This window comes from Salvelinus namaycush, chromosome 42, assembly GCF_016432855.1.
Source record: "Salvelinus namaycush isolate Seneca chromosome 42, SaNama_1.0, whole genome shotgun sequence".
Lineage (NCBI taxonomy): Eukaryota > Metazoa > Chordata > Actinopteri > Salmoniformes > Salmonidae > Salvelinus > Salvelinus namaycush.
Genome location: NC_052348.1, coordinates 13,858,423 through 14,002,601, shown reverse-complemented (window position 1 = coordinate 14,002,601; position 144,179 = coordinate 13,858,423). Strand labels below are relative to the sequence as shown.

Here is a 144,179-nt window from a genome sequence, read left to right as displayed (position 1 = left end):
CTTTGAGATTTTAGACAGTTATTACAAATCACTAAGCGATAAGGTGCCATCAGAATGTAAGTGCATCAACTGCCACTTCAACATCAAAACATCAGAAGTATATAAATGTCATCAATCATCATGCAATAGTATCCATCTTGCTTTTTTATAGAACACATTTTGGCTTACACTGAGTGTACAAAACATTAAGAAGATCTTCCTAATATTGAATTGCGCTCCCCGCCTTTTGTCCTCAGAACAGCTTCAATTGGTCGGGCATGGACTCAACAAGGTGTCGAAAGCGTTCCTCAGGGATGCTGGCCCATGTTGACTCTAATGCTTCCCACAGTTGTGTCAAGTTGGCTGGATGTCCTTTGGGTGGTGGACCATTCTTGATACAGACAGGAAACTGTTGAAACCTTCCTGTTGTTGACACAAACCGGTGTGCCTGGCACCTACTACCATGCCCCGTTCAAAGGCACTTTAATATTTTGTCTTGCCCATTCACCCTCTGAATGGCACATATACACAATCCATGTCTCAATTATCTCAAGGCTTAGACATCCTTCTTTAACCTGTCTCCTCCCCTTCATCTACACTGATTTAACAAGTGACATCAATAAGGGATCATTGCTTTCACCTGGATTCACCTGCTCAGTCTATGTCATGGAAAGAGCATAATGTTTTGTACACTCAGTGTAGTTTCATTACAGACATAAGATACAATGTGTCTTTATTTTACAGTTCAACACACACACACACCAGTATTTCCATTTCCCGTCTACCATCGATTCAGCTCCTGTAAAATACACCCATGTGGGTCAGATTTGCAGACAGATACACGACCACAGAGATCTACGTTTGTGATGATGTTATTGTTGTTGTTCCACACAACAGCTCCTTTCATCCATCTGTCAGTAGTTTCCACAGATGTCCTCATTCTTGTTGTCAGTGTACCGTATTTTTATCTTATCAATACCTGCATCCTGCCTGTCGCATGAATACACACACACACACACACACACACACACACACACACACACACACACACACACACACACACACACACACACACACACACAACTCCTTCCTGTTACAGCTCGAGCAGCCAAATGAACCAACCAAAGCCAACTCGCGTTTCGTTTCCTTTCACAGGTCTGCCATGTTTTCAAACCCAGACGGACCTGAAAGATTTACTTGGAACCCTGGGCCAGAATGTAGTGACGAAGAAGAGAAAGAATGTGGAGATACTGTGGCTCGCTGGAACGGTGAGGATAGCATAAGATGCATAAAAAGTGGATCCATTCTTACACGTCTGGCTTGACGTCATTCATGCAAACTTGTCAGCCTGTTAATGTCCCTACTTATGGAGGTTGATACATTGGTGCCCTGAGGAGAAGTTTTGAACTTGTGAATGCAATGCACCTGCTACAATGAAGACTTCATAAACATATTCGACATCTGGCAGAAGACCATGCAAGGCTCCAAATAATCCTGATCATTTAGGGGAAATCTCCCAGAGAATGGGCATCCGATTACCTAATCACATAGGTAGGCATAGAGCAGCAATGGAAGCTACACGTGACCGATTTATATCATAAACTGTATCCAGCCAAACCAATCTGGAACCCCACACACACACATGACTAATAACACTATTGATAAAGGAGTAAAGGTTGAACACACACATGATTAATAACACTTGGTAAAGGAGTAAAGGTTGAACACACACATGATTAATAACACTATTGATAAAGGAGTAAAGGTTGAACACACACATGACTAATAACACTATTGATAAAGGAGTAAAGGTTGAACACACACATGATTAATAACACTATTGATAAAGGAGTAAAGGTTGAACACACACATGATTAATAACACTATTGATAAAGGAGTAAAGGTTGAACACACACATGATTAATAACACTATTGATAAAGGAGTAAAGGTTGAACACACACATGATTAATAACACTATTGATAAAGGAGTAAAGGTTGAACACACACATGATTAATAACACTATTGATAAAGGAGTAAAGGTTGAACACACACATGATTAATAACACTATTGATAAAGGAGTAAAGGTTGAACACACACATGATTAATAACACTATTGATAAAGGAGTAAAGGTTGAACACACACATGATTAATAACACTATTGATAAAGGAGTAAAGGTTGAACACACACATGACTAATAACACTATTGATAAAGGAGTAAAGGTTGAACACACACATGATTAATAACACTAATGATAAAGGAGTAAAGGTTGAACACACACATGATTAATAACACTATTGATAAAGGAGTAAAGGTTGAACACACACATGATTAATAACACTATTGATAAAGGAGTAAAGGTTGAACACACACATGATTAATAACACTATTGATAAAGGAGTAAAGGTTGAACACACACATGATTAATAACACTTGGTAAAGGAGTAAAGGTTGAACACACACATGACTAATAACACTATTGATAAAGGAGTAAAGGTTGAACACACACATGATTAATAACACTATTGATAAAGGAGTAAAGGTTGAACACACACATGATTAATAACACTATTGATAAAGGAGTAAAGGTTGAACACACACATGATTAATAACACTATTGATAAAGGAGTAAAGGTTGAACACACACATTCCTTTCCAGCTAATGATTCCTCTGGTATTTGGCTAATTATTCCTCTGGTATTTGGCTAATGATACCTCTGGTATTTGGCTAATGATTCCTCTGGTATTTGGCTAATGATTCCTCTGGTATTTGGCTAATGATTCCTCTGGTATTTGGCTAATGATTCCTCTGGTATTTGGCTAATGATTCCTCTGGTATTTGGCTAATGATTCCTCTGGTATTTGGCTAATGATAGGGACTTCAGACAGTCTTTGGAAAATGAAAGCAGATCTGTTCTGGTTGTAACTATGAGCTTCCTTCTCTTTCCCTCCCTGGTCTCTGGAATTAGCTGTGTCTGAAAAGGAATGTAGTCTGGGAAACATCATATAAGCAGCTGCATAGAAAGTAGTGCACTTTCACTTTTGAAGTGCAAATTATTTTCAGAAGAACAAAAACATGTTTTCATTGAATACTTTTCTTCCCAATTCTACCTCACAGTCAGAGTAGTTTTCATTGAATTCCCGATGGAGTTTCCAGGGTACTTTTCTTCCCAATTCTACCTCACAGTCAGAGTAGTTTCCAGTTATGCATTATGTTTAAAATAGTTTGTTTTTGTTTACGTTATTGAGGTGTTTTTCTCTGCGTCTCCCTTGGTCCAGATCTGCCGACGGCTGAACGGGATCAGGTTCACCAGCTGTAAAAGTGCCAAAGACAGGACGTCGATGTCTGTAACCCTAGAGCAGTGTGCCCTGCTGAGAGACGAGCACCAGCTCAACAAGGATTACTTCATACGAGCCCTGGACTGCATGCGGAGGTGAGAGAGAGAAGCTCAACTTTGGGGGAGAGGTCTTAAAAGTTATTTCCTGATTTTATAGTAGGGCTCCTCGCGTTCTATCTCCTCGCGTTTTCTCTCCTTGCCTCATTCTCAAAAGGAAGGAATGGGGTGGGAAGTGAACATTGAAGGGGGAAATCTGAGGACTGGAACCTCCAATCTGCTTCACCACTGCTTGCATCACTTCCCTCTAATGTTTTGAGGTGGTCGTGGTGGTGAGTGAATGGGAGGAGGTCTACCTAAGGAATGGACTTTTGAGATTTCCCTTTATGTCTCTGGGCCCTGAAGTTAATTGGGTAACCTGGTCAGGAAAACTCCTGGTCCTAATTATAATAAATTAGGACCAGGAGTAAATTTCCTGACTAAGTAACCGACCTCACTGGGGAAAAACTCCAGGCTCTATGTATGCCAATATTCCCTCATTGTGAAAAGTAACTAATGTCTGAAAGGACAGGGAAAGTGGCAAACATCCTGCTGGTCGATCTGTGGATGCCAACTGGCTAATGGAGCTCAGTGGCATGCGCAAACACACAGCAGCACGTCTATCACACTGTTCACTGGCACCACCCATTTCACCACCCCTAGTTGGTATCAGAAGCCCCGCCCTGATAGCCTGCCTCATCCCATCTGACTTGGTCAAAGTTCACATCAGAGCCACGTCGTAGCTTGGCATGGGCCCTGCTTGAATACTTTAGAAATGTGTCATTCCCTCCCTTCCTTCTCTCAAATATCACTGATCTGATGTGACTGGGTGGGTGAAAGCTACAGTGCTGTATCTAAAGGAACCCATGTTGTCACCTATCCAATGTTGTGAGATCAGTGATAACCTAATATAGCATTTCTACAGCATTTGAACAGGGCCTATAGTGCATCATGATGGCACATTCCCATAATCACCCTCTCTGTCTGTCCTCATGATGTCAGAAGCCCTCAACCATGTGACCTGAGGTTACCCAGAGATGAGAGCGTACAATTTTGTCAACAGAGAATTTGGCAGAAGAACACATGATCACCACAACTTCCTTTTTTACATTTATTTATTTAATTATACCCCCTTTTCTCCCCAATTTTGTGGTATCCAATTGGTAGTTAGTCTTGTCCCATCGTTGCAACTCTCGTACGGACTCAGGAGAGGCGAAGGTCGAGAGCTGTGCGTCCTCCGAAACACAACCCAGCGAAGCTACACTGCTTCTTGACGCAATGCCCACTTAACCCGGAAGCCAGCCACACCAATGTGTTGGAGGAAACACCCTACACCTGGCGACTGTGTCGGCGTGCACTGCGCACGGCCCGCCACAGGAGTCGCTAGTGCGCGATGGGACAAAAACATCCCTGCCGGCCAAACCCTCCCCTCACCCGGACGACGCTGGGCCAATTGTGCGCCGCCCCATGGGTCTCCCGGTCGTGGCCGGCTGCGACAGAGCCTGGACTTGAACCAGGATCTCTAGTGGCACAGCCTTCGACCACTGCGCCACTGGGGAGGCCCACCACAACTATCTTAACAGTCAATTGTATTTGGCTAGTGAAGACATCAAAACTATGAAATAACACATATGGAATCATGTAGTAACCTTGATGATAGCTTTGCACACTCTTGGCATTCTCTCAACCAGCTTCACCTGGAATGTTTTTCCAACAGTCTTAAAGGAGAGGTGGACCGCAGAGTGAAGGAAAAGCAGCCAACAAATGCTCAGCAAAAGTGCGAACTCCTTCGACTGTTGGAAAAACATTCCAGGTGAAGCTGGTTGAGAGAATGCCAAGAGTGTGCGAAACTGTCATCAAGGCAAAGGTTGGCTACTTTGAAGAATCTCAAATATAAAATATATTTTGATTTGTTTAACACTTTTTTGGTTACTACATGATTCCATATGTGTTATTTGATAGTTTTGATGTCTTCACTAGCCAAATAGAATTGACTGTTAAGACAGTATACAATAGTAAAAATAAAAACCCTTGAATGAGCAGGTGTGTCCAAACTTTGACTGGTACTGTGTCTTAACAGTCAGTTGTATTTGACTAGTTAGCGGTTTTGTCATAAATAATGAAAGTAAACATTCGGTATGTGGTAAAGACAAAGTGGTTGCTTGTACTATACACAAAACACATCCCAAAAGAACTTGGAATAGACTTTATAGACATGTTTTATTCATACAAGCTATTCTTTCCCAGATTTGATGGGCAACTTGACGAGAGTTTGTGGGTGCTTGAGTATCTAAGGAATCTTTGTTTAATCTGTGCACCAATTGTAACATTTCAGCACTTTGCCCTCGAATGGATTGAATGAAATTCAACCTCAAACAAAGAGTGATTATCAGAGCTTGAGAATGGATATGTGTTCCAGTGTCAAGATGGTTCAGACAGAGTGACACTGGAAGATAGCTGTAGGCTTGACCCGTCTATGCAAAGTTGAACCGGTAACTATCAATCTTCAGTAAATACGTTTAAGTACTGAGCAGCTGTAAATATCAAATCAAATTTGATTTGTCACATGCACCGAATTTAACGGGTGTAGACTTTACCGTGAAATGCTGACTTACAAGCCCTTAACCAACAGTTCAGTTCAAGAAATAGAGATAATTAAGTATGATGGATCTTTCTTTCGACATAGTTTTGTCAGAATAGCCTGTATACTGTGCACCACATAAGGGTAAACGGTCAGTTGAATGTGGCTAGTTAGTGATATTCCCATGAGTAAAAAAGTGTGGATCAAATATCTGGGGAAGTCAAATGCCAGTCTTTTGCTTTCAGAAATGCTATCACACCCACTGTCTGCAACTGCATACACTGTGTGTTCACACGTCTAAGGGGGATACCTAGTCAGTTGTCCAACTGAATGTATTCAACTGAAATGTGTCTTTCACATTTAACCCAACCACTCTGAATCAGAGAGGTGCGGGGGGCTGCCATCCACGTCTTCGGCACCCGGGGAACAGTGGGTTAACTGCCTTGCTCAGGGGCAGAACGACAAAGGTAACAGGAGCAACAAAGATACAGCTCAGATGATCACTTAAGCAGAGTCTGAGAGAACTAAGTCATTTCTAAAACACTGTTGGATAAAACTGGTTTATGTTTGGAGATAAAGGAGTGCTTTGATAATATCGAGGGTCGTTATGAGGCTTGTAGAACCGGTTATGGTGAGACAGTGTTGTGGCTTTGGAGCGGTCCAAGAATAAACCGGCTCTACAACAAGCCTACGGCTATAAAATGTCATCATTAGAGACTGTGCCTACTAATAATCGAAAACTTCAGAGTTAATCCAAATAACTTCACAGATCTTCATTGTAAAGGGTTTAAACACTGTTTCCCATGCTTTTTCAATGACCCATAAACAATTAATGAACATGCACCTGTGGAACGGACGTTAAGACACTAACAGCTTATAGACGGTAGGCAATTAAGGTCACAGTTATGAAAACTTAGGACACTAAAGAGGCCGTTCTACTGACTCTGAAAAACACCAAAAGAAAGATGCCCAGGGTCCCTGCTCATCTGCGTGAACGTGCCTTAGGCATGCTGCAAGGAGGCATGAGGACTGCAGATGTGGCCAGGGCAATACATTGCAATGTCTGTACAGTGAGACGCCTAAGACAGCGCTACAGGGAGACAGGACGGACAGCTGATCGTCCTCGCAGTGGCAGACCACGTGTAACAACACCTGCACAGGATCGGTACATCCGAACATCACACCTGCGGAACAGGTACAGGATGGCAACAACAACTGCCCGAGTTACACCAGGAACGTACAATCCCTCCATCAGTGCTCAGACTGTCCGCAATAGGCTGAGAGAGGCTGGACTGAGGGCTTGTAGGCCTGTTGTAAGGCAGGTCCTCACCAGACATCACCGGCATCAACATTGCCTACGGGCACAAACCCACTATCGCTGGACCAGACAGGACTGGCAAAAAGTGCTCTTCACTGACGAGTCGCGGTTTTGTCTCACCAAAGGTGATGGTCGGATTCGCGTTTATCGTCGAAGGAATGAGCGTTACACCGAGGCCTGTACTCTGGAGCGGGGTCAATTTGGAGGTGGAGGGTCCGTCATGGTCTGGGGCAGTGTGTCACAGCATCATCGGACTGAGCTTGTTGTCATTGCAGGCGATCTCAACATCCTCCTCCCTCATGTGGTACTCTTCCTGCAGGCTCATCCTGACATGACCCTCCAGCATGACAATGCCACCAGCCATACCTCTCGTTCTGTGCGTGATTTCCTGCAAGACAGGCCATGGACAGCGAAGAGCCCGGATCTCAATCCTATTGAGCATGTCTGGGACCTATTAGATCGGAGGGTGAGGGCTAGGGCCATTCCCCCCAGAAATGTCCGGGAACTTGCAGGTGCCTTGGTGGAAGTGGGGTAACATCTCACAGCAAGAACTGGCAAATCTGGTGTAGTCCATGAGGAGGAGATGCACTGCAGAATTTAATGCAGCTGGTGGCCACACCAGATACTGACTGTTACTTTTGATTTTGACCCCCCCCCCCCCCCCCCCTTTGTTCAGGGACACATTATTCATTTCTGTTAGTCACATGTCTGTGGAACTGTGGAACTTGTTCAGTTTTTGTTCAGTTTATGTCCCAGTTGTTGAATCTTGTTATGTTCATACAAATATTTACACATGTTAAGTTTGCTGAAAATAAATGCAGTTGACAGTGAGAGGACGTTTCTTTTTTTGCTGAGTTTATAAATTCTATTATAATCCACCTTTTACATAGGATGCAAAATGCAGCAGTGACTCTTGAAACCTCGATAAGTTGCGACAACCAGTGTTTACTAGTAGCTAGTTAACCAGTAGCAATCCCGAGTTGACATGCTCCTCTGTGTTGGAGAAATTCTCTTGACGCATCCGTCCGTGCCTGCGTCTGTGCACTGGCCTTTTAACTATCCCAAAGCCTAGGACCAAGAGGCAGCCTTTAGTTCCTATGCTCCCAGCCTTTAGAATAGCCTGCCAGAAAACCCGAGGGGGGGCGAAACTGTGGACATATTCAAAAGAGATTTTAAAACACACCTCTTTAATTCTGCTTTTCCTTAGTGCTTTTTAGTCTTTCCGTTTTACTGTTATTCTCTAGTGTTTTATACTCTTATGTTTGTTGTGTAGTAAATATTTCCCTTTTTATTTTCATAGTTTTTTATTTATGTTTTAACACTGGGCATTGCATTCATGTCTGAAATGTGCTATATAAATCAAGCTTGATTTGATTTGCTGGTGGTATGTGGCCCCTAGGGGCCTCTACTTAACTAACCCACTGGTTCTTTCTGAATATTCTGCTCTTTTCTCTGACTGACAGTGTACTGCCTAACAGTCTCTGTGGCTTAGAACAAAAATTGGGGTTGAAGGGAATAGACGGCAAGCTATTTTGATATTGGTTGATGACCCCTACAGCTTTTGCCTCCATCACACATCAAGGTTAAGTGTAAGTGGTAAATTAATTAAATCCATGGACTGCTTCCGCATAGAACATTTTTGTTGACATAAGAAGGATGGCTCTGTGGAAGCTCCATTAGTTATGAATGGGCCTTGTTTCATCTTGGTATGATTATAGTAATTGAAGTACCGTCTTACTTTGGCACCGTAGCTTAACCAGCTAGTTCCATACTTCAAGTTCTGAACATTATGCACTGTTTGCTTTGTGTCAGATCAGTTGTCTCCTCCTTATAACTTTGTGATCTTTGTGCTTTGCGAGCACAATTGGCCCAGCGTCGTCCGGGTTTGGCCGGGGTCGGCCGTCATTGTAAATAAGAATTTGTTCTTAACTGACTTGCCTAGTTAAATAAAAAAATCTTGTGATGGTCTTATCGTTCGTAAGGAAAGAATACTCTCCCATCATTCTATATAACTTTTTGGAACAGGACATTTGACTTCCTTACATGAGAGCTGAATTAATTATATGTTGTGTGGCAACCAAACCTTTGTATTGACGACAGGCTTCTAGATTGACAGTTTAATCGAGACCATGTAAACCATTTACAAAGAAAGTTTAAAGAACCTGGATCTTGAAAGAAAGATATTGGGGGGTAAAAAATGTAGAATCTAGTCTCAAAACCAATCAACATGTTTAAAAAAAAAAAAAAACATTTTTAACCTTTATTTAACTAGGCAAGTCAGTTAAGAACAAATTCTTATTTACAATGACGGCCTACCCTGGCCAAACCCGGACAACACTGGGCCAATTGTGCCCCGCTTTATGGGACTCCCAATCACGGTCAGATGTGGTCTAACATGGTATACAGCAAAGAAGTTAGGAACTTTGTTAACTTGCCAAGTTTGTTCTCTACTTTGCTTTACTACTTTCTCTCACCTTGTAGTGACTCATGTATAGACGGGTTGGCTGACAAAGTCACGAAAAGGATGATGTGGCCGGAAGGTGTGTGTTGTTATGATTCTGATAGCTAGCGTCAATGACAAAAAGCTGCCATGTGGGAAACCGTATGTGGCTAGTTGTTATTGACACCATGTCTTGTTTTGAGGTGTTTTGACTAAATATAGTTTGCATGTTGTTAACAGTCTAAGGCAACCCCGTCTGTTTTTCCCCATAGTGGCGCATGCGTCGGTTTTGTTGCTAAACAACCAACCCCTCCATACAGTATAGTTGTCTGTGAGCAAGTATAGTTGGTTGCATTAACCACAGACATACTGGGAGTATTTATGTTCATGAATTCCTTCCCAGTGATACACTTGACTCATTGACATATTTTCCACTGCTGTAGGCATACAGTGCAGTGCTTAAAGTAACTACCCAGTAAAAATCTGTTTTAAAAGTGAATCACCTATTAACGCTTATCCAAATAATGTTTTTGGCTCCCCCTTCTCGTATTTGTGGCGAAAGCATAAATAGGAGGAAAAAACACTTTAAAAACCCCACCTCAAACTTCTCAAACAGACAATTTAAAAAATGCTTGCTATTTCCTCATGAGGAGGATGAGCTGGCCAATCAGTGGTCTAGAGGAGGATGAGCTGGCCAATTAGCCGTCTACGCGCATGAATATTTTTAATGACCAGTATACGCCCACACCATTCTGTTGTTGGGGTACACCCACACCATTCCAACACAGAAAAGCTGCTTTTTAACATTAACATTTTTTAGAAGTACAGTGAGTACAAAACATTAGGAACACATTCCTAATATTGAGTTGCACCCCTTTTTGTCCTCAGAACAGTCTCAATTCGTCGGTCCATGGACTCTACAGGGTGTCAGCAGCGTTCCACAGGGATGCTGGCCCATGTTGACCCCAATGCTTCCCACAGTTGTGTCAAGTTGGCTGGATGTCCTTTGGGTGGTGGACCATTCTTGATACACACGGGAAACTGTTGAGCGTGAAAAAAACAGCAGCATTGCATTCGAAGGAATCTTTGTTTCATCTGTGCACTAACTGTAGAATTTCAGCACTTTGCCCTCGAATGGATTGAATGAAATTCAACCTCAAACAAAGAGTGATTATCAGAGCTTGAGAATGGATATGCTTTCCCATGTGTTCCAGTGTCAAGATGGTTCAGACAGAGTGACACTGGAAGATAGCTGTAGGCTTGACCCGTCTATGCAAAGATGAACCGGTAACTATCAATCTTCAGTAAATACGTTTAAGTACTGAGCAGCTGTAAATATGACGGATCATTCTTTCAACGTAGTTTTGTCAGAATAGCCTGTATACTGTGCGATCAACACATAATGTAAATGGTCAGTTGAATGTGGCTAGTTAATATTCCCATGAGTAAAAAAGTGTGGATCAAATATCTGGGGAAGTCAAATGCCAGTCTTTTGCTTGCAGAAATGCTATCACACCCACTGTGTGTAACAACATACACCATGTGTTCACGTGTGAAATGTAACAAAAACGATACAGCTCAGATGATACCCCGTTCAAAGGCACTTCAATCTTTTGTCTTGCCCGTTCACCCTCTGAATGGCACACATACACAATCCATGTCTCAATTGTCTCAAGGCTTAAAAATCCTTCTTAAACCTGTCTCCTCCCCTTCATCTATACTGATTGAAGTGGATTTAACAAGTGACATCAATAAGGGATCATAGCTTTCACCTGGATTCACCTGGTCAGTCTATGTCATGGAACAAGCAGGTGTTCCTAATGTTTTGTACACTCAGTGTAGGTCATAGTTCATAGAAATCTGGACACACTGGACAGTTACTTTAACATAAAGTACAATGGTAAGTGATAAATAACACATTGTCCAAGTGTTTGATTTTGGTCCCGAGGGTTTTGGCCAACAGCCAGTCTTTTCATGTTGGGCGGCAGGTAGCCTAGTGGTTAGAGTGTTGGGCCAGCAACCGAGAGGTTACTAGATCAACTCCCCGAGCTGACAAGGTAAAAATCTGTTGTTCTGCCCCTGAACCAGGCACTTAACCCACTGTCCTAGGCTGTCATTGTAAATAAGAATTTGTTCTTAACTGACTTGTCTAGTTAAATAAATATAATAAAATGTTCATGAAGCTTGCTTGACTATCTCTCTGTCAATACATTTACTGCCACTGTTCCCTTATCTTATCTAACATGTATGTCTTGTTTAAATATTGACATAGAATGTACACTTGGGTTCAGTCTAACTGCTCAACGGTCTGGTTTCACTATGGCTTGTTCTGGATATGTGGGGGTAAGGCTTATCACATTTCCTTAAGTTTTGTGTTGAGATCTTTAAATGTCCCTTTCTGTTGGCTACATGAAATCAACAGGTGCAACAGAACGCATCCAAAGCTTTGTCAAAATAATTTAAGTAAATAATTGAAAGAGGAGAGATCCACATAAATGATCGTGCCTGTCTCTACTCGCCCCCTTCATACGTCAACTCCTCTCTTCAAGTGGGACTTACACTCTTCCATTCATCTTTCCATTTACCCATTCATCCATTAATCCGTCCGTGCATGCGTCTGTGCTTGCTGGTTGTCTTTGCCTCATGTCAGGGGTCTCTCCTTTACTAACCCACCGGTTCTTTCTGTCTATTCTCTGTCTCACCTCCTCCACCTCGCCCCTCGCCCCCTCGCCCTGCAGTCGGCTCACCCAGGGAGAAGTAGTGTGTCAGTGGGATTCGGACCCCGAGGCGGCGTGCTCTGTAGCGGAGAACAAGCCGGCCTCGCGACACTTCTACCCCATCGCCCTACTGCTTGTCAGCTCACACCTGCTGGTCGTGTGGTTAATTTTAAGTCTTGTTTTTCTGCTTGCAAAATATCAATAAAGTTGCTGACGATGCCATGTACTAACCTTGTGTGCGTCGGATGGTGATTTTTGTCTGTGCAGCTTGTTTTCTGGGAGGGAGGGAGTCTGGAATTTGTGTGATTTCATTGATTTTGCTTTGAAAGGGTAATTGGGTGGATACATAATTGAATTTGTACAATCAAACACAAGCTTTCGACTGTTAATCCGACTAGCAGGCTTGAGGATTGGATGGAATCGATTTAGAATGTAAGGGATTAAGAAAATAAATTCTCTCCGCTAAGACATATTAGCCTTCTCTATTTTCACAGATACCATACTGTTGAACCTTGGAGGCTTTTTTCTCCCGTACCTAAAGCATTGGCCATATAATACTATCAGAAGGACTGGAGATAAACAGTTATCTCTTCATGTCAATGACAGAGAGCTAACGTTCTGAGAGCTAGCATTGCGTTCTGGTTGGCTGCTCTGGCACAGATACCAAAGTGCTAACAGCGTAACTGAAGCCAATCACACTGTTACACACTCCAGTGTAAACTCCAAGCAGCTTGAGGGCACGTTCTTATCATAACCTCCAGTTGACCCCTGTCAGTTGAGGGACCCTCCTCTTCATAGAGACTGTGATTTATTTACTAAGATTCTACATTTAGTAATGTACTACATCTCTTCAATGATTCCTATGTCCTCTGGAATAGTGGACGTGGAACCCCCACTCTTCTTCCCCACTCCAACTATCTCCCCCTCTACTCTAAAGTAGAGCATAGTAGGATTCTGATGAGCAGGGGAAAAAATAGAGCCGTATAAATCAGTAGTGATATGCTCCAAGACACTTTCTCTCCCTCCGTTAGACTGCTGTTAGTGTGTTTAGATGGTTAGACTGCTGTTAGTGTGTTTAGATGGTTAGACTGCTGTTAGTGTGTTTAGGTGGTTAGACTGCTGTTAGTGTGTTTAGGTGGTTAGACTGCTGTTAGTGTGTTTAGATGGTTAGACTGCTGTTAGTGTGTTTAGATGGTTAGACTGCTGTTAGTGTGTTTAGATGGTTAGACTGCTGTTAGTGTGTTTAGGTGGTTAGACTGCTGTTAGTGTGTTTAGGTGGTTAGACTGCTGTTAGTGTGTTGAGATGGTTAGACTGCTGTTAGTGTGTTTAGGCGGTTAGACTGCTGTTAGTGTGTTTAGACGGTTAGACTGCTGTTAGTGTGTTTAGGCGGTTAGACTGCTGTTAGTGTGTTTAGATGGTTAGACTGCTGTTAGTGTGTTTAGATGGTTAGACTGCTGTTAGTGTGTTTAGGTGGTTAGACTGCTGTTAGTGTGTTTAGGTGGTTAGACTGCTGTTAGTGTGTTTAGATGGTTAGACTGCTGTTAGTGTGTTTAGACTGCTGTTAGTGTGTTTAGATGGTTAGACTGCTGTTTGTGTGTTTAGATGGTTAGACTGCTGTTAGTGTGTTTAGATGGTTAGACTGCTGTTAGTGTGTTTAGATGGTTAGACTGCTGTTAGTGTGTTTAGATGGTTAGACTGCTGTTAGTGTGTTTAGATGGTTAGACTGCTGTTAGTGTGTTTAGGTGGTTAGACTGCTGTTAGTGTGTTTAGGCGGTTAGACTGCTGTTAGTGTGTTTAGACTGCTGTTAGTGTGTTTAGATGGTTAGACTGCTGTAAGTGTGTTTAGACTGCTGTTAGTGTGTTTAGATGGTTAGACTGCTGTTAGTGTGTTTAGATGGTTAGACTGCTGTTAGTGTGTTTAGATGGTTAGACTGCTGTTAGTGTGTTTAGACGGTTAGACTGCTGTTAGTGTGTTTAGATGGTTAGACTGCTGTTAGTGTGTTTAGATGGTTAGACTGCTGTTAGTGTGTTTAGACGGTTAGACTGCTGTTAGTGTGTTTAGACGGTTAGACTGCTGTTAGTGTGTTTAGACGGTTAGACTGCTGTTAGTGTGTTTAGATGGTTAGACTGCTGTTAGTGTGTTTAGATGGTTAGACTGCTGTTAGTGTGTTTAGGTGGTTAGACTGCTGTTAGTGTGTTTAGACGGTTAGACTGCTGTTAGTGTGTTTAGGTGGTTAGACTGCTGTTAGTGTGTTTAGATGGTTAGACTGCTGTTAGTGTGTTTAGATGGTTAGACTGCTGTTAGTGTGTTTAGGTGGTTAGACTGCTGTTAGTGTGTTTAGATGGTTAGACTGCTGTTAGTGTGTTTAGATGGTTAGACTGCTGTTAGTGTGTTTAGACGGTTAGACTGCTGTTAGTGTGTTTAGGTGGTTAGACTGCTGTTAGTGTGTTTAGATGGTTAGACTGCTGTTAGTGTGTTTAGATGGTTAGACTGCTGTTAGTGTGTTTAGGTGGTTAGACTGCTGTTAGTGTGTTTAGATGGTTAGACTGCTGTTAGTGTGTTTAGATGGTTAGACTGCTGTTAGTGTGTTTAGATGGTTAGACTGCTGTTAGTGTGTTTAGATGGTTAGACTGCTGTTAGTGTGTTTAGATGGTTAGACTGCTGTTAGTGTGTTTAGATGGTTAGACTGCTGTTAGTGTGTTTAGACGGTTAGACTGCTGTTAGTGTGTTTAGATGGTTAGACTGCTGTTAGTGTGTTTAGGTGGTTAGACTGCTGTTAGTGTGTTTAGACTGTTAGACTGCTGTTAGTGTGTTTAGATGGTTAGACTGCTGTTAGTGTGTTTAGATGGTTAGACTGCTGTTAGTGTGTTTAGATGGTTAGACTGCTGTTAGTGTGTTTAGATGGTTAGACTGCTGTTAGTGTGTTTAGATGGTTAGACTGCTGTTAGTGTGTTTAGATGGTTAGACTGCTGTTAGTGTGTTTAGATGGTTAGACTGCTGTTAGTGTGTTTAGGTGGTTAGACTGCTGTTAGTGTGTTTAGATGGTTAGACTGCTGTTAGTGTGTTTAGATGGTTAGACTGCTGTTAGTGTGTTTAGGTGGTTAGACTGCTGTTAGTGTGTTTAGATGGTTAGACTGCTGTTAGTGTGTTTAGACCGTTAGACTGCTGTTAGTGTGTTTAGATGGTTAGACTGCTGTTAGTGTGTTTAGATGGTTAGACTGCTGTTAGTGTGTTTAGATGGTTAGACTGCTGTTAGTGTGTTTAGATGGTTAGACTGCTGTTAGTGTGTTTAGATGGTTAGACTGCTGTTAGTGTGTTTAGATGGTTAGACTGCTGTTAGTGTGTTTAGATGGTTAGACTGCTGTTAGTGTGTTTAGGCGGTTAGACTGCTGTTAGTGTGTTTAGATGGTTAGACTGATGTTAGTGTGTTTAGATGGTTAGACTGCTGTTAGTGTGTTTAGATGGTTAGACTGCTGTTAGTGTGTTTAGATGGTTAAACTGCTGTTAGTGTGTTTAGATGGTTAGACTGCTGTTAGTGTGTTTAGATGGTTAGACTGCTGTTAGTGTGTTTAGATGGTTAGACTGCTGTTAGTGTGTTTAGATGGTTAGACTGCTGTTAGTGTGTTTAGGTGGTTAGACTGCTGTTAGTGTGTTTAGATGGTTAGACTGCTGTTAGTGTGTTTAGATGGTTAGACTGCTGTTAGTGTGTTTAGATGGTTAGACTGCTGTTAGTGTGTTTAGATGGTTAGACTGCTGTTAGTGTGTTTAGATGGTTAGACTGCTGTTAGTGTGTTTAGATGGTTAGACTGCTGTTAGTGTGTTTAGGCGGTTAGACTGCTGTTAGTGTGTTTAGATGGTTAGACTGCTGTTAGTGTGTTTAGATGGTTAGACTGCTGTTAGTGTGTTTAGATGGTTAGACTGCTGTTAGTGTGTTGAGATGGTTAGACTGCTGTTAGTGTGTTTAGATGGTTAGACTGCTGTTAGTGTGTTTAGATGGTTAGACTGCTGTTAGTGTGTTTAGGTGGTTAGACTGTTGTTAGTGTGTATAGACTGTTAGACTGCTGTTAGTGTGTTTAGATGGTTAGACTGCTGTTTGTGTGTTTAGGTGGTTAGACTGCTGTTAGTGTGTTTAGATGGTTAGACTGCTGTTAGTGTGTATAGACTGTTAGACTGCTGTTAGTGTGTTTAGATGGTTAGACTGCTGTTAGTGTGTTTAGATGGTTAGACTGCTGTTAGTGTGTTTAGACTGTTAGACTGCTGTTAGTGTGTTTAGATGGTTAGACTGCTGTTAGTGTGTTTAGATGGTTAGACTGCTGTTAGTGTGTTTAGATGGTTAGACTGCTGTTAGTGTGTTTAGATGGTTAGACTGCTGTTAGTGTGTTTAGGTGGTTAGACTGCTGTTAGTGTGTTTAGATGGTTAGACTGCTGTTAGTGTGTTTAGATGGTTAGACTGCTGTTAGTGTGTTTAGATGGTTAGACTGCTGTTAGTGTGTTTAGATGGTTAGACTGCTGTTAGTGTGTTTAGATGGTTAGACTGCTGTTAGTGTGTTTAGATGGTTAGACTGCTGTTAGTGTGTTTAGGCGGTTAGACTGCTGTTAGTGTGTTTAGATGGTTAGACTGCTGTTAGTGTGTTTAGATGGTTAGACTGCTGTTAGTGTGTTTAGATGGTTAGACTGCTGTTAGTGTGTTGAGATGGTTAGACTGCTGTTAGTGTGTTTAGATGGTTAGACTGCTGTTAGTGTGTTTAGATGGTTAGACTGCTGTTAGTGTGTTTAGATGGTTAGACTGCTGTTAGTGTGTTTAGATGGTTAGACTGCTGTTAGTGTGTTTAGGTGGTTAGACTGCTGTTAGTGTGTTTAGGCGGTTAGACTGCTGTTAGTGTGTTTAGATGGTTAGACTGCTGTTAGTGTGTTTAGATGGTTAGACTGCTGTTAGTGTGTTTAGATGGTTAGACTGCTGTTAGTGTGTTTAGATGGTTAGACTGCTGTTAGTGTGTTTAGATGGTTAGACTGCTGTTAGTGTGTTTAGATGGTTAGACTGCTGTTAGTGTGTTTAGATGGTTAGACTGCTGTTAGTGTGTTTAGATGGTTAGACTGCTGTTAGTGTGTTTAGGTGGTTAGACTGCTGTTAGTGTGTTTAGATGGTTAGACTGCTGTTAGTGTGTTTAGATGGTTAGACTGCTGTTAGTGTGTTTAGATGGTTAGACTGCTGTTAGTGTGTTTAGATGGTTAGACTGCTGTTAGTGTGTTTAGATGGTTAGACTGCTGTTAGTGTGTTTAGGTGGTTAGACTGCTGTTAGTGTGTTTAGATGGTTAGACTGCTGTTAGTGTGTTTAGATGGTTAGACTGCTGTTAGTGTGTTTAGGTGGTTAGACTGTTGTTAGTGTGTATAGACTGTTAGACTGCTGTTAGTGTGTTTAGGCGGTTAGACTGCTGTTAGTGTGTTTAGATGGTTAGACTGCTGTTAGTGTGTTTAGATGGTTAGACTGCTGTTAGTGTGTTTAGATGGTTAGACTGCTGTTAGTGTGTTTAGATGGTTAGACTGCTGTTAGTGTGTTTAGATGGTTAGACTGCTGTTAGTGTGTTTAGATGGTTAGACTGCTGTTAGTGTGTTTAGGTGGTTAGACTGCTGTTAGTGTGTTTAGATGGTTAGACTGCTGTTAGTGTGTTTAGATGGTTAGACTGCTGTTAGTGTGTTTAGATGGTTAGACTGCTGTTAGTGTGTTTAGATGGTTAGACTGCTGTTAGTGTGTTTAGATGGTTAGACTGCTGTTAGTGTGTTTAGGTGGTTAGACTGCTGTTAGTGTGTTTAGATGGTTAGACTGCTGTTAGTGTGTTTAGATGGTTAGACTGCTGTTAGTGTGTTTAGGTGGTTAGACTGTTGTTAGTGTGTATAGACTGTTAGACTGCTGTTAGTGTGTTTAGATGGTTAGACTGCTGTTTGTGTGTTTAGGTGGTTAGACTGCTGTTAGTGTGTTTAGATGGTTAGACTGCTGTTAGTGTGTATAGACTGTTAGACTGCTGTTAGTGTGTTTAGATGGTTAGACTGCTGTTAGTGTGTTTAGGTGGTTAGACTGCTGTTAGTGTGTTTAGGTGGTTAGACTGCTGTTAGTGTGTTTAGATGGTTAGACTGCTGTTAGTGTGTTTAGATGGTTAGACTGCTGTTAGTGTGTTTAGACGGTTAGACTGCTGTTAGTGTGTTTAGACGGTTAGACTGCTGTTAGTGTGTTTAGATGGTTAGACTGCTGTTAGTGTGTTTAGATGGTTAGACTGCTGTTAGTGTGTTTAGACGGTTAGACTGCTGTAAGTGTGTTTAGACGGTTAGACTGCTGTTAGTGTGTTTAGGTGGTTAGACTGCTGTTAGTGTGTTTAGACGGTTAGACTGCTGTTAGTGTGTTTAGATGGTTAGACTGCTGTTAGTGTGTTTAGATGGTTAGACTGCTGTTAGTGTGTTTAGACTGTTAGACTGCTGTTAGTGTGTTTAGATGGTTAGACTGCTGTTAGTGTGTTTAGGTGGTTAGACTGCTGTTAGTGTGTTTAGGCGGTTAGACTGCTGTTAGTGTGTTTAGGCGGTTAGACTGCTGTTAGTGTGTTTAGATGGTTAGACTGCTGTTAGTATGTTTAGATGGTTAGACTGCTGTTAGTGTGTTTAGATGGTTAGACTGCTGTTAGTGTGTTTAGGCGGTTAGACTGCTGTTAGTGTGTTTAGATGGTTAGACTGCTGTTAGTGTGTTTAGATGGTTAGACTGCTGTTAGTGTGTTTAGATGGTTAGACTGCTGTTAGTGTGTTTAGATGGTTAGACTGCTGTTAGTGTGTTTAGATGGTTAGACTGCTGTTAGTGTGTTTAGATGGTTAGACTGCTGTTAGTGTGTTTAGATGGTTAGACTGCTGTTAGTGTGTTTAGATGGTTAGACTGCTGTTAGTGTGTTTAGATGGTTAGACTGCTGTTAGTGTGTTTAGGCGGTTAGACTGCTGTTAGTGTGTTTAGGCGGTTAGACTGCTGTTAGTGTGTTTAGACTGCTACTGTTATTCCGTCTCTAAAACAGCAACTGTAGGAGTGATCCCAGAATGTAGGAGTGATCCCAGGGAATAGGAATGATCCCAGAGTGTAGGAGTGATTTCAGCTAACAGTGTAGGCACAGCGCACAAACGTTTCTCAGTCTTAACCTGCCAGGTATGGGATGTTTACAGACTAGAGGGAGGGAGGGAGATCCAAGAATGAATACACTGATAAAATACAAACGAGTTGACAGAATTTGAAAATGATTCACTTGGACATGCTGACAGGTATGGGATGTGCGCTACCACTGACTGAGCAAACATGGCTATGGACCGTTCTGAATTTACGGATGCATGCAAGAATTTGGCTCTTTACATTGACTGGAAATAAATATAGATAGGCGTCATTTAATTAATCTTGGCCTGCGAATCGCTTTCTCCAGTTGGCTACACTGAGCTCTAACACCAAACATCATAGTTTCTAAAATGAAGTACTGCAAGACAGCGTTTCAAACTAATATATATATATATATATATATATATATATATATATATATATAGATAGTATGGGCTGATATAGGCAAATAATGTTAGATCGTCATGTAATGGACCACATGAGAATTTCTGGTAATATATCCTCTATCTGCGGCAGAAGTGGGCACATTTTGATCTTGCCTAGGCTGCAGAATTGCTGGGACTTTGGTTGTTTGTCCCTCCCTAGACGTAGTTTGACAAACCCAGTTTTAAATAATAATTTGCACGGGCATCATGTTGCACCAAGAGCTCCATGGCCATTGAGAGGCCATAGTATAAACGGATAAGGAGAGTAAGCTTGTCCATGGTGGTCTGCGAACCCACGACCTTCCAGTTCGCAATCAAAATCCCAATGTTGCCATGTAACGCTCTCGAGGTGAAAAACAGTTTGTCAGTCTGTATATCTAAGGCTCTGGTTTGTCCTAGGAGTGAGGGGAAAGGTAGGCATGTTCTCATCTATACTTTGTTTAATTATTATTTTGGATAGAGGGAGGATCACTTTTGTCAAGCGTTCAGGGAGGGTCAGGTGAAAATATATTTGGACTAAATTAGGGTCATCCATTTTAATTTCAGAGAAGTCTGATTTTCTCAATGTATCCCTTATTATTAATAACTTACAGTCCCTTACCTTAGCTGTCCTACGGGTAATATTTAACTGTTGTCTGTCTGTTATCTGTTTCCCATCTGTCCGTCTCTTACTCAGTTGTTGGTTGTTGTTTTCCTTACTTAAAACACAGACCCCCTTTTTGAGAAAATGATTCATAATTTCATTTCATTCTTCTTCCCTCCTTTTTGTCATCATGGCCACGCCTCCAAACCAGGGAGGGATGTCGGATTGAGAATGTGCAAAAGAATATTAAATGCCGGAAGTATGCCTTCAACATGCTGCAGCTGATGGCATTCCCCAAGATCTACCGGCCGCCGGAGGGGACCTATGGGAAGGTTGACTCCTGAACCCAACCTATATATAGGAACGAAGATGGCTACGTCCTGATTCTCCACCCTCCACAGGGAGTGTGCATGTGCATGTGCATGTGTGCATGTGGACACAGCCGGTGTAAAAACAAACCAAATGATTCCCGACGTAATCTAATCCAAGCAGTAAATATAGTAGCAATAGAAAAAGTCTATAGCCATGTACTGCAGGTCCAGATGTAACAAATAAATAAAAGGTTTAGGTGTTTCTGATATTGGCCATGTTATGCAATGTTGCTGGGACACTGTTTTGTACGAGTTAAGTTTGTCCGTGTTTCTTTGTCATTTTCTTAATCGTTGAGTCATAGTTTGTAAGATCTGCGAAGCGTGTTGCTTGCCAATTGAGCATACTTTCTCATGCTCTGTTTCTGAAATGCCTTAAAGGTTAGTCACATTCGCACAAGTAAACACAGTAACTCATTTGCGTCAGACAACATGGCTTGAAGGAAGCCTTGAGAAGGTTCTATAAGTTTGAGAAAAAGCTGAACAGACTTTCCCGTTTAGCTTGTTGTTCATGTTCACACGGGTCTCTTTTGTAGAAGGCTGTCTGTCCCTTAAGGAGCCTGAGAGAGCTTACTGTAAATACAATTTAATTCCATGAATATGTTCTCTCAATCTCAATCATGGTTGCTTTTACGACCACATATTTTTTGGTACAATAATAAACTCAATCGTAATGTCTCACAAAATATGTTGAATTACTGCCATATCTATCACATGCTGTATATAACTTTACTTTTGTTTAAAAATATTGTTTTCCTTTATTTTCCCTCCACAATCAGTCAATTGAAAACCAAACCATAACCCCTTTATCATATTTATTTTTTTATCCGCTTTTATGCTTTATTCGGGGTCACTGTCTTGGATTCAAAAGCATCCAAGGCTCTTCCTGTATGTTAAATATCTTTGTTTGCGCTTTGCATTCCTGTTTATTTAATTCAAATACATTTGATTAAATTGCTATGGAATGGATAATATCTGTGTTCATCTTTTCATAATGTCTGTATCTTATTAGGGAAATGGATGTTGATCTCTCTGAGGCAGGAATGTCCAAATAAGAACACGCGCACACACACACACACACACACACACACGCCACTCATTCTCGCCTCATTGTTTCCTAATAGGGAACTGATCTGAGGTAGTTCCCTTTTTCACAATATTGGCTTCCAACTCCAACCAGTTCAATGACTGGCCAGGGTTAGAAAGGGGTTTGCTACATTATCTCAGTCAGTTGCTAATATTACAAACCCTTATCTGAAATTCCAACACTGGGCTACACTGGGCATTCCAGAGCCTGAGCAGCAGCTTCAGAAAACTAAAGAGCTCACGGGCAATTGGCTGGAAAATGGACTCCTGGTGTATCACTGACGAAGACATGGCGGAGGTCAAGAAGGAAGCGTTGGAGCATCTGCGTCCGTACCTCTGTGAGAAGCTAGTGGCCGACCGCCACCTGGACTACCTTCGGTCCAGGAGGGTCCTTACGCGGGACGACGCCGAGGACATCTGCTGCAGGGTGGGGAACAGCAAGAAGACCGGTAGGATGCTGGACTACTTAGCCGAGACCCCCAGGGGCCTCGACTACCTCGTGGAGTCCATACGCCGAGTGAGGACCAAGGACTTTGTCATCGGGAAGATCACCAGCGAAGTCGAGGCGGTGAAGATGGAGAGGAGAGAGGAGGCCATCTTGTCAGCAGCAGGTAGTTCTTCGCCGGTCTGTATATGCAAAGAGAGAACTCCCTTTGTGTCGTTTCAGAGTGACAGTACTGGATACAAAGGCAGTAGTGAAGCACAGTCCATCCAAACCTCTCTGTCCAACTCCGAAGACAAGTGGGGTCAAAATGAAGCATCCTTTTCCTGGAGTACCCTTCCTGAAGGAGTTAGTGTGTCTTCTCTACCCAGTCTCCCGAAACCAGGAGAGCAGGGCGCCCCTTCAGTACCCCTTGAGGACTCCGAGCCCGGGACCTTAGAATCTGAGAGCAGTGACCAGTTTCACACCCTCCGTTCCTTTTCAACCCCCTCTCTGTGATGGAGTAATACAGAATGGTTGGATTATATGGGGACAGTAAAGGGTTAGGTTTTATTGTTTCATAACTGTACATGTCATCGTTATCAAATGTTTTATTTTCCATATCATAAAAGCCTACAGTGGATCCATGAGACGTGGTTTCTAACATGTTTGTTCTAGCAATAAAATGTTTTACTAAAAACGTTCTGTTATTGAAATGCAAAAAATCCTGTAGTTCTCAATCAGGAAACAAACAGAACTATTACAAAATGGATGTGTGCCAGAAAGTTGTACTGGAGAGCTTTAGTTTCATATCTTCATCTGCTACAGTATCAGGAAATGGAGCTTCCTGTTTCTTTGGGGCACAGTCCCACTTCATGTCCCTATTTGAACTTCTGCCAGGCACCCATATCATCTAGGAAATGATCAAATCAGCATGTTTATGTTTTCTGGGATTTTATTTTGATTCAGGATGTGCAATTTTGACATACCGACGAGAACTCTTCAAGGGAAACTAGTTAGGGACAGTTAGTGTGTATATGACTTGGATAATGAAACAAAAACACGTAAAGCTCCAAATAAGCATTTCAATGTGTTAATAAATAAATATGACAAAAGTACAGATGTAAAGGTTATTATATACAAAAATATAAACAGCTAGTTACAATTAAACTTGAACTGAGAGGTAATATACATTAGGACACGAGCACTAGCTGTCACTCTGCTAATTTCTTCACATACTATCATGACCAAAGGTAGAACACAAACACAACATTTTTTGCTACGTTATTTATGAAAAACTATTTAAACACATATTTCCATTATATTCGACGGACAGTTTGCGGCTATTCTCTCCAAAAGGCGCTCCATGTTGTAGAGGAATATTGTGGAGTTGGCAACTCTCTGTGCCTCACACGGTGAGCATCTAGAACTGTTCTGTAAATGCAGAAAAAAGAGAAGCAATATAATTGACATTTAGATGAAAGCAGAGTGACATTGGCATTCAAAATACTGTTGCTGCTAATCAAATGAATGCCAATTAAAAATGTAATGTTGAACAATTGGAAGTATGGACCGTCAGGACTTCTGACAACACTACATTGCTGTTGTACCATACATATGTGGGATAAACTTCAGAACTTATTTAAAGGTTAACTTACATATTGGCGTTCATGTTCTTCCAAATCTCTTTTCCGATGGTGGATGGATGTTTTTATTTCATCGTGGTCGTTATCTGTGACCTGCATGTCCTCGATCAGGACAACCTCCAACTCCAATAAGTAACAGTGCATGAACTTAAACAGGCAGTTGTCCTGGGGAAGAACAGAACCACAGGCTGTGTTACAGTATATACACAGACTATAAAACATTGATCTGGAAATCTATAAAAGTATGCAAAAGAGGTATGTTCTAATCATGGCATTACAAACTGGGGCAGACTGGGACCAGAAATAGGCCCTGGCATTTCTAACACACTGGATCCTTTTTTTCCATGACGCCCCACACCGCATTTTCAAAGGAACCAAAATAAAAAACTGTTTGTGACAGTGTGTTCTATGTATTGAATATTGCTACAAGAACTTACATTGTAGATGTCATCGTTGGTAGGAGCATACAAACAGGCATCTGATTTCTGACAAGAAAGAAAACCACAGTTGTATGAATCATTTCTTCTTATCCTTCAATGTAACACATGTTACTAGTCCTTTGAAAATTCCCCTCTACCCTAATTCCACACCAAACACGCCATACCAGGACTACAGGACATTCATTAGCTGTAGTCTTACTTCTATGGTACTTTTCAACCGTTTCAAGTCCGCCTGAAGCTCTCTAACGTCTTGTATTCTCAGCCCGGGAGTTTCAGCAGCACCAGCAATGGGCAAATGTGCGGTGGCACTCAGGCAGCTTTAATAGAAGAAGTACGGATGAATACAGGGATGATACACAACACAATGAACTAATATGTCCCTAGTTTATTTAGTTATGATTGTGGTAATCTCTTTAAGGATTGTATACGTCATATGGTTAAAAAAAGTGTTAATTTCCAATCAGGAGTCTGAAATAATACAGGCTGTGACTAATCCAGGCTGTATCACAACTGGCCATGATAGGGAGTGGTGGCGCACAATTGGCCCAGCGTCGTCCGGGTTAGGGTTTGGCCGGGGAAGGCCGTCATTGTAAATAAGAATTTGTTCTTAACTGACTTGCTTAGTTAAATAAAGGTTAAATAAATACAACAACAAAAAATGTCAAAAGGCATGCATGTACTCATATTTTTATTAGGGGTGCACAAATCAGCCCCTCAAGTTCCACTTGCTGGTTCTTGTTTCTCCCTGGTCCCTAATTGATTAATGTACAGTACCAGTCAAAAGTTTGGACACACCTACTCATTCAAGGATTTCTTTGTTTTTGCTATTTTCTAGAATAATAGTGAAGACATCAAACTATGATATAACACATATGGAATCATGTAGTAACCAAAGAAAGTGTTAAACAAATCAAAATATGTTATATTTGAGATTCTTCAAAGTAGCTACCCTTTGCCTTGACAGCTTTGCACACTCCTGGCATTCTCTCAACCAGCTTCATGGAATGCATTTCAGTTAACAGGTGTGCCTTGTTAAGTTAATTTGTGGAATTTCTTTCCTTCTTAATGCGTTTGAGCCAATCAGTTGTGTTGTGACAAGGTAGGGGTGGTATACAGAAGATAGCCCTATTTGGTAAAAGACCAAGTCCATATTATGGAAAAAACTGCTCAAATAAGAAAAGAGAAATGACAGTCCATCAATACTTTAAGACATGAAGGTCAGTCAATCCGGAAAATGTCAAGAACTTTGAAAATTTCTTCAAGTGAAGTCGCTAAAACCATCAAGCACTATGATGAAACTGGCTCTCACGAGGACTGCCACAGGAAAGGAAGACCCAGAGTTACCTCTGCTGTAGAAGATATGTTCATTAGAGTTAACTGCACCTCATATTGCAGCCCAAATAAATGCTTCACAGAGTTCAAGTAACAGACACATCTCAACATCAACTGTTCGGAGGAGACTGCGTGAATCAGGCCATCATGTTCAAATTGCTGCAAAGAAACCACCATTTTACTAGGCAAGTCAGTTAAGAACAAATTATTATTTACAATGACAGCCTACAGTGGGTTAACTGCCTTATTCAGGGGCAGAATGACAGATTTTTACCTTGTCAGCTCAGGGACTCTATCCAGCAACCTTTCGGTTACTGGCCCAACACTCTAACCACTAGACTACCTATCTCCCCAAATCTAAAGGACACCAATAAGAAGAAGAGACTTGCTTGGGCCAACAAACATGGACATTAGACCGGTAGAAATCTGTCCTTTGGTCTGATGAGTCCAAATTTCAGATTGTTGGTACCAACCGCCGTGTCTTTGTGAGACGCATAGTAGGTGAACGGATGATCTCCGAATGTGTGGTTCCCACCGAGAAGCATGGAGGAGGCAGTGTGATGGCGCTTTGCTGGTGACACTGTCTGTGATTTATTTAGAATTCAAGGCACACTTAACCAGCATGGCTACCACAGCATTCTGCAGCGATCATTTGTTTATCAACAGGACAATGACCCAAACCACACCTCCAGGCTGTGTCAGGGCTATTTGACCAATAAGGAGAGTGATGGAGTGCTGCATCAGATGACCTGGCCTCCTAAATCACTTGACCTCAACCCAATTGATATGGTTTGGAATGAGTTGGACCGCAGAGTGAAGGGATGCTCAGGATATGTGGGAACTCCTTCAAGACTGTTGAAAAAACATTCCAGGTGAAGCTGGTTGAGAGAATACCAATAGTCTGCAAAGCTAGGCAAATGGTGGCTACTTTGAAGAATCTCAAATATTATATATTGATTTGTTTAACACTTTTTGGGTTAGTACATTATTCCATGTGTTATTTCATAGTTTTTACGTCTTCACTATTATTCTACAATGTAGAAAACAGTAAAAACTATGAAAAACCCTTGAATGAGTAGGTGTGTCCAAACTTTTGCCTGGTATGTCATTGGATGACTGGAGAGTCCATGCACTTGCTTACCCAGGTGCCAATAAGTGTCTGACTGAAGGAATACCAAACGGTGGCCCTTGAGGACAGGAGTGGTGCACCCCGGCATGTATGTTTGAAGCATTCAAACGCCCAAATATATTGTAACGACCCTGGGTTTATAAGCGCGGAAATCGACTCTGCCGCACGAGCATGCTTTTGCGGCACAGTCGATAGCGCGCCGGACCTCGGGCTAAAAGGTCGAGGGTTCGAGACCTGCCCCCTGCTGTTTCATTACAATATATTCTAATAGCATGGAATCAAGTGTCAAACCCACTATGGCCACCATAGCAATAGATTTCCCAGTGCGCAATAGTGATGTAATGAAGACATAACAACATTATTAGATTTACCCTCAAAGCAGTAAGATGAATGATGTCATCGCCCGGCTGTTTAATAAATGAATCGTAATCTTAGCAATGCACTTGACTCTTGAAAGTGTATAGATACGAGAACCTCACGAATGCTGAGTAGTGCATGGCTTGGTGTCATACAAACAGATTACAGGGAGCATGCAGGGAGTTACTGTGAACGGAATGCATGCATAACAGCTACGCTCCTGGCCATGCAAAGTTAAAGCTACATTTCAAGCTCTCTGTAAAAACACGTACATCAGAAATGTAATCAAACTGCAGCAAGCAATGCTGCTGTGTGTGTTCCATAAGGTGCTATACCTCAATATTAAGAAGCAATTCCAGAGCTCAGTGTTCAGATACTGGTGTTGATAGTAATGGAAGCCCCAGAAGAGACAGATCCATCGCACTCTTTTCTAGAAACAATCACACAAAAAGAAGACACATTGGAATGCCTTGTTCAAAATCCACAGGAAGTTTTTTTCTAGCGCTGGTCAACGCCCAGAGCTAGATGTTGTCCCCAAGCTGGGTCACAGCCAAAACTATGTGAAAGTGAAAGTATTTTTTACTATTGACAGCTTCTGAGAGAAAGTAACTCTTTTTATACATTCATTGGAAAATAACAGAAGAACATACAGTTCTGGCATTAATCCCTAAATATTCTTAATAAACCCGTTTTTAGCTGATAGATCTGAACGTTAACACAGAGTGAGCTTTCTTGTTGAATTTCTGAAATAGGTAACAATGTTTACTGGTTAGGGATGGTTATTGTAAATTTAACAGTCAGATACTCTCCAGATCAAGGCAAAATAGCCTACTAGTTGTCTGGTCTACAGACCACATATGTGTTACATTTAAACCACTTGGTGCTGAAGTAATTCACAGTTAATTGTGCCAAGTGTCCCGTGTGAGGACAAGCTATTGAAAAAAACGTATTTTCAACCAACAAATACGCATTTTCAATCTCTTTTTAACGTCAATGTCAGTAGGCCGGATGAGTCATCACAAGTCAAAAATCTATTTCCAAACTCCTGTGATTGACAAAGTAAGTTCACTAGGTTATAAACATAGTGGCAGTGTGCCACGCATGGACTTTGTTTCATGAAGATAATTTCACTGTGTGGCTGAATAATATGACAGAAGGCAATGTAAAAAGAAGCCGTGGTTTAGGCTAAATACATTTACTCGCCACGCATATGCATTAGGTATACAATAAAACAAGTTTAGAAGTCAGACTGTCGCAGGAACTCCCTAGAACCTTTACTTTTTAGCGATAACCTTGTAGCCTGTCAAATATCCAATATTGTACCCGAACATAACCTATACAATGTAGGCTAATGACAACTTAACATTTGTAAATTGCATACCTTTGCCCTGCGCTCCAATAAACGAATGCAAAAAAGGAGCACTGTCAAAAAACCTGTCATCGGCGTTGTTCGCTGCCCCCCTAGCAGTTAGGGCAAAAGCCAAGATCACATTATCCGAGAGTTATCCATTTCATGTGTCGTAAATTCCAACCATTCGTTATTATGGCAAGTTTCCCGATAAAAGAAACGTTTGGCTCAAGAATTGCACGAGGACATAAACTCTGTGCCCGCACCCTGAACACATGGTGCGCGGAATGGCGCTCTCACCAGCGCTGGCTTTGCTGCAGCCTAAATGTTGCACACACCCTCACAAAATCGTCATACTCACATGGAAGCGGGTGTTTGATGTCAATCCTCAACTTCTATGAATGACTATTTAATTCAAATTACCTCTAATACTGTAAATATTTCACTGTAATCCAATTATACCTTGCAGTGAAAGAACGTCGAAAGAAAGGCTATATGAAATTCCCGGAGATTACGCAAAGAATGTCTCCATTAATATAGTGTTTTAGTCCACCAGAACCTATTCTTAAACCCGGCTCAAGGAGAGTAAACATTTAGTACCCACTCATATACCACACCTGTGTTTGATAATGCCTATAATGGGTGATGGACGGCTGCACAATGCGAATCACATAGTTCCCAAGTATTCCCACGCATAAGAGAGAGAAACATTTGATCGTATACAAACGTAACAAGGTTTTAAATTATGTTTTAGTCAAACATTATCTGTGTGGGCTTCATGCAGTCAATTTGCCTTCTACAAATTATTTGTATTATGTTCCGGACCCCCGACCATCCGCTCAAGAAAAAAATCGTCCCGCGGCTGAATCTAGTTGATGATCACTAGAGTACGGTTTGACCATTGACTGGAGGTAGATGGGAGTGGTTGATCGCCCGTCGTGGATTTTAGACTTACTTATCATTCAAATATATATGACTACCCATAACCAAGTAGCCTACATCTGATCTGACACTACATTGCACTGACAAATCACTACTCAAACTATCATTGTAGTGCCAGTAGAGTAGACTATTGTATACAAAAAAATGAATCTACAATTAACATAGGCCTACAGAAAGAGCATAACGTTTATTGTGGATTTAGATCCTATTGACTTAGCAGTGATAGGGCAGCTACAGCTTCCACACAGTTTACAGATTCCAGACCTGCCAGCCTTGAATAAGCCTAATGTTTTAGTATACCACTTCAGCGCAGTGGCGGCACCCTGGCCCCACACTGCTCAAATCATAGGCAAATGCACTTTTTTAAGCCTAATAATGCTGTTGGCAGAAGACTGGCTCAATATGAATGGTAGGCTATAAACTGTTATGGGTACTTGGTAATTGTCTGCTCTTCAGCAGCGAAAATACTGTATGTTTAAATGTAAAATCTGGGGTGTAATCATTAGTCCAGTTGCGAAATGTTGTTTTGCAACTAAATCGTGAGTTTCTATTGGAAAACTCCAGGTAAGTCCGTTTAATAAACATTTTGCAACAGATCGGCGGAATGAATACACTCCAGGGTTCTTCCTGGTATTGTCTGACAAGGTGGAGATTATGTAGGTCTACAGTTGGGTAGGGGAGGTCTGGAGTGGGTCAGTCAATTTCCCTCTCATGAAGTTTTGCTTAAAGAAAAAAAAAACTGCCATTTCCTGAAACCTAGAGTCTTAAAGCGCAACTATGCCACTTTTCAAAATCATATTAATTAGGGCTAGGGCCTATATATCTAGCATCAAAACGGTGTCTACATACAGTATGTGAAAATGCAGTATTTCTATGATCTGTGGTTAAAAAGACAAGTTCCTAAAAAAACGTCTCTGTGACATCAGTGTGGGATTAAAAGTTTAAAAAAGAAATAAAAAAGAACAGAAATACCTTATTTACATAAGTATTCAGACCCTTTGCAATGAGACTCAAAATTGAGCTCAGGTGCATCCTGTTTCCAATGATCATCCTTGAGATTTTCTACAACTTGATTGGAGTCCACCTGTGGTAAATTCAATTGATTGGAAAGGCACACAGCTGTCTATATAAATCAAATCAAATTGTATTTGTCACATGCGCTGAATACAACAGGTGTAGGTAGACCTTAGTGAATGCTTACTTACAATCCCTTGGAGGCCAAGCAGTTGCCATACCAGGCAGTGATGCAACCTATCGGGATGCTCTTGATAGCAGCTGTAAAACCTTTTGAGGATCTGAGGACCCATGCCAAATCTTTTCAGTCTCCTGAGGGGAATAGGTTTTGTTGTGCCCTCTTCACAACTGTCTTGGTATGCTTGGACTATGCTAGTTTGTTGGTGATGTGGACGCCAAGGAACTTGATGCTCTCAACCTGCTCCACTACAGCCCCGTTAATGAGAATGGGGGCATGCTCGGTCCTTCTTTTCCTGTAGTCCACAATCAACTCCTTTGTCTTGATCACTTTGAGGGAGAGGTTGTTGTCCTTGCAGCACACGGTCAGGTCTCTGACCTCCCCCCTATAGGCTGTCTCATCGTTGTCGGTGATCAGGCCTACCACTGTTGTGTTATCGGCAAACTTAATGATGGTGTTGGAGTCGTGCCTGGCTGTGCAGTCATGATTAAACAGGGAGTACTGGAGGGGACTGAGCACTCACACCTGAGGGGCCCCCGTGTTGAGGATCAGCGTGGTGGATATGTTGTTACCTACCCTAACAACCTGGGGGTGACCCGTCAGGAAGTCCAGAATCCAGTTGCAGAGGAAGGTGTTTAGTCCCAGGGTCCTTAGCTTAGTGATGAGCTTGGAGGGCACTATGGTGTTGAACGCTGAGCTGTAGTCAATGAATAGCATTCTCACATAGGTGTTCCTTTTGTCCAGGTGTGAAAGGGCAGTGTGGAGTGCAATAGAGATTGCATCATCTGTGGATCTATAAGATCCCACAGTTGACAGTGCATGTTATTAGAGCAAAAATCAAGCCATGAGGTCGAGAGAATTGTTTCTAGAGCTCTGAGACAGAATTGTGTTGAGGTACAGATCTGGGGAAGGGTACCCAAAAAAATTCCGCCGATTTGAAGGTCCACAATACAGTGGCCTCCATCATTCTTAAATGGAAGAAGTTTGGAACCACGAAGGGTTAAATGGGCAGTGAGTGTCGGCATATTTACATGCATAATCTCACATTGACTGCTGATCAGAAAAATGACGATACTGCTATTCTAATTGCTTTGGAGGACTATTTTAAGACCACAATTAAACGTCATATATGAGAGATACCTCTGTAGCCGCTGTAAACAGGATACAGATGAACAGTTATCACTCGATTGCTGGAGAGAGCTGCAACATGCCAGTACTGCGGACTGAGGGACGAGATAAGAGAGTGGCTGTCACGGATCCCCCCGGTACTGCTGCTCATTCCATTCACCAGCTCCGGAGGTCTACGTCACCGGCCTTCTAGGCGTCACTGAACTGGATTCATTACCACCAACCCCGGACTGTCTTGTCTCATTACACACACCTGGTTCCCATACCCCCAGATTAGTATATAATATATATGCCCTCTGTTCCCCATTGTCCTTGTCGGTTATTGTTACCATGTCCGTTGGTCCTGTGAGTACCTGTGCTGTTGTTTCGGCTTCCAGGCTACGTGTTATTGTGCACTTGTTTTACGGGTCTCGTCCTGTGTATTATTTAGAGGTTAACACCTCGCTCTTTTGTTTGGGTGGAGAAAATAATACCCCCTATTACGTATTCCTGCGCCTGTCTCCAATCATTAGACAACGTGACAGCAGCTCGTGTTAGACATTGCGAGTGAAGGAACAAGACGCCGATTTCTACGATAACGGGATCTTAGTCTACCAGAGGCTATGGAAATATGAAGTGTAGCTGAGGTTACTGAGAAACATGAGGACGATAGATGGAATACAAGTGGATACAGTGAATGCAACAGAGAAACAGCGGAGGTACAAACCACAGGAGAGTGCACCCATGAGAGGTCAGGTGACATTACATGACAAAAACAAAATAGTGTGGTAACAATCACAAGCGAGTTGAGAGCAATGCCCAGCACATGCAGGTCTTGTGGCGTCGCAAATCACTCTGCCAAGGTGTGCCAGGCAGGGGACAGATCAGGCAGAGTAAAGAAAGTGCATGTTGTGAAGGATACTATACAGAGAGGGGGAGGCTCTGACAATGATGACCCGGTCTACACCACGGAATGCAGCAGTAAGGCTCACTCTCAGGGACAGACATGTTTGGTGCAGCTAAGACTGAATAATAAAAGGCCAGCTTGACACAATGTAATGAGCAAGAGAGTGAAAGAGAGAATATCACCAATTATAAACTGGGTGGTTCAAGCACTGAATGCTGATTGGCTGACAGCCATGGTATATCAGACCATTTCCCATAGGGATGACAAAATATAAATGTTTTACTGCTCAAGCACAGACTACTCTTTGAACTTGTTGAGACGGACCAAAATCCACCACTCTCCGGTTAGCGCTTAGGACTCATGACTGACACAATGCCAGCAGAGTGAAACAAAATGGAGCAGTATCTCAAAGGGCCTTTAACCAAAGAACAGCTGCTGAGTGCATATTATGACGTTTTAAACGATCCAGTGGTCTGTGCAAAGGAGATGTCCACTTCATACTGGACCCAAGTTGCACCCCTGTACAATGTGCACCACAGAATGTGCCTGTAGCCTTGAAGGCAAGAGTGAAAGCCCAACTGGAGAAATATGAACATGATGGATACATCACCCCAGTGACTGTGCCGACGCCCTGGATAAGCAACATGGTCATAGCCAGAGAAGATCAGATTATGTATGGACCCAAAACCCTTTAAATCAAGCACTGAAAAGATCTCACTACCTTATGCCAATATTAGAGGATGTGCTGTACAAACCGTCTAAGGCACGCGTATTTACACTGGTGGATGCCAGAGATGCCTTTCTCCAGTGTAAACTAGATGAGGACAGCAGTAGGATGACGACGTTCTGGATGCCATGGGGTCGGATGAGATGGCTGACACTTCCCTTTGGGCTGTCCGTGGTCCCCGAGATGTATCAACGTAAGCAACAGGAACTGCTGGGGGACCTCGAGCCTATCGCAGATGATATTCTTGTTGCCGGATGCGGGGACTCCAATGAAAAGGCAGAGCGTGAGAACGACAACAATCTGCAGCAGGCACTGATGGAGCGGTGCAGGGAGGTGAGACTCAGGCTCAGTGTGCTAAAGCTGCAGTTCAGTGTCATGGACACGAGGGACTGAGAATAGACCCAGAAAAGACCAGGGCTGTACTGAACACGCTGACGCCCACGGATGCCAAAGCAGTACAGCTGTCTGAAGTGTTTGAGCCTCTTCACCGGCTGCTGGACAAGAACAGTGTGTGGCACTGGCTCCCTAAACTTGGCCAAGCTGTACAGGAAATAAAACGCCTGAAGTCTATCACGCCTGTTCTGAGGTACTATGACGTCTCGAAACCGGTCACTGTGCAGAGTAACGCAAGTAAGAATAGCTTAGGGTGCTGCCCAATGCAACAGGGACAGCCCGTGGAGCCTGCTTTGTGAGCATTGACGCCAACGGATCAAAAATAGACGAGGAATGTTGGAGTATTGTATTTGCTTGGTAGAGATTATCAGTATCTCTATGGCAGAGAGTTAATAACAGCTGAGACAGATCATAAACCGTTGATCGCAATCTTCAAGAAGCCACTCCTCTGTGCCCCTAAGCGTCTCCAAGGTATGTTAATTTGCTGCAAAAACTACAACAACGTGGGTGTCATCTACAAGCCTGGGCCGGAAATGTACATCAGCGACACTCTGAGAAGAGCAGCAACAGAAGGCAGGAGGACAGACGCAACACACACACACACACACACACACACACACACACACACACACACACACACACACACACACACACACACACACAACACACTGTGAGCAACGCAGAGAATGAGCAGGCTGAATTCAGACACATTGACCAGGCACGGCATCTCAATGTTACAAACCACAGGATCTGTCTGATTTTACAGTACACTGAGGTCGATGAAGACTTACAGGACTTAAAGTCAGTTGTTCTCTCAGGATGGCCAGCTGTGAAAGAGGACACCTCTCTGAGTGGAAGAGATTATTAGTGATTTTGTGATGAAATCAACGTGCAGAACGGGGTGCTGTACAGAGGACAATGTGTTATTATTCCAAGGGCACTGAGGGTGGAAATGTTGAGCCACATACATGCTAGCCACATTGGCGGAGAGGCATGCTATAGATAGGCGAGTGACACACTTTTCTGGCCGAACATGAGAGGGGAAATCAAGGACATGTATCCAACTGCTCAGCCTGTAATGAATATGCACGAGCACAGCAAAACGAATCAACGATGACACATGACATCCCAGAGCGCCCCTGGCAAACAGTGAGCATGGACCTTTTTGCCTACACAGGGACGGACTTCCTGATCATGGTTGATCATTACTCAGATTACTGGGAGGTGAGCCACTGCCAAACGTGTCAGCTGACACAGTGTAAATTCCAGTTTGCCAGCCATGGGCAACCAGACTGTGTAATCACGGACAATGGGGGGGTGCTATGATTCAGCCAGATTCAAGAAATGTGCAGAGAAGTGGAGATTCACTCATATCACCTCGTCCCCTCACCATCCACAAGCCAATGGAAAGGCAGAGTCAGCGGTCAAGAAAGTAAAAGGCCTAGACGGTACAGACAGCTTTTCTGCAGTGGCACAACACACCCACTGAGGGGATGGATAGTAGCCCAGCACAGCGTCTCATGTCACACAGACTCATGTCATCGCTGCCGGTGGCACCCAGCCTGCTGCAGCCCTCTGTGGTTGTGTGTGCCACTGAGAAACTCAGACAGAAAAGGAGGATTGACAAATCACACTGATGTGGCTGCCAGAGACCTCCCTGACTTGAACGTTGGAGATCAGAATGTGACCGTTACAAGGTGACCGCACAGGACGGTGGCGGCTCGGTTCCTGTCCGAAGAGGGTCGCTCCTCAGTCATTTCTTGTGGACGTCGACGGCACACTCTACAGACGCAACAGAGTGGACCTTCGAGTGGCAGAACAGGTCACACAGAGGCACAGGGATTCAACTCATTTAACGCCACAGCATGAGAGATTTGAGCATGGTCAGCCAGACCCAGACAGGGCAGTCGGAACTGGAAAGTCTGGAAATGAGGCTGAGAAGCTGAAGGACTGTGACGAAGGGCATATGGGTGAACCACATAACACACAGACATATGTGCCAAGAGCACATTGCTCACCTAGACCACAAATATACAAAAGGCAATAGTAAAAAAAAGGCAAGGGATGCACCGAAACAGACCAAGAAACAAAGGAGAAAGAACCTCTGACCATGGCCTCCTCGGAAACCCAAAATGACACCATGACACCTCAGGAAGAAGGTAGGCTTGCTCACATCCTCAAAGTGATCAAAGAAAACAATGACTCCCTCACAACACAATTGAACTTGAAAACGGTTCAGCTGCTCCATCTCAGCACAGTAGGCTGAAATCAAAAACTCCATCTCAGGTTTGACAATGACTATCAACACGCTAGGATCACGAACAGAAGAAGCTGAAGAGTGCATCAACACTGCCGAGGACAAGATGGAGAACTACAGTAGGCGACGCAACATTATAATTATCAGCCTCCGCGAGGGCTGTGAGGGGACGGACCCCGTTGATTTCTCTGCTGCCATTATCCCCTCCTTACTGGGTAAAGAACATTTGGTGTTCTGAACCTCTGGTTATCGAACAGGCACACAGGTCACTCGCCCATCCCCTGATCAGAACCCACAACCCTTCCTCGTTTGGTTCCTGAGGTACCAGGACAGAGAGAAAGTTATGATCCTACACAACGGGGAGGCAATTCAATTCTTTCCAGACATCAGTCCCGAAATGGTGAAATGCAGGAAGGAATTTGATCGTTTGAAAAAATAACTTAAATCCAAGAACATTCCCTTTGAGCTGCTTCAACCTGCAACGATGAAAATCATCCTTGAGAGAAGATTCTTCAAAACGAAGTCGCAACTTTTCTCTGCATACTGCAGGCAATCGGCTCAGGACATGGTTGATTGACTAGCGGACCGGGTTCATTTTACTGCTAGCTGGGCTCTGTCCCACTAGCCTGCGTTATTACTTGCATAACTGGTAGGACTGCTCTGCTGGATTATACTATATCTTACTGACAGATCAATGAGGTAAGATCCCAGTATCCATGTAAACAAAAACAATGTCACTCTGGTAAAAACAAATAGTTTAAGTTGTTATTTGGGACAGGCATGGGGGGGGGGGGGGGGGGGGGGGAATTGTTTGTTTTATTTACTTTATATTACATTACTGTTTTGTGAGAGACCTTCCCTTTATAATATGTGTTTGACTACAGGCTACACCAAAAATAGGCAATAGAATATCCAACACCCTTATTGGACTCCTGACATTTGCATGCATGTATTGAGTGAACAATATGGCTAAGATAGTAAATCATACATCATTAAACATTAATGGACTGAACGGTCCTGTTAAACGAAAACCAGTCCTTATGTACTTGAAAAAGTTAAACTGATGTTGCTTTTAAACAAGAAACACAGGGGCAGAACATAACAAGTTAGAGGGAATGGGTAGGAATCTTCATATAACACAAAGACACGTGGAGTAGCTGTGTTGATTAAAAAGAATTGACCCTTCTGTGTAACCGAAACAATTATTGATCCACTGGGACGTTATGTAGTTGTCCATGGCAGAATGTATTCTGAATCTTGGACCTTGCTTAATGTATATGCTCCTACGTAATTATGATAATATTTTTGTTCAAGATATTATTATATTATTATTATTATATTCCTCAAGGTAACAGAATTTCAGGGAACAAGTTGGGGCGACTTAAAAAATGATTCTGGATAGATCCTCAACTAAAGCAACCTCATTGCCTAAGTCAGCCAAATGCACTATATCTTTTATGAAAGACATGGAGACAGCTCCACCCACAAGATAGGGATTACTCATTCTACTCCTGCCCGCATAACTCTCATACCCAGATGTATTATTTTCTCCTATCAGTACAGGTAACCCATATAGTTTTGGAAACCGAGTATTTATCTATAACTATCTCAGATCATTCTCTTCTCACACTTTCTGTTTGGATGCCGGATGGAGTTCAAGGGACCTATAGATGGCGCCTAAACCCAACTCTTTTGAAACGGACAGAATCTTGTCAATTTAGAGACCAAATTACGTTTTTCTGTGAAACAAACTGTCCGTCCTCTCCCAATAGTTTTGTACTCTGGGATACATTAAAGGCCTTTCTTAGGGGTCAAATCATTTCCTATACCAAAGGTCTCAAAAAGAAATACAATGCTGAATTGAATGAATTAGATAATTAAATCCTATTACTACAAAAATAACACAAATCTGTCTCTAAAGAAACATACCGCTCATTGGTGAATAAAACATTTAAATAAAATACCCTAAGTACATACAAAACTGAAAAGGCTATTCTTTGAACTAGGCAAAGATATTATGAATTGGGGGAGAAAACACACAAAGTCTTGGCCTGGCAGATAAAATCTGAGGACACAGAACGGTCAAGTGTCTCACAACCAGGAAGAGATTAATGATTTAAACAATACTTTTCTAAGTTATACACTTCTGATGGAACGGAACCAGCAATGAGACACATTTCTGTCTACTATTGAACTACTGCACCTCATACAGGAAGACCAAAACGAACTAGATCGCCCCTTTACAAAAACAGAAATCGAAAAAAACAATCCTCACTACAAACCTGGAAAATCACCAGGAGACGATGGCTTTCCCCCAGAGTTTTATGAAGAGTTAAGGATTTGATTATTCCTCTCTTGATCAATGTTCTAAATTTAGCTGCTGGGATGCAGAGCCTCCTGGACTCCTTTTCCACAGCTATTATAACGGTATAGATTTAAAAAATAAAGATCCTCTTCCTATAGGCAGATCTTGATCCTCAATGCCGACTACACATCGATTTTTAAGGCGATGTTTAATAGATTAGGACAACATTTACCAAGCCCGATTAACACCGCTCAAACAAGCTTTATACAGGAAAAATTATTTGCACAGGTTATTCAACGTAATTCACATGGCCAGTGTGAGGAGCGATCCGAGTATAGCAGTATCTCTAGACGCTGAAAAGGCCTTTGATAGGCTGGAGTGGCCATACTTATTCAAGGTCCTTGCTAAATTTAACTTAGGTCCTTTGTTTGTCAACTGGGTTAAGATTTCATACCATAAACCGCAAGCCAAGATCATAACTAATGGCATGATGACAGCCACATTCCCACTCTTTAGAGGTAGTAGACAGGGCTGTTTACTTTCCCCACTCCTTTTTGTGCGAGCCTTAGAACCCCTGGCGGAGACCATAAGAACAGATCCTGGCATAAAGGGCTTTCAGGTGGGCCAGATAACGCATAAGATCTCATTGTTTGCAGACAGCATTATTTTGTTCCTCGCTGACCCGACCGGATCCCTCTCAAAACTACAGACGCTTTTGGATACATACAGCTCTATATCAGGTTACAAAGTCAACATGGACAAAAGTGAAATACTTCAAACTGACTCGCTTTGACTATACTGTAGCATCTTTGAACGTCAGATGGTCGCCACAAGGGTTCAAATATCTAGGAATCTCAGTTGATAATGACTTAAGAAATGTGTACAAGCTTAACTACTCTGTCTTGGTTCAGAAGGCGGTGGATGACTTGAATAGATGGATAGATCTGCCTCTTACAGTATTTGGGAGAATTAGCTGTATTAAGATGAATGTTCTGCCTAAGATGATGTACCTATTTCAATCTTTACCCATATCCCTACCCAAACGTTTCTTAAAGACCATAAGACAATTTGGATGCAACTGTAAAACTCCAAGGGTGAGGCAGGCCAAATTAACATGGGATTATAGTCTAGGAGGTCTCCGCCTACCAAATTTCAAGATGTATTACTGGGCAGTGCAAATTAGATTAATTTCATTCTTTTTTTAAACTGAACCAGTCTCTTCTTGGACTCAGATGGAAATGTTAGCTCTCAATGACGAGGTTGGGAGTAATATTATCTACAAAAACGAGCAATCCCGGTACCATCAATTTAGTAAGATCTTGATATGAAATTGGTAAGTTATTTGGTCTGAAACAAGACTTGTCACCCAAAACAGCCCTGTGGCAAAACAGACTCCTGCCAATGATCTTGGATAGCAACATGTTTCAACATTGGCCTGAGAAGTGAATAACGATTTAGAACATTATTATACATTGCTTATGTCATTTGAGCAACTGAACAAGAAATACCAATTATCCAATAATCATTTATTTTGTTATTTACAGTTAAGAAACTTTCTCAGAAGCAGTCTTGAAGATATGACTTTACCAAATCAACTACTCATATAGATGTATATCTAGTGAACTCATTGCTAATGCAACAATGCCCAAAACCAGATGTACATAAGTCAAGAGAGCGATGGGAATCCGATTTTAATACTACAATTGAGGGGCTATGGTCAGACATATGCCAAGATAGTGTGTCAGCAACCATCAACTCTAGATACAGACTTCTACATTACAACTTCCTCCACCAACTCTATCTGACACCTCAGAGGTTACATAGATATAACCCTGAAATATCAGAAATGGGTTTTAGATATGGAACAACAGAAGGCACTTTTTGTCATTCTACTTGGCAGTGTACTAAATTACAAGCCTTCTGGCATGATGTTTGTGATACCCTGGCCTTTATTTTGGAGGTCCCTTTCTCAATTTGAACCTGAAATATGCCTTCTGGGTAACTTCACAAATGTGAATTTGAGGAATAACTTCAACATAAAATGTACAGAAATCACCCTTGCCACTGTAAGAAAATGTGTTAGATTGACATGGAAATCAGATTCCCCTCTCTCAATTACAAGATTGCTCTCTGAAATGAATAAGTGTATTCCTATGGAGATTACCTATGCTTTAAGAAATAAATGTTACTACTTTGTGAAAATATGGCAAACCTTCCTGGACTATATGGAAACGCGTCCCTTGGGGTTGGTGGATGTGAGCTTGTAGATCCATGTAGATTGATGTAGCTACTGTCTCCCTGTAATGTACTGTTTGTATTGCTTTGTGTATATGTTGGTATCTCTTGTCATTTGTCTTATTTAGTCATTATTAGTATTATTACTATTCTAATTGTATTTCTTTTTCTTTTGTAATTTGTCATTGTTTTAATTTATTTCTTATTTTGGGGGGTGGGGAGGGTTGAATTACCTTTTGTTGTACTTACTCTTGCTGTATTGTATTGTTCTGCTGTTAAACAATTCAAAAATAAAACATTAAAAAAATATTAAAGTAATAATAGTATTCAGAGCCTTTACTCAGTAGTTTGTTGAAGCACCTTTGGCAGCGATTACAGCCTCGTGTCTTCTTGGGTATGACGCTACAAGCTTGGCACACCTGTATTTGGGGAGTTTCTTGCATTCTTCTCTGCAGATCCTCTCAAGCTCTGTCAGGTTGGATGGGGAGCGTCACTGCACAGATATTTTCAGGTCTCTCCAGAGATGTTCCATCCAGTTCAAGTTCGGGCTCTGGCTGGGCCACTCAAAGACAATCAGAGACTTGTCCCGAAGCCACCCCTGTGTTGTCTTGGCTGTGTGCTTAGGGTCGTTGTCCTGTTGGAAGGTGAACCTTTGTCCCAGTCTGAGGTCCTGAGTGCTCTGGAGCAGGTTTTCTTCAAGGATCTCTTGAGAAGTAACGCTTGGCCAATGAATTCAATCTTGGTTTCATCAGACTAGAGAATGTTGTTTCTCATGGACTGAGAGTCCTTTAGGTGCCTTTTAGCAAACTCCAAGCAGGCTGTCATGTGGCTTTTACTGAGGAGTGGCTTCCGTCTGGAAAATCTACCATAAAAGGCCTGATTGGCGGGGTGCTGCAAAGATGGTTGCCCTTCTGGAAGGTTCTCCCATCTCCACAGAGGAACTCTGTAGCTCTGTCCGAGTGACTAATCGGGTTCTTGGTCACCTCCCTGACTAAGGCCCTTCTCCCCCGATTGGTCAGTCTGGCCGGGCGACCAGCTCTAGGAAGAGACTTGGTGGTTTCAAACTTCTTCCATTTAAGAATGATGGAGGCCACTGGGTTCTTTTTTACCCCTTTTTCTCCCCAATTTCATGGTATCCAATTGGTAGTTACAGTCTTGTCTCATCGCTGCAACTCCCGTACGGACTCGGGAGAGGCGACGGTTGAGAGCCGTGCTGGGCCAATTGTGCGCCGCCCATGGGTCTCCCAGTCATGGCCGGCTGCAACAGAGCCTGGACTCGAACCCACAATCTCTAGTGGCACTGCGATGGGGAAATTTTGTTGCAGTGTCATGTACACATTTAAGGTGGCGTTTTAAATACAAAACAAATTTCATAAGTTACATACCAATAAAAAGAGACTAGACTGCTGGTCTTACTGGGTTGATAGCAACATTAGCCCAAGCTATTTAGGAGGGATTTCACACCTGGCACAAATGATTGTATAGTTGTGTTTTTCCTGGCGAGGGGTGCCCTATACCTGCACCAGGAGTGGAGTAGTTTAAAGTCCGGGTACAGGGAGTGGCTTGAGTCTAAAATGATTTTGTGAGACTTGCGGAGGGCCCTGACCTTAAAGATCTCATCCAGGCCTATCTGTTTGACTCCAAGTACCTCGCTTGCTTTGGTGATAATCCTTCTCAGCATATTTCTCTGGCTGACAGTGGCATTGCCAAACCAACAAACAATACAAAAACTTAAAATACTCCCAATAAAAGATTTGTAAAACAGAGTCAGTATAGTACAGTCGTGGCCAAAAGTTTTGAGAATGACACAAATATTAATTTTCACAAAGTCTGCTGCCTCAGTTTGTATGATGGCAATTTGCATATACTCCAGAATGTTATGAAGAGTGATCAGATTAATTGCAATTAATTGCAAAGTCCCTCTTTGCCATGCAAATGAACTGAATTTCCACTGCATTTCAGCCGTGCCACAAAAGGACCAGCTGACATCATGTCAGTGATTCTCTCGTTAACACAGGTGTGAGTGTTGATGAGGACAAGGCTGGAGATCACTCTGTCATGCTGATTGAGTTCGAATAACAGACTGGAAGCTTCAAAAGGAGGGTGGTGCTTGGAATCATTGTTCTTCCTCTGTCAGCCATGGTTACCTGCAAGGAAACACGTGCCGTCATCATTGCTTTGCACAAAAAGGGCTTCACAGGCAAGGATATTGCTGCCAGTAAGATTGCACCTAAATCAACCATTTATCAGATCATCAAAAACTTCAAGGAGAGCGGTTCAATTGTTGTGAAGAAGGCTTCAGGGCGCCCAAGAAAGTCCAGCAAGCGCCAGGCCCGTCTCCTAAAGTTGATTCAGCTGCGGGATCGGGGCACCACCAGTACAGAGCTTGCTGAGGAATAGCAGCAGGCAGGTGTGAGTGCATCTGCACGCACAGTGAAGCGAAGACTTTTGGAGGATGGCCTGGTGTCAAGAAGCAAAGAAGCCACTTCTCTCCAGGAAAAACATCAGGGACAGACTGATATTCTGCAAAAGGTACAAGGATTGGACTGCTGAGGACTGGGGTAAAGTCATTTTCTCTGATGAATCCCCTTTCCGATCGTTTGGGGCATCTGGAAAAAAAGCTTGTCCGGAGAAGACAATGTGCGTGCTACCATCAGTCCTGTGTCATACCAACAGTAAAGCATCCTGAGAACATTCATGCGTGGGGTTGCTTCTCAGCCAAGGGAGTGGGCTCACTCACAATTTTGCCTAAGAACACAGCCATGAATAAAGAATGGTACCAACACATCCTCCGAGAGCAACTTCTCCCAACCATCTAGGAGCAGTTTGGTGATGAACAATGCCTTTTCCAGCATGATGGAGCACCTTGCCATAAGGCAAAAGTGATAACTAAGTGGCTCGGGCAACAAAACATTGATATTTTGGATCCATGGCCAGGAAACTCCCCAGACCTTAATCCCACCTTAATCCCATTAATCCCATTGTGGTCAATCCTCAAGAGGCGGGTGGACAAACAAAAACCCACAAATTCTGACAAACTCCAAGCATTGATTATGCAAGAATGGGCTGCCATCAGTCAGGATGTGGCCCAGAAGTTAATTGACAGCATGCCAGGGCGGATTGCAGAGGTCTTGAAAAAGAAGGGTCAACACTGCAAATATTGACTCTTTGCATCAACTTCATGTAATTGTCAATAAAAGCCTTTGACACTTATGAAATGCTTGTAATTATACTTCAGTATTCCATAGTAACATCTGACAAAAATATCTAAACACACTGAAGCAGCAAACTTTGTGAAAATGTATATTTGTGTCATTCTCAAAACTTTTGGCCACGATATTTTAGTCAACGTTCAAATATCACAGCTTTCTCAGAAAGTACAGTCTCTGTTGACTCTTTTTGTAGATCAGGTCTGTACATTTACTCCACTGAAGCTTATTGTCCAAGAGGACACCCAGATATTTGTATTCCTCTACAATCTCTATGTTCTGACCTCTGATAGATGTTGCAGAGGTAGGCGTTGTACACTTCCTGAAGTCTATGCACATCTCTTTGGTCTTGTTGGTATTGAGGACCAAGTGTGATTCGTCACACCACTCTACAAAGTAATTTAGGACCGGGTCATGGTGTTCCTAGTCATCATGCAACAGGCTGATCAAGGCAGTGTCATCAGCGAACTTAACAAGGTATCTGTCAGTATGGGAACTAGTACAACTATTAGTGTACAAGATGTACAGGAGTGGGGACAAAACACAACCCTGAGGAGAGCCTGTGTTGGTGGTGTGTATGTCCCACACGCGGGGACCTACTTTAACCCGCTGTGACCTCTGGCTCAGGAAATCCAACAGCCACAAAATCAGCCCCCCCATCTAAGGAGAAGTCCCGAATGAGTCTCCGTGCCAGAATGTAGGGCTAGATTGTGTTGAAGGCAGAAGAAAAAAGTCAACAAACCGAACCCTGCCATGGGATTTGGCACCATCTAGATGTCTATAGACCATACTGAGGAGAGTAAGAATGGCATCATCAACTCCTCTGCTGGGCTGATAGGCAAACTGAAACGGGTCAAGGAGCTTCTGGGTGGCGCTGAGAATATGACTTTTCACAATTTTCTCAAAGCATTTCATTGCTAAGGATGTCAAGGCGGCAGGGCGGAAGTCATTCAGCACAGAGGGATTAGATGCTTTAGGAATGGGTATAATTATTGAGTTCTTCTACAATACTGGCACGTGTTGCTGGTCGAGCGAGGATTGTAAAATGTCTGTAAAAACACCAGCCAATTGTTCAGCACAGTACCTCTCCCTATGACCATATCCTCCATAATCTATGCTCCCAGACGCAGAGAAGAGAGATCAACAGCTCAGCACATCAAACTGTCCAATCTCTGGAGGGGCCAATAGATATTGCTCAATCTACGCTTGATTGGGCCCATGTGCCACCCAGCCAAAACGGACTACTGCATAAATCCTTTAGCTATTGTATTTTAACATTTTGTGTGAATTTCATACAAGCTTGCAAGTTGTTATATTATTGCTTTGTAACTCAGACAAAAATAATATCCTGTAATCGTGTCCCTCGGGGCTACAATGTTAAACGTCAAACTCCATTCTCTTATATGCCAAGGTGGTGGACAGTGGCCCACCGGCACTCAGTATGTAACTGGACACCACTGGAGGAGAACTGATGGATAGTGGCAGAGCAGCACTCGGTATGTAACCGGACACCACTGGAGGTGAACTGATGGACAGTGGCCCAGCAGCCCTCAGTATGTAACCGGACACCACTGGAGGTGAACTGATGGATAGTGGCCCAGCAGCACTCAGTATGTAACCGGACACCACTGGAGGTGAACTGATGGATAGTGGCCCAGCAGCACTCAGTATGTAACCGGACACCACTGGAGGTCTTGATGGTATTTGTGTAGAACAAGAAAGAAAACCAGTAGGTGGCCGTTACAAGCAGACAACCTTAGTGAATTATTTACAGATTTACATTTTAGTCATTTAGCAGACGCTCTTATCCAGAGCGACTTACAGTAGAGTGCATACATTTTATTAAATTTTAAATACTGGTCCCCCGTGGGAATCGAACCCACAACCCTGGCGTTGCAAGCGCCATGCTCTGCCAACTGAGCCACAAATACAAAATAGTTCATAGTAGTAGAAGATCGGCCTATAGTTTACAGCACCATGAACGTGACCATATCCCTGGCCAAAGGCAGTAGCTCAGACAGCTTCATCCCAAGACCGATGTCCACGTAACCCAGACCTCCCTCATCCCCATACCACTCTTCCCGTATGTCCTGCTTGCCCATCAGGAGGGCCCACTGAAGCTCCCCTCCTGCATTACACCAGGGTGCCGGTGGAGGCCTGGCAGGTCATCCAAAATAGACAAAGCAAGGATATTTGCAAACTACGTGCTTGTAACATTTGTTCAGGGTTTGGTAGTAGCGTCATGATGTGGACCAAAAGTTGTCCTATCTGAACATGCTGAAATTCCAGGCATTTATTTTCAACCTCTGTGTGGAAATATCATTAAAAAAACTGTAAATTTATGTTTTTAACTGCACTGCACCCTTAACAAATTTCAATTGGACATCATTATTTATATATGGCATACACTTTATCATTCTGAACTTCAAACCCAAGTGGGACGTTGTGGCTTTGTGACAATGATCAAAGCAGCTATTCTCCGATTTGACAGCTCAGAGCAGTTACACCTTCAACACCACCTAAAAACATCAGCTAGGATCTTTTTAAACGTAGCTCTTTATTAGCTAGTTATAACTGGCATGGTCACGCGTCTCCTGCCATGATCAACTGAAAATGACCTCACGTAGAATGCATCCAATTACAATTCAGTATGTTGACACATGAATATTACATGCGGGAGTCCACGATCGCCAGTTAACGCTTGATCTGGTTGAGTCTAAGTCTCTAGTGTTGAGGCGGGAATTATCCACTAGCCAGGTAGCTGGAACTTATTTAATGAAACAATACCATAACTAGTGTTGGGAGAATTAAGTTCTCATGTTCTTTAACCAATTAAATTAAATTACTCAGTCTGCTATATCAGGATTTGTAGGATACTGATAGAAATAAAAACAGAGATGCTCAGTCTACTCCTCTTATCTCATACATTGTCTCACACTTGCACCCTGCTTAGGAACAAACAAACAAAAAGTCCTTGTCCTAATTCTGACTAAAACTACACACATCAGATTTATAGATGTATGATTCTAATAGATTTCATACATGACAGGGTAGTTTTAGTTATAGTTCTACGTTAAATGTATTATTCATTTAGTCAGTATTCATAAAAATCCCATAACATTAGAGATAGGTAGCAATGGTAAACGTGCATAAAGATGGCAGAATTAAGGTATGACATTGTTTTCGCACTATCCACACAGTTTTAAAAAGTATGGCGTTTCTAGAGTACTGAAAGTTTCCAAGAGCATCATTGGGGAACTGAAAAAAAGATGGAACTACCCGGACTCTGCCTAGAACTGGCCATCTGACCAGACTGAGCAACTGGGCAAGAAGAAACTTGAACAAGGAGGTGATCAAGAACCCAATGACCACTGACAGAACTACAGAGTTCCTTAGCTGAGATGGGAGAACCTGCCAGACGGACAATAGTCTCTACAACACTTTACCAATCCGGGCTTTATGGGAGTGGCCAGACGGAAGCCACTCCTGAGAAAAAAAAGAATATGGCAGCCTGCCTAGAGGCACGTGAAGGACAGACTGGTGAGGATAGAGGGACAGTGAATGAAGCAAAATATATGCAAATCTTCTTCAGAGTGCAAATGACCTTAGACTGGGTGAAGATTTATGTTCCAACAGGACAACGACCCCAAGCATACAGCCAAAGCAACCCTTGAATGGCTTCAGAACAAGAATGTGAGTCATTGAGTGGCCCAGCCAAAGCCCAGAATAGAGTCTCATTGAAAATCTGTGGAAAGATTTGCGTTTTGCCATTCATCAAACTTAACAGAGCTTGAGAAAATCTGCAAGGAAGAATGTGAAAAAAAAAAAAAAAAATCTAGAAGTGTAAAGCTGATACAGACATACCCAAAATGACTCAAAGCCGTAATTGCCGCCAAAGGTCCTTCTACAAAGTATTGATTCAGGGATGTGAATACTTATGTAAATGAGAGATCTGTATTTTAATTTCTATACTTTGCTAAAATTTCATTATGGGGTGTGTGTAGATGGGTTAGATATTATTATTTTTTTGAATACATTTTGAATTCAGACTAGTAACGAAACGTGGAATAAGTCAAAGGGTATGAAAACTGTATACTCTTGCTAATGACCATACAAAAATATTAAATGTTACTGATCATAACATATTGCTGAATAAACTTAGGTTATGGATTGAGAGTTACCTTTCTAATAGAACACAAAGGGTTTTCGTTAACAGAAGCCTCTCTCATGCAAATTCTGTTGAGTGTGGTGTACCACAGGGCAGCTGGCTAAGGAAATTGTTTTTGGTTTTTACAAATGACCTTCCACTGACCTTGAACAAAGCCTATTTGTCTAGGTACGCTGATGACTCAACAGTATACATGACGGTTGCAACAGTAAAATAAATACAACATTTAAATTAAAAAAACTTAGACACGTAACATACAGCTCCAGTCAGTTTTAGAATGGGTAACTAGCAATAGGCTTGTGCTAAATATCTCAAAAACTAAAAGCATAATTTTTAACCCTAAACCTAGCGTTGATGATGAAATGCAGTCATAGCAGCAGAACTAGAAAGCAGTCTTGGGAAAAGAGGGTGGCAAAGAAGGGAGTTGCAAACATAGGATCTCTGCTCCAGTATTCTCTTAGGGAGTTCTTCTTTACTGTCACCAGGAATGTATACATTTCACTAATTGTGGTTGTCCCCCCACTCCTGGTGTAACAGTATAACTTTACGTCCGTCCCCTCGCCCATACCCGGGCGCGAACCAGGGACCCTCTGCACACATCAACAACAGTCACCCACGAAGCATCGTTACCCATCGCTCCACAAAAGCCGCGGCCCTTGCTGAGCAAGGGGAACCACTACTTCAAGGTTTCAGAGCAAGTGACGTAACTGATTGAAACGCTATTAGCGCGTACCCGCTAACTAGCTAGCCATTTCACATCCGTTACACTGGCTCTCTCTTATCCTGTAGCTCCAAGGCATGGCGATTGGTCTCTACTATGTCTCCCACCAGCTCCTCTGTCAGAAACAACTTGAAGCACTCTGCCTCAGATGGAAATGGCAAGGGGCGTTGCACTCCAGACTGGGACTCATCAACACAATCAGCAGGGCCAGGAGGGGTGAAATGGCTGGCAGCCTTCCAGCTACCACAGAACTCCTGTACTTCATCCACTGTCAGTCTGCCACCATCACCACCAGCATCTTCTAATGGAACTGGGACTTTGTCAGTGGACAAGGGGTCCTCAGATTCAGGGTTCTCAATGGCTACAAGGTTGGGGGGCAGCTCCTCACTGTCAGAATCTGATTCCTGACTTTCATACTCAGACTCAAAATCTCCAGAATTTCCAAATTTGTGAGTTGTCTCCTTTTGAAAGTTATTGCTAATGCTACAGCTTAGCTCACTATCTACATACATAAACAACAACACTGAATGGTTTAGAGTGAGAGGGTACGTGGTTGACTGCCGGCACGCGCCACTTGTCTCAATAAATCCCTATCAGAAAATGTTTTGTTTGGCAATTATGTGTATTTACTGTTTTATTCACATGTTTTCAATTCTATGTGACAAATCATGCATTCCGATTCTTGCACAGATTGTAATGGGCGCATATGTGTGTAAAATACTTTTTTGAAGGTTGTACTGATTATGATGAGCTAAGCTAATTCCAGCTGTGTTGACATACAATGCATTCTGGGTTTCACGTAATCGTCTGTTTGACCAAAGATGTTATAACAAAATGAGGTGAGTAAGAGTTCGCTCATTTTTTTGAGGACTTCCGGAAATGAAGGGTGGGATGTGAACAACAGTGATTGACACACCCCTTCAACATGCATACTATAAACAGACCAAACTCATCTTGTCTTCTCTTATTATCTTCGGTTTCTGTGAGGAACAAATGCATGGCTGCGCGCTGAAACTAATCGTCGGATTACTTTCGATTTCAAAAGTGTTTTACCTAATTATTTCGATCAATGGTGAGCTCACCCGTGATGTGATTAATTATACATAATAATTGCTATTAGCTAATTCATATTGTAGTTTATGTCAGCCGAGAGTTAGAAAATATTACTGCTTGTGTTGGGTCAATCTTTCCTCAGTTAGCGCTTGGACAAATGTAGCCTACATTTTTCCGGTTAGGATGATTGTGTTATGCTATATATACTTCTGTGAATATCTGAACATTGCATCCCAAAATAAACTGCTCACATTCTGGACATAACTTTGTAAGGACTGTGTTTGTGTAAATAGTTTCTGAAAAAAGTGTGGCCAGCTCAAATGCTGATTGTTGCGTCATTCGAAACTGGCCGTTCTAAACGAGCGTTCTAAATGAGTGTTCTAATCACACGGGTGTGGTCGTACGCTTCAGGGACCACTGTAGAACGATCACACCCGTGTGATGGTACGTGTGAAAGGGTTTTAAGTGCATAGATGACATTTTTTCCCCATGCCCCAGTTCCGAGACAGGTGCATGATAATGTTCCATTCTAAATCAAAATAAATTTTACACATATTATTTAGTATATGTAAAGACATTAAATTAAGAATAATCTAATGGGTGACAATATTAGCCTATCACTTGTGAATGATGCCCAGCTTGTGTGCAGTAAAGCAAGAAACAGCTTTCCTTTTTTGGGCTACTTTTTAAAATCATAGTCACACACCTCATGTAGCCTAGCCTATAGACCTATATGTTTTGATAAGGTTTGTAAAGTGGCCAAATAACTTCTTATAATTGAGCACATTTAATACGCTTTATAACCGGTGTAGAGCCTAACTGGCATACACAGGATGCGTGTGAGTTAAGTTTAATCGCATTTGTCCTCACTATTAAGAACAGTGCAAATGCAATCGAAAATCACATCAAAACATCCTATCATACTTTTAAAACTCACCTCACTGATCAATTTAAAGAAGTTCCACAGCAGGTTGAAACAGTGTAAACAAAATGGACAGCGCTTTCTAAGGTGATGATTCATTCAAAACAACCATATGCATATTAGTTTATGGATTGGCTTATGAGCCCAAGGCCAAATCAATAATAATTAAAATTATGATTGTGCCATTATACAATGCATAGCCTACCGCATATTATGCATGGTAGAAAAACAAAACTGATTTAAGATGTCTTTGATACATATTTTGTGAAATTTCTTTCCTTAATGCATTTGAGCCAATCAGTTGTGTGGTGACAAGGTAGGGGTGGTATACAGAAGATAACCCTATTTGGTAAAATACCAAGTCCATATTATGGCAAGATCAGCTCAAATAAGCAAAGAGAGTCCATCACTACTTTAAGACATGAAGGTCAGCCAATACGGGACATTTCAAGAACTTGTAGAGCTTCTTCAAGTGCAGTCTCAAAACCCATCAAGCACTATGATGAAACTGGCTCTCACGAGGACCCCTACAGGAAAGTTAGACCCAGAGTTACCTCCTCTGCAGAGGATAAGTTCATTAGAGTTACCAGCCTCAGAAATTGCAGGCCAAATAAATGCTTCAGAGTTCAAGTAACAGACATCTCAACATCAACTGTTCAGAGGAGACAAAAAACACTACTAAAAAGGGCACCAATAAGGAGAAGAGACTTGCTTGGGCCAAGAAAAACAAGCAATGGACATTAGACTGGTGGAAATCTCTCCTTTGGTCTGATGAGTCCAAATTTGAGATTTTTGGTTCCAACCGCCGTGTCTTTGTGAGACGCTGAGTAGGTGAACGGATGATCTCCGCATGTGTGGTTCCCACCGTAAGGCATGGAGGTGGTGCTTTGCTGGTTTTATTTCCTATTCAAGGCACACTTAACCAGCATGGCTACCACAGCATTCTGCAGCGATACGCCATCCCATCTGGTTTGGGCTTAGTCGGCCTATCATTTGTTTTTCAACAGGACAATGACCCAACACACTTCCAGCCTGTGAAGGGCTATTTTACCAAGATGGTGAGTGTTGGAGTGCTGCATCAGATGACATGGCCTCCAAAATCACCTGACCTCAACCCAATTGAGATGGTTTGGAATGAGTTGAACCGCAGAGTGAAGGAAAAACAGCCAACAAGTGCTCAGCATATGTGGAGTTACCGCAAGTCAGCACAAAGACAACAGGAGCACTGCCACCATTATTCCAGCACCATTTCAGCTTAAACAGAAAATAATTTTATACGCTGAAAACCAACTTAAAAAGACACCAAAAACAATTTAGTCCAAACAATGTTGTTAAATATGTGGCTGTCCTTACTGTTTTCTGTGTGTGTGTGTGCTCAAGTAAAACTTAACATGGACTCACCCACTTGTAGAACACCAATATCATCCTCATCTTGTTCATGTTGGCAGAACGGTCTATGGCTTTGTCATACAGTACACTTTTAGTTTGTTGTCATAGGCTACCTAGCTAAAATGCTTGCTAGCCTAACTTCCTTGCATTGGCAACAACGAACCAGCTAAGTTAGCCAGCTAGTTAACATGAGCCTACATCTCAGGTCAGTGGCACAACATTAATTTATTGTTAGATCAGAATCGGCATCATAATCATTGGCCTGTACAGAGAATTAAGTCAAAACCCCAAAATTAAGTCCAAATCCCCATCCATGGCTTAAAGGGACGATTTTGCAAGCCTGTTACTGCAGGACATCAACAGAAGCAGACCAGAAACAGACATGTTTTTGTGAAAATTATGTTTTTCTTAGAAAGTGATTTGATTGGTATGAAGCCAAATCCAAACTGGCCTCCTTGGAGGGCATTTTGCTGCACCAGGATAATCCACAATTGAGCTCAGCAAACGCTGATTGGCTAATTACAAAAATAAACAAAATCATCAAGGGGGCCAAAAGCTTGCTAGCATCAATCAAATGCTACGCTGGCAACATGTCACACTCTTTGGGTCCAGACAGCATCAGATACATGGGCTACACATACTGAGACAGAGGGGTGCTGTTTCCCTCGCTCTGATGATTTCTCGGGTGAGATTCCAGTCCCTTTGGAATTGACGGAAAATTTCGAAAACCCAGAGACAAAAAATAAATGTAATCATTTTAAATGTTTTATTGGTCAAATATTTGGGGAAGCCTGGCTTCCCTTGGTGTCCATGAATACAAGCCACTGTTAACCTGTCTGATAGGCTAAAATAATGTAACTTAAAAAGGATATTTCACCAATGTTAGGCAAGAGCCATACATAAGTTCTGGATTACTCACCGTCTTTTTAAACGGGCTAATGTCCAAATACAGAAACAATCAAGCAGTAAACATATGGTGATGAACTATCACTTTAAACATCTTATTACAGTGTACTGCAATGCATTGCACACACACTCCTTGTATACATCTATCCCCCTCTTCTTTGGGAGGTGGAGAGGTGACGGGAACCAACCTCCGTCTAGGGGACTGCTTCGATCACGGGGGTCCCTTCAATTTTAAGACCGGCCAGAGAGTCAGCTACCTCTTCATCCTCCTCATCATCCTCCTCATCTTCCTCCTCCTCATCGTCATCATCATCATCATCTCCGCCATCGTCCTCCTGGTCTCCCTCCCCTCCTCCGGACGATGACACGTTCTTCCAGTAGGAGTCGTAGCCAGAGGCTCCGTAACCTCCATAGCCGTAGCTATCCTCGTCAGCACCACTCTGTCGGCCAAACTTCGTCGTACGGGCTGCAGGGCGAATACAGGAATAAAGACATGAGCTGAGAATCTTGAGTACTAATCCCGATCCGGGGAGTGCATATACACAACAATTAAAAGGCGTTGAATGTGGCGGGATACATTTGAGGTTTAAGATCTGACATCTGCTACAAGAAAAGAGTATGAAAACGAGTGATTTGTAATGATGCAAAAATTACTCAATCAACAACTAAAATTATGATATTACAGTATACATTCAACTGCACTGCCGTCAGTACTCAGTTTTCCTCTTAATGACTGAAGAGTTTTAATCCATGACTGACTTAAGCACTGATTAGATGTTAGATGGTGGACTCACTGGACATGCTGAGGTCCTTAGTCTCCTGGGTCTCATGTCCACACTTGGGGCAGGGAGGATTTTTACCCTTGTCCTGTTTGAACACCTTACTCTTCACATGGTCATCACAGAAACAGGCCTGGGGAGGGAGAGACACAGTTCAACCCAGATGGGCCTTGTTACTATAGGTTACAGTCATGTGTCAAATCCAGGAAATCTATTCCCTGTCCCACTGGTAAATGGTTGAAACTAGAGGGAAAACAGCCATGACTGGAAGTGACTTTTCGTAGCAGATTAGGAGAACAGTTTTATTTTAGCTAACCCTAACCTAATTCTCCAAACCTGCTGTGTTAATTCTCCTAACCTGCTGCGAAAAAGTAACCTCTAGTTGTAGCTGTATTCCACTTAGTCAGAAGCCTGGTAAACGGGTACTTATTTACCGGAAAAAATCGACTAAATTAACAGTTCAACTGGGAATCTACACATTTCCCCCTGAACCAACACCCTTGCCTTTCTTGCAATAACACTTGTCTTTTCTTACGAGCACTGACTTTGCTGGTAGCTGCTTTATGACTGTGATGTGGTTCTCTCACCTAGTTACCTTAAAATGAATGCACTCAATGTAATGCCGGGCGTACACGACACGACTTTCAAAAAGCCTAGCAACGCTGAGCCTCGAGCATTAAACAACCGTATTTCCCATAGTAAACAATCTGGCAGAGACGGGGGTCGACACACTACAAGATTCTTCACTTGGTCGTGAGGATTCTCCATACCACGCTGTCTCGCCAAAACAATACGAATAGATTGTTACCGTGGCTAGCTACAACGAGCTGTGGCTCAAAACAGCCTCATAAAAGTCCAGTCAGACATTCACACTTGCCCTACAGAGTTGAAATATCTTGCCAATACATTTTGGGACTGAATAACATTGGGTGTGAACTTCAGAGCTGTAACAATTTTACATTTGGTTAAAGGCAAACGCATACTAGTAGTAGTAGTCATCGCTCCTGCATGAGCGAGTGCACATTCTGGGTGATGCGAATCAAGATCTTGGTCTTCCCTGGCAAGCTCTCATTTGGCTATTGCTGATCGCCGTTCTCGAAACTGGTCGTTGCACATCTCACATTACAAGAGCGCTGCAGATTTTGTGCCGATAAAATCAAAACACGGGATCGATCGGTAGCCCTCAGATTGTGTCTCTGACCTGCTCACATTAAATGAGCGTCGGTGACAGCTACGAGTAGGCAACAACATGGGGATGTTGTCTCCAACCTCAAAAAGTTGTCTGGGACAGCTAAAACCAGGGCCAAAAATCGTGTAGTGTTCGCATGGCTTAAGTCGCTCTGGAGAAGAGCGTCTGCTAAATGACTCAAATGTAGATCTCTCGGTCAATGTGTAGAGGCAACAGCGGTAACAAACAACTACACTGGCATGAGGAACAGTGGGAGAGAGACAATTGTTTACAACATAACACATTGTGTTGATTTAATGCCTTGAAGTGTTCATAGCCCTTGGATTTCTTCACATTTCATTGTGTCAAAAAGTGGGATTAAAAAAATATTGTAATATTTTTCTCCACAACCAAATGTCTAACATTTAAGATGAATATAAATGATAGTTGTTGCTTAAGTATTCAGCTCCCCAAGTCAATACATGTTAAAATCACCTTTGGCAGCAATTACAGCTGGGAGTCTTCTTGGGTAAGTATCTAAGAGATTTACACACCTGGATTGTGCAATGTTAGCCCATTATTCTTTTCATAATTCTTCAAGCTCTGTCAATATTGTGGGGATCATGGCTAGACAACAATTTTCAAGTCTTGTCATAAATTTTCAGCAGATTTAAGTCAAAACTGTAACTTGGCCACTCAGGAACATTCACTGTCTTCTTGGTAAGCAACTCCAGTGTAGATTTGGCCTTGTGTTGTAAGATATTGCCCTGCTGAAAGGTGGATTTGTCTCCCAGTGTCTCTTGTACAGCAGACTGAACCAGGTTTTTGTCTGTTCTTAGATCAGTGGTTCTCAATCCTGGTCCTGGGGACCCTGAGGGGCGCACATTTTGTTTTTAGCACTCAACAGCTGATTCAAATTATCAAATCACCATCAAGCTTTAATCATTTGAATCAGCTGTGTAGTGCTAAGGCAAAAACAAAATGTGCGCCACTTTGGGTCCCCAGGATCAGGATCGAGAACCGCTGGCTTAGACCCATCTTCTTTCTTTTCATCCTGAAAACCTCCCTGGTATTTGCCGATGTCAAGCATACCCATACCATGATGCAGCCAGCACCATGCTTGAAAATAAGGAGGCAGTTACTCAGTGATGTGTTGTGTCGGATAGCGCGCCAAACACAAGGCTTTGTATTTAGGCCAAAAAGTGAATTCCTTGGCCTTTTTTTCTTCAGTGCCTTGCTGCATACAATATGCATGTTTTGTAAATGTTTTTATTCTGTATATTTGTGTTCTTCTTTTCACTCTGTCATTTAGTTCATTATTGTGGAGTCACTACTAAGTTGATCCATCCTCAGTGCTTCCATCACAGCCATTGAACTGAAACTGTTTTGAATCAACAATGACCTCATGGTAACATCCCTCAGCAGTTTCATTCCTGTCCTGCAGCTCAGTTCAGACGGATGACTGCATCTTTGATGTGTCTGAGTGGTTTAATACGTAATCCACAGCATAATTATTAACTTGACCATTCTTAAAGACATCCAAAGTCTGATTTGTTATTGTTACCCATCTACCAGTCACTGCCCTTTATGAGGCTTTTGAAAAGCTCCTTGGTCTTTGTAGTTGAATCTGTGCTTGAAATTTGACTGAGGGACCGTACAGATGTTTTATGTATGGGGGACAGAGGAAGGGTTAGTCATTCAAAAACCATGTCAACCCCTATTATTTCACACAGAGGGAGTCCATGTAACTTAGTGTGATTTGTTAAGCCAAATGTTACTCCTGAGCTAATTTAGGATACTTCTCATTTATATTCATCTTTAATTTTTTTTTTTTAAGTTAGAATTGTTATTCCACTGACAGAGTATATTGACTAGATTGTTGACAAATTACAATAAAATCCATACTAAATCAGAACATTTTGGGGGAAGAAATCCAAGGGGTATGAATACTTGGATCTCCATTTTACATTACCTTGCAACGCAGGCAGGAGTGTTGCCCTAATCTGTTGCAGGAAGCACCTGAAATGAACATGGGGGAAAACACAGTATATATTAACACATTGAAAATGTTTATTTAAAATCACTATAGCTAGGGGTTAACCTTTCTCTAAACTTTCAACTGGCAGAATGCCTACTTTCCTATACGTTACATGGTGTTCCTCATGTCTGCCAAAGTCTGCCCTAAGGCTAAACGTCAACAGGTTAGTGTTGAAACCTCTTGATTTCTCATGAGCCAACACAATGTGGATGATTGGCGTGTGAGAAAGACACCCTAATTGCTCACATTTGTAAGTCTCCGCCTCCAGGACTTGGCAACTGGCTTGGTGCTCAAACTGGTCATCCTCACACAGGAAGTTGTGGCAGAAGGAGCAACGGTATACCCTTCCCCCTGTGTCAGATAGGAAAAAAGGTGGAATGATTACAAAAGGGACAAGGTGGATGGCAACCAGCATTTGGGTGCATGTATTGACATAAAAAATACAAATTATAGGCCTTGTTTAGTTTTGCAGACCAGGCAGGTTGGATAATATTATAAAATGGCATCATTTACCATGGTCCCATACACAGCGTTCACACTCGATACAGTCGGCATCCATGAGAGGACATGTGCAAGCGTGGGTACTGAGGCACTTTCTCCCGTGGCACACCCAGGCCTCACAGAAGTCACACACTGCCCCCTTGTGGACAGAGACAACATCTCACATATAAAGACATCCAATGATAAACTCATGACTGGACAATCTGGGCACATATCACAATGTTAAATATATGTAGGTCTACACCAGGGGTGTATTCATTACGTCTTGCAACGGAAACCATTTGACATTTAAGAACCAAACGGAAGCAAACAGAGCAAACGAAACGGTGAGGGACCTACCTTCAATTTGTGCAATAGAGACTAAACATTTTTCATTTGGAGTAAATGGTTACAATTGCAGAACGTTTTGCAACAGAATCGGCATAATGAATACATCCCATGGTCATATTCACTAGAAACCAAAGGAGGCAAACTATCGCGGACTACCTGAATTTGACCGATAAGAAACACTTGTTTTCCATTGTGAAACGTTTTGCTATGGTGTGCATTAATGATTACTACTGAGTATTTATTACTCCCATCTCAATAAAGTTTTTCAAACGGCTCTCATCTCTTACCACCATGCCCATTCCCGTAGCGTGGATCCCTGGGTGCTTGATGACACAGTCTGATGACTTCATGCATTTGGTTTTGCCTTTAGTTGGAAGACAGTATCACACCACAACATGATACATGGTTCTTGCACTCCTATACAAATATCTTACATGTAACATTGTGCAATATCTTTCTTTGCCACTTGAGGGGATAAATTAAGTTGGGCTCAAAGAGCTCAAGGGATTTTAAAATCAGAAACATGCCATGCGTCACAATTTATCTTAGACTCACCACATTGACCACACTGGGGCAGCTTCTGAACGTTTGCACAGAAGTAGCAGAAAGCTCTGTTCTTCTGCCGTCTTGGGTGTCATTGAAACAGGGGAACAAAGTGTCAAAGCCTCCATCACCTGTAGATTATAGTTGCTAATAAAGAAATAATTCATCTTGTTCAAATAGTTGAATTGTGTTCACATAATTTAACCTTTATGTAACTAGGCAACTCAGTTAAGAACAAATTCTTATTTACAATGACGGCCCACCCCAGCCAAACCCTAACGACGCTGGGCCAATTGTGCGCCGCCTTATGGGCCTCCCAATCACGTCTGGTTGTGATACAGTCTGCAATTGAACCAGGGTCTGTAGTAGTGAGATGCAGTGCCTTAGGCCGCTGCGCCACTCAGGAACCCGAATGTTAGCTAGTTAAGTTATTCATTAAGATGAATGTAAAAAAAAATATTGATTGAAGATGTCTTACCTCTGGCATTTGTCACATTCCTGCAACACCAGATGAGGACTACAGTAAATTGAGGACTACAGTAAGTACTAAGGAAATAATCATGATTTACAGTCATTGTTAGCTATCCATTTCATATTGTGCTGTGATGAGAACATGTATATTATTCCATACCATTGCTGAATTGCAAGGGGACTTTGCAACGTCAACAAAGCCCTTGTTGGCTCGAGTCTGTTTCTCCCGTTCCTTGCGGTTCTCTGCCTTCTTGCGTGCACCAGTCTTCTTTTTCGGCATATTTCAGTTTCTGTAGCTGGCTTTACTGAAGGCATGTGGGGGATTAGCAAACCATAGCTATAACTAACTAACTAACCAACCAACCAACCAACCAAGCCAGCCAGCCAGCTCAGTCAATGGCATCACATCTTGACAGACTGGACACACATCATTAGTCTAGGTCCTTACGAAAATATAAATGTTGTAAAACTGTATTAGCTAGTTAACTAGGTATCTACGTAAAAAAATGTGAAAAAAGCAGTTATTTAGCTATCTATCTGCTTAACGTTACTGTGCGTGTGCTGAGCAACACAGTTCAAACACGCGCTAACTAGCTTGACTTCATGGAAATACCAGATGCAGCAACGACATGTAATAGAAATTAATTTTATAATTAACAGATAAGCCTTAACCGACATGTGCTGTTTATATATTTTTTAACACATTATAACCCAAAATGTAAAGAAAGACTTACCTGGAATGTTGCAATCCACGGCTGGCTCAGCTGAAAACGGAAGTTACAAAACGGATATTTAGTCCGACTGAGTATTCTTCTCGCCTGAATTGTGATTCGCCTTTTCGTTCCTATGTGAGTACCTATATTTCTATTGTACATTAATTTCCCTTTGAGCTCAATGAAATGTTATATTAAAGTATGAATTGTATATTACATCATGGTTTGGCCAATTAAGGCTGTTATTATCAACGCTAGTTCAAAAATACATACTTTTAAAAAATTATATTGTATTCTAAAGTCACTTCAGTCACCCGCCACCATGACCCATGAATGTTGTTAAAATGAATTGGGCTTTACCAAAGAAGCCTTTGCAATGTCTCTTTCTGTAACGTAAACTACGGTGAATGGGTACACAATGCCCCAGATGATGGCAGTAAACCATTCTTTTCATCACACATGCTTGAGGTTTCTTTAGCCTTATCAATCAGTGGAGGCTGGTGGGGGGAGCTATAGGAGGGCGGGCTCGTTGTAATGGCTGGAATAAAATGGACGGTATCAAACACATCACACATATGGAAACCACATGTTTGACTCATTCCATTCCAGCCATTACAGTGAGCCTATCTTCCTATAGCTCCTCCCACCAGCCTCCTCTGATGTCAATGTTTTACACCAGTAGTTCTCTGTACCCCCCCCCCCCTGTACCTCAATATTATCTGTTGGGGGGACAGACAACCATTGTTGGCTGATGGTGGAACAGTATCTGCTTAAGAACCATACAGGGGAATGTGTGATGGAAGCACTAACCTCTGTTCTGCAGCCAGGAATGAGTGAATGTTTCACTGTATCCAGGACAACATAGGCTAACTGCAGTGGTGCAAAACAAGATCTCACCATTATAACACAATGGGTCAGCAAGGCCCTTGGAACTTAAGTCTACCGCTTAAGTATACGCCCCTTTTTTCCAATTTTCTTCTAAAATGACATACCCAAATCCAACTGCCTGAAGCAAGGATATGCATATTCTTGGTACCATTTGAAAGGAAACACTTTGAACTTTGTGGAAATGTGAAAGGAATGTAGGAGAATATAATAGAATAGATCTGGTAAAAGATAATACAAAGGAGAAAAACGTTATTTTGTATTTTTTTTGTACCATCATCTTTGAAATGCAAGAGAAAGGCCATAATGTATTATTCCAGCCAAGGTGTAATTTAGACTTTGTCCACTAGATGGCAGCAGTGTATGTTCAGCGTGTTAGACTGATCCAATGAACCATTGCATTTTTGTTAAAAATGTTGTATCAAGACTGCCAAGCATGTCAATATTGTCAATACTGTCAGTAGCATTAGCAACTACACAGGTTATTTAAACAAGAGTATGATCATCATTGATCATGCTGGTCCGGAACAAAAGCCTGCACACCCAGTAGCTCATCCAAGATTTGATGGCTGGAGATCTTGGACTAGGAGATTCCTGACTCCGGCACTCTTATAATAACCACAGAGATACATATGTATATTATGTTGTACTTAATTCTGTGCTGATTAACTTCTCATTACAAATGTCCAGGGGGCCTTTTCCTATCTTTCCGACATACGATTGGCTCCTATGGTTTGAGCCGCCTACTACTGGCCTTTACAATTCACTTAAGCATGTATCAAAATCACAAGTCACCCACACAACCCCCTCAACCCTGTTTCGAGCGACCAAGAGATTATTCTATCAATGCCTTAAAGACCAATATTGACCTCTAGGTCAGTTGCTCTGGGTGGGTTGTCTGCCTTTCCTCTATTTTCCTCTCTTCTCGGATACAGATAAACAGAAATGTTAGAGCAACGTTCCATCAACATTTTAAAGACCAATATGAACCTCTTCAGTAGTGCTGCTGTGTTGCCTACTTGCCTTTCCTCTATTTTCCTTTCTCCGTTAATACAGATGAACTAAGATATTAGAGCGTTTAATAATCGCTTCAAACCAGAGACCATGAAGAGACATTATATATTGGAAACGAGGATTTCAGTTTCTCTACATCCCAAATGGCAGCCTATTCCCTGTATAGTGCACCATGGCCCATAGGGTTCTGTTCAAAGGTAGTACACTATGTAGGGAACAGGGTGCTCTTTGGGATGCCACCCGTCCCTCTGGTGCTGAGTGAGCAAACTGTCATCTCGGCCTGTGCTGTGTGGATGTGTGAGTCTCGAAACTGGGCGGTTTGTTTTGCTCCTCTCTCTCCTCGCTCTCCTCTCTTCCTGCTTTCCAACTTTCCCTCTGTTTTTCTATCCTCTGTCTCTGTGTGAAATTGGCTGTTTTTCTCGTTCTTTCACTCTTCTGTCTCTCTCCCTCCATCCCTCACTGCCTTCATTTTTCTCCTAGCTTGTATTTTCTCGAACCCAATTTCATTCTCTCTTTCACTGCGTTGGTTGAGGACTCTCTTTCTCTATCTCAATCAATCAAATTCCAATTAGTTTTATGAAGTCCTTTTTACATCAACAGTTGTCACAAAGTGCTTGTACAGACACCCAGCCTAAAACCTCAAAGAGCAAGCAATGCAGATGTAGAAGCACAGTGGCTAGGGAAAAACTCACCAGAAAAGGCAGGAACATAGGAAGAAACGTAGAGACGAACCAGGCTCTGAGGGGTGGCCAGTCCTCTTCCATCTTTCTATATGTTTCTTTCTATAAAGAACCCTCTGTCTCTCTTTTCCAATAAATCCAATTTGTTTCTTTCACTGGGTTGGTTGAGAACTCTCTCATACTACCTCTTTCTCTCTCTCATCCCTCTCTCCCTCCTGCCTGTCTTGTTGTGAACAAACCCCAACCCTAGCAGCACATCTGTGAGATATCTCTCCCCCGCTTGAACATCATGACTTCACTGCTTGAATTTATTCTGATGTTTCCTCCAATAAAAACCAATGGCCTTCTGGAAAGCCGTCTGTCCAACTCTTGGCTTGAGCTTTTGAGTCTCTGACTTTCTCATCACCGATTTCTCTCGCCCTCTCCCCAAAAAAATGAAATGAAAGTTTTCAGCTCTGAATTTTTTTCTCTTTTCTTTCTCTCACTGTCTCTCTTTGTTCTATTTTCTTCCCTCGTTAATTATTAATAACCTTTCATGTTCAAAATTATGCACTCTCCTCAAACAACAGCATGGTATTATTTCACTGTAATAGCTACTGTAAATTGGACAGTGCAGTTAGATTAACAAGAATTTAAGCTTTCTGCCCATATCAGATATGTCTATGTCCTGGGAATTTTTTTTGTTACTTACAACCTCATGCTAATCGCATTAGCCTACGTTAGCTCAACCGTCCCGTGGAAGGGGCACCGATCCCGAAGAAGTCTACACCTGGTCTGCAGAACACAGGCCTAACACACCTTCACAGCAAAGGAAATAGGCTACAGTACTAGGCTATAAATGTATACTAGACAAAAATATAGACGCAACAATTTGTAAATGTATACTAGACAAAAATATAGACGCAACATGGAACAATTTCAACGATTTTACTGCGTTGCAGTTCACATAAAGAAATCAGTCAATTGAAATAAATTCATTAGGCTCTAATCTATGGATATCACATGACTGGGAATACAGATATGCATTGTTGGTCACAGATAGCTTAAAAAAAGGTAAGGGCGTGGATCAGAAAACCAGTCCGTATCAGGTGTGACCAACATTTGTCTCATGCAGCGCTACATTTCTCTATTCGCATAGAGTTGATCAGGCTGTTGATTTTGGCCTGTGGAATGTTGTCCCACTCCTCTTCAATGGCTGTGCGAAGTTGCTGAATATTGGAACACGCTGTCGTACACGTCGATCCAGAGCATCCCAAACATGCTCAATGGGTAACATTGTCTGCAGCACAAGGTTCACCTGTGTAATGATCATGCTGTTTAATCAATAAAATAAGCTTTTTGTGCATATGGAGCATTTGGAATATTTCATTTCAGCTCATGAAACATGGGATCAACACTTTACATGTTGCGTTTATATTTTTGTTCAGTGTAATCACTTACACATGTATGAGTTTTAGTAGTGTTCCCATGTAGGCTAAGTAGTACTAAAATCTAATTATCTTTCATTCTTTCCACTAGAAGTATCCCTCTCCTCCCATGAGTGCCCTCAAATTTCCCAGCTGCTACTCCTTTCCAGAGAGCCATTCTTATGTGTCGGGCTCCTGAGAGGCGCAGTGTTCTAAGGAACTACATCTCAGTGCTAGAGGCGTCACCACAGATCCTGGTTTGATTCCAGGCTGTATCACAACTGGCTGTGATTGGGAGTCCCATAGGGCGGTGCCCAATTGGCCTAGCGTCGTCTGGGTTAGGGTTTGGCCGGGGTAGGCCGTCACTGTAAATAAGAATTTGTTCTTAACTGACTTGCCTAGTTAAATAAAAAAAATTAACTAACCGTATTAGGTGGCTCAAATTACAATGCTATGTGAGTGGGTGCGATGGCAAACACAGATTCGTCCGTCAACTGCCAGATGGTGAAGCATAATTCCCATCTCAATGGAGCATTTCCACTGCTCCAGAGTCCAATAGCGGCAAGCTTTACACCACTCCAGCCGATGCTTGGCATTGTGATCATAGGCTTGTGCGCGGCTGAGCCGTTGTTGCTCCTAGACGTTTCCACTTCATAATAACAGTGCTTACAATTGACCATTGCAGCTCTAGCAAGGCAGAAATTTGACAAACTGACTTGTTGGAAAGGTGTCATCCTATGAAGGCGACACGTTGAAAGTTACTGAGCTCTTCAGTACGGGCCATTCTACTGCCAATGTTTGACTATGGAGATTGCATGGGTGGGTGCTCAATGTTATACACCTGTCAGCAATGGGTGTGACAGAAACCACTAATTTGAAGGTGTGTCCACATACTTTTGGCCATGTAGTGTAGTATGCTAGTGTGCATTTCGTAACGAAGCAGCAGAGACCAGCTTATATCATTGGAACATATGATGGTAATTTACATATTGGCCAATGAATCATGTCAGAATAAATAATTTCAATAGCATTGGCTCACCCTAACGGTATCAGAGAGGGTTGACATAAATATTACTGACAATAAGGAAATAGAAACCAGACAGCTTCACCACAGTTGGAAAAACTTGCAATAAAATGTATTGTACCTCACAATCATTGACTCACACACGTGCAGCATTGTACTATAGAACTGTACATCATTAACACTGCCAAAAATATTTACATATTCCTCTATATAACAAAATAGCAATACTGTAGAGTTCTGCTGGATATAGCATACAACATTTTCGTAACATTCCCCAAACCCACAGCTGGTATACAAGTCTAGATAAAAGAACACAGACTCTTAAACAGCACACATACAGTGACAATTATGTCATGTGCCATTTCCAATATTGTAGCCCTCTCTCTTAAAAACATGGTCGTGTCAACTGTCAACCGCATTCAAGGTCAACCGTATTCAAAAGACGTTTTGTGCCATTTCGTTGTAGTATACAGAACTCTCCTTCAAGTGAAAAAGTGCATTCTAGGTAGGGTGGGTACACAACCAGTTAAAGAAAGACGACAAGAAAGAGAACTAAAAGCTACATTTAAATGATGAGTTTCTATTATGTATGTTTATGTATACCTGACATAATTATACCATCATTGGGGTAAACAAGAACCTACTATAAGATTATAATATGTGCATTCATTACTTTATATTTGGAAGAACACCCCGGTTTCTATAAGTGTTCATTACGAATATAACAGATATTCATTCGAATTATGTTCAAATCAAGGCCATTGCTTCTTCATGGTCATTAAAAAAAAAGAGTTGTTGGAATAAGTGGACGTAAGGAGTTTGAGAATGAGAGAATGACCTTTCAGGAAGTGAAGTCAATTAAACACGACCCCTTACATGAAACAGGAAGCAATTAAAGGCTTTTAAATGTTCTGGCTTCACACAAGTGAAGATGTCAGACACGCATACACACACAGTACAATCAGGATCTAACAAAACCCTCCTCCGAGCTTAATTGCTTCCTCTTATCTTGTCCCCCTGTGCAACACAAACAAATGGGCACATGGAAACGGTGTGGTGTGTGTGCGAAACCAACCCCCAGAGGGAAATCAAATGCTGTTAGTTGTTTCTAGGGCCCTCAGCCCATAGTAACAACTGTAGAGCTGCGTGTGGAGAGGCTAGATGAGACTACCATATTTAAATGGGTCTCTAGTATTCTGGCCAAGGATGCCATGAGTTCTGGTGGAGCACTTAACACCTCCATGACTCAATCCCCATTCTCTTCCCTTCTCCCATACCGTGCAGTTCCCATCACTGATTTAAAAGCACTGGATTGGTGTAAACATTGGCTGGAGGGCGTTTCCACCATTATAAAATCCATTACGTGAAGTGTGCACACTTAGTGAGAAGTGTAGAGAATCGGAACGCAAAAAGTGACCATAACTGGGAAGAATATGCTTTAAGTGAGCCATGTTCAATGCATGACGCACCCACTCTTCAGTCTCCATTCAGTCGATTGATCAAATATACATTTATGACGCTTATACAATATTAATTTCACAAATGTAGTGTATTTCACAAACTGATACTGCAAAACAAAGCTAAATGTAATGAGTCTGACACACTAGGAGGGCATACAGATGTACCTAATGCATAAGCATGGGAGATTTCAACATTCTCCCATAGATTCTGTAATCCTTCTCTGATTGACAAGGACAGGGGGGATTATGGGTAATATGAGCTTCTTACATAACTGGGACTTGATTGGTTGTTGATTGGTTGGCGGCCTAAAGGAACCAATGATTAAATGAACGAACACATAGTAAGGAAGAGAAACCCAGTATCAAATAGTAAATGCTCGATCACAACAGTGGCCTTTGTGCCATTTCATGCAGATTTTATCCTGAAAATCAAATCTAAGTTGCATATTAAAGCAATATAAGATGATCATATGTTAAGGATGAAAGTAAACATTTGTAAATGAACCAATGTGTCGAGAACCTTGAGGGGACTCCAAAGGAGAGAGGAACCAAACTCAAATAAAAATTGGCCTTTGATACAATTACAGAGCAGTAATCAAAATCGGGGGAGGAAGGACATAAACCATGAATTAATACATGTAATTCAAAATGCATTAGCATTACCAGTGAACTCTTGAAACCAGGCAACTATTCTCTCCACTCCATTTCTCCTGGACTGTAAATATTTACCTCCATTTTCTTTTTCTTACAAAAATAAACTTATTTTCATACTAAAATAAATGCTATTCGTCAGACTTTCGTTTCCCTACACGAATGTACAAAAAAAACGGCAATTTTGAAATTCATCATAGGAAGAAAGAAAAGTTTTATCCTCAGAAGAAATGACTAAGAGGTACAAACTATCTGCAACAGGGTTTAGTCAACTCTTTCATAATGAATTCACAGTCAACCAAAGCCACAACCAATGCATGGTATTCCTTCGCCAGGGGCTATCTAGTCTCTCTAGATGGACCAGTTGCTTCCCACAATGTACCAATGTTCCAGCATACTAGTGCTGTTGCCCTAGGTCTGGGATTTCTCAGACTAGGGGCTATCTAATACACCGAGTTCAGATATAGTAAAATGTAATTTACTTTTATCAACAGACAACTTCGATGTGCTTTTCACTATCCAACCAATGGGTGAACTCAACAACGCCCACAATGCCATCTTGCTTTGTCTTCTAGAAACTGAAGCAACATCAATACAAAAACTAAAACTGCAAGAACTTGGCACAGAGCAAATGCACCGCACTGCAGACACACGTTATGTTAGGTAACAGACGATTTCACCACATGCTATTGGGTGGCTCGACTGGGAGATGACATGACATTAAAACGGAATTAAATTCCAATCTGTTCTTCATGAACAAACAGCCACTACTATAGCCTCCTGTGCTGTGTTACTGGCGGTGCTAATAAAGCTTTAGCAGTTTGAAACAGGGCTATAGCTGACGTCATCACTACAAATCTCCATTACCGTGGGCTGTGATTGTCTACTGGTGGGGTAAAACAAACTCGTAGTTGGTCCCCACAACACATGGTGTACTGTACTTCAGAAGTGGAAATTAAACGATAGTCCTAAAGACCCCTAAATTAACGATAAGGATGCAACTTAACAAATCGGATATTCAGAAATGCTTGACAACATGTGCATAGTATAAATGCTACAATACCAACAGCGTTGAATGTTATCGAAATTATTTCAAGCAGAGATGGTGAAAAAACATCAGCTTCAAGTTTACCACAAGTAAATGCTGGTCACTCAGAACACGCACTAACTGTTTTTGACACTCAAAGCCCATGCTGCAGGAGGCTTATATTGACCATATACAGTATAAATAGATATTCCTATAACTAGGTGTAAAGATTTCCGTGTTCCGTTCTGGAATAGTTGGCAGTGATGATCTCGTAGAAAGAAATCAAAATGTCACATGTCCAAAGAGTCAATAAAGTGATGGTGACAACTAACAGAGGTGCTAAACTATACCCCCAGTCCAGAGGCTAATAACAAGAGCTGTGATTGGCTGCCTGGTTTCCATGGCAACTGAACGTGACAGTAGTCAGAAAAGAGAGGCAGGACAGGAGGAACCTGTAGATGAGGCAGTGGGGACAGATAGGTGTGTTGCACTGCTATGGGTTCTATTGCTTGTCTCTTATTTATTTGGAGCCACTACCTCCCATCAGGGGGCCAGGCACTGTCCCTTCGGTCCCGTTTCTCATCTCCATGTCGACCCCTTGAGCTTCCTTCCTACTTGGCTCTGATTGGCTCAGGACTTGACCTCGTCACGGTCGTGCCCGAGGGAGAGCTCCATGTCGGACAGACCCACCTCCACAGCCAGGATAAGGGAGGTGTCCGAGTCGCTGCTCAGCGGGGGCTGGTGCTCACCTGCAGGGAGAGAGAGATCAATCAGCACAGACACAACATGGTGGTCACCTTTAAAGAGAGGGTGATACAGGTAAACCTGAATGGACCCAAAATGGCAGTTAATGTGCAGTAGCAGAGACAAGATGAGGCGACTGATGAGGGCATAGTAGGGAACCTGACGAGATGTAAACTGCTCTGTAAGTGCTGTGATGTCCACTTGACTAAAGACAGACTGCACTACACCGGGTCTTAGGAGATAGCAGCGCTACACCGGGCCTTAGGAGATAGCAGCGCTACACCGGGTCTTAGGAGATAGCAGCGCTACACCGGGTCTTAGGAGATAGCAGCGCTACACCGGGCCTTAGGAGATAGCAGCGCTACACCGGGCCTTAGGAGATAGCAGCGCTACACCGGGCCTTAGGAGATAGCAGCGCTACACCGGGCCTTAGGAGATAGCAGCGCTACACCGGGCCTTAGGAGATAGCAGCGCTACACCGGGCCTTAGGAGATAGCAGCGCTACACCGGGCCTTAGGAGATAGCAGCGCTACACCGGGCCTTAGGAGATAGCAGCGCTACACCGGGCCTTAGGAGATAGCAGCGATACACCGGGTCTTAGGAGATAGCAGCGCTGCACAGTCAGATGAATAGAAAACAACTAGATAAGTACAGGGGACCATCAATCTACTTCACATATGCTCTCTATGGACTAACACCATTCCTGTCCCACTTTCCTGCAGCAAATCAGGCCTTTTTCTGGCAACATGCTGTAGCACGGTCCAAAGTGAAGGATAACCGTAATAAGTTAACAGACAGCGCTCGTTGTTTACGCTGCCGGGCATGGAGTGCACCGCGACCTGTCACTGCAACACGGCAATTCAGCAGAACACTGATAGATCAGATCCTTCATCTCGGGGCGGTTGTCAGGCGGCACCGTGAGCTAGTTAGCGACACGACAAACAAACAGAACTCCCATTAACTCCCAGCTAATTGATGCAGGAAGAACACAGACTGTGTGACGGGCTGATAATGAGAGTCTCGGTTGACAACCAACACAACAGAACTAAACAGTGTATGTGTTAATTACACACCATCCATTTCCAAATACCCTGGCATAAGCTATTTGAATTATACAAGTTGCAAGCAGGCACCAAACATGAGCTGCATCCTCAAGGGGGTAAATGCCAACCTAATACTAATATATAACAGTTCAATCCTGTCTGTCCATGGCTCCATTTTGTCATGGTTACATAAAGGCTTGGAGGGAGGGAGAGAGAGAGAGAGGGCAGGGAGTCTGAAGGCGTGTCCTGAAAGGCTCTGGCATAGCAGCAGGAGTTCAGGCTCTAAGTGATGCCAGCTGCTATTCACAGAGACTGGTGAGGAACCGAGAGAGAGAGAGAGACTGGTGAGGAACAGAGAGAGAGACTGGTGAAGAACAGAGAGAGAGACTGGTGAGGAACAGAGAGAGAGAGAGAGAGACTGGTGAGGAACAGAGAGAGTAATAACCTCATCTGCAAGCCGAGAAACTGGGATGGACAGTAACCAAATAACTGAGAGTGATAACGACAGAGGGGGGACTGAAAATCCCCGACCTACTATTCGTGAAAGGTAGACTGGGTGTCGTTGCGGACGTAACAGTGAGATACGAGAGGAACGGGGACACCCTCGAGAAGGGCAGAGCAGAAAAGGTGGAAAAAGACCTCCCAATCACCCCGATCATTGCGAAACAGTTCAGCCTCAGCAGGGTGCTGGTCTACGGCTTCCCGATGGGAGCCCGCGGGAAGTGGCCCACCTCTAACTTTGAACTGTTGAGAACACTGGGCCTATCAAAGCCGCGAAGTGCGAGATTCGCGACTCTGATCAGTAGACGAACCCTGCTGTACTCACTGGACATCCTAAAGGCCTTTGGCCTAGAATGCAAGGTCGGGCGTCCGGCCGGGACCGGAAGAGAGGACGAGGGCAACGAAATGGAAACGACAGGGCAGGGCCAACAGTAGAATGGTGACTATAGCAGGCAGGAAATATACAAACAAATGGGCCGGGGAACAGGACCCCAATACCTAATAAGGTGACGAGTACATATAAGTTTAAGGCCCAAGCAATGGGGCCGTGCCAGCAATAGAACAACGATTATAGCGGGCAAGAAATAATATAAACACTATGGGCGACCTCGAGCGGAAACGAGAGGGAAACAGGTCGCAACGTGAGCCAAGTGACACAGGATGCACTTCCTGAACGCCGAAAAAAGGTGCCGCCGGTGGGTTGGGTACCACCAGTGAAATCTTCTTATCTTGACCCAGTACAGCCTCAGAGGAATGGCAACTCCAAGGAGACTGGTCCTCCCAGGGTTTCTCCATTGGGCCCGACTAATAGGGAGTTTGTATTCCTGGCCGCCGTACACCGTCTCAAACGCGGTTAGCTCCAAGGAGTACAGGCTGGGTCAGGGGATCCATCGAAGTACAATTTTACCCCGCCTTCCATCACTGACTTGTAGCGTTCCGAAGGGCCCGTTAGTAGGGAAGTCTGCTGATTATGCCGAATATCGTCCCGTTCAACTAAGGCTGGGTTAAAGCTAGATATGTGAGGAGTGGAAAGGGAATTTTAACCCCACGGGTGTGTTGCATCGTGGAGAGTAAGTAAGGCCTCCGGTCGGTAGGAGGCGGCTGATGCGCAGCCTGTAAAACGTAGAAATGTCAATCTCGCCGGGTTTGGCGCAAGCGGGTGTCAAAGTGAAGATATACAACCGCCGGAACTCCTGTAGTTGCCCATGCTCCTCACACTCAGTGTGCAAATATCGAGGTCGCGCAGGTTACGGCGAGAGCAACTATGACTCTCTTCAGGTAGCCAAATGCTTCGTCATCTAATTAGTGACGCGCATGAATGGATGAACGAGATTCCCACTGTCCCTACCTACTATCTAGCGAAACCACAGCCAAGGGAACGGGCTTGGCAGAATCAGCGGGGAAAGAAGACCCTGTTGAGCTTGACTCTAGTCTGGCACTGTGAAGAGACATGAGAGGTACAGGGAAGAGACTAAGGGGGTATGCTAATTTGGTATAGAGCAGACCTAATTCACTCCATTAAATTAATCAAAACAGGATCATTTTACATTTGGCTAGAAATTCAAAAGGAAATTATCTTAACAGAGAAAAATGTCCTCCTGTGTGCTACCTATATCCCCCCACTAGAATCCCCATACTTTAATGACAGCTTCTCCATCCTGGAGGGGGAAATCAATCATTTCCAGGCCCAGGGACATGTATTAGTCTGTGGCGACCTAAATGCCAGAACCGGACAAGAACCTGACAACCTCAGCACACGGGGACAAACACCTGCCTGCAGGTGACAGCATTCCCTCCCACATATGCCCCCCTAGGCACAACTATGACAACATAACCAACAAAAACGGGTCACAACTCCTGCAGCTCTGTCGCACGCTGGGTATGTACATAGTCAATGGTAGGCTTCGAGGGGACTACTATGGTAGGTACACCTATAGCTCATCGCTTGGCAGTAGCACTGTAGACTACTTTATCACTGACCTCAACCCAGAGTCTCTCAGAGCGTTCACAGTCAGCCCACTGACACCCCTATCAGACCACAGCAAAATCACAGTCTACTTGAACAGAGCAATACTCAATCATGAGGCATCAAAGCCAAAGGAACTGAGTAACATTAAGAAATGCTATAGATGGAAGGAATGCAGTTTGGAAACCTACCAAAAAACAATTAGGCAACAACAAATTCAATCCCTTTTAGACAATTTCCTGGGTAAAACGTTCCACTGCAATAGTGAAGGTGTAAACTTGGCAGTAGAAAATCTTAACAGTATATTTGACCTCTCAGCTTCCCTATCAAATCTAAAAATCTCAAATAGAAAACCGAAGAAAATGAACAACAATGACAAATGGTTTGATGAAGAATGCAAAAATCTAAGAAAGAAATTGAGAAACCTGTCCAACCAAAAACATAGAGATCCAGAAAACCTGAGTCTACGCCTTCACTATGGTGAATCACTAAAACAATACAGAAATACACTACGGAAAAAGAAGGAACAGCACGTCAGAAATCAGCTCAATGTAATTGAAGAATCCATAGACTCTAACCACTTCTGGGAAAATTGGAAAACACTAAACAAACAACAACACGAAGAATTATCTATCCAAAATGGAGATGTATGGGTAGACCACTTCTCCAATCTTTTTGGCTCTATAACAAAGAATAAAGAGCAAAAACATATACATGATCAAATACAAATCTTAGAATCAACTATTAAAGACTACCAGAACCCACTGGATTCTCCAATTACCTTGAATGAGTTACAGGACAAAATAAAAACCCTCCAACCCAAAAAGGCCTGTGGTGTTGATGGTATCCTTAATGAAATGATCAAATATACAGACAACAAATTCCAATTGGCTATACTAAAACTCTTTAACATCGTCCTTAGCTCTGGCATCTTCCCCAATATTTGGAACCAAGGACTGATCACCCCAATCCACAAAAGTGGAGACAAATTTGACCCCAATAACTACCGTGGAATATGCGTCAACAGTAACCTTGGGAAAATCCTCTGCATTATCATTAACAGCAGACTCGTACATTTCCTCAATGAAAACAATGTACTGAGCAAATGTCAAATTGGCTTTTTACCAAAATACCGTACAACAGACCATGTATTCACCCTACACACCCTAATTGACAACCAAACAAACCAAAACAAAGGCAAAGTCTTCTCATGCTTTGTTGATTTCAAAAAAGCCTTCGACTCAATTTGGCATGAGGGCCTGCTATACAAATTGATGGAAAGTGGTGTTGGGGGTAAAACATACGACATTATAAAATCCATGTACACAAACAACAAGTGTGCGGTTAAAATTGGCAAAAAACACACAAATTTCTTCACACAGGGTCGTGGGGTGAGACAGGGATGCAGCTTAAGCCCCACCCTCTTCAACAAATATATCAACGAATTGGCGCGGGCACTAGAAAAGTCTGCAGCACCCGGCCTCACCCTACTAGAATCCAAAGTCAAATGTCTACTGTTTGCTGATGATCTGGTGCTTCTGTCACCAACCAAGGAGGGCCTACAGCAGCACCTAGATCTTCTGCACAGATTCTGTCAGACCTGGGCCCTAACAGTAAATCTCAGTAAGACCAAAATAATGGTGTTCCAAAGAAGGTCCAGTCGCCAGGACCACAAATACAAATTCCATCTAGACACTGTTGCCCTAGAGCACACAAAAAACTATACATACCTTGGCCTAAACATCAGCGCCACAGGTAACTTCCACAAAGCTGTGAACGATCTGAGAGACAAGGCAAGAAGGGTATTCTATGCCATCAAAAGGAACATAAATTTCAACATACCAATTAGGATCTGGCTAAAAATACTTGAATCAGTCATAGAGCCCATTGCCCTTTATGGTTGTGAGGTCTGGGGTCCGGTAACCAACCAAGACTTCACAAAATGGGACAAACACCAAATTGAGACTCTGCATGCAGAATTCTGCAAAAATATCCTCCGTGTACAACGTAGAACACCAAATAATGCATGCAGAGCAGAATTAGGCCGATACCCACTAATTATCAAAATCCAGAAAAGAGACGTTAAATTCTACAATGTTAACACATGTTTCCCATGCCAATAAAGCCCCTTGAATTGAATTGAATTGAGAGAGGCTGGTGAGGAACAGAGAGAGAGAGAAAGGCTGGTGAGGAACAGAGAGAGAGAGAGAGAGAGACTGGTGAGGAACAGAGAGAGAGAGCGAGAGAGAGAGAGAGAGAGAGAGAGAGACTGGTGAGGAACAGAGAGAGAGAGAGAGCGAGAGACTGGTGAGGAACAGAGAGAGAGAGAGAGAGAGAGAGAGAGAGAGAGAGAGAGAGAGAGAGAGACTGGTGAGGAACAGAGAGAGAGAGAGAGAGAGAGCGAGAGAGAGAGACTGGTGAGGAACAGAGAGAGAGCGAGAGAGAGAGACTGGTGAGGAACAGAGAGAGAGCGAGAGAGAGAGACTGGTGAGGAACAGAGAGAGAGAGAGACTGGTGAGGTACAGAGAGAGAGAGAGAGAGAGAGAGAGAGAGAGAGAGAGAGAGACTGGTGAGGAACAGAGAGCGAGAGAGGCTGGTGAGGAACAGAGAGAGAGAGAGGCAGCGTTAGGAGAGTAAAGGCGTTAGGAGAGAGTCAGTAGCTCTAGTCTGAGGGAGGGAGAGGGAGAGTGAGAGAGCGAGAGAGAAACTGACAGTCTGAATGTTATTGGGAGAGAGAAAGGAAGAAAGTGTGTGCCCGCCCCTGTAACCATGACAACCCCATCCAGATGGGTTGATGTGTGTCCAGTGGGGGTAAGCTATCACTAGGAGGAGCCAGAACCCCGTCTCAGCACTGCAGACCCCCCCCACACACACACACACACACACACACACACACACACACACACACACACACACACACACACACACACACACACACACACACACACCTCATCATCATCATCATCATCATAATCCTCTTAGAAGCCAGGCTGACAGACCTACGGCTGCCAGGAGCCTGTGTTAGCAGTGCTACCTATCTATAATAACATCACTAGGGAGATCAAACAATTCTATCAGTTAGGAAAGACCAGGAGCACTTGGTATGACTCAGCTACTTGGAGGCTTAATTGTCCTGTATGACTCAACATGAACAGCTCTGCTGGTTGTCACTTCAAATCAGAGAGGTATAATATAAAGCAGGTTCAAGGAGTTAGCCAGCTAACTTGCCTGAATATTATGAGATATCTTTATAGTTTTTTTTATAAAGATAAACTTGAAATGGTCTAATTGAGTCAACAACACATCTCTAAACTTAGCTTTCCTAATGAACCAGAAAATAAACTGTTATTTCTGGTTGTTTATCAAAGTCAGCTGTGGCTAACTCCTCCTACTTAGTAGTGTAGCCCTAAGACATACTGCGTTACTCTTCGAGGGGAGTACTGATCTAGGATCAGTTTTGCAGTTTAGATCGTAGTAAATACCATTATATGTACAGCCTTCCTACTTCGAGACACTGTGAATATGGTCCTGGAGCTTTCTTTCTCCCTACCCCAAATGTCATTCCCCTCAGTGCACGCCAACTTTGTTTTACTGCCTATACTGCAGTAAGCGATCGTGCTGGTGACAGCCAGACTACAATAATGCTAAAGGCCTAGAGTGGCAGTACTGCCGTGCCATTCCATAAGCACTGACTCAGCCCGATTGGGCTCTGCGTTTTCCGCAACCCACAAATCACTCTCCCTGACAACGCAATCCATCCTGGGGCTTAAAATAAACAGCAGGTGGGGGGTTTTGAATACGCCCCGGGATGGAACCGAGAAAGCGAATATTTAACACAAAGGTAGGTGTGACAAGCAATGCCAAGGCTCGAAAAGGGGACAAGCTGCGCACAGCTGAAAGACATACAGGCATGTAAACTCGGTGTAAAAAGCGTTCAACTACCTTGAAGGTAGAACATTGACTGGCATTCATGGGAGCGCAAGAAATTGGTTTGTGTTATGGGAATGAGGGAGGGATACAAAAAAGTACAAGGTTCTCCCTAGTTTTCTAATGTTTTGAAGGGGCTTAGCAGGTTGACGCTGTCCAAAGTGTTTGCCAGGTCTTTAAGGTACAGTAGAGGCCTCAGGAAGCTAATAAGACGCTGTCACAAAGGCACCATTAACTTGTTCCATTGGCACGAGAGACTCGAGAGGCGAGCGTTTTGGTCGGAGGCCCCGCCAACTGTAGGTGGAATTTCAGCACGGTGGGCAGGACAGGAAGTGGGCCGTGCCAGCGTCAACACACTCCTGCCCCACTCTCCGGGCCTACTGCAGGCAGACACACACACACACACACACACACACCGCCTAATAAGTTCCATGTGCTAACCAGCTGTTAAACAGGCTCAAAAAACACAATGTGCCTATCAATGGCTCAGTGCTGTAGTGCCTTATGCTAATAACAAGCACGGCAACCTTAAAACATACTGGGATGCTACGTATGTAAACCATGCCAATGCATTTGGGTTAGCTTGTGACTTTGAAAAAAGGGAGCACTATTCCTTCTCTCCTGCTCTGGCCAGGGACTGGATTCAGGGAACAGTAAAGCAGGTGGCTGATGGCCTAGTTCTGGCCCTGGGCTAGGTAAGCCACGCCAGTACAGCAGCCCTGGGCTAGCTAAGTCAAGCCAGTACAGCAGCCCTGGGCTAGCTAAGCCACGCCAGTACAGCAGCCCTGGGCTAGCTAAGCCACGCTAGTACAGCAGCCCTGGGCTAGCTAAGCCACGCCAGTACAAAGGCTGCATTTGAAATGGTACGGTAGGGATATCCTTGTCTCATCGCGCTCCAGCGACTCCTGTGGCGGGCCGGGCGCAGTGCGCGCTAACCAAGGGGGCCGGGTGCACGGTGTTTCCTCCGACACATTGGTGCGGCTGGCTTCCGGGTTGGAGGCGCGCTGTGTTAAGAAGCAGTGCGGCTTGGTTGGGTTGTGCTTCGGAGGACGCATGGTTTTCGACCTTCGTCTCTCCCGAGCCCGTACGGGAGTTGTAGCGATGAGACAAGATAGTAATTACTAGCGATTGGATACCACGAAAATTGGGGAGAAAAGGGGGTAAAATTAAAAAAATAATAATAATAAAATTAAAATAAAGAAATAGTGCACTATATAGGTAATAGGGTGTCGTTGTGGACGCACATGTGAAGAACCAGGACATTGTGGTCTGTTAGAGAGAGCAACTACTCTCTGTTCTGGTGGAGACAGAGAGGACACTGTGGTCTATTTCAGAATACAGTACTCCTCTTATATCCCACCATAGCACAGCTCTGAACATGACAGGTATGGGGGAGTGTTCTGGTGTGAGTTCACTGGTTTGTGTTGAGGAAGTACAGGTTCTGTTAGTGCTGGGATGGAACCAAAGCATAGGTGTGTGTGAGAGAGTGTGTTACATGCATATGCGTATATTTGTGTGTGTGTTGATGCGCATATGTTTGTTTGTGTGTGTGTGTGTTGATGCGCATATGTTTGTGTGTGTGTGTGTGTGTTGATGCGCATCCTGACCGGTCTATTGTTTCAGTCCCTCGGCCTTCAGCTGATGTGGAAAACAGTAAGACAGTTTTTAATTTTCAAAAAGTCACAGAAGATGAGGTCTTATCTGCACGATCTGCTGTAGATTCTAAGAAATCATTAGGCGCTGACAATCTGGATCCATATTTACTCAAGTGTGCGGCACCTATTATTGCTGGTGCAGTGACGCATATCTTTAATCAAACATTAGTTGTAGGAAAGATTCCTAAATTTTGGAAAACAGCTTTTGTTTTACCACTCCTCAAGGGAGGTGATGGTAGTGAATTGGATAATTATCGGCCCATCTCTAAGCTCTCCTGTTTGGCTAAAATTCTAGAGTCATTGGTGAATAGGCAACTACAATCTTTAACTGTTAACAATACTCTTTCTAGTAATCAATCTGGCTTCAGACCTAAACACAGGTCTCAAGCATGGATTACACTTGAGGCCCATGCGATTTCCACAGAGTTGGGTATGGCTGCCTTTTCCTGTTACGCTCCTTGCCTATGGAATAGCCTGCAGACTAAACTTAAACTTGAGACTCTTGTCCCCCTTGCCCATTTTAAATATATATTGGAGGATTTTTATTTTTGTATTGCTTGTAACTGTTTTGAGTAATGCAAGTTCTTGTGCTGTTAGGGGAATAACCTATGTGTAAATGTAATAATCTGCTGCTGTATTTTTTTGTGTTATCTGTGATCGTTTTGTTTGTCTTGTGTAGTTTCTTAATCATTGTACCTAAACTGTATGTGTAACATGTATACGCAGGGCCCAGCTGTAAAAGAGACCTTGGTCTCAGTCTGTGTTCCTTGTTGAAATAAAGGTAGAATAATATATGTGTGTGTGTGTGTGTGTGTGTGTGCAGGTGCACAGGTGTGTGTCTATACTCACTGCTGGCGATGTGTCGGCTGTCCCCGGCCTGTGGTAGTGTCTCGTGGGCGTCGTGGTAGACCTGAGGCAGCCCTATCGTCCTGTTCATGTCAATCGTGTCCAGCACCACCGAGCTCTCCTCCCCGTTCACCGTGATGTTACTGGCCCCTGTGATGGGGTTGGTGGGCGGGCCTCCCACTGACATCTCATAGTCTGGCGGAATGTCATCCCCACAGTCAAAGTTGGGCTGAAATCAATCAATCAGATATAAACAACAAAAAAACTTTCCAAAAATAAAATCTCTCCAGGATCAGGGTTGGGAATGAAAGAGAGATGGATAGATTTTGAAAGACAGAAAATCCTTACTGGTATTCCCAGCGCTTTGAGGATGTTCATTTTACACATGGGACAGGTCCGGTGGTCCAGAAGCCAGGGGTCCACACAGCTTTTATGGAAGATGTGCCTGAGGACAGAGTCACACACACGAACACGCATAGCATTGATGATGTCATCCATAGTAACAGTCTCCTTGGTAACATAGCATCACTCACCATGCTCTACTTATGCTCTCAGGTACAGAACAGAATATTATTGTAGCATATTAATGACTACCAATCATTAGCAATAGACCTACTGCAACACATGATCTATAGGAGACAATGATAGTAATGGGTGTCAATGTGTCTGCTCTCTCTAGTTACACTGAAAAATGGGAGAGGCTGTCGTACCTGCACGGCAATATCCTAACAACATCATTCGCTTTATAGACCTCGATGCACACAGCACAGTTGTCAAAGTCAGACTCCGTTTCCTAGAACACCAAACACACAGGAGACATTTGGTTGGTTGTCTAGTCTCGTTTTAATTTCCTGGAAGGTGAATAAAGCGGAGCGGATCAAAAGCCATGCAGCGTGTATAATTAATTAAAATTATAACACACACACACACACACACACACAAAATAAAAATGAGTCAGTCATTATCATTGGGCTGATGGAAGTTCATTATCAAATGCTGTGCTTAGCAGGAGCGTAGGGAAACGGTTCGCTTCGGTTTAAAACCCTACAATCAAGGTCATATCCCTGCTACTTAAATAGGTGGTTTTGGAAACACTTTACTTGAAGAGGGTCTATACATAAGGCATTCATAACACCTTTATGAAACCAGTCATAAAACCTTTACGAGTGTGGCAGTATCATTCATAACAACCTTCGTAACACATTTATCCAACATCATAAAAGAGGTTAGTAAAGCATGCAGCCAGGTCTACCTTGTCTCCTTTCCTGATGGTTCGTACTTGGAGCTTACTGATGGCCTTCTTGGCTGCGTCTCCGAGACGTCTCTGCTCATAGAAGATCAAAGAACAACAAAGAAGGTGGGGGAAAGATAAGCAACCCAACCTGGCAACCCAAAAGAGAGAAAAGAATGTCTGGAATTTCCTATATATCCAATAACCACTGACAAGACAAGGAATGGACACGTTTCAAGGTTAGAGAAAGGGCGTGAGATCCACTGTCCCCATCTGAACCAAGGTGGACCATATTACAGGTTAATAGATCTGAAGGAGCCGTTCTGAGAGGCTGTGTAATGTTTTAACACGGCAGGATGAACAGTCGCTTAGTGATGTTGACATAGCAGCGTCTCTGAGCTGACAGTTAACCACTTGTTGCAGACCAGAGCAGAAAACACAGGCCGAGTCAGGTCATTGAGTTGTGCAAGGTATAAAAAAAGGGAAAGAGAGAGAAAAAGAGAGGGAGGGAGAGATAGAGAGCTAAATGCAGGAGGGAGAGATTGAGTGGATAATAGATAAATACTAAGAGACATTGAGAGAAAGGTAGGCTGCTAACCCTCGCTATCTAGGTCTAGTCTCACTGTGGAAAAGAACTGCATCAGACCAGGCCACTGCCCACAGCTGCTCTCAATCAATCATCAAGGAAAGTCATTGTGACATCAACAGAGAACAGATTTGTGGTTTCAGGCCTGGCGAGTTCTTGTCACCATGGTGCCCATTCCCCTTGACAACCCATGTGGTTGTCTGTAACATTTGTGTCAACATTGGACAATCTTAGAAAAAAGATTTCCAAAAAGTTTATTCAGCTGTCCCCATAGGAAAACCCTTTGAAGAACCCTTTTTGGTTCCATGTAGAACCCTCTGTAGAAAGGGTTCCACATGCAACCCAAAAGGATTTTACCTGGAACCAAAATAATTCTCCCTGCAACCAAAAAGGGTTCTTCAAAGGGTTCTCCTATGGGGACAGCCGAAGAACCCTTTAAGGTTCTAGATAGCACCTTTTTTTTCTAAGAGTGTGGGCCACGGTGTGTGCATTGACTACACGGTCCAACAGGACTACACGGTTGACGGTCCAACAGGTTTCCGCTAGCAAACCCAGCTGTCGCGCAATTTTTAATTTTGGCCTTCATTTCTGGAAGGAAAAGGCAGGGAAATGTTTGGAGAAGACGAATCACCTCAGAGAAAAGCAACTGCTCTACACATAGATATAGAAAAAGTATGTTCATACTGTGGTAAAACTGCTAGTTTCCGCTGTCATTACAGTCATACCGTACCTGGTTGCGGTCACGAGCGTTGGCATATCTGAACCGCTGTATATAGTAGAAGACAACCTGTGTGTGATCAGAGACAACACACTGAAATACAGTAGGATGACTTTACCAACCATGTCTTTGGTTGTCTTACCAACCATGTCTTATAATCCCTTCAGATGGTTAGTTAAAACGCTACACTCACTACGTGCCTCACATTGACCCGGTACCCCCTGTATATAGCCTCGTTATTGTTATTTGGGGGGTTATTTGGGGGGGGGGTACTGTGTCTGTACAGTGAACCGTACCTGATTGCGGTCGCGAGCGTTGGCGTATCTGAACCGCTGTATGTAGTAGAAGATGAGCCATGCCAGGGAGATGATCATCAGGACGATGAAGGAGATGGAGACGAACACCACCGACGTTCTGCTCACATACTTCTGAAGGTTCCTCGTTCCTATGGTGATGTGCACGGTCACCGTGACGTTGCGTTCTAGTAGAGCGGCGAGCTCCCGACCCTTGGGTTCCGGAATCATGATCGCCACGATATCCCCCGTACCTGTTGGAAGAGGAATTTCCAGGTGAACAAAAAGAAGAGCAGTCGTTGGTAAAGTCAATCAAATATCGATCCGGTTTATTAAAAGTTGCAAAAGGGAAACATTTCCAGAACAGAGCAGAGAAAATGTCTAAAAACGGGCCTCTTGGAGACGGCACTGTATATTCTAAATCACACAGCACCAAATGTTGTGTGAACACCAGGCTGGTAGGAAGTCAAGACAAACAGGCTGGGACTTGGTCAGCTGCTACAAAATGTATCCAACCAACTGTTGTAAATATGTTGTAGTTCATTGGAAATAAACTTATTAAAGGATCTGTTGAGACAACCTACACATCCATATGTGACAATATTTTATTTTGCATGGGACAGAGATCTGCAACATGTGGCTCTGGGACTGCATGTGGCTCTTTGATTGCTCCTTTGTGGCTTCATTTGATCCCATTCATTTGTATGGGATTTGAAACCTCTCTGTGGAGGTATCAGACCCTTATTGTGTATCAGGGTTGTGCTAAACTATAAATAACCTGTATTCACAGAACACTGTCTGTAGAACACAGTGAGTAATTAGCATTAGGCTAGCCTACTGGGAGTTCATTCAGGCAGAGACAGGACGCAGAGCCAACAAAACAAACCCCTGACTCTCCATGTCTGGGTCAGAGCCCTGTGGTCCTGTTAAGAAGGGAGAAAACGTTACAGATTTAGAACAAATCTGTCGAACAGAAATGATTTGTCTGTCACAGAGTAAGGAATCATATTAGCTCTATTCATTAGCTGACATTTCTATCAGCAACGTTTTGAACATTTCACGTCACTGGTGTCACAATACCAGACCGCTTTGATAACACAGTCCAATTGACAATTAGGTCAGGCCCAGCTGCCACTAAAAAGGTTGGATCGGTAACTCATTTAGGGGTCAAACAAAGTACCACACCCCCCCCAGACACTCTACAAGGGAACATAATTTCATAGCAAAGCCATTAGTTCACACCACCAGATAGTCAACAGAGTGGAAAATTGTAACCACCAAGGATATTTTAACACTTTCACAACTGAGTCGAAGGTTGTTGAGTTGGATGTTATCAAGGTCATGGACAACAGAAGTGCCACTTTAACACGTTGTGTTTTAACACTTCAGTTAACTCCTTTCAGAGTTGAAACCAGCAAGTTCTGACAGGGCCTCCCACCAGACATTATTCTCATCCTCACCTCTCATCTAACCCCTCTCCATATGGCCTGTGACCTGACACTTCACACGATCCTCAACCGTCACACCAAAAGATACTATAGCTTCGATATCCCCTTTCTTCACACAGAAATTTATAATTACAGTGATTAAATATCCTTCAAGTAGGCTAAGTCCTAAGCTAACCCACTAAATAACACAATCGATTCCCCTCAAGATTTCAAAATGGCCGCCATTCACGTTCATAAGAAGCAGGCCAAAAAGCTTCAGCGAGGAAAGACTCCGAGTGCCTTAACTTGCAGCTACAGTATGTACTGCCTACCTGTCTATCGGACATGGACACACTTTAACCACTGACTGAAGCATTGGGAGGTGAGGTGAGAGTGATAGATAGGAAGTATAGCCTATCAGAGGTGTCTGAGTGGTTTAAAATCCCAGACAAGAGATTACATTCCATGGACACTCCATCTGCAGCCACACATTGAGGTGGGATGATGTCTGTGTCGTCAAGGGCCTAAGTGACTCATTAGCCTTTGGAACTCGGTGACATCATTTCCTCTAGGACTCTGCGGCCTTGTTACCGTGGCGTCTGTGCGGAGCCACAGGAACACAGAAGCCCCAGGGTGCTTCACTTCTTCACTCCATCTATCAGTAATTTCTAAAGGAGAGGCTCGTTCACTCTGCCACCACCGCCGCCCGGGCAGCCCGCCAGCCACAGGGCATTGTGGGATACCCTCGGCACCCGGCGGAGGTCTGAGAGTGGCCAAGGCCATTATATCACCATACCCTGGGGATGGATAGAGAGAAAGAAAAAAAGAGAGAGGAAAGTTGGCACCTAGCAACACCATATTATCACTGCAGAAGAGACAAAAACAGGTTGGAAAAAGCTGTGACTGAAGAAATAAAAGTAGCTGCAAAACTTTTTGCCCAAGACAGACACAAAGCAAGCAGCAAGGCATTCAAAAATGGATGACTCAGTCAACCCACTCACTAATGAATTCCAGATTAGAAAAGGAACATTGGACTTTACTCCAGAGACTGAAATATATTCACTAACAAATGCAGATTTAAAACCGCCAAAAGATTAGCATACGACACAGTCGGCGCGTCCATAAGGCTAAGAGCTAAGCTTCCCCTAAAGTAAATTGGCAAAATTATATAGCCTAATTATCTTACTCCTGTCGATACAGAAATTCATAAAATAATTCAAAATAAGCTACTACACCAGAAAGCATGATTTGGTCACAGAGGATCATTAGCTTCTTTAAAAACATATAAGCTGTGGATCCTCGTAAAACTGACCATCCTACCGATCCTTGACTTTGGCGATGTAATTTACAAAATAGACTCCAACACTCTACTCAGCGGATTGTATGCAGTCTATCACAGTGCCATCCGTTTTGTCACCAAAGCCCCATATACTACCCACCACTGCGACTTGTATGCTCTCGTTGGCTGGCCCTCGCTTCATATTCGTCGCCAGACCCACTGGCTCCAGGTCATCTATAAGTCTTTGCTAGGTAAAGCTCCGCCTTATCTCAGCTCACTGGTCACCATAGCAGCTCATATCTCCCTCTCTAACTTTAAGCACCAGCTGTCAGAGCAGCTCACCGATCACTGCACCTGAACATAGCACATCTGTAAATAGCCCATCCAACTACCTCATCCCCATACTGTTATTTTTTTTTTTTTAATTGCTCCTTTGCACCCCAGTATCTCTACTTGTACATTCATCTTCTACACATCTATCACTCCAGTGTTTAATTGCTGAATTATAATTATTTCGCCACTATGGCCTATTTATTGCCTTACCTCACCTCATTTGCACACACTGTATAGACTTTTCTATTGTGTTATTGACTGTATGTTTGTTTATTCCATGTGTAACTCTGTGTTGTTGTTTGTGTCGCACTGCTTTGCTTTATCTTGGCCAGGTCGCAGTTGCAAATGAGAACTTGTTCACAACTGGCCTACCTGGTTAAATAAAGGTGAAATAAAATAAAAAATATCATTGCCTACAGTCAGAAGGCACCACAATTTGGGCAGCGCGCCTGGCAAATAGCCACATAGATGATTGTTGAGTTGCGAATGTCAGTGAAAAGTAGAAGCCCAGCCAGGCATATGGCAATATTTCAAAATACAATTGAAGGAAAACATCATTTGGAAAGCAAATGTCTATTGCTGTAAAGAAAAGACAATGAAAATAATAATCTGTCTTTTAGTTATCAAAATTCTCAATTTAATTGAGTGAACAGTGTAGCCTATCTCATTAGCACCAGCTGAAAGTATCAGTCATATTCCTGGTGAGTGCGCATATTCACTCTTTCATGGTTGGATTAGTGCTACTTGAAAGTTTGTTTTGTGTGTGTCTCCCCTTCTCATAGGACAATTAGATGGATCAGACAACATGGTTTTAATTGTTCTGTTTGTCAGTGTCAGCAGAGTAGGCTACTCTGTCATTTTGTCATATTAAAAAAAGATTCTGCTAATGTCTCCAGTCATATAAAGTGCAGTAGAATTGCATGAAATGTGTTCATATAAGGCCAAGATGTTCCTGTGCAAAGAAAGAAGAAACGTATCTGTCTCAATCTCCAGTATTTATGCTGCAGTCGTTTGTGTCGGCGGGCTAGGGCCAGTCTGTTATATCTGGAGTACTTCTCCTGTCTTATCCGGTGTCCTGTGTGATTTTAAGTATGCTCTCTCTAACTCTCTCTCTTTCTCTCTCTCTCGGAGGACCTGAGCCCTAGGACCATGCCTCAGGACTATCTGTCCTGATGACTCCTTGCGGTCCCCAGTCCACCTGGCCGTGCTGCTACTCCAGTTTCAACTGTTCTGCCAGTGGCTATGGAACCCTGACCTGTTCACCGGACGTGCTACCTGTCCCAGACCTGCTGTTTTCAACTCTCTAGAGACAGCAGGAGCGGTAGGGATACTCTGAATGATCGGCTATGAAAAGCCAACTGACATTTACTCCTGAGGTGCTGACTTGCTGCACCCTCGACAACTACTGTGATTATTATTATTTGACCCTGCTGGTCACCTATGAACATTTGAACATCTTGGCCATGTTCTGATATAATCTCCACCCGGCACAGCCAGAAGAGGACTGGCCACCCCTCATAGCCTGGTTCCTCTCTAGGTTTCTTCCTAGGTTCTGGCCTTTCTATGGAGTTTTTCCTAGCCACCGTGCTTCTACACCTGCATTGCTTGCTGTTTGGGGTTTTAGGCTGGGTTTCTGTACAGCACTTCGAGATATTAGCTGATGTAAGAAGGGTTTTACAAATAAATTTGATTTGATATAGCCTACAGCCATGCATTCAATGATTATGTTATATTATTAGCCTAAATTATGACTATCCAATCTACTCATCACATTAGGAATAGTAGGCTATTTTACATAAGTCTGCAAATATGATGATGCATGGAATGCTTTATTATAAAGGTGCATTTTTCTGGTGAAAATTTGCTTCCCCAAACTTGAATCTCACACGCCGCCTATGGGATACGGCATGCACGGTATGCTAATTTCCCTTGGCAGAGTTGCATGACTCACATCTGTACAGGTCTAGCTAACAGTGAGAATAGGTAAAAATACAGTGGGTGAAAGAGGGTGTTCAAAGGACAGAGGGAAGAGATGGAGGAGACAGAATACAACTCTTGTTTCTCTGTTCTCTCGGTCGGTCGCCATGGCGCCCAGTTTCATGACGTGGTCCTGGAAATAACCTCTAGGTGTGTGTGTGTGACGCAGGGACTTATCCCCCACGGACACCACACATTTCATATGGGAAAGGCGCAGTGCATTATTATGCTCATAAATCTCCATATGTAACTAGTTTGTCATAAGAGACATACAGCAACAGGTTTATGGAGAGAAAGGAGAGCAGATCAATAGATCTACATAATAATAATCTTTACTAGCCCAACTCTTCGTATGGGTCCAAAAGCTGCACTCTTGAAGCTTTTTCTCATAGGCATATTGTCTTGAAACGAAAGTTAAAGGGCTACTGGCAAAGTGTGCTTTTTTTCGGCTTCAGATTGCCTAATTGTTTCCAAAAAACTAAAACGACTAGACTAAATCTAATAATACACAGCATTCTAATGAAATAAGAGCATCAGGAATGAAGAGCTCTGGAGCCAATGTCCTGGCATAGACGGGGCCTAAATCACATTGTGATGCAACAGTGCACAATGGGTAGTAGGCCGGAGGCTACTGTGTTATCCTGCATATAGGGTTTACACACAGCAAAGCACAATGCATCAGGTCCAAGGATGCCACATATAGGCCTATATGCAAATAAGCGCACACGCACGCACGCACGCACACACACACACACACACACACACACACACACACACACACACACACACACACACACACACACACACACACACACACACACACACACAGTTGGCTGAATTAGCAACGAGTGTTGCAGCAGCACCATGGTTTGTTCATACATAACTGTTAAGGGTAGCCACTCCTAATGCAATCAGCGGCACAATCACCGGCAGAAAAACAAGGCTGTGTGTGCACGGTAAACAGATCTCACGGCTGCTAATACTATTACGTTAACACTGAGCCCTACACCCTGACAAACGCTACACAGCTTAAAAAAAACATCATGGGCTTGCTAACCTAACCAGATACCCCTCAACCGATGTGCATAAATAAACTGCCTGGACATGAGGGCACAATCCAACATGGATGCCAAAAGTTTAGTAGCAACACATGGCCTCAAGGAGTGGCTTAACTTCTTCACCTCTATGAGCCTTGAGAACAATATGACCATGGTAAAGGAACACATTGACAAAGTTCTACGGTCTGCAGAGCTGCTTTTGCACACTGGCCATGCTTCAGCTGTTAAGTATGAGATCTTAAGTAGGTAGTGCAGAGTAGACTCAAGGTTTTAGCCATCTTTACCATCTGGGTGGGATTTTGGATTACATAGACTGGTCCCTGATCTGTTTGTGCTGTCTTGCCAACTCCTATGGTCATAGTCACGTCAATAACCATAGGAGTTGGCAAGACACTACAAACAGATCTGGGACCAGGCTAGAAATTACAACCCAGATGAAGGAGACAAGAATACTGACACAAAGATATTCCACAAGGGGCAACACATTTTATCACCACTGTCTGCAAGTAGTTGGCGAATCCATTTCATTTAGAGAGAGAGAAAGAACAAGAAAACCAAAATAGCTGCTTCTAAAAATCAAAGCAGTGTGTAATATCAACCGATGGCCCGACAGAGGCTGAACTGGACCAAAATCTTTCCTCTTTGAGGACACCCATTAGCAAGAATGGTGCATAATAAGCCAAGATGGTGCATAATAAGCCACGATGGTGCATAATAAGGAAAGCCAGGTGGAATAGAGAGCGAGTGAGCAGTTGATTTTTAGAGGAAGGGCGCTAACCTGTTTAGTGCTGCTGAGGATTAGCTTTTGCTAGCAGCCTTGAGGGCAGCATAACCTGCTGTGTAGTGGATAATAGTATTTGGTTAGCTGTAATTAAACAGCACAAATCCTTATTCAATATCAACAGTGTTAGTCTGTCCAGCGAAAATGTGCATAAAAATATCAAATAATTAATACATGTAGCCACCGAAATTTGCATAGCCAAGATGGCCGACAAAACAACTGCCTAAAAAACCATGGTCAGGAAAGAAAAACTGAAAGGATCTGGCAGAGGGAGGGAGCCACATCATACAGTAATCTAGTGATTAATTCCAGCTCTCAGAAAATGTCCTCCACATGCTCATTGCTTTCCCTCCATATAAAACCCAGACTGCAAATGGCAAGTCTTTCATAAAGATCAGCCCTGATAGGATTCATACGTGTCCTGTCCACACAGAGGTCTGAGTGTTCTCATACAAAAAGGCCTTGTATGCATTCTTTGTCACAGGTGGGGCCAACCTAATTAAGATGAGAGAGAGAGAGAGAGAATGAGATTCTTGGCTCTCGGTTACCCTGGCCGATACAGTCCACTTCTGTTGGCCCACCGAGGACTGTTCTTTCGCTCGCTTTCTTTTAGTCCCCCTTTCCCTCATCATTGCTCTCTCTCTCTCTCCTCCATCTCTGTCTGTTCGTCTCAGGGCTGGGAGTATGAGTCTTAGCAGCCCCAGAAATAGCACAGTCTCCTCTTTTCCGTAGGTACCCAGGGACTGCCGTCCCGCTGTACCCTCTCAGCAGGAAGGGTGTGTGTGTGTGTGGTGTGGCTAGTATCCACATGCTTCCCAGACAAAATAGTTTGGAAGAGTTAGTGCATATATAATGCAGACTTTTTGTGACGTTTTTGTTTACTTCAGTTGTTCAGGCATACAACAATTGTTTTTGAGGCAGGCGGAAGTCAGTAGCCGAAGTCTACGCCCCTTCGTCGGTGATTGGTCAATAATAGGGAATGTTCACTAAAGTCTTTGTTGTCATTCAACGAGAGATGACTCATTTTCATGTAAAAAATAAAATAAGAGACAAATACTGCAAACATCTTAGTTAGATGTAAAATTGCGAGACTAAGATCTCCTCAGCAAAAACTTCAAAATGAATAACAGATTTCTTGAGTTATCTTAGATTAATTTGGACTATTTTGAAAAAGTGTATACTGGCTACGGCGTCTCAAAATGGACAAACAATACTATCGCCACTTTTTAAGGGAGTATACAAGCACACTTGTTCGGTTCGCCTAGCCGAGCTCGGCGCCAGCTGAACTGAAGAATGCTGACGCCTTAACAGACACATCTCCTGGGCCTGTGCCAGCCAAGCAGGGAGGGACCCAATGGGGGTCTCAGAGAGCTCACCAGGGGTGGCCACCCACCCCCCAAACCCCTCTCCTCGGCTGGCCCCATGTGTCTGAAGCATCTGGTAGGGCCTTCCATCATCTCTCCTCACTTCCCCATTAGGAGCCAGCATGCTGGCACACCACTGTCCAGTCCAGGTGATGATGCAGATGGGGCTTGGAATCTGTCAGAGACTGCCAGTGAATGTGAACAAAGGGGTTTATATGAATGTAATTACCTGTTGTGATCCACATGGCGTAATCCTCAGTTAAAAGAAGCCAAAACGTCAGCAATGGTAACCATTCCATTGACGCCAACGATCATGGCAACCCGATCACCTGCACAGCTTGGATGCCCATACAGACAGACACCACTCTGTACTGGTTGGAGGAGGTGTGTCAGTGCTTTTGCAGCAGGCTAATGCAGTTTGGCAGCGTGCTAACAGGGTGATGGACTGACCGGCAGTGCATAACCTATTGTGAAGGAGGGTGCTACATTTTACAGCACGTCGTCAAACCAGTCGCACAGTCAGGTTGTGTTAAGACACAGACATGGTTCGTTTAGTTTCAATCCATTAACATGATCTGTCTCAGTAAACAGAGCTACAGTAAAGACAAAGGAGCATAGCCGAGCTCAAAACGTATGTGGGCAACCACACACACACACACACACACACACACGAACACACACACGTCAGAGTCATAGAGTGCATTCGGAAAGTATTCAGACCCCTTGACTTTTTCAAAATTTGTTACATTACAGCCTTATTCTAAAATGTATTAAATAGTTTTTTCCCCCTCATCAATCTAAACACAATACACCATAACAACAAAGCAAAAACAGGTTTAAAGAATTTTTGCAAATATATATACACTGCTCAAAAAAATAAAGGGAACACTTAAACAACACAATGTAACTCCAAGTCAATCACACTTTTGTGAAATCAAACTGTCCACTTAGGAAGCAACACTGATTGACAATAAATTGCACATGCTGTTGTGCAAATGGAATAGACAAAAGGTGGAAATTATAGGCAATTAGCAAGACACCCTCAATAAAGGAGTGATTCTGCAGGTGGTGACCACAGACCACTTCTCAGTTCCTATGCTTCCTGGCTGATGTTTTGGTCACTTTTGAATGCTGGCAGTGCCCTCACTCTAGTGGTAGCATGAGACGGAGTCTACAACCCACACAAGTGGCTCAGGTAGTGCAGCTCATCCAGGATGGCACATCAATGCGAGCTGTGGCAAGAAGGTTTGCTGTGTCTGTCAGCGTAGTGTCCAGAGCATGGAGGCGCTACCAGGAGACAGGCCAGTACATCAGGAGATGTGGAGGAGGCCGTAGGAGGGCAACAACCCAGCAGCAGGGCCGCTACCTCCGCCTTTGTGCAAGGAGGTGCACTGCCAGAGCCCTGCAAAATGACCTCCAGCAGGCCACAAATGTGCATGTGTCTGCTCAAACGGTCAGAAACAGACTCCATGAGGGTGGTATGAGGGCCCGACGTCCACAGGTGGGGGTTGTGCTTACAGCCCAACACCGTGCAGGACGTTTGGCATTTGCCAGAGAACACCAATATTGGCAAATTCGCCACTGGCGCCCTGTGCTCTTCACAGATGAAAGCAGGTTCACACTGAGCACATGAGCACATGTGACAGACGTGACAGAGTCTGGAGATGCCGTGGAGAACGTTCTGCTGCCTGCAACATCCTCCAGCATGACCGGTTTGGCGGTGGGTCAGTCATGGTGTGGGGTGGCATTTCTTTGTGGGGCCGCACAGCCCTCCATGTGCTCGCCAGAGGTAGCCTGACTGCCATTAGGTACCGAGATGAGATCCTCAGAGCCCTTGTGAGACCATATGCTGACACATGCACATTTGTGGCCTGCTGGAGGTCATTTTGCAGGGCTCTGGCAGTGCACCTCCTTGCACAAAGGCGGAGGTAGCGGCCCTGCTGCTGGGTTGTTGCCCTCCTACGGCCTCCTCCACATCTCCTGATGTACTGGCCTGTCTCCTGGTAGCGCCTCCATGCTCTGGACACTACGCTGACAGACACAGCAAACCTTCTTGCCACAGCTCGCATTGATGTGCCATCCTGGATGAGCTGCACTACCTGAGCCACTTGTGTGGGTTGTAGACTCCGTCTCATGCTACCACTAGAGTGAGGGCACTGCCAGCATTCAAAAGTGACCAAAACATCAGCCAGGAAGCATAGGAACTGAGAAGTGGTCTGTGGTCACCACCTGCAGAATCACTCCTTTATTGAGGGTGTCTTGCTAATTGCCTATAATTTCCACCTTTTGTCTATTCCATTTGCACAACAGCATGTGCAATTTATTGTCAATCAGTGTCGCTTCCTAAGTGGACAGTTTGATTTCACAGAAGTGTGATTGACTTGGAGTTACATTGTGTTGTTTAAGTGTTCCCTTTATTTTTTTGAGCAGTGTATATATATATATAAAAAAACTGAAATTTCACATTTACATAAGTCTTCAGACCCTTTACTCAGTACTTTGTTGAAGCACCTTTGGCAGCGATTACAGCCTCAAGTCTTCTTGGGTATGACGCTACAAGCTTGGCACACCTGTATTTGGGGAGTTTCTCGCATTCTTCTCTGCAGATCCTCTCAAGCTGTCAGGTTGGATGGGGAGCGTCGCTGCACAGCTATTTTCAGGTCTCTCCAGGGATGTTCGATCAGGTTAAAGTGCGGGCCCTCCTGGCTGGGCCACTCAAGGACATTCAGAGACTTTTCCCGAAGTCACTCCTGCATTGTCTTGACTGTGTGCTTAGGGTCATTGTCCTGATGGAAGATGAACCTTCACCCCAGGCTGAGGTCCTGAGCGCTCTGGAGCAGGTTTTCATCAAGGATCTCTCTGTACTTTACTCCGTTCGTCTTTGCCTCAAACCTGACGAGTCTCCCAGTCCCTGCCGTTGAAAGACATCCCCACAGCATGATGCTGCCACCACCATGATGCTGCCTCCACCATGCTTCACCGTGGGGATGGTGCCACGTTTCCTCCAGACGTGACGCTTGGCATTAAGGCCAAATAGTTCAATCTTCGTTTCATCAGACCAGAGAACCTTGTCATTTTCCTTTTATTGAGGAGGGGCTTCCGTCTGGCCACTCTACCATAAAGGCTTGATTGGTGGAGTGCTGCAGAGATGGTTGTCCTTCTGGAAGGTTCTCCATCTCCACAGAGGAACTCTAGAGCTCTGTCAAGGCCCTTCTCCCCCGATTGCTCAGTTTGGCTGGGCAGCCAGCTCTAGGAAGAGTCTTGGTGGTTCCAAACTTCTTCCATTTAAAGATTATGAAGGTTCTTGTGGACCTTCAATGCTGCAGACATTTTTTGGTACCCTTCCCCAGATCTGTGCCTCAACACAATCCTGTCTTGGAGCTCTACGGAAAATTCCTTGGACCTCGTGGCTTGGTTTCTGCTCTGACATGCACTGTCAACTGTGGAACCATATAGTGACAGGTGTGTGCCTTTCCAAATCATGTCCAATCAATTGAATTTACAACAGGTGGACTCCAATGAAGTTGTAGAAACAACTCAAGGATGATCAATGGAAACAGGATGCACCTGAGCTCAATTGAGTCTCATAGCAAAGGGCCTGAATACTTATCTTATTAAGGTGTTTTTTTAATTTGTAATAAATTGGCAAAAAAAATCTAAAAACCCATTTTCGCTTTGTCATTATGGGGTATTGTGTGTAGATTGCTCAGGAAAACAAAATATTTTATACATTTTAGAATAAGGCTGTAACGTAATAAAATGTGGAAATAGACCAAGGGGTCTGAATACTTTCCAAGGTACTGTATATGAAGACTAGACTGCATGTGAAAAGATAAGGAATGTGGAGAGAAGGTATGGATCGTGGATGATCAGGGATAGAGAGGAGAGGAGGAGGGTGTTTTGTGTAGGACTCATAAGATGCCCGAACCCTATGTTTCTCCTAAGACCTTTTTCTTTGCACCGATGGTACAAGTGTACAGAGTGGCCAGAGCCCAACACCACCAAACTGTCACTTGCAGAGCTAGGGGGGGCCTACCCAGCCTAGATATGAAAGAGAGCGGTCTACAGTGGAAACTTGGCAGCCAGTTAACACCAGTTTTGTCTATTAAAGCCTTCTCTGCTGGCTCCAGTATTGGACCCGGACCAGACGGAAACACCTTCGACTGAGGGATAACATACCCAACTGATTAAAATGTCCATTGGATGTGCTTGGGGGGACTCAGATATTCCCAAGGACAGACTCTCCAAGCTGGCTCATCTTAAACATGTCCACCCACCACTACGCTGTGATAGTTCAATTAAAAGCACGCCACGAAATCAGATGTCTAAGAAAAGTTGTCATAGTAACTGTAGATGTTCAAGCCAAGGCTAAACAGAGATAACTCAATTAGTACATTTGAATTAGCCTGTCGACCCCATTACTACACTAAGTGTATTTATGGTATTTCAGTGTCACCGTTGAATTGGATAGGTTTTATGAAAGCAAACAAACACTCTTCTACGTGCACACACACACACTAAGTTGACAGAAGCTGTACCAATATGGATTGCCATTTGGATTTCTTGCAAAGCAGGAATCAGTTTTACAACCCAAAAATTGAAATAATTTTGGGATGAAATCGTAACTGTGCTAAATACTTCTTCCATTAATATTTATGTCCACCTAAAACTAAAATCCTCCTATTTCCTGCCCACTCTGCTCCTCTTTGTCCTTGATTCTTTCCTACATGGCTTAGGGTGAGAGCAGGAGAAACAAGCTCTAAATTGTTTTTTTTAAATTCTGTCGCTTTATCTGCACTGATTGGAACATACTTGACAAGTGAAAACAATAATGGTGGACGCTCATCGTGAGGCTGGCTTTCACCTGGCAAATTGTCAGTGCTGAAGAAGAACAGGGAGCGAGGTGAGGTCAGATTTTGATGCGGTAAAGAATGAGCCGGAGAGAGAAATTACAGGAGAACTCTTTAGCTTACACAACAGCCTCAGCCTGGTCTGAGCCAGTACCATGCCAACCCCTGACTCAACATTTGGCCCAGTTCAGAATCAGAATCAGCAAGAATTAGATATGCATTACAATTAGATATAGGCTGAACGGTATAGGGAATGTGTAGGATATCAGAGCCTGACTGATGATCTATCCCAATGCAGTCAGGGAAACATGCATCAATAGTCTATACGAGCTGGGTGGATACAACTCCCAGTGTCATGGTGAGTTCATGCATGAGCTATGCAGCATAATATCAACATATATATTTTACACAAGGGGCCCATTCCCTTAAAAAGAAGGCCTGCAATCCTTAATCTAGTTTTGTGGAGAAAAGTTGTTCATTGATAATCCTCACACAGCTAGGAGGAATGAGGAGTGATGCCAGTTCACTGTTGAATTATAAACTAATACATTATCAGTTCACCAAACAGTTGTCTCGACTGACAATGATACATTAAAATGGTTTAGGGTTTGAGGACTGCATTGAGCTTACATACTGTTATGATTTGCACTTGTAGGCACAACTGGCAGCAAATGGACAATGTGCTTCTTTGTTGATTAGTTCAATATATAATAGTGAGTTTGACAGTTTTGAGCTTGTAGCTTACTGACATGAATGCCTTGCCAGTCTTCAACAGCCTAAAACAATGTGTGCCATTGCCATAACGACATGATAAGAGGGCAGAGCACTTGTAAACTGTCACCACAGTGACAAGTACAGTCTATCTCATACAAGTGATGCAGTGCATGGCATACAGTCATGTAAGCTTGATGAGTATTATGTATTGCTCCCCCGAAAGTGTGGTTTACCTTGATGAGGCATTGTTATGGTATCGTTGACATTAGTGGAGCCCACGTTATAAATTATGACTGCAGAAGCGTTGTGGAGTGCAGCGACGTTGCGAATTTTATCTCTGAATGTACAATTCCCTGCAGCTATCAACGCCATCCAAGCATTGTTTTGATAAGGCAGGGGATACTTAGCGTTCGGGTCGCAAGCTTGTCTCTCTTGCAAAAGCAAAGGCATCAACACTTGCCCTCTTGCTTCTTTCTTGGGGGAGTGCTCGCCATATCTTCCACACTCAGTCTTCTCTGTTTTGATTTCTGAAGTCACGGGATCCACATAAGTAATGTTGACAAACGCGGTGTACCATTCTTCTTTCTCCGCCACCGTAAAGTCCAGGCACATAAAATGCACGAAGCAAAAGGATACCAGCCATGTTGAGAGAGCTAGACTGCGGCAGGCTTGGATGAGGGACGTTGCCATGTTCAGTCCGAGGATATAGCGAGCGTTTCCCTCTCCACCAAGCCTAAAAGCTGCCTCTCGCTGTTAGCCTCCCCACCTTTCCAAGCTCGACGACTACGATTTCGGACTACCCTGAAGTTGAAATACTTGAAAAGTGATGTAGCAAACCAACTGGTTAAAGGTAGTTTCTGGTTGTTGACAGAAATGTTTTTAAACAGTTGGTTGTAGTCGTGCTTCTCCACCCTGCCTACTGCTACCTAAGCGACTGGCCTGCAATGTTGTTGTCAATCAGCTGTGCGCGCTGGACAAGCTTTCTTAACATGTGACCTGGGCGGGGATCACGAAGATAGTCGAACCTGTCCCCCATAATACAGGCTAGTGTTCGCCTATACAGGGATCGGCAATAGGCGTCCGCGAATTATTGATTTTCGCCCACCAAAGTTGTTAGTAAAAAAAAAAGCAAATATATATATACACTACAGGTCAAACGTTTTAGAATACCTACTCATTCAAGGGTTTTTCTTTATTTTGACTATTTTCTACATTGTAGAATAATAGGGAAGACATCAAAATGAAATACACATATGGAATCATGTAGTAACCAAAAAAGTGTTACAAATCAAAATATATTTTATATTTGAGATTCTTTAAATAGCCACCCTTTGCCTTGATGACAGCTTTGCACACTCTTTTGACCGGTATGTGTATATATATATATATATATATATATATATATATATATATATATATATATATATATATACTTTATTATGGGAGATTTTAGTAATGGTAAAATAATGTAAAATCATCAGGAATTCAGCCAAAATGTAATTTAATGTAGAACATATCTTCCCAAGTATTCCAACAAATAAAAAAAATGTGTTGCTTGCAATATGTAATCACAATATTTATCCAGCAGAGGACAATATTGTTTACTTGATTACAGGTCACAGACCCCCCTCCCCCCTCCCCCCCACACACACACACAATTTACATTGGGGGTTTCGAATTACAGGTTAATACTGTCAAGACACATTGCAGAAAAATAACATGACCATAGCCGTGGGTCTGTGACCTGTAATCAAGTAAACATTGCCCTCTGCTGGGTAAATATTGTGATTACATATTGCAAGCAGTTCTTCAAGTTGACCTCAAGAGAGCACTGTATCCTACTACATGTCCATCATCATGCCAGCCTTTGGAAGAGAGAAAACAGGTGAGTGCGTCATAAGCCCTATATACACGTCCCAATTAATCACATTCTTTCCAATGAAAGGAAATCTAGATAAATGCAGTCTAATAATAGTTTTACATGAACTCAAATCAAATGTTATTTGTCACACGCTTTGTAAACAACAGGTGTAGACTAACAGTGAAACGCTTACTTACGGACCCTTCACTTAGCAACAATGCAGAAAGAAAGAAAATAGAGCAATAATAGAAAGTAAAACACGTAATAATAAAACAAATAATAAATACACAATGAGTAACGATATACCCGGGGTACTAGTACCGAGTCAATGTGCAGGGGTACGAGGTAATTGAGGTAGATATGTACATATAACTAGGAATAAAGTGACATATACTAAACAGTAGTATATACTATATGTACATACAGTTTGTGTGGTAACCAGCTATAATTAGACCAAGGAACATGTACAATACATGGCGAGGGCTAACAGATATCACACACACACAAACTGTGACTAAGAAACCCTACTATATGTATTTTAGTGTAAACAGCAACCCCATGAACAGAGACAGTATATTATTATATGCATTGAACTGTATTTTGGAAGGCTCTATAAGTATTTCTAAGTGTCAAGCTTATCATGTTAGGGCATCTGACCAGCCGGTGGGTCTAAAGCAGTGTTGGGGGGCTCTGGGTAAATCTACATATCCACACTAGCATACCACCTGAATGCATGCCTAATATGGCTTCATACTAGGAGATATGTTAATGTGGATATTGGAACCGAGCCAGACAGTCTCAGGCTTGTTGCATTGCCACTATTGATGTGTAATTATTCTGAACACCCAAAATACAGCAAGTTAACAATATGAAGTTAGATTAACACAAGACTCGTAACAAACGTTTTATTAACCATGGAGAAATGTAGCCATAAAACAACATGTGCTTCTGTGAAAACTCTGATTGACCACATATTTCGTGGACACGTTTCTGGACGAGGCTGGATACCAGGAGGATCTGAGAATGACAGACTGTTGTTTAGTACAGTATCCTACACACACAACACTGTGTTCATATAGACAGATGGAGATAGATACAGTAAACCTACATGTGGTCAGATGAGATGGTATATTTCCTCTAGAGAGGATTTTTGTACAGTAATAAGGTGACAGGTTGTTGCATTTCCACAGCACAGCCTGGGGAAGGGAGATTTCACTGGAAATAACTAGGCCATGTCTCCATCTAATCACTTTCCTTACCATTTTGAAGTAGGAAACCAAAAGTATTTTATGCCATTGCCACCACATATGAAATTACAAAATCGATTCCATTTGATCTGCATTTGCCAAGGCGTAAAACTATTGACGTAATACTTTTGGAGTCAATTCAATCAAACTCACAGTGCATTATTTGCACAAGACTGTATGAATTTGTCCCTCAGTCAGTGGTCAGGTGCCTTGTTAATAGTAAACAAATTGTGAAATATATATCTCTTGCAGTAGCTGACAGCTAGCTGACATTCATTATGTTGGTATCGGAGACATGGGGGAAGTTTAAGGAAATGACTCAGAACACAGAATGACACAGAACACATCAACAACAGCACCGTTTCTGTTTGAGCCATCTCATGATACTTTGTGGTGGTTACAGCACCTACACATAATAACCCCATAATGTCAAAGTGGAATTATATATTTACTTTTTCTACAAATCAATTAAATATGAAAATCTGAAATGTCTTGAGTCAATAAGTATTCAACCCCTTTGTTATGGCAAGCCTAAATAAGTTCAGGAGTAAGAATGTGCTTAAGTCACAGAATACAGTAGGTTGCATGGACTCACTATGTGCAATAATAGTGTTTAATACTGTAGTGGGCTAAATCAGGGTCACAGTGATTATTGGTAGTCTTAAACAAATCTACATTGAAACAAAGTATATACCTCACACACATGGTTATGGGCTTAAAAAAAAGTCACCTATACCATGTCTGATATAGAGTTGATGTATTACATTTTGATTTTGCATCCCAATATTACACTTTATATACATCACAAAAGACTGAAATATAACACAACTGTTTGACAGAAACATTGTAATTTGTCTGTTTTAAAAATATATATTTATTAATAAAACTATGAATAATATTAATAACATTCCACCCATGAGGCCAAATAGGGTGCTTTGGTCATTGACTGCAGGAAAGGGCTACAATGATTTTTGAATGCCTACCTCGTACCCCACACACAATTATCTGTAAGGTCCCTTAGTCGAACAGTGAATTTCAAACAGCGCATGCACGCTGACACGGTCGCCAGTTGTACAGTGTTTCCTCCGGCACATTGCTCCTGCTGGCTTCCGGGTTAAGCGAGCAGTGTGTCAAGAAGTAGTGCGGCTTGGCAGGGTCATGTTTCGGTGGATGCATGGCTCTCCACATTAGCCTCTCCCGAGTCCGTACGGGAGTTGCAGCGATGGGACAAGACTGTAACTACCAATTGGGTATCATGAAAAAGGGGTAAAAACTTTATAAATAAAGCTAAGCACAGACTAAATCCTAGAGGAAAGCCTGGTTCAGTCTGCTTTCCAAAAGACACTGGGAGACAAATTCACCTTTTGTCACATGTGTTTCCTCTCCGGCCTCTAGGTCACCAGGCTGCTCGTTATGTCGCACACCTGCCACCGTCGTTACGCGTACCTGCGCATTGTCAGACTCATCTGGACTCCATCACTTCCCTATATATATCACTCCCTTTGGTTCCTTCCCCAGGCGTCATTGTTTATTTTTCTTGTTTTGTGTTATGTGCCGTTTATTTTACTAAAACACTCACTCCCTGAACTTGCTTCCCGACTCTCAGTGCACATTGTTACAGAATGACGCCTCACCTAAGGGAAGCGGGAATGACTTTGTGTCCGGGAGCTGCTACAGGCTTGCATGCCTCAGACAGATCGCCAGGCTCCCCGGCCTTCGCGGGTTCGTCAGGCTCTCAAGCCTCAGCTGGATCACCAGGCTCCCCTGCTTCCACCGGCTCGTCAGGCTCTCATGCCTCAGCTGGATCGCCAGGCTCCCCTGCTTCCACCGGCTCGTCAGGCTCTAAAGCCTCAGCTGGAACGCCAGGTTCCCGCGCCTCAGCAGAGGTGATCGGTCCGCTCCTGATCCCGGGGATCGTCCCTTTGGTCGGCGTCTTGCGGCTGGAAGGGGGTACTACCACGTGTGCTTCTTCTCCGGCCTCTAGGTCACCAGGCTGCTCGTTATGGCGCACACCTGTCACCATCGTTACGCGTACCTGCGTGTCGTCAGACTCATCTGGACTCCATCACTTCCCTGAATGTCACTCTCTTTGGTTCCTTCCCCAGGCATCAATGTTTCTGTTTCATGTCTGTGTGCTGTTAATGTTTCTTGTTTTGTATTATGTTCCCTTTATTTTCTTAACACTCACTCCCTGAACTTGCTTCCCGACTCTCAGCGCACATTGTTACACCTTTCAGCAGGACAATAACCTAAAACACAAGGCCAAATATACGCTAGAGTTGCTTACCAAGACAATATTGAATGTTCCTGAGTTTTGACTTAAATCTGCTTGACAGAGCTTGAAGAAATTTGATTTTTTTTTTTAAATATTGTACAATCCAGGGGTGCAAAGCTCTGACTTACCAAGAAATATGCACAGCTGTAATCACTGTCAAAGGGTATTCTAACATGTATTAACTCAGGGGTGTGAATACTTACACTACTGTTCAAAAGTTTGGGGTCACTTAGAAATGTCCTTGTTTTTGAAAGAAAAGCACATTTTTTGTCCATTAAAATAACATCAAATTGATCAGAAATACAGTGGAGACATTGTTAATGTTGTAAATTACTATTGTAGCTCAAAATGGCCAGAAACAAATAACTTTCTTCTGAAACTCGTCAGTCTATTCTTGTTCTGAGAAATGAAGGCTATTCCATGCGAGAAATTGCCAAGAAACTGAAGATCTCGTACAACGCTGTGTACTACTCCCTTCACAGAACAGCGCAAACTGGTTCTAACCAGAATAGAAAGAGGAGTGGGAGGCTCCGGTGCACAACTGAGCAAGAGAACAAGTACATTAGAGTGTCTAGTCTGAGAAACAGATGCCTCACAAGTCCTCAACTGGCAGCTTCATTAAATAGTACCCGCAAAACACCAGTCTCAACGTCAACAGTGAGGTGTTGAGGTGACTCCGGGTTGCTGGCCTTCTAGGCAGAGTTCCTCTGTCCAGTGTCTGTGTTCTTTTGCCCATCTTAATCTTTTATTTTTATTGGCCAGTCTGAGATGGGGCTTTTTCTTTGCAACTTTGCCTAGAAGGTCAGGAATTTTAGTTTGGAATTTTCTATTACGGTATCTTTACTTTTACAGAATTATGACAATTGGATACCTTTTCCACCACTGGTTAGAGGTAATAATACAGACAACAGCAATAACACAATCTTCAAACAGGCAGACTGTTCTCTTTCTTCAAGGCTTCACTATCGACCCGTTTGATCTGCATGTGGTCTTCTCCATTTCTCAAAAGCCCCCTTCATTCCTTGAATGTGGAACGAATCTGTCAATAACCAATAATAAACTGCCATTTTTGATTTAGGTTCCCTACACCCAGTGGTGGAAAAAGTAGCAGTTGTCAGACTTAAGTAAAAGTATAGATACCTTAATAGAATGTTCCTCAACTAAAAGTGAAAGTCACCCAGTAAAATACTACTTGAGTAAAAGTCTAAAAGTATTTGGTTCTGAATATACTTAAGTATCAAAAGTAAATGTAATTCCTAAAATATACTTAAACATCAAAAGTCAAAGTATAAGTATAAATCATTTTAAATTCATTATATTACGCAAAACAGGTGGCACCATTTTCTTGTTTTGAAAATGTACGGATAGCCAGAGGCGGATGACCACGCATTCTTTTGATAAGTGAGTGAATTGGACAATTATCCTGTTCTGCTAAGCATTCAAAATGTAATGAGTACTTTTGGGTGTCAGGGAAAATTAATGGGGAAAAAAGTACATTATTTTCTTTAGGAATGTAGTGAAGTAAAAGTGAAAGTTGTCAAAAAGATAAATAGTAAAGTACAGATACCCCAAAAATCTACTTAAGTAGTACTTTAAAGAATTTGTACTTAAGTACTTTACACCACTGCCTACACCCTAGAAATAGCCTAAATATGACATACACTAACTATGCTATTCTGTGGTGCCCAGGTAGCCTAGCAGTTAAGAGTGTGGGGCCAGTAACTGAATGGTCTCTGGTTTGAATCCCGAGTCGGCAAGATGGAAAAATCTGGTCTTCTGCCCTTGAGCAAGGCAGTTAAACAACAACTGCACCGATGACATTGAATAAGGCAGCGCCTTGCACCTCTCTGATTCAGAGGGGTTGGGTAAAATGCGGAAGACACATTTCGGTTGAATGCATTCAGTTGTGCAGCTGACTAGGTATCCCCCTTTCCTTATTCAGTTATATACTGGGGAAATCCTTACTTTAGGTGTTTTCTCCTTCAAGGAGTGTTTACCGTAGCACCGCTGTCTTGATTTCGGGGTTTTGGCAGCTCACAACAGAACAAGGGCAGGAAAAGCAACATTTCCTTAGAATGGGAACCCTTGTTTCAGTTCTGCTTCCGTTTTTTTTAAGGGAAGGACTGCTTCTAAAATGGGGATGTGAGGATGTGTCAGATGCAAAGCTATGGAACAGATAGTTCTGTTTTGGTTCTGTGATGGTAAGAGAAGGCAGGGAGGAAGGCCCTACTGCCAAGCGGAAAGCAGCTCTCCACGATCAACTCAACCATGAAGGGTTTAACTCGACTGGGACTGAGAGCGAAGCTTGAAAGCCTCAATCCCTGATGTCTGCCTGACAGTAAAAAAGCATTGAAGAAATCCCCATCTCTGTCAGGAGAGCTTGTCTCAGTAGGAGATGGAAGTCTAAGCCATTTAAACTGACAACTATTTCAGTAATGGGATTAAAACATCTAACTAACTGGTTGGATTAGTTTAGAAAAATGTGTTATTTATTTTTGTGTAGCATAACATTTAATGAACTCTACACATAAACCTAATCCAATTATGAATTAATTTGCCCCTCTGCCCACTAAATGGCATAAAGGTAAGCCTCACTTGAATCCTGCCCTAGATTTAAGGTGCTTTTGAGTGACAGAAGAAAAGTTGAGGCTAGAAACACAAAAAGTTTTGTAGATGAAACAGGATGAAACTAAGAGGGACTTTTCGATCTAGTGGAAGAGTGTAAACGGTATCTTTAGGAAAGAAAAGAGAACAGAGTAAACTTCAGTTGGAAATGAGATCTTGTGAACTCAATTCCACGTATTTAGGGGGTCCCTTTGAGTCGACATTATGTCAGTGGGTTTGTTTGTTAGTCCTAAATGTCAAGTTTCCATCCCCCACATCTGTGGTTGAAACTGCTCCTCCAGACTATGTACACAAACACTGACTGAACAGAGCCCCTAACATAGCCCCACTGTGGTTACTGGTGAATAGGTGGAGGGTAAAAAAATAGTGCACTATGCACATCTGCTTGTCCCTACCTTCGGCCTCAGTCTAAACCGACAAAAACAAAACGTAGCGACATCGGTCTCGTCTCTGCAGCGCCGAAACCCTTTTACTTAATGTGGTCTGTCGAGGGAAAGTCGAGCAACCTCAGACAAGGTCTCCCACGCGTCGATGGAAGCTGTGAAACCTTAAAGTGCAGTCAGTTTAGCAAAGCTAAACCCACACACATATATATATTTTTTTTTAAACACAGTTAAGTACAGGCCTTTAGCAGACCATGGACCACATACTGTAGACAGAGAGACGTTGTGGAATATAAACCATTTCTATCTCCATCAAATCCCACATATTTACCCAACATGTTGACACACAAACATTTGTTGACTCATGTCTGACAGGTTTGTGGGTGTGTGGTGTTGAAGGAACTGATGTTTGAAACTGGATAGGATTTTCGTGTACCTTTTCAGCCCTCTGACTAACTGGGAATTTACAAATTCAACGTTTTCATTCTTAAACACCCCCTTCTCAAGTTTTTAAGAAATCCCAAATGTGTGTGGCATGTCATTGTAAAACCCACTGGACATAGGTGTAAGTTATGGCAATTGTATTTGCTTATAATATTGCTTTGATTATATTTGCATTAAAGAATAAAGTACAGATGAAGGAAACCATTACAATTTATCCACTAATTGGTACCAGGTGGCAAAAACAACAAATGCAAAACAGCAAGAGCCAGCAGTGACAGCTTTGCGCCTGAAGACAGCTTCTGCACCTGATATTTGTAAACAGTAGCCAAGTCATATCGATGAACAACTTTAGTCATTTGAATTCATACTTTATTACCACGTAGGGCCTAGGCTATAATTATGCAACCACCTCCCACAAAGTTGACGTAGTGATGTGGCCACTCTATGACGCGTGTTGTTGATACCGAGCTGTGCCGTAGCGGCGCTAGAGAGTGGGTTGCATTAAATGACATTGTCGTTCGATGTGGAGGCAGGCAGCATACATATATGTTGGATAGTAGGTTGTAAATAGCCTAATGGACATAACGTGCTTGTGGGCACATTATTTTGCGTCCAACCATCGCTCATTCTGAAATATCTGACGACCGATGAACGAGGACTCGTCGGCGGCATCGATATCCACCTGACAGCGGTTACAACACAGATGATAAACAACAAAGACCGAACCGGTGTCGCTCTCAGATCCACCCCTACAGAAATCTGTCAGATTCGGTTGTTTTAATGCGAAAACCGCTTTATTGTGCCACCTAGTAATTGAGTTCCACTGAATGTATTGCACACCTTTTTTTTGCATATTTGGCGTGCACGGCTGGAATCCAATCACCTCTCACGCAGCCGTGAATGGAAGTTTGGAGAGTGTATTTTATTTTTGCGTGTTTTTAGCGAATAAATAGGGCCTTCATGCTGTCATAGTTCTATACCTACCCTGTAACCAAGTTGTCCTTGTCCAATTGTACGTGTTATTCGGTGGACCTGCATCGAACCTCAGCCACTGGAGAGACCGAACCAGCATTCCAGTTCATTTGACAGGCACCGCCTGAATCAGCTGGATTTGATGTGCTTTTAGAATCAACAAGACGAAGATGTGGGTGCACCCTGAAGAGGTGTTGCAAGCGGGTGCGTTGTGGATAACCGAGCGAGCAAATCCCTATTTCATCCTCCAGAAACGCAAGGGCCACGGGGACGGCAGAGGAGGACTAGCGGGTGAGATACATATAACTGTCTCTCTCTCCGTCTCTAAATCATGGATTATTGTAGCCAAGCATAGCTCAACTCCACGAATGTTCTGTCGTCGAGTTCAGATATACTTGGCTAGGATTATTTAACGCTATTACAGCTGTGATGCAAGCAATGCCAAACCAAATGATTGTCCCCTGGCCGGGTCTCTCGCTTGGTTTGGGAGATTATTCATGCCTCACAGATATTTAGTGATGGAGAGAAGATTGCATGCGTAGTGAGGGATAGAGGTCAGGTCACTCGGGTATCAAAGGGGTGACAATGGCATGAGGGGATGTAGACCTGTATGAATGAATAGACACGTGACCCTAATAGCCCCTACTACTATATTTTATTTATTTAACTAGGCATGTCAGTTAATAACAAATTCTTATTTTACAATTATGGCCAAACCCTCCCCTAACCCGGATGACGCTGGGCCAATTGCGCGCCGCCCTATGGGACTCCCGATACACAGCCGGTTGTGATACAGCCCGGGAGCGAACCAGGGTCTGTAGTGACGCCGCTAGCATTAAGATGCAGTGCCTTAGGCTGCTGTGCCACTCGGGAGCTACTATAACTAGACAAATGCAGGTGTGATTTTATCTGAATGAGGTTTTAGGCTCAGAATAGTCACAGGGCCATTGTTGTATGCTTATGGACCACCCCCCATAGAACTACATGGAGTTGTACCCTTATGGAGCTAGTGGGCATTCAGCAGCTAATGTACCCTATTGATCAGCATCCAAAGATCTTGGCTATTTATGTAGGCCTTGTACTTTAGGTGATCCTGGAAAATTGTAACTAATATTGTTGCAAAGAGTAAGCCTTCTATATACCCTTTAAACCATTAACAAAACAAGGAAAGAAATGCATAGATTTGTTAAATAGATAATCATTGACTGTGCTTAGTTCACTCCAATTGTAATCTCATTAGGCTACTAGCTAGCTAACATAAGGCTGGACACATCTCCCCTGACAGGGAAGACATATTCCAGCACTTGGGACTGTTAAAAGGCTCCAATAAATGTAAATAAACCTGTGATTGATTAGAGCCCAGCACACCCAGGGAATGTTAAAATGGCTGGTGATGTGTCATTCCCTGTACTGAATTTTGAATGCCACTGAGACAACCCATACACAAGGAGACATGCAGAGCAAAGGCACACTCTTTCTTCCCGGCAGGAGTAGTACATGCTGAATCATCTCTCCCTCTCCTTTCTCTACTCCTCTCCTCTATTCCTCTTCTACTTCACTCACTCCATCCAAATTAGTCCACAGTCACTAGGAGGACTGCTACATCAGGGAGGAGCAATAATTTTAAGGACCATAGGTGGTGGTGACTGTGTCTGCATCTAAAATGGTGCACTATTTCCTATGTAGTGCACTACTTTTGACCAGGGCTCATGGGGATCTGGTCAAAGGTAGTGCATTATGTAGGGCATAGGCTGATCTGGATTCAGTCTGTCTGTTTAATTCATCGCAACTCTGAGAATCCAAAAAGATGAAAATGGGTTACGAATGATGCTACCTTGTTTAAAAAAGAAAAGGGATAGAACATGATCAGTTGAAAAGTCAGTCAGGTTCATTAAAGGTACAGTAGATTCAGTCCAAGTCTTTGACTCCGAGCCATAGAGATGACTCTGTATGGATATATCTATAGCCCTCTCTATACAGTATCTATGTAGCCCTGCTTTGACTAGACTGGCTGTCGCAGTCATGGTGGGTCAAAGAGAGTTGAACTGTGTGCTGCTGTCCTCAGTGCCAGTCAGTCACTCCCTCTTCAGTGTCAGCCAGACAGTAATGAATATGACAAGGGGATCCAAAATGGCCTGCAATTATCTCATTTCATTGGTCAGCAACAAGACATTTCGCCGACATTTTACTGAAGGACGGAGCCATTATTTTTCCTGCATGCCAGCGACTGAAAGTTAGCCCCCGAACCAACACTCTGCCTCTCCCTATTGTCTCGGGGCAGCGACAATAGCGACACAAAGAGTGCGGTGGCGATATGTGATGATGTCATTGTTATGTGAATACTGAGCGGACCGTGTGGTGTGCCAGTTGGCCTGCTGAGGAGAGGAGAGAGCCCGGGCACAATGACTGGCACTGCCCAGTAAACACCCCCTTTCAGCGGGCAGAGAAAGCCAAGCGAGCACCTGGTCGTGCTGGGGCATATGGAAGGGCACCAGGGCCAACGCTTTTTGACTTATAGCCATATTTATGAGGCTACTTGATATGAGGAAAAGTCAACATTATCATTTTTTTGATTTAATTGATTTATACAGAAAAAATGGTACAGTTTCATTATAGAAGACTAGTTCCCCATAATCAATCTTAAGTCATAAGATTTGAAAAATGTCAAGCTTCAATTGTGAAATGTTGACGATAATAATTTGGTAGGTGCTTATATTTGTTCTATTTCCCACTTGTACAATTGTGTATTAATACGCATGTGAATTGGAAATGTTTGTTTTTGCATATCCCCACTCTCCTTGAGACACCCTCGGAGAGTGGTGACTCTGCCAGGGTCTGCCATTATCTTCGGCGACGCTGGAGAAATTTGGGTTAAGTGCTTTGCTCAAGGGCACGTGGGCAGATTTTTCACCTTGTCGGTTCGGGAGTTAGAACTAGCGACCTTTCGGGTACTGGTCCAATGCTCTAACCACTAGGCTACCTTCCACCCCAAATGTTGGATTGTAGCTTATTCACCATATGATACTTTCAATGCAAAAATGACACTATCCAAGGGACAATAAGCTAACCTATATTACCTAACATTTCACAATAGTGTGACATTTTGGAGTCGTTATGACCTGAAACTCTACTAGGCCTACATGTGTTGGGTGACTAACATCACGTACACATGATGACATCGCCCTCAATAGACACTTGGACTAGACTTCTAACCATCGACCTCTTTAACCATCGACCATTACCCACACAATCATCTGCTGCTTTACATCACCTATCTGTCTTATCTGGTGACCTCTGACCTGGAGGTACACATTGAGGCTTGGGAAAGAAGAAAAGGAATAACACTACAGTTGTGTTACAGGGGGTTCAGTTAAAGAAACATGACTTAAAATAACATGTATGGTGTGACTTCGTATCAGGTTCTTGTTATTTGAAACAACATTGATTCTCAGCCAGTGGGGTGATTAGGTGCTGTGTCAGTACTTGGGAGAATATAGACCAGTGTTTCCGCTGCTGGTGGTGCTGCTCCACAGCAAAATCATTACCGCCACGTCCCAAAAAATATTGAACATGACAAAATATTTCTGCCGACGCTAGAACAGTCCACATTTACTTTTCCTCTGCAAACAAACAAGTAATGAATATAAAAATCGGGTAACCCCATAGTAGAATAGTTAATCTTTTATAGTCAGCTTGTTTTTGTGTGTTCTATGCAAGATAAATATTATTCTCGTGGCACATTCAAGTGCCATAAGGAGGGAAACATCCATTCTGACAAGCAGTCGATGCATGCATATTTCTCAACTCTTAAATATGCACGAACTGCACCAGGCAGTTTTTAGTGCATTGGGGATATTTGTGATAAATGTAACACTGGTCAATTGTAGGATAACTTTGAGGTAAAACACCACCCTACTTCAAGTACAGGCAGGGGGTGTGTTACCCTAACAGGTAGCTAGCTCTACATTATATTCACTGTGTTTATGCATAATAACTAGTTAAAATAATTGGCTAATGATTAGCCCAAAAGGGTAACTGCAGACAGGTAGTCCCATGCTTCAGCCTATTTATTAGCACTTCTCTGCATCAGTTGGGCTACAGGTGATAATGCTTATTGCTAATGGCATACCTGATAATATGGACCATGCATAGACTATATGCATTGTCCAATATGTTAAAATATTTTTTTCAAAATATTTTTACAAATGTGTTAGTGCGCTCATTTCTGGAGGTGGAAATTATATTTTAGATGGTGTCAGCATAATTGTATTTTTGTCCATTTTTGGAGTAGAAAGTCATTTTTTTAATAAGTCACCAGTACTGAGCTTCTCAGTCCTTCTCCATAAAAATGATCTGGCAGGGAACCCAGACCCCCAAAGCAAGGGTGGGGAGGGACCCTTCCTTCATTCCCCATCGGAACTTCCCCTCCACTGGTGTACATTTTTCCAGATGAAACACTGAAATAGACCCAACAGAAATCAGGATGGAGTTTGATGAAAAGGAGAGGAAAACCGATTGCTTTTGCTCAAATATGTTTTTTTCCCCACTCTTGAGTGGAAATTAGGAACTAGCCGTCTCAGCTGAACAGAGAATGGAGCTTTGCTAAGTAACAATAGGCAGCCCAGCTTCTGACCTTGTTTCCTGGCTTCTCCAATCTATAAAAAGTCCAAAACATCACATGATGCTGGTCTGTTCTCCAGTCTACTGTATGTAGACTCGGGCTCGTTCTTTCCATCCCCACCCACAACAAAGGAAGCATTTCTCATCATTGGAGCTTAGTTTCTGTACATCTTGTTTTTCTTTGGTCGTGTGTGTGTGTGTGTGTGTGTGTGGTGTGTGTGTGTGTTAGTTACGTGGGGGGTGTTGAAAGTACAATCAAATGTATAGGAACATATAGTCACAGACAATTGTGTGGTTTCCCAAAGTTCATGTTATGGATTAAAGGGTCAACACTAGGCTATAGGTCTGGGGTCCGCCTTCTCTTCACCATATACAAAACACCACAGTACAGTAGCTCATGTTAACTCTTGTTATAGCATGGTGTAGGATCATGTGTTCTGAGGGGAAAGTAGCCCTCTGATCAAAACAAATAATATTTTCACGATGATGTAGGGTGCACTAATTCATTCTTCATAAAATACCATGCATACTAATCCTCTCCATTGCTGTTTATCTTAACTGTGTAGATTATTTGGAGTGCGCGGTGTGAGCTGTAGGTTGCATGCAGTCGTAGAAGTCACAGGATGTTGTGGGTGTCATCCTTCAGTGGGTCTCACTCGTCAGTGGTCTCTTTTGTTGTGCTTGACACCTGTATTTCCTGTGTTAACCCCTAACACACATCCCTGCAACACCGCTGGGTTCAGGTCATGCCCTGCCTACCCAACTGAGAGGTGCTTCACAGGTATTGTTTCAGTGTTCTGCAAATCCATGTCTTGAGGTAACCCCCATGGTTGCACATTTTGTTCCAGCCCAGCACAAGCACATTCAATTCAACTAGTCAACTCATGTTCTTAGTTGAATGTGGTGTTAGTGCTGGGCTAGACCAAAAATGTGCAACCTTGGGGAAGAACTGGACTTAACACTGTTCAACAGAAACAAGCGTTTGAAACTGAAAATATCATTTTATGCCCACAACATGTTTGTCAGAAAGGCCCAGATCCTGTCATTAGCCAGCCCCAAGTAACAACAACAGCTTCGGTGTCTGTGCTAACCCTTTGAAATGGAGGCTAACATACAAACCTTTTGCATATCGGCCAAGCTGTTCTGTTCTCTCCCATCTAGTTTATTTTCTGTTTCCCTGTGATTTCATACTGTAGCTCTGTTTTTGTTCTGCTTTGCCATTGTAGTTAACACTTGAAACAAATAAATATTATAACTGTACAGTAACCTTATCAATGGTGACTAATATGAAGATACAGTTGAAAGTTTGTCTGTTGGGTTTTGTTCACGGTGAGTGCAACTACAGGTATAGGCCTAGTTCAGATGGGAAATCTCAAGCCCTTAACACTTGTCAGAACCGACGGCCATATTGTTTACGACCATCCAGTGTGAAACCTGAATTGCCCTTACTGCCTCTTAAAGGCCCACTCTGTGATATTTACAGCCGTTTTTGATCATATTCAATTAATATGTTAATTATCTATTTGCCTTTAATCATTATTTAAGCACTTTTCATTGAATTCGTCCTAACCTTTTATTGCGCCCTGCATAGGATTAAAAGAGAGAACAGGAGAGAGGAGAATAGAGGGAGGGAGCAATGGAGCCCCAGAGATGTAATTGTATTCAGGTGTCTTCATTAGAGCAGCTAGTGGTGTCCCAGAAGTCCTCCAGCAGACATTATGTATAGAGGGAAGAATATCATCCAGACTGGCTGTTTTGGTTTCTCTTGCTCCCTTTCTGCATGTCTGTCTCTCTCCCTGTCTGTCTCTGTCCCCCTCTCTCCCCATATTGCTCTTTTCGTCTATCTCGGTCTGTGTGACTCATAGAATTGTATGCGTGTGATGCGCCACTTGCAAAAAGCTGTCGTGGCAATGGTAAAATTCCCAACAGGGAATAAAGTTTCGGGGCGACTGGAATATGGCAGTCAAAAAGCTTCTTTCTATCAAAGGTTGAGTTTGTTGGAGTGTCATTTCCACTCAAACTTTGATGACAACATGTTAGTGTAGACCCCAAGGCATAAAAAAAACGAGACTTTTTTTGGAATTGTGGTACCAGTTTCTTCTGATTTTCTGATCTTGTGGTTTACAATAGACAGTAGCTAGACACTAGTCATGTATTATTACTGTATCAGAGATAAGAAGCATTAGAGTGATAAAACAACTCTTAGAGACAGGAGTTATTGGCTTCTTTCAGCTGTCATAAGTCCATAATCTGTCTATCTATCTCTCCACTTCCCTCGTTCACTAGATTATAGGGGATTCATCCCTTCTCCATTAGATTATAGGGGATTCGTCCTTTTTATTCCAGGTGACTTTACTCTCACCTTCTCTCCGCATCGATCTGTCACATGGGAAATCTGAGCTCTGTGCCATCTGCCCATCCACCCCACTTCTCCATACAAGAACATTGATACCAGATTCACACATTAGTGCCAACCTGAACCGAACTGTGCTGGCTGGGAAATGTTTGAACTTTCTTTTCCAGCACAGTTCCAGCAACTAGGGTGGATGTGTAACCAGGCCAGCCCAGACCCCATCCACTAAATGTCTCAGAGTAGGAGTGCTGATCTAAGATCAGGTCCCCACCTGTCCATATAAACTTATCTAATTACGATCTAAAAGGCTAAACCGATCTGAGTTCAGCACTCCTACTCTGAGATGCTTTGTAGATACGGGCACAGCCCTGGTTTGTGTGGCTCGGTTTGGTCCTATAATATAAATTGGGCATGAAGCAGTCAAGACAGGAAAGCCACAGCTGCCCGTCAGCCCTAAATACCCCTTCCTCCTCCCTCTATTTCATAAGTGGTGATCTCATAGCCGGAGGGCTCCATCAAGGGCCTTTCGAGGAGCGCATAAGTGGTCTAACAAGGGTTAATGTACCAGAACGGTCTGCTGTCTCACATGGTGGAGGGGGGTGCTTTGTTACGTGTCCGAAATGGGCTAAAACAGAAACTCTTTTGTTGGGTTTTGCTTTGAAGTCATTTTTTAGGGGGGAGGATTCATGACTTGTTTGTATTTGCTTTTAAGTTCTTGGATCACTTACAGTTTTTATTTTCCATCCTCAAGACAATCAATGCATTATCTATTCAATTTCTAAACAATGTTGTATACACGATCATGATATTCCCACAGTGTCTCCCTCCCTAACCCACGGTATTCCCTGCTCCTCCCACCGCAGGACTGTTGGTGGGAACACTGGACGTGGTGCTGGACTCCAGTGCTCGAGTGGCCCCCTACAGAATCCTTTACCAGACACCTGACTCCCTAATCTACTGGATCATTGCGCATGGTGTGTACTGTGTGTGTCTGTGTATAGTTCTCTCTCGCTCTTTCTTTCTCTCCCCGCTCCCCCTTGCACACAAGGTCCTCTCTTCCTGCACCATGTTCTCACTTCCTGCTAATGCCAAGCATCACGTCATGGCCCACTGCTCTTAAAGGGCTAGACTGGGGGGAAACGGATTCCAGGAATGGGAATTGATGGTGATTCGCTCAAAATATGAGGGGCTGTCCTGATTTTATTTATTTTTGTTAATTAGCTAGCATGGTAAATCTTACATTACATCTGCTGACTTCATCCGTTAACACTCTCTCTTTGCATGTTAAAGGGTTAACCACCCTAATGTCCTATATGGAAAAGCTAAAAGGTTAACTCAGGGCTGTAAATGTAAGATACTGACATGATCTCAACCAAATGGGCTATCTCATCACACCTCTTTTGGCTAGTTACAATGGTTTGTGACATCACAGAAACCCCAATCTTCACCTGCCTCTTTCCTTGAGCAGTTATGTCACACAAATCATTTATTACTGCGGAGGAGCCATGATGCAATCACACGGACCCAACATGACAAGCGGGCGGGAAAGGAAGGATTTATTTTTAAAGAGGGATCATTGTGTAAGTAAGGAGAGGCTTCAGAACTATACTCCCCAGACGTAATGAACAATGGCTCTGTTGTTAAATGAACGGCGAGAGCGGAGAGACACACCCACACTGCAACCCTTTTGACTATGACTCTTGAGTTTAGTTTTAGTTAGGGGGTCACGGGTGCCAGGTAGGTCATGCCTACCGGTAATGTTTTGATTTCTCCTTTTTGTTTGTGAGTCAGTCTCATCTGTCAGACATAGTGTAGACCAATACAAAGGACTGATGACAAAGTCGGTATTAGAATGTAAACTTTTCCTAAGTCCTTATAACATTGATAGAAATAACTTAGTTATTTTGCATTGTATTACCCAAAATGAAATGATCACGGAAATAATAAGATCAAAACACATTGCATCACAACAATTTGACTTTTTTAGTCACAAAATAATAAGTTGACTTAGGTAAGTCCTGCACACACACAGCATCCATGATACAATAGAAAGGTCTGTAGCTCAATCTGGCTTTATGGGGGGGAAGACGGAGGTGGTGGATCGAAAAGTCTGTGTTGTGTTGGAGGACTTTGAATAGTGTGTGACTACGCGCATGTGTATTTGCCTTAGTAAGTGCTCCCATATGGAAAAAGTAGTAGGGGAAAGAAACAGGAGAGAAGACCCTCAACCTCTCTGAAATGGAAGCCCAGAGAAGGAGACTCCTGAGGGCTGGCAACCACTCCTTCCTCTCCCTATCTGCCCATCCTCCAGCACAGAGGGAGAGTGGAGCAGTCTGTCTGCCAGATGTCATCACTAATGTAGCTAAGAGATGAGCAGCAGTGGGCTACTTACAGGGGAGACGGATGACGGATGAGGCCTCTAACGATAGTGGACACTGCACTGAGGTTTCTGTGCTAGCAGGCTCTGCCTTGACTGGCTCTCAGATTTCACTAGCGCTAAGTAGCTGCTAACAAGTAGCCACAGTAGCACCAATAGGGATTTGCCTGCCAATACTATTCAAAATTCTCCCTGAATTTAAGGTGTGCTGTATCGCAGGGCATTATTATTTCACCTTTTTAAGTAGGATCGTAACCTATCTGAAGCTAATTAGCCAATAGCGCTCTAGCCATGAGCTTATCGCCATATGTGTGGTAGTAAATCAAGGCCGAGCAGAGGGGATGGCCAAGTAATCTCAGTGGCTGGGCTGTCTAGATTTAATCAAACTTTATTTATATAGCACATTTCTTAGAGGATGCGTTTTAAAGTGCTTAACAAATCAAATAAAAGGTGAGAAAGCTAAAAACAAAGTTTTCTATATAAATGACTAAGACAATAAAAAAATGTAAGAGACAACTTAAAATAGTAAAATAACAGTACACATGAGACTAATGCATTAAAATAAATGCGATTATATATGGGAATATGATTAAAAAGAACCCTAAGTAAAAGCATGTCTAGAGGCTGTTCTAAAGGCCAGGACCATAGTGGCTGAAGGCAGCCTCACCAAGCGTTGTGGTTCTGAGTGACCTTTGGAACAGCTGAAAGGCCAGTGATAGAGGATCTGAGGGACAACCTGGCACATATGCTTTTAAGATATCAGACATGTATCCAGGTGCAAACCCACGTAGTGCTTTAAAAATCAATAAAGCCATTTTAAAATCCGCTCTAAAACGAACAGGCAACCAATGCAGTGACTGTGCTCTCCTCCTGGCCTTTGGAAGCACACGTGCTGCTGCATTCTGAGTGAATTAAAGCTGGCCAATGTTTTTTTTGAGGGGGGAGACCAGACAGGAGTGCATTGCAATAATCAAGCCTGTCAGTAATAAAGACATGCATTAGTCAGTGTGGACTTGACAGAGGAATGGTCACACTTTGACAATATTTCTAAGGTAATTAAAAAGCTGATTTGGTCACATTTCTGATGTGGGCCTTCACTGGCCCAACGCTCTAGCCTAGTGGTTAGAGCGTTGGGCCAGTAAACGAAAGGTTGCTAGATTGAATCCCCGAGCTGACAGGGTAAAAATCTGTTGTTCTGCCCCTGAACAAGGCAGTTAACCCACTGTTGCTAGGCCGTCATTGTAAATAAGAATTTGTTCTTAACTGACTTGCCTGGTTAAAAAAAATATATATATATATATATTTTTTTTTTAGGTCAGTCTAAAGTAACACCTAGGTTTATAGCCTGGTGGGTTGTTTCTAGTAGTCTTGATTAGCCGTCTGAACAGCTTGTTACTGCTGTCTGTACTGTCTTTCCCCTTGTCTATCTGTTACTGGTCCTGAATCATGTACTTCCATACTACTTAGTATCCAGAAGAGTAGGTTAGGATTCCAAGTATGATAAACATGTTGAATTTGCATACAATTGTAAGAATGATGAAGAGCGTCTCAGATGACATGCTGTAATGTCTCAAAGAAAATGAGGAATGGGTGAAACTCCATGCCTCCACATTCTCCTGGGAGCCTCTTGTAATCAAGTTCCCTGATGCACCCCTGTCTCCTCCTCCGTCTCTTCTCCCCTCCCTCGTTCCATAGGGTGCTCCCGTAAGGAGATCACAGAGCACTGGGAGTGGCTGGAGCAGAACCTCCTACAGACACTGTCCATCTTTGAGAACGAGAATGACATCACTACCTTTGTCAAGGGCAAAGTTCAGGTACTGTTTAGTGTATATATGAGTCACTTAGCAGATGCTTGTCTCTTAAGAAACAGTATGGACATCTCTGGGATTTGGAAGGTTGGTTGTGTTTTGTGTTTAGAGGGGTTGCATGGTGGGGTTTGGAATTTCACAAATCTTTGTGATGGTGTTTGTGACAATAGTAATGGTGGTTGTCAGCAATTCAATTTGACAGTTTGGACATTGAAACGTATGACATTTACCTGTGAAATGTTTGTCATGCCAGGTGTAATATTTGCCTAGCATGTAGTCAAACTAGTATTGTCAAATAACTCCTGCCAGGGGCAAAATAACGAAGCCCGGCTGTATTTACTATTGTAACCTAAAAACAGGTCCAGCTACTGACACAGCCTCTAAATCAGGTTCTGTATTTATCTGTATGGAGATAAAGCCGTTCTTACTCAATGAATAGATTACAAAAGCTAGCCAGACAAGATTTATTTTGTTCTCTCACTTTGTCTGCCACTCACTCTCTCACTTTCTTGCTATCTCTATTTTAAAATGAATTGTTGAACTTTTATTGATTGTCTCTCTCAAAGTCCTTCACTCCCTCTATTTCTCTCTTGCCCCAGGGTATTATCGCCGAGTACAACAAGAACCACGACGTGAAGGAGGACGATGACACTGACAAATTCAAGGAGGCCATCTGTACGTTCCGTAAGCTGTTTGGCATGCCTGAAGAGGAGAAGCTGGTCAACTACTACTCCTGTAGCTACTGGAAGGGCCGTGTGCCCCGGCAGGGCTGGCTCTACCTCAGCATCAACCACATCTGCTTCTACTCTTACCTGCTGGGGAAAGAAGGTAGGGACCACTGGCATGCTGGCACAGGTACACACACCACTGCATAACTGGTGGGTACTACATACCGATTATGCATAGCTTTTGAAGACCCTTCAGAAGTCCCAAAAATAGTACAACCCCTTGATATTTTTCTGGGTGGATACAATGTATTTTTTAAGACAACCAAAAAAATGAATAAAGGCAACCATCTATCTTTCTCTCTCTGTCTCTCTCGCCCTCTTTCTTCCCCCCTCAGCCAAGCTGGTGATCCGCTGGGCCGACATCACCCAGCTGGAGAAAAGCGCCACCCTCCTCCTCCCCGATGCAGTCAAGGTGAGCCTTGTAAATCATATCAACTATACTGCATGTTACCATCGCTTTAACGTCTCTTTTGTCCATCCATACACCCCTCTAACCTTCATTCATGCTTCCATTCCTCGGGCCAAGGTGAGCACTCGGGTGGCTGAGCACGTCTTCTCGGTCTTCCTCAACATCAACGAGACCTTCAAGCTGATGGAGCAGCTGGCCAACATCGCCATGAGACAGCTCCTTGACAACAAGGGCTTTGAGCAGGACCGCTCTCTGCCCAAACTCAAGAGGAAGACACCCAAAAAGGTGTCTGCCCTCAAGAGGTGAGGTTTGATGGAGGGGGTTATGGGAAGGTTTGGTGAGGCTGGATGTTGTAGTTGAGAGATTTTTGTTGGTCTCCCCTCAATAGGTTCGGTTGATAGTTGAGGAGGATTGGTTTCTGGGGTGATGCAGTAAGTTTAGTCATGATGTAGTCATTTATAATGCTGCACAACATTCTTTGCTGCGGGTGACCTATAACCATTCACAACCATTCCATTTGGTTGCATGGCGTTGTAAGTTTTACACAGTTTAATAAACAATATACCAAGACTTAACTCAATGACTACAAGACCACCAACAAACAACTAAAATGACTTCAGAGGAAAAATGTATAGTCTTGTTCCAACGTGCCTGAAGGAAAACCAGCTGAGGAGGTGTTGGTAGTATATTAAAACGGGGTTCCTTTCTAGTAGTTTGGCTCACAGCCACTTTTGCATTCTTTAAATCTACAGCACGACTTTGTATTAATCCTTTTAGGTACAGCTGAACTTTTACTGACGCTATTAACTTTGAACACCCAAGCTTGCGTCATTGGCCCAAGACTTTCAAATGTATTTCCCTCAAGACAGATTCCAACTTTATAACCACTACCCATACTGTTGCCCCATCTAGATGTATATTGTAGTAGTAACTGTTGCCCCATCTAGATGTCTATTGTAGTAGTAACTGTTGCCCCATCCAGATGTCTATTGTAGTAGTAACTGTTGCCCCATCCAGATGTCTATTGTAGTAGTAACTGTTGCCCCATCCAGATGTCTATTGTAGTAGTAACTGTTGCCCCATCCAGATGTCTATTGTAGTAGTAACTGTTGCCCCATCCAGATGTCTATTGTAGTAGTAACTGTTGCCCCATCCAGATGTCTATTGTAGTAGTAACTGTTGCCCCATCCAGATGTCTATTGTAGTAGTAACTGTTGCCCCATCTAGATGTCTATTGTAGTAGTAACTGTTGCCCCATCCAGATGTCTATTGTAGTAGTAACTGTTGCCCCATCCAGATGTCTATTGTAGTAGTAACTGTTGCCCCATCTAGATGTCTATTGTAGTAGTAACTGTTGCCCCATCTAGATGTCTATTGTAGTAGTAACTGTTGCCCCATCTAGATGTCTATTGTAGTAGTAACTGTTGCCCCATCTAGATGTCTATTGTAGTAGTAACTGTTGCCCCATCTAGATGTCTATTGTAGTAGTAACTGTTGCCCCATCTAGATGTCTATTGTAGTAGTAACTGTTGCCCCATCTAGATGTCTATTGTAGTAGTAACTGTTGCCCCATCTAGATGTCTATTGTAGTAGTAACTGTTGCCCCATCTAGATGTCTATTGTAGTAGTAACTGTTGCCCCATCTAGATGTCTATTGTAGTAGTAACTGTTGCCCCATCTAGATGTCTATTGTAGTAGTAACTGTTGCCCCATCTAGATGTCTATTGTAGTAGTAACTGTTGCCCCATCTAGATGTCTATTGTAGTAGTAACTGTTGCCCCATCTAGATGTCTATTGTAGTAGTAACTGTTGCCCCATCTAGATGTCTATTGTAGTAGTAACTGTTGCCCCATCTAGATGTCTATTGTAGTAGTAACTGTTGCCCCATCTAGATGTCTATTGTAGTAGTAACTGTTGCCCCATCTAGATGTCTATTGTAGTAGTAACTGTTGCCCCATCTAGATGTCTATTGTAGTAGTAACTGTTGCCCCATCTAGATGTCTATTGTAGTAGTAACTGTTGCCCCATCTAGATGTCTATTGTAGTAGTAACTGTTGCCCCATCTAGATGTCTATTGTAGTAGTAACTGTTGCCCCATCTAGATGTCTATTGTAGTAGTAACTGTTGCCCCATCTAGATGTCTATTGTAGTAGTAACTGTTGCCCCATCTAGATGTCTATTGTAGTAGTAACTGTTGCCCCATCTAGATGTCTATTGTAGTAGTAACTGTTGCCCCATCTAGATGTCTATTGTAGTAGTAACTGTTGCCCCATCTAGATGTCTATTGTAGTAGTAACTGTTGCCCCATCTAGATGTCTATTGTAGTAGTAACTGTTGCCCCATCTAGATGTCTATTGTAGTAGTAACTGTTGCCCCATCTAGATGTCTATTGTAGTAGTAACTGTTGCCCCATCTAGATGTCTATTGTAGTAGTAACTGTTGCCCCATCTAGATGTCTATTGTAGTAGTAACTGTTGCCCCATCTAGATGTCTATTGTAGTAGTAACTGTTGCCCCATCTAGATGTCTATTGTAGTAGTAACTGTTGCCCCATCTAGATGTCTATTGTAGTAGTAACTGTTGCCCCATCTAGATGTCTATTGTAGTAGTAACTGTTGCCCCATCTAGATGTCTATTGTAGTAGTAACTGTTGCCCCATCTAGATGTCTATTGTAGTAGTAACTGTTGCCCCATCTAGATGTCTATTGTAGTAGTAACTGTTGCCCCCATCTAGATGTCTATTGTAGTAGTAACTGTTGCCCCATCTAGATGTCTATTGTAGTAGTAACTGTTGCCCCATCTAGATGTCTATTGTAGTAGTAACTGTTGCCCCATCTAGATGTCTATTGTAGTAGTAGCTGTTGCCCCATCTAGATGTCTATTGTAGTATTATACTGTCATACTTGTTTGCAAATTGCTCTTTCACTCCATTGACCTGATTTTATTTTATTTTTCATACAAAGAAAATAAAACATGTAAATCGTTTTTGGGATGTATTTTAGGATACATGGGAAATATAAAACATTGGCCAAATGTATTTTAATGTGTGACATACACTTGTAAATGTATTTGGAATACATAAATGTGTATGGAAATACACTGGGTACAAAACATTAAGAATGCCTGCTCTTTCCATGATATAGACTGAAGTGGAGGAGAAAGGTTAAAGAAGGATTTTCAAGCCTTGAGACAGTTGAGTCATTGATTGTGTATGTGTGCTATTCACAGGGTGAATGGGCAAGACAATAGATTTAAGTGCCTTTTGAACAGGTTATGGTAGTAGGTGCCAGGCGCACCGGTTTGTGTCAAGAACTGCACCGACAGTTAGTCTCAATTTACTGCTGCTATTTAAAGACAACAGATTATGTTCCGAATTAGATTCTTGACAGTCTCTAGACTAGACAATCTCTTGAACCTTGTTGTCTCACCCAGGGACCTGGATGCCAGGGCTAAGAGCGAGCGTTACCGGGCCTTGTTCCGTCTGCCCAAGGATGAGAAGCTGGACGGACACACGGGCTGCACCCTTTGGACCCCCTTCAACAAGATGCACATCCTGGGCCAGATGTTTGTCTCCACTAACTACATCTGCTTCACTTCCAAGGAGGAGACCCTGTGCAGCCTCATCATCCCCCTAAGAGAGGTGAGTCTGGCTGGGGACAGACTCTGGTGATTGACCGTAGTCCTGGAGCTTAGTGTTGAGCCGGAGCAGTAGTCTGCACTGACTGGAGCTCTCTGGGATTTCGGGTTGGTGACCGTTGAGCTAGGCTTTTGTGACAATGTTGGATGATGCTAAGACATAAGTCAATGTGGGAGCACTATAGATTTGAGATTTTCCATCAGGAAAGAAAGGTTACCTTTGACAAGTTGTGCTGTGTGCTGCTGTAGGGGGTGTACTAGCAGGGCAGTTCGAAAGAGCAGCAGCCGGCTTAACACTCTGGTAGGGGCTGTCACTCCCAATCTGCTTTAGTCACTGGCTGCCCCTCGCCCAGCCATTGCCTTGTCGATCAGGACCCCCCCCCTGTCAAATCCTATCCCCGTCAGCCATTTTAAACTACCAATCGCTGGCAGGGCAGAATGTGGATCGACTACTAGTGTCTAGTGTTACGATGTGTGGCACTGAATCAATTCAGTCACCTAGTATGTGGGTTGAAGTGTTGATATGGTGAGACCTATTGTGTGCTTGGTATGGTATGTTGGCCTTTGGCACATGAGAATATTGGCCTAAGTGGTTAGATGGTGAAATAAATCAATACACATGCGATGGGTTACTGTAATTCGTGTTCTACATCGAACACTTTCTCATATGAAATAGGAGATTTATATCTTGTGTTGCATCCCCATATCTTATGACTGACATGTGACTGGCATGTCTGTTGTGACTGGCATGTCTGTTGTGACTGGCATGTCTGTTGTGACTGGCATGTCTGTTGTGACTGGCATGTCTGTTGTGACTGGCATGTCTGTTGTGACTGGCATGTCTGTTGTGACTGGCATGTCTGTTGTGACTGGCATGTCTGTTGTGACTGGCATGTCTGTTGTGACTGGCATGTCTGTTGTGACTGGCATGTCTGTTGTGACTGGCATGTCTGTTGTGACTGGCATGTCTGTTGTGACTGGCATGTCTGTTGTCTGACACAACCCTGCACCTTGATTACTCAACACTGCACCTTAGAGGCTGCTGCCCAATATACATGGAATCACTGGTCACTTTAATAATGTTTACTTACTGCGTTACTCATTTCATATAATATATTTTATACTGTATTCAATTTACTAGTATTTTAGTCAATGCCACTCCGACATTGCTCGTCCTAATATTTGTTTTTTCTTAACTCCATTCTTTTACTTTAGATTTGTGTGTGTTGTTGTGAATTGTTAGATACTACTGCACTGTTGGAGCTAGGAACACAAGCATTGTGCTACACCCGCAATAACATCTGCTAATTATGTGTATGTGACCAATAACATTTGATTTGTTATGACTGGCATATCTGTTGTCTGACATATGACTGACATCTATTGTGACTGACATACCTGTTGTGACTGATACATAAATGACATATCTGTTGTGACAGACCTCTGTGTCTCTGTCCCTCCCAGGTGACGATAGTGGAGAAGGCGGACAGCTCCAACTTTTTGCCCAGGTCAGTGTCCATCAGCACCAAGAACAGGATGACTTTCCTGTTCGCCAACCTCAAGGACCGGGACTTCCTGGTCCAGAGGATCTCTGACTTCCTGCAGCAGACCACCTCCAAGATCTACTTCGAGAGGGAGATCACCGGGAGTGTGAACAGCTCCGACGATGAGGTGAGGGCACATCTATGTCATTATATATCTAGGATGTTGTACATCATTTAGGTCTATACTCTTCCACAACTGCTCCCCAAGTTTGCTGATAAGTCTCCCTCTACTCCAGGTCTTCAGTAAATACTTAGCATGATTATTGTCACAGGTCTCTGATCAGCTCTTATCATAAAGCACACTGCATTAACTGTCCTTACCCTGATCCTGGACTTGTTCTGCTCTCCACCAGGTGTATTCTCAGTAATATTAGTTTGGCATCTCATCACAGGTCACGGAACAGTTGTTATGGTAAACTCATGATAATTGGCTGCATTAACAATCTCCTAATTCTGATCCTGAATCTGTCTCTCTCTCTCCTCTAGGTGTACTCCCAGCAGGGCTCTCTCCTCTCCAGCAGTCCCCAGCGCAGCAGTCTGGGCTCAGAGGGCTCCTCCGAGGGTGAGCGCCAGTTTAACCTCAATGACAACAGCGTGCCCACCGCCACCCAGGCCCTCATGACCATGTACCGCCGCCGCTCGCCGGAGGAGTTCAACCCCAAACTGGTACGGTCATTGAATGGTCACGGAATATGCAGTTCTGTTCACATGTTGGGGGCTCCCGAGTGGCGAGCGGTCTAAGGCACTGCGTCTCAGTGCTAGAGGTGTCACTACAGACCCTGGTTCGATTCCAGGCTGTATCACAACCGGCTGTGATTGGGAGTCCCATAGGGCGGTGCACAATTGGCCCAGCGTCGTCCGGGTTAGGGTTTGGTCGGGGTAGGAATGTCATTGTAAATACGAATTTGTTCTTAACTGACTTGCCTAGTTAAATAAACATGTGGTCGAACACAAGAAGATGCTCTATTGCTATAGTAGAGAATTGGAAAGATTGCACATGATTGATGGAACTGAACTGGGACTAAATGAATTGAGTTAAACTCTTATTTACAGTGACAAAATATTGTAACAAACTGTAATTGCGTGTATATACCTGCATGCTGAATTAAGCCATTGGGAATCCAGTTTTCTTCATGTAATAACCTGAGGCTTTTCCCAAGCTTCAAATCAAATTGTTTTGCTTGCGTACACCTATTTACCAGATGTGATTGTGGGTATAGCGAAGTGCTTGTGATCCGAGCTCCAACAGTGCGGTAATATCTAACAATACAAAACAAAGTTGCTTAGGAGCCAGAAACAGAGCGGCCATGTCTATCGGCGCCATCAGTGCCTCAACCTTGATCTAAAACAATGCTTGGCTTGCAGTCAGTGTGTTCTGTTCCTGCTCTAACCTCCAGCTGGCTTTGCATTGCACAGTTCAAAGGCCTGCAGGGAAGTTGCTGATGTAGACCAATGGAGGGGGAGTGTGTGGAAAGTATATTAGATCTGAGTTAATTGAAGTAAATAAAGCCTTAATGAAGTTCCTCAGAGACCTCTTGGGGAGTATTTGTGCTACATACGTCTGTGTCCAAAGTTAGAAATATTGTTTAGGCTTTGAAGGCTCTCTGGCTCGTTATTTAATGAGGTGGGATTTTTTTTTTGACTCCTACGAACCATCCTGATCTCTCGAGCTTACATTCTGCGTGTATTGAAACAATGTAAGCGTGCCAGATTAGGATGGTTCATACGAGGCTAGTCATTTTTTATTTTTTTTGCTTTCTGCAAAGAAGTCGGGTTGTTGGCTCAGCTGTTACAAGGGTGTCTACTTTCTTTCTCTCGCTCTCTCTGTCCTTGAACATTCTGTAGTTCTCTCAAAGGGGAGCTTTATTGGCATGAAATGTCTCTTATGACATTTCTCTTTTTTCTTTTTCTAACACATGCAAGATTATTAACTGTCAATTTGTATTTTTCCCCAGGCCAAGGAGTTCCTGAAGGAACAGGCGTGGAAGAACCACTTCACCGAGTACGGCCAGGGGGTGTGTATGTACCGTACAGAGAAGACCAAGGACCTGGTGCTTAAAGGCATCCCAGAGAACATGAGGGGAGAGCTGTGGCTGCTCTTCTCTGGTGAGGCCAACAGTCGCAACAGTCAGACGTGGGCATGATCTCACAATACACTCTCACATTCACTGTACATAGTCATTTGTATATGACATTATGCCCCCCGGTTCTTGACATTCATATACTCGACTTTCACTCATTCTGTATCTCCACAAGCCGTGCTGATACACACACTCAAAGACCACAGATAGACAGTACTACATGCTCATACACCAACTCCTAACCTGCATTCAGCATCGTGTGGTGGGACCACACATCTCATTACTATAGTTATTGTTACCACGGGAGGAAAAACAACAGTAAAAACACATCAGGTTTTGGGTTTTGGGTTTTCCCAAACCCCCCTTTGTGGTATGAGCACAGAATGGTTCATCATCCAGGTGTATTAGAAGTATTGACAGTCAAATATTAGCTATTCTTTCAGTGTACATATAGATTTGGGTAGCCTCATTAAACATGCATTAGCTTGGCCTTGGCAACGCATTCCATTCCCATCTCCTGCCTGAGCTTCAGTATCTTACTGTATCTAACCTGTAACTGGGCTGCGTGCTTCACGTCCACTGCTACAGCATATTACAGTGAGAGCACACATTCTATAGTCTGCTTATTGTACGCCAAACTGAACACTGTCAGTCTGGTTTAACCAGGCTTTACAAACACAGCAGCTTATGTAGGAGTTGTGTTAGAGACGTAGGCCTACATTGTGACCACCGTAGCTGTGAAAAGCTGACCTATATAAATAAACCTGAAGAACCAGTTGGCCTACAGGGAGAGTCACTGCGGAGATCACCAAACAATGTTTTATACTTCAGCCTCTTCTCCCTGGAGGAAATGTCTTGCACCCACGCGACAGCACTAACAATTAGTGACTATCTACCTGCTCTTTCCGTCCCCTAGTGACCTACTTGTGGTACCTTCCGCAGTCGCCATGGCAGCCATACATCTGCACTTCCTGGAGGGACTGGTGTGTTTACATGTTAGCCTAGCGTCTCTGTTGGCGAAGCTCGCTAGCTGTGTTTTTATGTGGAAGAAGATGCAGCATTTGAATGCAACCTCTATACTTGTCCCTCTACTCCCACTCACTGTCAGTGGGAACAGTTGATAAGCCTGAGTTTGACTGCGCTAGAAGAGTGAGTTTGAGGGTGTTCCGATTCAACAGACTTTTACCCAGGACCCCCCCCCCCCCATCTTAATGGTTTAGCCTGTGTTGTTGTTGCTGGGAGTGGGAGGGCTATAAAGGCCCGAAGGTTTCAGTGTAGAAGGGATTCTGCCTAAAGTGAGAGTGGAAGGCTTACAACTGCATGTCTACTGGCTGCTTGCCACATCCGTCCGTTAGTAGAGATGGAATGAGCAATGGCATGTCTTGAGTTCTGGTTTCATCACTCTAACCAATTCTGAAACTGATTACATTGAATATGCAATGCCATTGCAATGCTAGCCTAACTTAGCCAGATGTAAAATAAACGCCTGAAACTAGATCCCCTATATGGTCTTGAAGAGAATCAAAAAATAACTGTTGGGGGGAGGTTCTCTTCTGCACTGTTCAACCAATCCAGTGAATGTGGAGGAGTTCAGATGGAGCGTTGCCTTGCGACTTCCGCATTTGGACGTTAACATCACAGGCTCTCTTTCCATTTCCCCCTGAAAACTGGAACATCCGTTTGTTAGCAATTCTCCTAAGGCTGTTGGTTGAAAGGTGGGCCTGACAAATTGGTCTGGTGAAACAAAGTTATTTAAAACCGCAATTGGCTGATGGTCTGGTGCCAATGGGCCTCGTTTAACGCTATACTAACTGTGGTCACTATATCCCCCCCAGGGGCGATCAACGAGATGGCGACCCACCCTGGCTACTATGAGGACCTGGTAGAGAAGTCTATGGGGAAGTACAACCTGGCCACGGAGGAGATCGAGAGAGACCTGCACCGCTCCCTCCCTGAACACCCAGCCTTCCAGAACGAGATGGGGATCGCTGCCCTACGAAGGGTCCTTACTGCCTACGCCTTCAGAAACCCCAACATAGGCTACTGCCAGGTACACACATGGTATATAGTGTACACACATGGTATATAGTGTACACACATGGTATATAGTGTACACACATGGTATATAGTGTACACACATGGTATATAGTGTACACACGTGGTATATAGTATACGCACACAGACGCACCAGTCCTGTCGCTCAAGATCCACTGGCAATTAGACGTCCGTCCAGGTAAGCAGGACGTCACGAGATTACTTCAAAACCGGCCTCTAGGGGCAATGTTGGCGCTATTACCTTTAAGTCATGTGGACAGGGATGGCGGATGGGCATAAACTGCGAGCTCCGGCTCTGAAAGTCGCGTGTTCAATCCCAGTGCTAAGCACTATTTTTGTCTATCCCAAACCTTAACCCTTAACTTAACCATTCGGAATGAATGCCTAATCTTCAAAATGTTATGTTTGTGGACAAACATCTGATTCTGCAGTGAGACCGTGAGAGCTTGTTACACACACACACACACACACACTTATTTTACAACACAATCATTCACACTGCGCTTCAGTTTATAAAGGGTTAAGTCACATAGTAGTTTGCCACTTCTATAGCTGTCCTGACTCCCCCGCGGGTCCCTAATCTTGGTTCCCCCTGCGGGTCGAAGCCATGCGGTTCCCTCTTGACTGCCGGTCCATCTGTTGGCAGCTTGAAACTCTGAAGACGTTTAACTCAGGCTGAAAAGACCTACTGTCACACAGCTGTTTATTTTGATTCTTGTTTTGCTTTTTGAAGGGCTTTGAGATTCTGTAAAGAAAAACGCTATAGAAGTTGAATGTATTATTCTGAATAATCTTGGTGGTTCTTCCTAGGCCATGAACATTGTGACGTCGGTGCTGCTGCTGTATGCTAAAGAGGAGGAGGCCTTCTGGCTGCTGGTGGCTCTTTGTGAGCGGATGCTGCCTGACTACTACAACACCAGGGTCGTAGGTCAGTTGGAAGCTTCTGGAATGAGGCTGTAGTAGGGCAATGGGTGGCTTTGTGGTCGACTGGTGTGTTTGCCTCTGCGTTTTTAACTTGGTCTCAGTGTCTCTATTTTATGTTTTGTGTTCAGATCTGTGTATGTGTCCCTCAGTCTTTGTATATCTGTTGGCATCGTTCTCCCTCTTACTGTATCAGTGTCCGCATAGGCCTCTTTTTTTCTGTCTTGCTAACCTCCCACTTCCTCTTCTCCAGGAGCTCTGGTAGACCAGGGTGTTTTTGAGGAGCTGGCCAGGGAGTACGTCCCTGAACTCTACGACTGCATGCAGGACCTGGGAGTCATCTCTACCATTTCCCTCTCCTGGTTCCTCACCCTGTTCCTCAGTGTCATGCCCTTCGAGAGTGCTGTGGTGGTGGTCGACTGCTTCTTCTACGAGGGCATCAAGGTCATCTTCCAGCTGGCGCTCAGCGTGCTGCACGCCAACATCCACCAGCTGCTGGGGGCCAAGGACGATGGAGAGGCCATGACCGTGCTGGGAAAGTGAGGACGGGTGGGGGTGGAAGACTGACAAGGGGCCAAAGATACTAAAACAGGGCTTTTCAATTTCGGGTCCTGGAGGGCAGAAACACTTCTTGATTTGTTTCTACCTGGTAGTTAATTGTATTCACCTGGTGCACCAGGTCTGATGAAACCAGAAGGGTTTTAGCACTGCAGTACCAGAATTGGAACAGCCCTGGACTAAAGGGACATGACTGGTAGGCAAACTCATGACAGGAACACTGAACCTAACCTAACCTAATCTGAACCTAAACTAAAACTGTAACCTTTGCCCTGACCTTAATCCTAACCATAACCAATTAGGTTATTCAACATGGGTTTGCTGGTCAGTCATGCTACTTTAGTTTTTTACTCAAAGAGCAGACCCCATAAGTCGGGTCAAAGGTCAAATTGTGTTGGCGGAAGTGACACGAGATCATCTTGTTTTGAAACACTGCAATAAGAACACTTCTTAATTCAATTAAAGCTTGATATTGATAAGCTGTCAGTATAAAGGATTTGGTTGTGTGACACATTTGTGTGTAGGTACCTGGACAGCGTGACCAATAAGGACAGCACCCTGCCTCCCATCCCCCACCTGCACTCCCTGCTGACAGACGATGGGGATCCCCACCCGGAGGTGGACATCTTCAAGCTGGTCCGCAGCTCCTACGAGGTGAGTCTTCGCACCATGACCAGGGCACTGTCCATCCACCCGTCATTCAATCATTCCTTCAATCTGTCAGAGATGGGGTCAATTCCATTTCAATTCAGTCAATTAAGTTGAAATGGAATTCAGCCCAACCCTGCTTCCTAGACCCATATGTATTCACTGGTAGAACTGTCACTCTGTTTTGACCTTTACTCTGGCTGGTGATTATGCAGTCTCAGTGAATCTCCCAGCCGTAGGATAGCAGCAGTGTTGACCTCTCTCTCTCGGTCCCGTGTGGCTGTTTGTAGAAGTTTGGCTCCATCCGGGCAGACGTGATCGAGCAGATGCGCTTCAAACAGAGGCTAAGGGTCATCCAGACCATCGAGGACACCACCAAACGCAATGTGGTAACGACCCCTGCTATTACACACACTGTATGGTACACCAGATGTTGGGTGTGGAGGATTTCAAGTCATTTTAAGCCATTGTTTCTGCACTCAGGGATGTTCTTTAGAGGTTTAGGAGTGTGTGTTACTGATTGTATTCAATGCTGGTTAGTTCTGATCTCCTCACACAGCTCCTAAATCCACTGTTCTCTTTCAGGTCAGAACCATTGTCACGGAGACTGCCTTCAACATCGACGAACTGGAGGAGCTCTACGTTCTGTTCAAGGTGAGTGACAGCCATGCTGTAGCCAATAGGAACTTAAAGGAACTGACCTCTAACCAATAGGAACTTAAAGGAACTCATCTCTTCCTGTATTGCTTTTCCTCAGCCTCCCTTTCTCTTTGGAAGGGAGTCTCAGTTCTCCTAGCTCTCACATAGTGCCCTGCTGCCACGGCAACGCTGAATTATGGGCTATAATTGGAGCCGGGACTTAATATCCATAGAGACAGACCTAAAACCCTGGCAACAGCATTTTACTCTTCATCCATTAACACAACGGATGCTCACTGCTCAGTCCTGTTAGAGGACATGGAGAAAGACGGATGAGTCTTCAGCACAGTTCTAATGGTCAAGGGTGCTGGTATAAGATGTGAGAAGTAGAGAACTTTTAATACCCAATGTTGTGCAATGTTCACATTGTTCTCTGTTGATATCAAGTACTTATCCATTAGAAACATTGTGCAAAGCAATTCAGCGTTACCTATATGCATTTCCTCACCGTGGGCGACCACATTTTCCCACATTTAGCATAGGTATCACCATTTGGTCTCATTCCACCTCGCTTCTTTATACTTCAACATTTTCTAGAAAACTGCTATATAAATGTAATATATTTATTTCATTCACATAAAACCCTGTTGAATCTATTTCTATAATTGAATCTATCAAATCTATTTCTACCATCTTCATTCTCCAGGCGGAACACCTGACCAGCTGCTATTGGGGCGGAACGGGTGGCAGCAACCCCACGGAGCGCCACGACCCCAGCCTGCCCTACCTGGAGCAGTACCGCATCGACCTGGAGCAGTTCAGCGGGCTGTTCTCCCTGCTCTTCCCCTGGGCCCCTGTCAACGGGGCCCACGCAGACCCCCTGGCCCTGCGCTTCTTCAGGCTCCTGGACCATAACGGAGACTCTCTGATTAATTTCCGGGAGTTTATTAGTGGACTGAGTGAGTATTGGTGGAGGTGGGTGAGGGGGTGTATCAAATAGAAGTTAACAAATGATTGTAGCAAATGGTCAAAATGGATATTAAGTCTATATAGACATAATGAAATGTTATGACAAATTATCGCATCTATGGTGTATTTCAGGTGTTTTATGCCATGGGGATCTGACTGAGAAACTGAAGCTCCTGTACAAGATGCATGTGATTCCTGGTAAGTATGTGTGTGTGTGTGTGTGTGTGTGTGTACTGTTCACAGAGAGGGAAAGAAGTCCAGAGGGAAATCTATACTCCTTATATGCTGTCATAACTGAGTGAGGGGGAGGCTGTTTTAAGGATAGGGGATTGGATTTATTTACTGTAAAGGAGGAAAGATGAATTATTTTGTTCTCTCCCTCGCTTGGTTGAGCATATGGAGCACCAACCGCAGCTTCCCTTCTCAAGACTCACACAGCAGTATTTTAACTCGGCTGGAAATCTACCTCTCAATCAGAAGAGCTTTCATGGCTCTCTGGCTCAGCTCCCGTTAATTCCCTGTATAACAGCAAAGCCTGAAGCAGCTATTGTTTTGGTTCTCGTAATGATGGGGTTAGCTTTTTTCCTTTGCCAGCCACAAGGAAACATGGAAATATGGTCTCTGGCAGAATAATATATGTTGAGAACTAACAGATGTTTAGCAAGAAGAGGATACAGAAATGACTGATAAAGACATTCATTTCAGACTTATGATCAAACATTGGGATGTGAGGCCTCGATGGAAAGATAATGATAAATGGATACAATTTATATTACACTTTTTCAACTGCAGTGTTTGAGGCGTTATGATAACGCCCCTTACAGCACTTTGAGCATCTGGAAAGGCACTATATAAATGCTATCAATTATAATAAAAATGATAAGGCCCAAAATGTTGTATCTTCCTGTCCCCTCCCAGAGGTGACCCATGAGCAGGAGGAGCCAGACTCTGCCTTCGAGGCCACCCAGTACTTCTTTGAGGACATCACCCCGGAAACTTCCAATGGTAGGCCATGTCCTCATCAACACGCCAGAGGTTACACAATGTTTGCACCCCAAATTGCACCCTTTTCCCTATATAGTCCACTAATGTTGACCAGAGCCTTATGTGCCCAAAATCAGTCACACTCCACTCATGGCGCTCACCTTTTTTTTTTTTTCAGATAACTTCCTAATGTGTCCTTTGACCTTTGCACTCTTGACCTTTCCCTTCCTCCAGGCCTTGACCCCAAGTGCAAGAGCGAGAAGGATGATGGCTTTGTCAGGGTCACGTTCAAGACTGAGAAAGGTACGCACTGCTATAAAACAGTTATGAGACATGCGTATCTATCGCTAGTTTGTAAATGCTCCAATCTAAATGATAGTACCTTAAGCCACAAGGTCTACTGTTCATGTTCCTTTTTTTTGTTGCAAAGGCCTTTATTTACTGTACCTCAAGAACACTCATCTCACTGTAAGGAAGTTAGCTGTACCTAACAGGGTTGGGGTCAATTCCATTTAAACTCAGTCAATACAGGAAGTAAACAAAAATTCCAATATCAATTCCAATTTCCTAATTTCCTCCTATGAGAAAAAAATACTTCCTGAATTGACTACACTGAAATGGAATTGACTCCAAACCTGGTGCTACTACTCACAGAGAGGGCAAGGAGGGGTGGGCTCTCAGCTGATCATTCAGGTACAGTCCCTGTTGGTGTCTCAACAGGCCCAGACACTTGCACCACTGTTGGTCTTTAGGGCTGGGGCAGTGGTATGGCCTCTGCTGGTGCAGTCCCCTTCCACCTTCATCTTGGCTCCTACCTCTTTCTCCCTCCTCACATCTTCCTCCTCTCCCTCCTCCCTCTCCTTCAGCTCACCTCCTTCAGCTCACCTTCTCCCTCATCTCACCTCTCTCTCATCTCCCTCCTATTTGAAATGATTTCAAACCATATTTGACTCCACACACACACACACGTGTGTGTGCACACATCCCAAAACTCTGGGATGAAAAGGGGAAGCACTGTTACTTTTCTATGTATCATGTTTTCTTGGAGCAAAAATTGTCTACGGTTGCTGATTAGGGACGATATACTTACTGATTTTTCCAGACAATAACATTCCCATTAAAGCAATAGATTCCTAATAGAATTGAACAGTTTCAAAGTGCAACTGGGAGTGTCGCATGTTAAATGGTCCCCAAGAAAGGGCCTCCCGGGTGGCGCAGTGGTCTAGGGCACTGCATCGCAGTGCTAACTGCGCCACCAGAGTCTCTGGGTTCGCGCCCAGGCTCTGTCGCAGCCGGCCGCGACCGGGAGGTCCGTGGGGCGACGCACAATTGGGCTAGCGTCGTCCGGGTTAGGGTGGGTTTGGCCGGTAGGGATATCCTTGTCTCATCGCGCTCCAGCGACTCCTGTGGCGGGCCGGGCGCAGTGCGTGCTAACCAAGGGGGCCAGGTGCACGGTGTTTCCTCCGACACATTGGTGCGGCTGGCTTCCGGGTTGGAGGCGCGCTGTGTTAAAGAAGCAGTGCGGCTTGGTTGGGTTGTGCTTCGGAGGACGCATGGCTTTCGACCTTCGTCTCTCCCGAGCCCGTACGGGAGTTGTAGCGATGAGACAATATAGTAATTACTAGCGATTGGATACCACGAAAATTGGGGAGAAAAGGGGATAAAATTTAAAAATAAATAAAATAAAAATAAATAAAAAAATGGTCCCCAAGCTAGGCCTGCATGCCACTTCAGTTTATTGAGGGCATTATTGGTGCATGTTCTCTTATTCATTCAACACTGTCTCCTTGACAACAACACATACATTAGTTGTTATGGCCTCCTATAAATAGTCAAAGCGTGCCAGGCTGCTAGCTTTAACTCTTAATGGCCACCTCTGTTTCTACAGTGAAGAAACTGCACACCCCTGACTACCGCCACTACCTGAGGCTGTGGAACCAGGGCACCAAGAACAAGCTGGACAACATGAAGGATCTGCCCAAACTCAACCAGGTAAAAGCATTAACAACCACTCCACCTCCTCAGGGGGAGTCATTGGAGTCCACTTGATCAATGTGGCTGTGTATGAAGTTGTGTGTGTCTTGCCAATGAATCTACCTCATCTTCCTTCCCAGTCTAACCTGTATGTCTTCCCCTCTCTCTCCTTCAGAGCCAGTTCATAGAGCTGTGCAAGACACTGTACAACATGTTCAGCGAGGACGCCCAGGAGCAGGAGCTGTACCACGCCACGGCCACCGTCACCAGCCTGCTGCTGGAGATGGGCGAGGTGGGCAAGCTCTTCTGCCATTCCAAGGACCAGGAGGAGCAGGACCAGGACGATCCAGAGGAGGCCAAAACCAGTGGGCCAGCCCAAGATGGAGGGACCAAGCCTGGGGGTGTCTTCCAGCAGAGGGGCCAGGGAGAGGGGGAGGAGAGCCAGGCCAGGCCGTGTGGCCCTGCGAAGAGGGACGGCAGGGGCGAGCAGCTGTCTGCCATGGAGGACATTAAGCTGGAGGACTCGTCCCCGAAGGACACAGGGACATCGTCCTCCATGCTCATCTCAGATGACGAGACCAAAGACGACACGTCCATGTCGTCCTACTCTGTGCTCAGCGGCGGCTCCCATGAGCTCGACGACAAGCTTCACTGCGAGGACATTAATGACGACACGGTCCTGGTGCGCAGCGAGAACAGGCCCCATGGTGGAGGGGGAGGGAACGGGCCTCACGGTGAAGGTGGGCCCCATGGCAGAGATGGGGGGCTGCCTCACAGCACCAGCATAGATAAAGACTGGGCCATCACCTTTGAGCAGTTCTTGGCATCGGTGCTCACTGAGCAGGCCCTGGTGCTTTACTTTGAGAAGCCAGTGGAGGTGACCGCACGTATCACCAATGCCAAGAATGTGAGGAAAGTGGGGTGCTCCCTACTGTTCCCTAGCGACTATGAGATCTCCCTGTCTGGGTAACTAATGCCTCAATGGAAAAGAGAGAATTTAGAGACTGACTCTTGCTCTGTAGGTTGACTGCTTCGGAAAACAGGGAAACATGTCATGTAAATGTACGTGAGAACCCAGTCTTCTCCTCTTTGTTGGGTGACAAGAATGACAGTCTGCTAGAACTGAAAAGTCTAACATTTGTGTGCAATACTGAAAGAGTTAAAAAAGAAAAAAAGAAAAAAAAACTGCTCTTAGCAATGTATTTTACCAGATGTCAACAACCTGTTTTATCTTTAGGGTTAGAAGATTCTGTTCAGCAGAGGGACCAGGGAAGGACAAAAAGGGCTTTATTGACCTTTGACCTCAAAAGGAATTCAGGCAGAGATGTGGTGTGTACTGTACATGTATTAGCTGAGCTTGCTGTACTTTATATGAAGTCATGTATACATGTTACTAATAATCGCTAAACCAGTTAGACTACTACGTATCATGATGTTTAAGTCTTACAGACCACCAGCCCAGTCCAGGAGTGGCCTGTCACAGTCCCCGAGGAAAACACTGCTCAGTCGTTGTAGAGTTCTGTTAGTCCATTAGCCTAGCGGCTAATGAGTTAGAGGCTAACAGCAATCTGTGGTGCAGTGTTACTCGCTGCTAATCTATTAGCCGCTAATTTACACTAGAAACAATGGGTAAGACAGGTAGCATCTGTTAGCTACAATGAAGAAGTGACTGTACTTCTAGAGTTGGAAAGATTAGTTGCAGCCTCTTCAGGATAACCCACACTTGCACTGGAATGAAATATGAATGGTGGTGAAAGCTTTATCTGACTAGATGTACTTCTGTAAATTCACTAAGGAAAGCACTGTTTAGATTTAATTTGTGTGGTAGCTTAGCCTGCATACTGAACTGTAGAGCACACGCACTTTGTTTTATCAGGAACAAATTACATTTACAACATCTTCCCTTTTTAATTCCATAAGCATGTTGTCTGCCTTTTTTCTGTGCCACTCCTGCACTCATCGTCAGCACACTCCAAAAGCTTCTTTTTTTTTAACAATGTTTAGAACTTTTTGCTCTGTATATTTTTACGCTGTTTTTATATATTTTTTTGTTCCAATGTGAAGGATTTTGTCATGTACAAAGGTCATGATTTTAAGTGTACCACTTCAACTAATTAAAAAGTGTAGAATGAACGGTCCTACGCTACATATTAAAAATGTCTCATGTCTCTTTATGGGATTCATCAATTAGGGTTGCCTGGGATAAATATTGATAAGCTCAGTTTCAACATTGAGAGGGGAAGACATATCTATACAGAGATGGAGACAGAGCACCCTCTAGTGGAGAAGAGGATGTTCCAGAATCAGACCCAATATCCTGTAATGCCTCCAAAGATGAGGATAAATAAAGATGCTTCACTCAGGCTGTTTACCATTGAAAGAATGGTCAGTTCCTGTCTACTTAAGGGGGTGGCTCTCCCATAGACACCAATGCGATAGCATTTGGGTCTGGTCTACTCAGCTCATTGACTTCCATATGAAACAAAAATAAGGGAGTAGAATATCTCTTCCATCTCTGATGCCACCACTGCAAATACCTTTCTCTTTTCAACCTTTCAGTAAAAGGAAGCGATGGGTTAATGGCAAACATCTTTGCAGTTCTCTAGCTTTGACAATGGTGCGCAGTGTCAGCGTGGGAGACATGCTGAAATAGAGACTTTGTCACACAAAGGTGGTTTGTGAAATCTCTCGCTTTCTTCTTATTGCTGTGCTGCTCTGCAGACGCTTGGGGGTGTGGTTCGGGTTGACCAATAAGAGCTTGCCATTGTAATGCATATGGGCACATTCTCTAGCAATGATTAATCCATTAACGTAGTAATGGATTGGGTTGAAGTGTTTAACTGACGTCTAGTTGTAACTGGTCTGCTAATACGTCATTCTCTGTCCTCCTTTTACTGCAGTTATGTAATATTGTTCATCCCAGGACCTGAGCAAACGCATCATGTCCCTAAATTATGGATTCAAAGGTCATTAGAATGTAGAACAGGGTTTCCCAAACTCGGTCCTGGGGCCTCCCTGGGTACACCTGTTTTCTCTTGCACTACACACTTGATTCAGGACCGACTTTGGGAAACTGATGTAGAACACTGGATTTTAAATAATGTTCTCTGTTGTTAGGATAAAGAATTTGATCTATTAAATCATAAACATCTAATTAATCATAATGTATGATGCTGAATTATAGCGGGGGGGGTTTTACCATTCATCCCAGAGCCTATACGGTAGGTGCATAGTCTTATGTATGGTAGCAAACAATGTCCTCAATTCCCTCTTGCTTTCAAGATTGTTTTCTGTTTATACTCCACCGGTTTTTCCTCTTTTTCAACAGGGGTAATACGTTAACCAATAATGTTCTGTTTATCAAGTTCTCATTCCTGTGTGTTTACCATGAATCTGGGTGGTCAGCCTAACCGCGCTTCTTAACACCCGGAAGCTAGCCGCACCAATGTGCCTGAGGAAACTGTTCAACAGACGACCGAGGTCAGCATGGGGGCGCTAGTCGCTAGAGCGCGATGAGCCAAGTAAAGCCCCCCCCCCGGCCAAACCCTCCCCCAAACCCGGATGATGCTGGCCCAATTTTGTGCCGCCCTATGGGACTCCTGATCATGGCCGGTTGTGATACAGCCCGGAATCGAACCCGGGTCTGTAGTGACGCCTCTAGTACTGCGATGCAGTGCCTTAGACCGCTGCGCCACTCGGGAGGCCCAGGGTCATTTTTTCTAAGTCTTTTACATAAGAAGGTGGTGTTTCTAGGTAGCTGAGCTGAAGAGGGAGAGCTGGAAAACACCCTGCTGTAAGGCAATACTCTTATCAGTCCCTTTGACCTTTAGTCCCTAGTTCACGTCACAACCCTCCCACTTCTGTCACCTCTGCATATTGACCGAGAGGCAAACTCTTCACTCCACATGTACCAGCATTACGATTTGAACGGTTCTGGGACATCAGTCCATTCCAACATGTGCTCAAACATTTTGTCCCCCTAAAAATAAAAAATTGTTCATAGTGGTTGGTTAAACCAGACTGAACACTACAGCCTGGTATGTTTAAACCTCTTTATCAATAGGCAGCCAATCGAAATTAAGCCAACTATCTCACCTGGTCTGTCACAATTTCATCAGGAACACCAGTTACCTTTTGACAGACTGTCATGAATCTGGCTGTTAGCCAATTAAACTCTCCCACCTTAAGCCCCTGTCCTTCACACCCTAACTCCTATTGGCTGAGAGCTTAGACAAGCCTCTCGACAGCTGGTACGATGGGTCCCCTGCACGTTACTGATGTTATTGGTAGACATGTTGTAGATAAGCAACATATTGGTGTAATGAAGTGAATGATTACATTCAGTAAACCCATCTTCGTGTTACTGATACTTCTGCTATTCATATAGGTCTGCTGGTAGCTGTGTGGTGAACAGAGTAAAAGAGCCCCAGTGGTTCCAAATACTCTGTGGTAGATAGCTATGTAAACTCAGCAAAAAAAGAAACATCAATTTTTCAGGACCCTGTCTTTCAAAGATAATTCGTAAAAATCCAAATAACACAGTTTCCCATGCTTGTTCAATGAACCATAAACAATTAATGAACATGCACCTGTGGAACGGTCGTTAAGACACTAACAGCTTACAGACGGTAGGCAATTAAGGTCACAGTTATGAAAACGTAGGACACTAAAGAGGCCTTTCTACTGACTCTGAAAAACACCAACATAAAGATGCCCAGGGTCCCTGCTCATCTGCGTGAACGTGCCTTAGGCATGCTGCAAGGAGGCATGAGGACTGCAGATGTGGCCAGGGCAATAGATTGCAATGTCCGTACTGTGAGACGTCTAAGACAGCACTACAGGACGGACAGCTGATCGTCCTCGCAGTGGCGGAGCACGTGTAACAACACCTGCACAAGATCGGTACATCCGAACATCACACCTGCGGGACAGGTACAGGATGGCAACAACAACTGCCCGAGTTACACAAGGAATGCACAATCCCTCCATCAGTGCTCAGACTGTCCGCAATAGGCTGAGAGAGGCTGGGCTGAGGGCTTGTAGGCCTGTTGTAAGGCAGGTCCTCACCAGACATCACCGGCAACAACGTCGCCTATGGGCACAAACCCACCATCGCTGGACCAGACAGGACTGGCAAAAAGTGCTCTTCACTGACGAGTTGCAGTTTAGTCTCACCAGGGGTGATGGTCTGATTCGAGTTTATAGTAGAAGGAATGAGCGTTACACCGAGGCCTATACTCTGGGGCGGGAGTGATTTGGAAGTGGAGGTTCTGTCATGGTCTGGGGCGGTGTGTCACAGCATCATCGGACTGAGCTTGTTGTCATTGCAGACGATCTCAACGCTGTGCGTTACAGGGAAAACATCCTCCTCCCTCATGTGGTACCCTTCCTGCAGGCTCATCCTGACATGACCCTCCAGCATGACAATTTCACCAGCCATACTGCTCATTCTGTGCGTGATTTCCTGCAAGACAGGAATGTCAGGGTTCTGCCATGGCCAGCAAAGAGCCCAGATCTCAATCCCATTGAGCACGTCTGGGACCTGTTGGATCGGAGGGTGAGGGCTAGGGCCATTCCGCGCAGAAATGTCCGGGAACTTACAGGTGCCTTGGTGGAAGAGTGGGGTAACATCTCACAGCAAGAACTGGTAAATCTGGTGCAGTCCATGAGGAGGAGATGCACTGCAGTACTTAATGCAGCTGGTGGCCACACTAGATACTGACTGTTACTTTTGATTTTGACCCCCCTTTTGTTCAGGGACACATTATTCCATTTATGTTAGTCACATGTCTGTGGAACTTGTTCAGTTTATGTCTCAGTTGTTGAATCTTGTTATGATCATACAAATATTTACACATGTTAAGTTTGCTGAAAATAAATGCAGTTGACAGTGAGAGGACGTTTCTTTTTTTGCTGAGTTTATGACAAAAGGTACCAAAAGGTACCATTACACAATGAGTGGTGAATATTGCCACATTGCACTGGGATTAATGAAATATTCCCATTAAATGTTGCATTGTAGTTACAACGTAATGTACCGGTAAATGTGTTGTTTTTCACAAATGTTAGAAACTGTGTGCTGCTGTAGGGTTGATTTGGACGTTGACTTTCTTGACAGTGAGTGGACTTTGGTTTGGCCCGTGCTCCTGTACACAGTAACGCCTCTCTCTGTGGCAAGTCAGTAAAAAATCGAATAAATACGAGGATGCACAACTCCTTGTTTCAGGGTTAGGGCTGGCTCCCTGGGACTGTAGTTTGGGCTCTCACGTCCTGCAGTAAACCAATAGCTAGTCAAACGGAATTTAATCCACTGGATTAATAACAATGTAAGTACTCTCAGATATTACCTGTTATCTGCTAACCATGTGTATGTGACCAAAACAATTTGATTTGATTTGACCAACATGGTTTAAGTTTTTGTTGTTGTTGATTAGACCTAATATAGGTTTTGTAAATCTTGGTTTCTTTTTGAGATGTGTTGCACCATTTAATTTTAAACCTGGATTAGTTCATCTAAGGTTCAATCTTTAAACTATGATTAGTTACACGTGTCATAATGGATTCACCATAGCAATATGTTCTCATTCTATTTCTATGGAAACAAATTTGCACTGGTCATTGCTAGTTTGCTAGCTAGCTAGCTAATTAAGTTTGAAATACAGGCTATTAAAACTATACTTTTTGGTCAAATTAGTTAGCTGGCTAGTTGACTTTTGCAATCATGGTATCCACAAGAGCATTAATCACACTGATAATAAAGCACATACACTGACATTTTATCAATTTAAACCTCCTGCCGGAGCAGTTTAGAATAATCCCTTATCTACAGTTTAATTTGATTTTAAAACAATGGAGCAAGAAGATTTAAACTAAGAACAAAATTAAACTTAGTTTAGAAGAAGGTTTAAATTGAACTAAGATTAATTTAAAACTAGGTTTAAAATGTGGTGCAACAAGATTAATACTTAAACCTTGATTTAACCCAGTTAAGGACCTTGATTTAACCCAGTTTAAACCTTGATTAAACCCAGTTTGAGTTAATCCATGTTGGTGCAACCCACCCCTATATATAACTGATGTTTATTTGATCTGGTTGATTGTATAGATTATTATAATCAATGCTGTTCAGTTGTTATTATGATGTAATGTCTTTTCAAATATCACAAAATCCCTCCTGCCACAACAATAGTCTACACACTGCACAGGCTATTGTACTTTTGAAACCGAATCAACAAATTGACCGGCATATTTACCCAACAATTTCCTAAGTATGCACAGCATTTTCCTAAATTCCAAGGATGGTAAGAGAGAATAGATGTGGCAGTGTTGACATCCTTCCCTCTTCCTCTTTCACTGTCTGCAGTACCAGGGACCATGGTGGGAATGAAGCCCTCCGATACACCCCCTACCCTGGGGGTGAAGCTGCTGAGTGCTGGCTCAGCGGCCTGCATCGCTGACCTGGTCACCTTTCCCCTGGATACAGCCAAAGTCAGACTCCAGGTAATGGTTCACTGTCCACCTCCAGCCCTGAAGACTTGAGTCTGACCTCCTGTAACACTGAATTTTACTGGCACCTCCTGTAACACTGATTCTTGTGGGGACCTCCGTTAACACTGACACTTGTGAACCCCAGATTCAGGGAGAGAAGGTGGCGTCGGAAGCTACCAAGGGCATTCGCTACAGGGGGGTGTTTGGGACAATCAGTACCATGATCCGGACGGAGGGGCCCAGGTCGCTGTATAACGGTCTGGTGGCAGGCTTACAGAGACAGATGTGCTTTGCCTCCATCAGGATCGGCTTCTATGACAACGTCAAAAACTTCTACTCTGGCGGAGCAGACAGTAAATTAGGATAACAATTATTCATCGGAGATAATAATCTGTGATATGTTACATATTTTGTACCAAGAGAAGAAGCATCATATAGTGCCTCAATCATCATCCTTTCATTACTTAACAAACCCTCTTACCCCCTCTGCCCCTGTCCTATCCCAGCTGCAAATATTGGTATCCGTATCATGGCCGGCTGCACCACAGGGGCCATGGCTGTGTCTTTCGCCCAGCCCACTGACGTGGTGAAAGTCCGCTTCCAGGCCCAGGTCAACCTGACCGGGGTGGCTCGTCGCTACACGGGCACCATGCAGGCCTACAAACACATTTTCAACCACGAGGGCATCCGCGGGCTCTGGAAAGGTTAGTCAGTACAACCCTGGGCCCCATCGGTTGATTTGCCAGTAACACCAATCTCCATTGGTTGTGTTGCTGCTAACCTTGAGCCCCATTGATTGTGTTTGTCCGTAGTGGAACTGTTTGCATAGAAAAGACCAAAGATTGTTGTCTATGGCAGTATGTCACTGTCATCCAATGTCAGGAGTGTACAGATATTGATTGGAGCAGATGCTGCAAAGTTGATGATCCCATAGGACAGAACTTGAGTGCATCTGAAAATAAAGCTTGGCTTTGAAGGTTGTTGAGTTTTCTAGGGCATTTTACTAATGATAGACTAGTGGTTTAATTCTGGTATAACTATTGGGGTTATTAACCAACCGACCTGTTTCTTGTTCACTCCAGGCTGTCTACCCAACATCACTAGGAACGCTCTGGTCAACTGCACAGAGCTTGTGACCTATGACCTCATCAAGGAGGCCATTCTTAGGCACAACCTGTTGTCAGGTGAGTGGGTGCTATTGGTGCATACAGTCACAGCGAGACAGCTGACTGGGCAGAAGTCCACATGCCCGCTCGCTCTTTTGTCCTTCATGTGTCTTGAAAGCCTGATAACAGTATACATATTGGTACATAATATTCTGTCCAGCTATGGAATAACAGGGAGCTAACATTTATCTAATGGATTTTTATTGCACCTTTCACAACAAAGCGGTATAAAACAGAGATATGGGTTTCCTGCAGGCCTTGAGACAGAGGCCTTATACAGTACAGTGTATCTGCATGGCACTACTTGAACATTAACTTTAGTGTCAGCATTTCTGTTATACATCAGTGTTTATCAACTAGTTCATCTAAGGTTCAATCTTTAAACTATGATTAGTTATACGTGTCATAATGGATTCACCATAGCAATATGTTGTCATTCTATTTCTATGTAAACAAATTAGCACTGGTCATTGCTAGCTTGCTAGCAAGTTGAGTTTGAAATACAGGCTATTGAAACGAATTGCACTTTTTGGTCGAATTAGTTAGCTGGCTAGTCAACTTTTACAAACATGGTATCCACAAAATCTAACATCGTTAATCATACTGAAAATAGGTGCCCATTGATATCTTTGTGAGTGTTTCAAAAGGGCTTGTGATGACCGTTTTCCCACAGATAACCTCCCGTGCCATTTTGCTTCTGCGTTTGGCGCCGGCTTCGTTACCACCTGCATTGCCTCTCCGGTGGACGTGGTGAAGACACGATACATGAACTCTCCGCCGGGCCAGTATAAGAGTGCCATCAACTGTGCCTGGACCATGGCCACCAAAGAGGGACCCACGGCCTTCTACAAAGGGTGAGCTCACAGACAGTCACACACACTGTACAAACAGACCGGTGTCCTTCAGTCTGTTGATAGAACAAGGCAGTTGGATGTTGAATGGAATCAAACATATTTAAACCACATTTGACTATGTTCCATTTATAACATTCTAGCCGTTACAATGAGCCCGTCCTCCTATAGCTCCTCCCAGCAGCCACCTCTGAACTCTACTAAGCAAAACTTTGGAGCATTCGCAGGGATCTTTAGTTGAAAGTCTCTCCCAGACAGGCCAACTAATGTTTCATTTGTCCTCTCTTGTTCCCTGTAGATTTGTGCCCTCATTTCTAAGGCTGGGCTCATGGAACGTTGTGATGTTTGTGTCGTTTGAGCAGCTCAAGAGAGTCATGATGGTAGGAAAGAAGAAGATGGAGGACAAAAGTTAACTTCATTCCTACGTGCAAAGAGCCCTTTGCAATGATGGATTGACAAGCGCACAAACCCTAGCCATATTGAGTTGGACCAACAATGTAGTGTAGACTACAGGAATACTATGGACCACGATCCATAACGTTAAGATTCTTATGTGTTCGACTGTCAGCATGTATGAATAATGAGGAATCCTTTGTTAAAAAAGGAGTTATGAAAGTGCATTTGAAGTGCATCTACCTTGGAGAATAGTTTTATTTTCTCTATTTTTATTTATTTTGACCTATACTTCTCCTACGGTCTCAAACCAGTCCTTGGGGACCTCTAGCCATTCTCTATAGTGTATTTAGCACACCTGCCAAATGTGAACTAATCAGCAAGCCGCCGTTCCTTTAAATCAGGTGTACTAGGGTTAGGATACATTACTCTAGGAACGACTGCTAGGCTACCAGGACTGGGTAGAAAAAGGCTTCCCTTGTATTGTGTGCTTAAATTTAAGCCCCAACAAGAACTGCTCCCCGGTCGCCGATGACGTGGATGTCGGTTAAGGCAGCCCCCTCCGCAACGCTCTGATTTAGACGGGTTGGGTTAAATGCGGAAGACACATTTCAGTTGAATGCATTCAGTTGTGGAACTGACTAGGTATCCCCGTTTCCCTTCATTCCCCCCAAAAAACATTTAATAAGTTATAGTTTAATAATTAGATGTTGGTAATTTGCAATATATTGAACTTTATATACTTATTTTGTTTGTCTGTGTTCATTGTATTGTTCATTACACGCTCCATTTAATCTCAATCTCAGCCTGACAGTCATCACACACTCATCCGAAAACATCACATTAGAAGTTTAATTTATTAACACTGGGCATGTGTCAGTCGTTACAAAGATCCATACTGGGTCTACAAAATGTAAAATCATCTTCAAAAAAATCAGGGCCCACAGCCTATAAATAACAGACAAAATACCATACAAAGACAATATTGTACGAATGTGTGGAATAGGCGGCGGCGTAATAACCAGTAATCTCAGCACCACCTATTGAAATGTATTGACAACAATGACGGT

General features: G+C 43.3%; 8 protein-coding genes across 12 annotated transcripts in view; 4 read left to right on the top strand and 4 right to left on the bottom strand.

Annotated features, from left to right (window-relative positions):
• Positions 1–21,895, top strand: part of LOC120034790 (type II inositol 3,4-bisphosphate 4-phosphatase-like) — a 144,817-nt gene extending 122,922 nt beyond the window's left edge. For 2 of the 5 annotated variants that reach the window (XM_038981410.1, XM_038981407.1), the window contains 4 exons: positions 1–56; positions 1,135–1,247; positions 3,262–3,416; positions 12,434–12,627. The exon at positions 1–56 is cut by the window's left edge and continues 42 nt beyond it. In XM_038981410.1, coding sequence (XP_038837338.1) covers positions 1–56; positions 1,135–1,247; positions 3,262–3,416; positions 12,434–12,617 — 508 coding nt within the window. In that variant the 3' untranslated portion in view covers positions 12,618–12,627. Of the gene's footprint in view, positions 57–1,134; positions 1,248–3,261; positions 3,417–10,583; positions 11,350–12,433; positions 12,628–20,769 lie in introns of those variants that run through there. The other 3 variants (XM_038981409.1, XM_038981408.1, XM_038981411.1) reach the window with 3 other exon arrangements.
• A 97-nt stretch (positions 21,896–21,992) lies between these two features.
• LOC120034795 (B-cell lymphoma/leukemia 10-like) lies at positions 21,993–23,118 on the top strand. The gene has a single exon (XM_038981417.1). It carries the CDS (start codon positions 22,272–22,274, stop codon positions 22,950–22,952), a length of 681 nt encoding a protein of 226 aa, XP_038837345.1. The 5' UTR covers positions 21,993–22,271; the 3' UTR covers positions 22,953–23,118.
• A 258-nt stretch (positions 23,119–23,376) lies between these two features.
• Positions 23,377–28,957, bottom strand: LOC120034797. The gene is made up of 6 exons (XM_038981419.1): positions 28,719–28,957; positions 27,673–27,767; positions 24,719–24,836; positions 24,517–24,564; positions 24,092–24,244; positions 23,377–23,867 (listed from the first exon to the last, which is right to left on the bottom strand). Exons 1-6 carry the CDS (start codon positions 28,776–28,778, stop codon positions 23,736–23,738), a joined length of 606 nt encoding a protein of 201 aa, XP_038837347.1. The 5' UTR covers positions 28,779–28,957; the 3' UTR covers positions 23,377–23,735.
• A 23,986-nt stretch (positions 28,958–52,943) lies between these two features.
• LOC120034792 (zinc finger protein 330-like) lies at positions 52,944–59,760 on the bottom strand. The gene is made up of 10 exons (XM_038981413.1): positions 59,683–59,760; positions 59,109–59,253; positions 58,956–58,975; positions 58,490–58,560; positions 58,222–58,298; positions 57,617–57,743; positions 57,350–57,454; positions 57,038–57,084; positions 53,913–54,030; positions 52,944–53,584 (listed from the first exon to the last, which is right to left on the bottom strand). The coding sequence occupies exons 2-10, from the start codon at positions 59,226–59,228 to the stop codon at positions 53,313–53,315; spliced, it is 957 nt and encodes a 318-aa protein (XP_038837341.1). The 5' UTR covers positions 59,229–59,253; positions 59,683–59,760; the 3' UTR covers positions 52,944–53,312.
• Positions 59,761–64,766: 5,006 nt separating this feature from the next.
• On the bottom strand, positions 64,767–96,035 carry LOC120034791 (RING finger protein 150-like). Its single transcript, XM_038981412.1, has 7 exons — positions 95,335–96,035; positions 81,322–81,572; positions 79,743–79,814; positions 79,201–79,283; positions 78,839–78,935; positions 78,494–78,719; positions 64,767–68,557 (listed from the first exon to the last, which is right to left on the bottom strand). Exons 1-7 carry the CDS (start codon positions 95,789–95,791, stop codon positions 68,439–68,441), a joined length of 1,305 nt encoding a protein of 434 aa, XP_038837340.1. The 5' UTR covers positions 95,792–96,035; the 3' UTR covers positions 64,767–68,438.
• Positions 96,036–104,694: 8,659 nt separating this feature from the next.
• LOC120034788 (TBC1 domain family member 9-like) lies at positions 104,695–135,362 on the top strand. The gene is made up of 22 exons (XM_038981398.1): positions 104,695–105,199; positions 112,745–112,855; positions 115,954–116,072; positions 116,666–116,894; positions 117,130–117,206; positions 117,321–117,505; positions 120,635–120,842; positions 122,303–122,509; positions 122,869–123,048; positions 124,338–124,488; positions 126,299–126,513; positions 127,329–127,446; positions 127,693–127,978; positions 128,522–128,651; positions 128,936–129,034; positions 129,231–129,299; positions 129,991–130,243; positions 130,386–130,451; positions 131,172–131,258; positions 131,472–131,540; positions 133,126–133,229; positions 133,387–135,362. Exons 1-22 carry the CDS (start codon positions 105,079–105,081, stop codon positions 134,179–134,181), a joined length of 3,879 nt encoding a protein of 1,292 aa, XP_038837326.1. The 5' UTR covers positions 104,695–105,078; the 3' UTR covers positions 134,182–135,362.
• A 4,041-nt stretch (positions 135,363–139,403) lies between these two features.
• Positions 139,404–143,855, top strand: LOC120034793 (mitochondrial uncoupling protein 2-like). The gene is made up of 7 exons (XM_038981415.1): positions 139,404–139,537; positions 140,575–140,711; positions 140,845–141,052; positions 141,206–141,403; positions 141,782–141,883; positions 142,539–142,719; positions 143,015–143,855. Exons 2-7 carry the CDS (start codon positions 140,586–140,588, stop codon positions 143,127–143,129), a joined length of 930 nt encoding a protein of 309 aa, XP_038837343.1. The 5' UTR covers positions 139,404–139,537; positions 140,575–140,585; the 3' UTR covers positions 143,130–143,855.
• Positions 143,856–143,947: 92 nt separating this feature from the next.
• The window catches only part of LOC120034794 (ELMO domain-containing protein 2-like), a 4,978-nt gene continuing 4,746 nt past the window's right edge, over positions 143,948–144,179 (bottom strand). Inside the window, exon 9 of the mRNA XM_038981416.1 lies at positions 143,948–144,179. This exon is cut by the window's right edge and continues 794 nt beyond it. The gene's annotated coding sequence lies outside the window, so the exon portion shown is untranslated.

Excerpts from the sequence above, each read along its gene's own strand:
- LOC120034795 (XM_038981417.1), top strand. The coding sequence starts at position 22,272 with ATGGACTCCTGGTGTATCACTGACGAAGACATGGCGGAGGTCAAGAAG.
- LOC120034797 (XM_038981419.1), bottom strand. The coding sequence starts at position 28,778 with ATGACAGGTTTTTTGACAGTGCTCCTTTTTTGCATTCGTTTATTGGAG. Across the intron at positions 24,837-27,672 it reads AATTGCTTCTTAATATTGAG|CTGCCTGAGTGCCACCGCAC; the intron begins GTATAGCACCTT and ends CTTCTATTAAAG. Across the intron at positions 24,565-24,718 it reads GGTTGAAAAGTACCATAGAA|AAATCAGATGCCTGTTTGTA; the intron begins GTAAGACTACAG and ends CTTTCTTGTCAG.
- LOC120034792 (XM_038981413.1), bottom strand. The coding sequence starts at position 59,228 with ATGCCGAAAAAGAAGACTGGTGCACGCAAGAAGGCAGAGAACCGCAAG. Across the intron at positions 58,976-59,108 it reads CCCCTTGCAATTCAGCAATG|GAATGTGACAAATGCCAGAG; the intron begins GTATGGAATAAT and ends CTGGTGTTGCAG. Across the intron at positions 57,744-58,221 it reads CTACGGGAATGGGCATGGTG|GGGGCAGTGTGTGACTTCTG; the intron begins GTAAGAGATGAG and ends TCTGTCCACAAG.
- LOC120034791 (XM_038981412.1), bottom strand. The coding sequence starts at position 95,791 with ATGGCAACGTCCCTCATCCAAGCCTGCCGCAGTCTAGCTCTCTCAACA. Across the intron at positions 81,573-95,334 it reads CATAACAATGCCTCATCAAG|GTACGGGGGATATCGTGGCG; the intron begins GTAAACCACACT and ends CTCTTCCAACAG. Across the intron at positions 79,815-81,321 it reads ACGCTCGCGACCGCAATCAG|AGACGTCTCGGAGACGCAGC; the intron begins GTACGGTTCACT and ends TTCTATGAGCAG.
- LOC120034788 (XM_038981398.1), top strand. The coding sequence starts at position 105,079 with ATGTGGGTGCACCCTGAAGAGGTGTTGCAAGCGGGTGCGTTGTGGATA. Across the intron at positions 112,856-115,953 it reads CTACTGGATCATTGCGCATG|GGTGCTCCCGTAAGGAGATC; the intron begins GTGTGTACTGTG and ends CTCGTTCCATAG. Across the intron at positions 127,447-127,692 it reads CTACAACACCAGGGTCGTAG|GAGCTCTGGTAGACCAGGGT; the intron begins GTCAGTTGGAAG and ends CCTCTTCTCCAG.
- LOC120034793 (XM_038981415.1), top strand. The coding sequence starts at position 140,586 with ATGGTGGGAATGAAGCCCTCCGATACACCCCCTACCCTGGGGGTGAAG. Across the intron at positions 141,053-141,205 it reads CTACTCTGGCGGAGCAGACA|CTGCAAATATTGGTATCCGT; the intron begins GTAAATTAGGAT and ends GTCCTATCCCAG. Across the intron at positions 141,884-142,538 it reads TAGGCACAACCTGTTGTCAG|ATAACCTCCCGTGCCATTTT; the intron begins GTGAGTGGGTGC and ends GTTTTCCCACAG.